Source organism: Salarias fasciatus, chromosome 22 (assembly GCF_902148845.1).
Source record: "Salarias fasciatus chromosome 22, fSalaFa1.1, whole genome shotgun sequence".
Classification (NCBI taxonomy): Eukaryota; Metazoa; Chordata; class Actinopteri; order Blenniiformes; family Blenniidae; genus Salarias; species Salarias fasciatus.
The window spans coordinates 9,368,349-9,488,131 of record NC_043765.1 but is presented as its reverse complement, the minus strand read 5'-3'; the positions used below and the strand labels follow the sequence as shown (position 1 = coordinate 9,488,131).

The 119,783-nt window shown below is 41.9% G+C and overlaps 4 protein-coding genes across 12 annotated transcripts; 2 read left to right on the top strand and 2 right to left on the bottom strand.

Annotated features, from left to right (window-relative positions):
- The first annotated feature begins 543 nt into the window (after positions 1-543).
- On the top strand, positions 544-3,871 carry hsd17b8 (hydroxysteroid (17-beta) dehydrogenase 8). Its single transcript, XM_030120179.1, has 9 exons — positions 544-613; positions 1,368-1,570; positions 1,657-1,773; positions 2,012-2,107; positions 2,667-2,752; positions 2,872-2,956; positions 3,304-3,346; positions 3,524-3,598; positions 3,695-3,871. The coding sequence occupies exons 1-9, from the start codon at positions 568-570 to the stop codon at positions 3,712-3,714; spliced, it is 771 nt and encodes a 256-aa protein (XP_029976039.1). The 5' UTR covers positions 544-567; the 3' UTR covers positions 3,715-3,871.
- Positions 3,872-6,069: 2,198 nt separating this feature from the next.
- On the bottom strand, positions 6,070-48,632 carry col11a2 (collagen, type XI, alpha 2). 4 transcript variants are annotated; one of them, XM_030120171.1, is made up of 65 exons: positions 48,165-48,632; positions 37,881-38,042; positions 36,123-36,333; positions 35,749-35,911; positions 34,457-34,579; positions 32,626-32,739; positions 27,997-28,116; positions 26,335-26,550; positions 25,322-25,375; positions 24,993-25,034; positions 24,199-24,261; positions 23,965-24,039; positions 23,714-23,800; positions 23,095-23,151; positions 22,942-22,995; positions 22,771-22,824; positions 22,404-22,457; positions 22,234-22,287; positions 22,058-22,111; positions 21,912-21,956; positions 21,645-21,698; positions 20,866-20,910; positions 20,684-20,737; positions 20,495-20,539; positions 20,136-20,189; positions 19,988-20,032; positions 19,814-19,867; positions 19,600-19,644; positions 19,418-19,471; positions 19,147-19,254; positions 18,879-18,932; positions 18,715-18,768; positions 18,503-18,547; positions 18,179-18,232; positions 17,674-17,718; positions 17,503-17,556; positions 17,357-17,410; positions 17,146-17,199; positions 16,873-17,070; positions 16,687-16,740; positions 16,475-16,582; positions 16,285-16,392; positions 16,042-16,095; positions 15,886-15,939; positions 15,584-15,691; positions 14,583-14,636; positions 14,445-14,498; positions 14,265-14,318; positions 14,098-14,151; positions 13,892-13,999; positions 13,755-13,808; positions 13,602-13,655; positions 13,456-13,509; positions 13,208-13,261; positions 11,253-11,360; positions 11,116-11,169; positions 10,842-11,003; positions 10,702-10,755; positions 10,562-10,597; positions 10,421-10,474; positions 10,061-10,346; positions 9,820-9,929; positions 9,525-9,593; positions 9,146-9,382; positions 6,070-8,095 (listed from the first exon to the last, which is right to left on the bottom strand). In XM_030120171.1, exons 1-65 carry the CDS (start codon positions 48,280-48,282, stop codon positions 7,949-7,951), a joined length of 5,433 nt encoding a protein of 1,810 aa, XP_029976031.1. In that variant the 5' UTR covers positions 48,283-48,632; the 3' UTR covers positions 6,070-7,948. The 4 variants fall into 4 exon arrangements, with proteins under 4 accessions (XP_029976031.1, XP_029976029.1, XP_029976030.1 ...); XM_030120169.1 differs by lacking the exon at positions 32,626-32,739 and adding an exon at positions 29,373-30,713; XM_030120170.1 differs by lacking the exons at positions 27,997-28,116; positions 32,626-32,739 and adding an exon at positions 29,373-30,713.
- Positions 48,633-65,480: 16,848 nt separating this feature from the next.
- rxrba (retinoid x receptor, beta a) lies at positions 65,481-86,085 on the bottom strand. Of its 5 annotated transcripts, none has more exons than XM_030120313.1 (13): positions 86,031-86,085; positions 84,936-85,084; positions 83,234-83,469; positions 82,594-82,747; positions 82,260-82,439; positions 80,166-80,186; positions 78,223-78,383; positions 77,925-78,054; positions 76,708-76,840; positions 74,574-74,609; positions 72,542-72,633; positions 72,346-72,451; positions 65,481-71,573 (listed from the first exon to the last, which is right to left on the bottom strand). In XM_030120313.1, exons 2-13 carry the CDS (start codon positions 84,949-84,951, stop codon positions 71,426-71,428), a joined length of 1,413 nt encoding a protein of 470 aa, XP_029976173.1. In that variant the 5' UTR covers positions 84,952-85,084; positions 86,031-86,085; the 3' UTR covers positions 65,481-71,425. The 5 variants fall into 5 exon arrangements, with proteins under 5 accessions (XP_029976173.1, XP_029976172.1, XP_029976175.1 ...); XM_030120312.1 differs by lacking the exon at positions 86,031-86,085 and adding an exon at positions 85,875-85,944; XM_030120315.1 differs by lacking the exons at positions 74,574-74,609; positions 86,031-86,085 and adding an exon at positions 85,875-85,944.
- A 22,505-nt stretch (positions 86,086-108,590) lies between these two features.
- Positions 108,591-117,469, top strand: slc39a7 (solute carrier family 39 member 7). 2 transcript variants are annotated; one of them, XM_030121261.1, is made up of 8 exons: positions 108,591-108,711; positions 111,493-112,040; positions 112,437-112,605; positions 113,194-113,274; positions 114,410-114,544; positions 114,730-114,831; positions 115,908-116,104; positions 116,644-117,469. In XM_030121261.1, the coding sequence occupies exons 2-8, from the start codon at positions 111,498-111,500 to the stop codon at positions 116,896-116,898; spliced, it is 1,482 nt and encodes a 493-aa protein (XP_029977121.1). In that variant the 5' UTR covers positions 108,591-108,711; positions 111,493-111,497; the 3' UTR covers positions 116,899-117,469. The 2 variants fall into 2 exon arrangements, with proteins under 2 accessions (XP_029977121.1, XP_029977120.1); XM_030121260.1 differs by having other exon boundaries at positions 111,490-112,040; positions 116,644-116,898.
- The last annotated feature ends 2,314 nt before the right edge of the window (positions 117,470-119,783 follow it).

Genomic DNA, 119,783 nt, shown 5'->3' with positions numbered 1-119,783 from the left:
AAAATTGTAAAAACGTGAAACTGTTGTTAGCAAACAGATCAAAACTGTAATCAACACTGGGAGAATTACAGTTTGCCCTCTAGCGGTCACTTTATGTCACTACAGCACAGTACAAAGTTACAAACATTAAGATGTCATTCATTTCCGGTAATTTAGAAAATAAAAGTCGTTGCTAGACAGGTTTCGCCTCATCTCAAGTTCGTAATATTTCTCATTATTTATTTTGAATTACCCTAAAACATTAAAAAAAAGAAAAAAATGTGCAGACTGTTTTCAAGCCAACTGGTTGTAAAATTGTCCTTTTTTTACATTAATTTACCCTATTTTGCTTTGAAAAAACCCACGACAACGTGAAAATACATATAAATATATATTATATATATATTTATATGCATATAAAACACTTTTAAAGTTATAATTAGAATAATAATTATTTTCATAACCGATTGGTAAGTGGTGATGTTTTTTTCAGTTCAGTGTTGTAGTTGTTGGGAATGTAAAACTGTAACGGAGCTTTGTCGCCGCCTGGCGGACAACAGCAGGAACTACAAAAACACAGAACCCGTCATGGCGTCCTCCACAAGGCTCATATCAAGGTTGACTCTGGTCACTGGTCAGTCTGTATTTGATTAATAAGAGTGTTCAGCTGAATAATCTCACCTGAGAACGACTTTCAGACTGATATCGGTTCAGGAAGTTGTTTAATAGTTTGTCTAAATGAGTTCAACGCCTCGTTTAAACGCAGTAACGGAGATTCTTTGTAACCTTTGGAGTTTAGAAAGTTCATGAACTAAAAGTGTAACTTCTGGAGGCAGATATTAAATATTGGCTTTTGATAATTCTTCTTTTCGTTATTGATCTCCTTCTTCTACCTGACAAGTTACCTTTATGTGATGATTGAAAAACAGAATAAAACGTATTGAATGGAAATGATCAACGAATACTTTTTATTGATCATTTTTGAATTAAAGTCCAAAATCCTTATTGTTTACTGTCACAGTCAAAGAGAAAGTGTTCATCCTTGTTAGTTCAGCTTTGTTTCCCATCTGATTACTGTTTCATCGTCCAGTAAGACTACATTCAAACGAAAGTGCAGCTCTCTGTTCCTTAAACAGATGTTAAACACTTTTTTGGTAAAAGATTAAAACACTGCTTAACACTAATCTAATGTATAGATCAACTGATTGATGAGAAAACCATCTTTATTGTTTTGTAAGCTGTGAACTTTCAGCAGGTCTTCTTAATCTTTGGTATAAAGTTCAGTTTATTGATTGTTAAACTGATGGATTGATAGGTAAGTCTCCATATTTGTACAGAGTTGAGTAGAAAACCTTCACCCTGCCGCTCTGCTTCACCTCGGCCTGCAGGAGGAGGCAGCGGGATTGGACGGGCCGTCTGTCAGCGCTTCGCCTCTGAAGGAGCGTCTGTGGTGGTGGCGGACATCAGTGAGGAGTCGGCCCAGGATACGCTGGCGAGCCTGCAGAGCGAGCAGAGAGGACAGGCTCACATGTGGGCTGCAGTGGACGTCTCGTCCAAAGACAGCATCCAGAAGCTGGTCTCAGGTATACAGGTGAGGACAGCAGCGCTGAAGGATTCCTGCTGGAACGAAGCGAGTTTTCAGGCTCCTCTCTTCCTTCCTCCCGTCTGTCTCTGCAGACGCACTACTTCCAGCCTCCCTCGGTGTGTGTGAACGCTGCAGGCATCACGCAGGACGACTTCCTGCTCAACATGGAGGAGGAGCAGTTTGACAGAGTCATCCAGATCAACCTGAAGGTAAAAGCTGCTCCGCTTCTCTTTCTTCACTGACCAGACACTCAGAGACATCAGACTGACGACTGAGGACAAACTCTGCTTCATAGAGCAGCCAGAAGTCTGTTTGTAACCAGGACCCTCCTGAAAATATGTGTCAAAGTATTTATTCTCCAGGTTCAGTCCTGATCAGTTTGAGTTAGTGCTGACAGACCAGAACAGGAGGGTTCACTTCCTGCTCTGGCCCTCCTGCGTCCCTCAGGGCTCCTTCCTGGTCACTCAGGCTGTGGCTCAGGCTCTGCTGGCCTGTGGAGCATCTAAAGGATCCATCATCACTGTGGGCAGCATCGTGGGAAAGGTGAGACTCCTGCAGATGCGGGACACAGTTTGTCTTTGAAATTCAGATCAAGTTTACTAAGTCCTCCAGCAGGAAGATAAAACTCAGGAGGTATTAAACATATTTATTCATTTTCTCTCCTGAGGAGTTTAAAAGGACCAAACAAATGCTGAATGAACAGCTGTAGTTCTCTCTCTGTGTCACCTGTTCACCCTTAAAATCAACATTATGTTCCAAACATATTCATTTTTCTAAACTGGCCTGTGAGCTGCCAAGAAAATGAGCTTTAAAATAAGAGATAATGTAAAATGATAAAGTTCTCTGAGCTGTTTACAGACACATCAGAGAATTTAAAATTAGTTTGGAAGTATTGCACTTGAATAAATACTTGTACTTGTGTTTGGATCCCAAAAGCTGTTGGAAATAAGAAGTTTTCATATAAGACCCATGAGGATGTTTTCTAAATTCCAGCGTTCAAGTCAGATCAAGATTATTCCTCTTGATACAAACTGCAGATTGGACTGAACTTGCTCCAGACTGGTGATGACACTCTTCAGGTGTCTCTTCATGACGTTCACAGGTGGGAAACATCGGCCAGATCAACTATGCCGCGTCTAAAGCTGGAGTGCAGGGTTTGACCAGGACCGCCGCCAAAGAGCTGAGCAGGTGAGCAGCAGCAGCAGCAGCAGCGGCGGCGGTGGCGGCGGCGGCGGCGGCGGCGGCGGCAGCAGCATCAGAACCTGGAGGAGCAGGAAGAGCAGTGACTTTAGTCTGATGTCTTCCAGGTTCGGGATTCGGTGTAACTGCGTGCTGCCGGGTTTCATCACCACTCCCATGACTGATAAGGTGCCGGAGAAGGTTCTCAGCAAGGTACGTCAGGAAAGAGTCAGCCAAGATGATTCACATCGCCGCAGGGTCAAAGGTGAAATAGACCTTTAAAGAGAGTGAGATCAAGTGTGGTTTTAGTAAAAAGAAATAGGTTCTGTCAACAACAGTGAAGAGTTTCAACCTCAAAGCGTTTGTTCTGATCACTGCAACAACAGACTCGGCAGCAGTCAGAACGCCGCAGCACGTAAAGAACGAGACCAGCTGATTCATGGCAGATTAACAAAGCACCAGCCAGAGGAGTGTGTGTTCTCATCTCATCTCAGAGTTCAGTCTCTGAACCTTTGACTCCTCCTCCTCCTCCTCACTGCCTCCTGGCTGCTGTGTTTCAGATGAAGACGCTGGTTCCGTTGGGGAGGATGGGCGAGCCGGCAGGTCAGACCAGACGCCTCCATCACCACGTCTCCTTCACACACTCTTTCTTCTGGAGCTCCACTCTGTTAGTGTGTAATGTGACTGAGAGGAGCTGACTGGTCTCTCTCTCTCCCTCTCTCTCTCTCTCTCTCTCTCTCTCTCTCTCTCTCTCCCTCTCTCTCTCTCTCTCTCCTCCAGAAGTGGCTGATGTTTGTGCCTTCTTGGCTTCAGACGACTCCCGCTACGTCACTGGAGCCAGTATCGAAGTGACAGGTGCAGTTTGACTTCTCACCTCCCGGCCGAGGATTTATTGATCAAGTAAATCTCACAGTGAATGGAGAGGAATTAAATCCAGTGTCTTTTTTCCAGGTGGTCTTTTTATGGGCTGACTCAGCTCTGATGGCCGCGAGGAAAGTCTGCTGTCTCCAGTATCTGATTGAACCGTGAAGATCATTCATGTTTCATGGCTGCTTGTGATACACACGTTCTGTAAATCATGTGAAATATGCAGTGTGGTTTTTGAATCAATAAAACTTGAAATTTTCTAACAAATGATCTACCTGTAAATTTTAATTATTCTCTTCAGACCTTTCTGTGCGTCTCTGTAAATGAAAATATGCTTTAAAAATGTTGTCGTTACTGGACTCAATAACATTTTCAATCTCGATCTTCAGCTGCCGAAATGAAATTTACCCGTTTCTTTTTTGCTTTGAAGCAACAATATTCCATTTTATTTTATAAAATTTTAAGTAGATTACTTATCTATCTATCTATCTATCTATCTATCTATCTAGATAGAGAGAGATGCAAATGCTCAATGCAGTCTGGGTGAAAGTATGTTCACTTTTTTAGAGTTTTAAGTATTTTAAGGTAAGTTGAAGGATCTTTGAAATTTAATTTAATGAAAACTTTAAAAAAAAAAATCAATTCCTCTATCTATACATGTGTAGGACTTCCAGATGACCACAAGATGTCGCAGTTTCCTTGCAGTAGAAATGGCTATAGCTCTGATGTAAAAAGGAAAACACACACACACACACACTCACAAAATACACGATATAGCAGACACCACACACAAATGATGAGCAAATCCAAATGAAAGTCAGAGAAATAGCAGAATCACTGGTGAATGATTTTCATGGCACACACACAAAAAAACAAAAACAAAAAACAAGACAACAGAATGCTGATGGAAATCTGGCAGATTCATAGAATATCTTTTAGAAATGTGTTTTTATCACGTTAAGTGTGGAATGAGGTGCTTCTTCATAAGTTACTATTAAAGCTGCTCTTTGATTATGACAGCTTTAAAAGATTTCCTCATGTCGCTTTTGTAGCAATGACTGTCATGAAATAGTTAATGCTGCCAGTTTTAATCACATTAATCGCGATTAATTGACAAAGAGCTGTCTTTTTTTTTTTTTTTTTAATCGTGATTAATTGCAGAATTAGGGTTCAGGTTATCATTTGGCTTAGAGAGAAGGAACCAGAGAGAAAAGTCACTTTACTGTCACTGAGACACTGTTGGCAGAACAGCTGGATTCGGACCATTAGACTCTTCATCTGAAGTTTGACAATGTTCCAGACATCCTTCTGTGGAGTGGATATTCTGGACTGTTCAACACTCAAGGACCCAAGTAGGAAATGGGACTGACGGGAACGGCCTGCCTTTGAGCAGCGCAGCTTGAAACTGTTGAAGGGTTCAAATCCCACATTTGTGAAACAGTTTCCAGCTAAACCACATGAAAAGATTCACATGAAGCCATTTCTGAGCATCAAATTGGTGATTTTGTGTGTTGATATGAAGTGTACAAATTATTCCATTAATCGAGTTTAATTGTGGTCAGATTTGCAATTAATTACTGAAAAGATTTTAAACGGTTTGACAGCACTGAAAATAGTGTTAAACATGAAGAAGTTAAACTCAAAATTATTCAAATAAATGAATTAGACTGCCTATAAATAAATAGAAAATTAGTGAATGACAAAAAAGGAAAATGACTAAAATTACCAAAAATATCTACTGGAGTTCAACCTGACTTAAGAGAAGTTTTTAATAAAAAAGAACAAAACAAAAATAAAGAGGAATTCCTTCGAATTCTCATTATTTGCGTCACTCAGTGGTTTCAGCTGAAATGTTGATATAAAACAGAAAGGTGTGTTGCTGTGTGTCATTACCAGCTGAAAACTGATCATTTCTTGGTTGAACTGCTTCTCCAGCGACGCCTGGTGGCCTTTTTGTACATGACAGCTCCAAATTAGAGGAAGAACAACAAGAGTCAAGCAGCTCTTTTTAAAAAGATTATATATTACAGAAACAGGAATTTAAAAAAAAATTACTTACAGACATTATAAAATAATACTTTTTTTTTCTTCTCAGCACCATGATTTTATGTTGAAACGGCTTCAACACAATGAAAACAATAGTTGAGGTCATTCTTTTTTGGAGGAGGGTAGATTTTTTTCTTCAGGTTTTAGGTTTTGGCCGTCCCTCCCCAGATTCCTGCTGCATAAAAACAGACAAAACAAAACAAAGCAAACAATAACCCCCCCCCCCCAAAAAAAAAAAAAAAAAAGAAACAGAGCCCGAGTCGGACATCACCACATGGTTTGACCATTCCCTTCGTCCTCTCCCCCGCTGTGGTCTCAGATTAAAGCGAACGCCCAGAGGGATTGTGGGTCGGCTGAATCCTGAATCTGAACACAACTGAGAGGGAAGCCAAGCAGTCGCAACGACACGCAGCTGGAGAGTCACCATTTAATAATTATTACAGTGGAAGCAAAAAAAAAAAATTTTAACAGCACAGTACAGTTGATGAAAACACTAAAAGGTGGATGTTACAATAAAATATGGCCACAGACGGTTTGAGATGGTACAAAAGGAGACTGGATGGTTTGTGAACAGAAGCCGGCAGTGAGTTTCAGACAACTCGCTTCTCTCCACTCGTCGCGCGTCAGCTGCAGGAAATAAATACAAACGAAATACACCACATTTGCCCGACGCGTCTGCTGGTTCTTGGTTTCTTTCTCTCGAAGCACCCTGTTTGATTTAAATAAATACAATAGAATATCACTATTTCTGTACAAATGGAATGTAACGCACATCCTCCCCAGTAAAAAGCTTCATCAAAGTGTAGAAGAGACTAAAAAATGGATGACTCAGAGTGAATATTCAAACTTTTATGCTTTTTTTTTTGTATAATTAGCACCTTGCCACGCAGTTTATTTCAATAAAGCATGCATTTTATTCACCGCTGCTGGAAAAAAAAAAAAAGGAAGGAGCTTTGAATGTCTTGAACACATGATGGGATCCCTGATGATATTCTGTGCTCGGACGCTGAATCAGAAAACGTGTTCTGGAAGGGGAAACAGGTGATCGAAGTACCCATAAAGTGACTCAGCAAATACTGGACTGATGGATGTGAGGTCGCGACCCCTGGTCTCCAGCGACATGCGAGTACAGAAGCGTCACGCTCAGCACAGCTTATAAAAAAATGGCTTTAATTTCACTGGTCTGGGCGTCGACACTCGGCCGCGCCCGTCTGCATGCAACAACTCAAACGGTGCGTTCCGCTCTCAGGGTGGAGGTTCAGAGGTCAGTGATCCTGCTTCACACCGGACTCCATCAAAACCCCAGAATGCTCGTTTTTTTTTATCATCAGTGAATCACATTTTCAGACAGTTTTATTCCAACTGCGAAGTGGTGGAAAAGACAAGATGATAAATAAGACGAGTGACGCGTTAGGTACCCTGCTGTGAGTTTCCTGTTCTCACTGCTGGAACTAAATCTTTGGTTCATTCTGAGACTGTTCATATTCAGATCTTCAAAAAACTAGACGATCAGATAATTTACAAAACCGTACAGAGGCGAGGAAGCCGAAACTCAGCGACATGTGGAGGAAGGAAACGGCCAACAAGACGCCAAAGAGCAGAGGCACGTGGGACAGGAGGACGGCTACACAGGAGTTTCTCGTCGATCAGGCGGGGTTAAAGCATGGGGGGGGTGATCCGAGCGCGACCCTTCGGCTGGGAGGAGGAGGAAGAGGAGGAGGAGGAGGAGGAGGAGGGGGGGGGGAGGTAGAGCAGGTGAGACGACAGCGGGGAGGAGAGAGGAGTGAGAGGGGGGAGGGGGGCGGCGGCCTCCACGCTCTCTCAGGACGGCCTTTTCCTGCTGCTGGTAAAGAAACACTGATTTTTCCCTGGAGAACGCGCTCTCTCTCTCTCTCTCCTGCGCGTCTCCTCTCTCTCTCGCCGTCGAGCCGCCGGGCGACGCCTCCTCTCCGCCAGCTTTCACTCGCTTTTCTCAAAATCTCTCTCCTCTTTGCCTTTTGTGATGTCCGTTAAACGTTGGGAGGAAGTTGTTTTTCCCAGGCACGTACTTGAGTGTGTTTGTCTCACAACAGCATCTGCATATGTGTGTGTGTGTGTGTGTGTGTGTGTGAATGCATGTGTGTGTATTTTATATCATTTACAAGTTAATTTACAAATTACTGGGTGTGTATGTTTATCATATATAAATGTGTCTCTAAGTGCATGTGTATGTGTGTGTGTCAGTATTTGCATGTGTTGTTCTCTGCATGTACGTGTGTGTGTCTGTGTGTGTGTATGCATGTGTGTGTGTTTTTAGCCTTGGAAACAGACAGGTCCCACTTCAAAGCCAAACTGCTGGTTGCTCTCCCCAAAGTCTGACACCTTGATGTCCAGCAGAGGAAGATGCTCCACCTGCGGCGTGTTGACCTCCAGCACTGTCCTGTCAAAGCCCTTACGGTACTGCGGAGGGAACCACACACACACACACACACGTCAGTAGCTCACCCACACATCATCATGGTTTCAAGTTTAATAGCTGCTAAAAGTCTGTTCTGACAGAAATCTGTTAACAAACAAAAAATAAATAAATAAAGGCAGCAGCAAACACGTATGAAAGAAGCATAAATGAATAAATGAATCCTCTTTTCAGTCAAACAATAGTAGAAGAAATTTGTTAATGATGCTGAAACCAAAAAAAAAAAAATCCTAGAAAAGCAACAATAAATGTCTTTTAAGGTGCAATATATGAATTTTGAGTGACATGTTTGTGCAGCATCAGTTTGTCTTTAGTCCAGCTCTGAAGAGAGTTTTTAGTTCGTGATTATCGCGTGTTTACTCGTCAGGGTGGTTGTTTGGTTAACTTCAGGCACCTACATCGACAGAGCTGCTCAAAGGCGCTACTCGAATGAAAGCACGACTTTTTTTAAATTTATCTGCTTCAACTTGTGAAGCTGAAAATTAGATTAATTACAATCCCTTTATTCCTTAATTCCTTTAAGAAGCAGTTCTCTTCTGTAAGACTGTGATCTGATTAAAATGTGATTTTGTGTGTGTGTGTGAGAGACGGTCACTGAGGTCAGTTTACCACAGATCTTTTTTCTTTTCTCCAGCTGTTGCGGTTTTGACAACTTTCCATATTTTGTAAGTCCTTGTTGAGCTCTCAGCTTGTAAAAAAATCCACCCAATAATCTTATGAGAGCATTTAGTCGAGAACGATGCGTTGTTTTGAAAGCTATAACGCTTCTTTGACATAATATTCATGATACCAATCATTTAACATGTCCTCAGCTTGTCTTTTTGTCAAGTGTTATGTCTGCAGAGCAAATTAGCCTGGAAAATCCTTTTTTTCTGATTTGATGAAGAGAAAGTAAAAACACCTTAATATTTCACACAGAATCAGTTTGATGGAAGCAAGACTTTGTGGGTGAATTCAGTGTAAAAATGCGATGCCAGATAAAGTTAGAAACAGGAAGACGTCAGTTTGCTGGGAGCAGAGCAGCGATCACTCACAGAGCAGCCGTCCACCAGGGCCTTGATGTAAGGGTTGGTCTCGTAGCTCAGCTCCTCGTCGTTGGCGCCCTGGAGGTGCAGCGCCCGGTTGTAGTTATTCTTGGCGCTTCGGTCGGCCCAGGCCACGGAGCGGTGGCAGTGGTAGGTGAGGTTCTGGCGGGCCTGGACGCTCAGCAGGCGCAGGAAGCCCAGCTGGACCACGCCCACCGGCTCGCCGTTAGAGTCCACGTAGGAGAACTGGGAGCAGCGAGAGAGCAGGTCAGTGGAAGGGAAGGACAACGAGAGGAAAACAATCAAGGTAAAGGTGAATGAGAAAGAGGAAAGATAGAAAACGTGAAGATAAGCACTAATGGCTGATGTCTCACAGAGGGTCACTGACCTTACTCCCAGTGGAGAACTGACTGAACCAGGATCCCGGAGTCTCTTTGTCCCAGGAGCTCATCTTCACCTGCAGCCAAGCAGCAAGATCAGTCAGTGTCCTCCGCTGAGCTCAGATCTGCTGTTTCTATCCTTCTACAAGTTAAAACATTTTTAACTTTCAAGTATGACAAAACAATTTCAGTTTTTGGAGACTTTCTGTGAATCTTAAACCACATCTTCTCTTTCATCAGGAGTTTCTGGACATTTCATTTTAACAGTGTTTCCCAGCGGTGCGGCAGACTGGCTGGACTGACCGTGTCGATGGTCTTGCTGGGATACAGGCACGTTTCTCCGTTGGTGAAATTACAGAAGACCTTGAAGGAGTCTCTGGAGCAGCCCTGGTTGGGGTCGATCCAGTACTCTCCTGCAGAAGGCGACACGAAGAAAGAAATGTGCAAAACTTTTCATCAGTACATAGACCTTCAGTCATTTTGTAGAGTAAACTCAGTAACGGCGTCTCATGTGACGTGCGGCGAGCTGGATGGTCGATCCTACCGTCCTTGAGGTCGGGCTGGCTGAGGTGCAGGTCCTGGCAGGTGCGGGCTGGGCTGTCCTGGGTGCCCAGAGGGAAGCGCATGGTCTCGATCTCCTGCCGGAGCGAGTTGAGCGAGCCGAAGATCTCCTCCATGCCCTCGCTGCCCATCAGGAACTCGGCGCCGGCGGCGTCGGCGGCGGGCGTGTCGCCGTCGGACTCGGGCAGCAGCTGGCTGGCGTCGATGGAGCGCTTGGACTTGGGGCTCCTCTGGATGGGCAGCGGTTGGATGACCTCGCCCGCCGGGCCCTGAGAGCGCCGTCCAAATCAGTAAACAAGAGGGAATCTAACTACAAACCATTTTACCAACAAACCGTACTTACAGGAGGTCCAGGAGGTCCCTGCACACCTTTCTCTCCCTTTGGACCCGCTCCTCCCTAAACACAGCAGGAAGAAGTGTCACAGGACGAACCGATCAGGACTTACTGATAAACCTGAGCGCTGATGTCCAGCCGTTTACTCACACTGGCTCCTTTAGCGCCTTTCAGACCTTGAGGACCCTGAAAAAGGAAGAAGGCTTTAATTTCCTGATCGTTCTGAGGAAACTCTGATATCCTGACATGAGGAGGAGACGGAGGCGAGGCTGAGAGGCTGAGGCACTCACAGGCAGACCGGGAGGCCCAGCAGGGCCCAGAGGTCCGGTTCCTCCTGGCATCCCCTGCATCACAACCAGACGAGACGATGAAGCAGGTTTCATTCATCACTGTCTGAACGGAGGATCTAAAACAACTTGATCAGGCTCACATTCTCTCCTTTAGATCCGGTGGATCCCTGCGGTCCGGGCAGACCCCGGTCTCCCTTCTCTCCCTGCTCTCCTGGAGGTCCGATCAGTCCGATGAGACCCGGGTGACCCTTCTCTCCCTTAGCGCCGGGGTCTCCTCGCAGACCCAGCAGACCAGGAGGCCCCTGCAGGAGGAGGAGGAGGAGGAGGAGGAGGAGGAAGAAACAGACCAGACCAAAACTGACTTCACAGCTCGTTTCCATGACGATGTAAAAACTATAATGGAACCGGTCTCACCAGAGGTCCAGGCGGTCCTCTCTGACCAGCAGGTCCCGGGGATCCTTGCTCCCCCTGGAACACAGTCAGTCACATGATCAGCAGGCGTCTGGAAACCAGCTGACATAAACCAGGAAGCACCAAGGAGCCGGACTGACCACTGATCCCGGCAGCCCTCTCAGACCCTCTGTTCCTGGCTTTCCTGGCTGACCCTGGGGGCCCACGGGGCCCGTCTTTCCTGGGGGGCCGACGGCTCCTGGATCTCCCTGTGGAGGACAGAGATCAGACACTTCAGGCCCTGCGCTCAAAATGAGATATTAGTATTGAGAAGGACCGCGAGAAGCACCAAGCTCTGAAAACAACAGCGGGAAAAACAGGCATCAGCTGATAAAAGTCATGGATCCAAAGAAAAAAACCCTTAAAGTCAGAACTTCATTGATCCCAGATCATAAAAATACAGAAGACTTGACTTCATAACAGGTTGTGGATTTAATAAAATCAATATATGAGAGTACCGGCCGGGGCTCAGGGCCTTTCTGTGTGGAGTTTGCATGTTCTCCCCGTGTGTGCGTGGGTTCCCTCCGGGTACTCCGGCTTCCTCCCAGTCCAAAAACATGCATGGTAGGTTAATTGATCACCCTAAATTGCCCCTAGGTATGAATGTGTGAGTGAATGGTTGTTTGTCTATATATGTCAGCCCTGCGACAGACTGGCGAACTGTCCAGGGTGTACCCTGCCTTCGCCCACAGCAGCTGGGATCGGCTCCAGCCACCCGCGACCCCGAAAGGGATAAAGCGGCAGAAAATGAATGAATGAATATATGAGAGTTTCACTTCATGGAAAGTGACATTTATCAAACTGAGCTCAAGTTTTCTCTTCAGTCGCCTGTTGAAATCTGACGTTTATGGATTTAAATCAAACCCTGATTTTTACCTCCAGCTTGAGTTTTAATGTGAAGAAATGCTACGTACACTGATGCTTTTTTACTTTGAATTTTAAAATATATTTCATTTAAATGGATTAAAGGCTCGTCCATGCTTCACATGTATGCGTATCCGCGTCCGCTTTGGAGCCTCCGCGCTCCACTGAGGCTATGTTGGCTCCTGCTACATTCTGGGCTCAGCTGTGAGCGTTCCATGCAGGCGCGCTGATCCACTCATCCTCCAGAAGCTTTTCCAGCCCTACAGACTGTTTATCTGCTCCTTTATTACAGATTATTTAGAGGAAATGAGGCACATACATTGTCAGTATGTTATAATTTAGTATTAAAGTTTATTTAGCCTTTTTTTCTGTTTCTGAATCACGGGGGCGGCGCCGGAGCGATTGGATACTTTAATTTCTGTCTGCAGACCTTCTCCTAGACAGAGTCTGCTCTCTCTTTCCACGAGTTTTTCACTCTTTCGGTGTCTTTAAGTGGAGCCATCAGGCTGGAGCTCCGTCTACTTTCACTTTTACCGCCATGTTTTGTTTGCTGTGGTGCAGCGCGGTCACAAAATCTGGCTGCTGCGCAGACGTCTGCGGATCGGTCTGCGAGGACCCCAGTGGACAGGAATGCATGACAATTTTTACGTCACATGAACCAACGCGCAACGCACACCTACGCGGACATGTGAAGCATGGACGGGCCTTAATCATTGTATTATCCAAATGATTTTTGAGTATTTATAACATTTAATTTATTTGTTTGGAAAAAAAAAATCTGAATTGACTTTTCCCCGGTGGCATTTTGTGAAAGTCCGGTTTGTCATTTTAAGATCTTGATATCTTTTCTGACTTGTTCAGCCAGTTTTACTTCAGTGAGATCTACTGAACACTCGGTTTACCTTTCACTGCTCATTCTCCATACCATAGCATATTTACTGTGTATTGTTCTCAACAGTTTTTGTCTCATTATCACCATCTGGATTATCTATGAAGCGCTTTGATTTAACCAACAAGAAAACCTTTGGCTAGATTAAGTTAACGTTATTGACTGACTGATTGATAAAGTGTTTTTGGACTTTGCTCACATCATCCTCTCCTGTAACAGAAGCCTGCAGGGAGAGTGAAGCTGCAGATCTACTGTGACGTTGAAACAATCGCACGAAGCAGCTGAAACATGTTCTGGACTCACCTTGGTTCCCTTCTCCCCCTGACGGCCCTCCGGTCCTCTGGTTCCAGCAGGACCCTGGAGGAGAGAAAACACACAAAAACATCACTATTTAAATTTTCATACAGTGAAAAAATAAGATTATAATATTGTGAATAAGGTAATCTTTTGTCCTGTAAAACTAATTCTTTACATAATGTGATGCAAAACAAACGTCTTCGTGTTTTCTGTGCTGAGTTGCTGAAACGTAACGATGAGGATCTGTAACTCACTCTCTTTCCTGGTGGGCCGGGTGGTCCGTTCTCTCCAGGAGGTCCTGGGGAGCCCTGCGGTAGGGAGCAGAATAAGAGAGTCGGTGAGATTTAAAAACATTTAAAAACTAAACAAACCTCCAGCGTGGCAGCGCGTTCCCACTCACAGACTCTCCCGCTTCACCGTCCTCCCCTCGCTCTCCCTTGGCGCCGTCTTGACCCTGAAGGCGAAGCAGACGGACGTTTTAGTCCCGATTCCACCAACGTGTCAGAGAACCCCGCCCCTCATGGGGGAATAAAGACGCTGCGGAGACACTCACTCTGGGTCCGAGCTCTCCGGGGGGGCCAGGATCACCCGGGAAGCCCACCGGACCCTGAGGGGAGAAACGCCAGGCTCAGAGGTTACAGGGCAGAGCTCAGCCTGGAGGTATTGAACCGTCCTGCTGCGGCGTCTTACTGGGTTTCCTTTGGGCCCGTCGTCTCCGGGCCGTCCCCGTCCTCCCACCGTCCCGCCGGGTCCGGGCTGACCCGCCTCGCCTTTCTCTCCACGCTCTCCTCGAGGGCCCTGTGGACACACACACACACACACACACACACACACACACACACTCGTCTCACTCCGCGCTCTGGGACGCAGCTGTCGTCTCACGCAGGGCGACTCACCTTCTTCCCGGGCTCTCCCACAATCCCCGGCGGCCCGGCCTCCCCCGGCTCGCCCTGTGGAGGCAGCAGAGGAACGAATTCACTTCTCGGGACAAACCCGCACCGCCCAGCGCCAGCTGCTTCAGATACCGTCAAACTCATGCAGAAATATTCCCTCAATGCTGCACCTTCTCTCCTAGGGGTCCAGGGTTACCCAAACCACCGGGAGGACCTTGAGGGCCCTGAAAAACAAGCAGGGAGCCAGTTGAAACGTGATTCGCTCAGTAAGTCTGAACTCATCAAAGCTTTTCTCATCATCAGAGCAGTAAAACTAGCGTCGGGCTCAGACTGAGGTCCGTGAGACTCACGTCGGCTCCGTTGGGTCCAGCAGGTCCTCGGGGTCCCGGGGGTCCCGGTGGTCCCTACAGACACAGAAAGACTCCGGTTTTTCGACGTCGCCTATGATTTTAAAGAACTCAGGACGATTATGAGGGGATGAAACTCACCAGAGGTCCGACGTCTCCCATCTCTCCCTTCTCTCCAGCCGGACCGGGCAGACCCTGCAGAGCAGAGGCTGTTAGCAGCGTAGCAGGAGAGCTAGCTAACGCCCCCCCCTCAATCCCCCCATCCCCCCATCCACATGTTAGAACCAGAGGAATGAATTAGAGATGCATGATATTGGATTTTTGCCGATATCTGATATGCTGATATATCGAAACCCCTTTTGGCCGATACCGATACCGATAATCACAAGGTTTTTTTTTTTTTTTTTTTTTTTTTTCACTGTAAATAAAGTCTCTCCTGTACTGGAATTTACATGTTACTCCTATTGTGACAGTCTTATTTGTTTAAGAAACACACATAAAACAAGACAAAAAACATTTGATTTTACCATAAATAAGAAATGTATTATTTTTCCAAACTCAAGACATTCAGTGTTGAAATACAGAAAAATAATTTCTTTAGATCACATGAACTTTAAATGTACGATGCATATTTAAACATAACCAAGCTGCATTTGACTGTAGAGCTCCTGTAACAGCCTGGTGACACAGAGCTCTGCAGTGCAAATACATGAAGTGCTACATTTTATTTAAGGAGCTTTTTCGGATGGAAAACAACGATAATCCTAACTGAACGGCCGACCTGCAGGGAGCTTCCCTGACATAATACTGACAAAGTGCTTGAACAAAAAACAAGCAGTGCAAAAATGTAAACTAGCTAGCTCAGGCCTAAAATGCCAGTCCGCTTCAGTAGAAGGAATGAGGATGAAGAACAAAACCATTTCAATTAATAATTTTTTTTTGGCGCACTATGGATGTCACTGTGCGCCCAGTTAATACGTCACCTTATCGGCTGTGAATATCGGCAGAAATGTTCATATCTGCCGATACCGATAGACGTCAGCCGATACCGATATTGTGCCGATAATATCGAGCATCCCCAGAATGAACCGCACGAAGAGTCAGACGTCTCTGATTAAAGCCCGGCGTGAGTCTGTTTCTACCTGCAGTCCGATGGGTCCTGGCGCTCCGGGGAATCCTCGGGATCCTTCGTCTCCTTTGGCTCCAAACGGCCCCTGCTGCCCCCTGGGACCCAGCTCTCCATCAGCGCCCTGCGGTTGAGTCATCAGAGCCGCTTCGTGAGTTTATTGTCATACGAACAGAAAGCTGTGGAAACACTTCAGTGGCTGGAACAAAAAAATACTAATTAACTAATTAATAATTAATTAATAAATGAAAACCTTCCTGTTTATGAAACGAGGAAAAAGAGGATTTGGTTTTAACTTCTCAAAGAGGTTCTACTCACAGCAGGACCGGGCTGCCCGACAGGACCCATGGGTCCAGGAGGACCAGGAGGACCCTGCAGGTGAAGAAGAACAGAGAAACACATGAAGAACTCAGCATCCAGATGAAAGAGAAACAGCATCATTAAAAAACATCTGATCTCCTTCCAGTGACTCACATGTTCTCCTTTAGCGCCCTTGGCTCCCTTCTGACCGTGCTCTCCGACCTCGCCCTGAAACAAAACCATCACCTTCATCATTACAGGTCTGTTTGGTGCTCAGACGTTTCAGAAACAGGCTGAACCGACTCAGCCTCCTCTGGATAAACCGACTGCTTCCACATCAGCTGACAGACTAAACGTTCACCGATCGTCTTCCTGAGGCTCTAATCAGTGGGAGTTTAGAGTGAAAAGGTTACGAGCCTTATCTCCATCCTCTCCTGGGACTCCGGGTGTTCCGGCAGGGCCCGGCAGACCCACTGGACCCTGCACTCCATCCCGCCCCGCAGGGCCAATCGGACCTTTCTCCCCCTGAGGAGGAAACAGAGCGGTGGAATCGACCCGACAGCAGAGGAGGAAAACGGCGCCGAGTCGACCGCAGCGGGACACTCACAGGAACTCCTTTCTCTCCAGCTGGTCCCGGAGGGCCCTGAGGGCCCGGTCTGCCGGGAGGTCCGACGGGTCCGGCGGTGCCGGCTTGGCCCCGCTCGCCAGGAGACCCCTACAGCGGAGCAGGAGAGCAAACCACTGAACCACTGAACCACAGAGACACGGTTTGATTCTGCTCAGATTAGAAGGTGAAAGTGAGGTTTGCTTCAGACTCACAGCAGGTCCAGGAGGTCCAGCTGGTCCCTCGCTGCCCTTCAGCCCCCCACCGCCCTGCAGGAGAAACACGATACGTTAAACCACCTTAATCCACGACATTTATTTATCTTTTGGTAATTCACTATAATAAATCTTAAAAAGATGTCAGTTCTTTATCTTAAAGTGTTTTTTATCTTTGACACTCACCGGAGTTCCAGGCAGTCCTCGTTCACCAGGGAAGCCTCTCAGTCCTGGGGGGCCGTCTTTACCGGGACCTCCAGGGGGTCCAGGGTCTCCTTTGGTACCCTCCTTCCCAGAGGGGCCTGAGAGCCCCTGCTCTCCGGGCGGTCCTGGGGGCCCGGGGTGCCCGCGCTCCCCCATGGGGCCGGTCTCACCGGACGGACCCTGGAGGGGGAGGGGGAGGGGTCAGTGAGGAGGCGGTAAAACAAAACCAGTCCACTCTGCTGGTCCGAACCTCACCTGAGGGCCGACGACTCCAGGAGGCCCCGGGGGGCCCATTTTACCTTGGAAACCCTGCAGGAGGAGAAACGGCGTGAACACGATCAGTAAACCACGAGAACCTCGGCTCTGCGACGCAACACCGATCAGATCTGGTTTCTCCATGAACATTAAACATGAATTCACAGCCTTCTGATCAGAGTCTCTTTCAGGACCGTAAAGCTGAACGTACGACTTCTCCTCTCTGTCCGGGGTGTCCCGGCAGCCCGTCCTTTCCTGGCGGTCCCTGAGAAGAAGCATCAAACACACATCAGCTGAACTGAAGCAGGTTCTTTAGGGAGCAGCTCTGATCTAAAGCTGGGAGGAAGCCGGTCTTACAGGCGGCCCCTTCGGTCCGGGGAAACCGTTGGCTCCCTGAGGCCCGGGCAGTCCCTGGAGAGACGACAGCATGACGCGTTTAATACAACCGTTTAGCGATGGTTTGGACATTTATTAGCTTATTAATGACTTCAATGTTACATATTTAAGTGAAAAACTGTCAGTGCTCACCCTCTCTCCCGGTGGGCCTGGAGGACCGTCACTTCCTGACGTTCCCTGAAATACAACAATAAAAATTAGCTTGTTAATTAAACACATGGTTTGAGAAACAGCTTCAGTGTATTTACTGTCATGGAAGAAGCTCCCAATCAGTCAGATTAGCTTTTAGGTAAATATTTGTTGGGAACATGTTAAAACTACGAGATAAAAAGGATCAAACGGCTCCCTGATCACCCTGCAGCAGTGAGCGGGGTACAATTCTAAATATTTGCTCAATACACACATAAATAGATAAATGCTGTGTTAGAGCATCCTAAACTCCATCTTATCAAAATTTTCACTTTTAATTTCATCACAATATGAATATTTTCAGTCAAAACAGCCATAACTATCTGTCATAACACAGAAAATGATTTTATCAGTGTCAAAAATTATTTCCAGTGACATTTACTGGGAAGAAACTAATAAAATGCTCACACTGAAAGACGATTTGATCTCATGTACAAAGCAGACGAACCTTTGCTCCTGGTTTCCCAGTTGCGCCTCTCGGTCCTCTCTGTCCTCTCGGACCCTGAAGGCCACAAACACACAACATTACAAAGGAAAAGCTTTTTACAAACCAGTGTGAATTAATTTCTCCTCTGATCTCACTGAAGCTGCTCTCTGCTGACCTCTGGTGGTTTAGTTAGAAACTGTGCCGCACAGTCAAGAGTAATAATCAAAGACCCAGTACAGCATCGGCAGCACTGATGGAGCCACATCGGTGGAACCGTGTCTTATAATGCTGTCAGGTTATTTTCTAGACTCAACAGGAGGAAAATAAATAAATGTGAAACATTACCGTTGGTCCTCTCTGTCCTCTTGGTCCAGCTTTACCACTGATACCCTGAAAAGATGGAAATGACAGTAATTTATGATTATTAGTCCAAAAGAGGCGAGTTTTACAATTAGAGGTTGTTATAAAATGACGTCTAGGATAAAATCATGAAACTGAGCAGCAGCGATTCAATCACTGATCATGCAGAGTTGAAACAAACAAAGAAAGAGTCTCACTCTGGTTCCCTTCTCGCCGTTTGAACCAGGGAATCCTGGGAATCCGAGAGATCCCTGAAAAACAGAAGAACATCAGCGTCTTTGTCACCATGCAGAAACCAGCGGTGTGACAAGAGGCCACGCTGCATTGTTGAATTAATGAAGACGATCTGAGCGTCTTTTACCTTCGGACCTTGTCTTCCAGGATATCCAGGAAGTCCCGGTACACCAAGTTTACCCTGGAAATACACGACGATATCGTCAATAATGACAAATGGGTCTGTTTTTACTGATGAGTTACACAATAAATATTACAAATCTACTGAGGTTTAATTTTAGGAGTCTATGTTCCAATAATAAAGGTCAGAGTGGATCAACTGCTTTATAAAAACGTTTGAAATGGAAACTTCCTCATGGAAGAGACATAAAGGGAAAATGTGAAACACATCAAACCTTCTCTCCAACAAGTCCGATTGGTCCGAGCTCACCAGGGGGGCCGACGCGACCCTTTGGCCCCTCTGGACCGTCCTCTCCTCTGGGTCCTGGCACTCCAATCTCACCCTGAAAAGACAAAACAAAATGTGATGAATACCATAATAAATCACATTCTGGATGTAGATTAATTCACAAAGGAGGAGAAAAAGATGTGTAAGATGAAATAAACTGTGGTTAATATGTCAAACTGACGGAGTTACAAAATAATTGCTCCATCCTTCCACCTCACCCTCTCTCCTTTGACACCAAAGTCTCCCTTAATTCCTGGGAAACCATCTTCTCCCTGCAAACACAAACATACAGAAACACAGCTGTACTTAAAATAGCACTTAAAATAACTGAGCAGCTCTTCATATCATTATTAAACAGAGATGTAAGTTTGTAACTATTCGGTTTCTAGGAGTAACCAACCTTCTCTCCTTTGTGGCCCTTCAGTCCACGGATTCCTTGAGCTCCCTGCAGTCAAAGTATTCAATCAGTAAACTGATAATGTCCTCAAAACAAGGGGTGTTGAGTCAGTCTATGTGCACATGTAATACAAAATATCTCATACGCTTCAAATGATCAGCCTCCTCCTGAAAACCACGGTTCTGTTTGGTACAAACAGTTTAAAATAACAACAGACCTTAATACCACGAGGGCCGGGATAGCCGATCGCTCCCTGGGGACCGTTGGGACCCTGGAAAGGATGTAAAAAGAAGAGTAAGTTCACATAGCATCACTAATCAGCCACGTTCAGCATCGTCTACTGAAGCGACTATAAGGCGTGAGGCCTGGTGCGGCTCTGACGAGGACCCACATGGTTTCCTTTGGTACCAGGAGGCCCCTCCTTTCCGGGGTGACCCTGAGAAGGACAGACAGAGAGAGGTCAAACCTCACCGAGGACGAGTCATGTTGGTGAATCTCACTTGATTTCTTCAGAATAATGTAAAAGAAGGAAAACATACAGGAGGACCGTCGGCTCCGGGCATGCCTGGCAGACCCGGTTTCCCAGAGGGACCCTGGAGAGAAGAGGAAATACGTCAAGGAGCTGATATGAAATCCCCCATCTGGCATTATGGCTCAAACTGATTCCCATTAACTAAGTTAAATAAAAATATACTCCACAAAACACCGTAAATGTCGACTCATCAGGATCAACACCATGAATAAAGTGACTCAACAAGTAAAGTCAATGATATCCCAGCAGGCAGCTGATTATCTGACTGGTAACTGAAGAGATTTATCTGGAATAGCTGATTATATGACTGTATTTTTGAAACAGAGCTCATTTTTCAGCTTTGCTGTATAAAATCTGATCTCTTACTTTCTCTCCTGGGGGTCCGATGGCTCCCTGAGGTCCTGGCATTCCCTGCAAACAACAATCAACAATTCTATTTAACATTTACTCAGCAGAAAGATAAAGCGTGTTCTCATTATATCTGTGTTTATTTATATGATTCTGTATATGTTTGTCCTCTTTACAACAGATTCGGCGGGTATTTTCCTGTCTTACCTGAGTTCCTGGAGTTCCCTGCTGACCCGGGGGTCCTGGCTCACCTTGTGGACCCTGAGAGAGAAACAGGAGGTTGGAAATATGAAGATTGATGTAAAGGTGGAGTGGTGATTATTAGAATCTGGTTATTAGAAAATGCAGGCATGCACAGATGACATGATAACGTGGGAAAAGCTACTGACCAAGTTCCCTTTGGGACCGGAGGGGCCGTCGTTTCCTCGCACTCCCTGGAAAGAAAGGACAAACACAACATTTACAGAATGGACGAAAACGTACTAAACTATCAACCTGAAAACCTTTCAGCCACGCCTTTCTCAATGTCTCTCTGGTTAAAAGGTAGAATCACAAGATGGCATTAGAGCGGCGCTCTCCAGGTTTATTCCTGGGTCATCCTGAATGACCTCAGGGCTCCAGCTGCCCTGACTGCAATAACATCCTGGTTTTCAGGGTTTGGGTTTCGCAGCAGAACACCTGAGGTCTGCCGCTGCATCAGCTTCCAGCAGCATAATGAATAGAAACATCAGAAGAAATCAGGTTTTAACAAGGATGGAATATGTGTGCAACAAAAACAGTGACAGACCTACTTTTGGCAGAAATGCTTCTGATTCTGACAAAAATCTGTCCTTTGAAAATCAAAAATGGGAATGTTCCTTTTAAAGAGAGGAGTTCTACCTCTTTATGGAAACAAGTCAAATAGAAAAATACAAGACTGTCAATCGTATTGTGGACATTCAGCTAAACCCTGGCTGATCATGGAGAGCTCAGTATTGTTTTGAGAGGATTGTGGGAAGAACGCGTTCATTTTTGGATTAGTGGGTATTCCCATGTTTATATCAAGCATCGGACTGTTTTTAAAATGTTGTTGTGGGTGTTCAGCGGCCAGAGAGGGAAACAACAATGCTGCTGCAATAACAGCAACGACAACAGCAACACGGCCACGTCTGAAACAGTCTGCACTCACCGGAGGTCCGGGGATTCCTGGAGGACCTTTGGGTCCAAGCAAACCACGAGGTCCCTACAGACACAGACAGGTATGAATAACTGTTAATGCCAATGAAGCAGGTGGCACTTGACATGCAGTATATACACAAAGCAAACACATCACGTGTAGACATCATAAACTGTTGAAGCAATAAAGTAATGAATGCATGCAGATGTGTTTCGGTAACACAGATGTAAAATCCAGGTAGAAAGATAAAATCCAGCAGGCTTTTATGGAAACACTCACTGGTTCACCTGGGAGACCTCTGGGTCCGACGTCTCCGTCGTCTCCCTGCAAACACAGAGAAGCGGTTTGTCAGGAATGACATTTTGTTGATTAACAGAAATAAAGAGAACAACTGTAAAAGTGTTTTGGAATTGACATCTCCGTACCCTCTCTCCATCCTCTCCTTGGCTTCCCGGTGTTCCCATTGGCCCAGTGTCACCCTGACAAGATGAAGCAGAAGGAGGGATAAGAACGTTTCAGAGCATCACCTGCCAGCGACTGACAGATATTTAACACAATGCTCACTATTTCCTGATCATGAAACTGGTCTTGTTTGACTCACCCTGTGCCCCTTGTCTCCAGGTAAACCGGGAAGTCCATCAAAACCACGATCACCCTGAGAGACGCAGAGATACGTGAGATTATGACTACAGATGACAGCTTGTAACACATCTAACAGATCATTCACAGCAGAAAGCAGAAGGTTAAACACTGACACCAGGCCGAGGTTACCTTTGATCCTGGCTCTCCTGGCATTCCCCGGGCACCGTCAGCTCCAGCACGACCCTGGTAGAGGAGCAGACGAGCCATATGGGTTGGACTGATGCCACACATAAATTATTGTTGGACACTTTATAAAGTTGGATTCTTGGTTTGGACAACAGAAGCTTAAGATACAGATGAAAAGTCCTGTAATCTAAAGAGTTTGGGACTTTTTTCACTGTAAAAACTCTGATATCAGTTGAAACACTGAAGGCTTTTGCAAAAACATACAAGCAACAAGAAGAATAAAGGATTATTTCAATCAAAACCTGGACATTTTGTGTTGGCAAACGCCACAGGAAACGTTGATAAAAAAAAGATGAATATTCAAACTCACTCTTCTTCCTGCTTTGCCTGGAGGTCCCATTATACCGTGAGGACCCCTGGGACCCTGAAAAAATAAAGAGAAATAGCTTTGATAAACAAGTTTTTATGAATGTAATCTCATAAATCTCCGCTGATTGAGTTTCAGTATGATATAAATCAGTTCAGGCAGAACATGCTTCACCTGAGGACCAGGGTCTCCAGACTCTCCTTTCAAACCAGAACTTCCTGGATTTCCCTAAATAACAAAATAAACATCAAATTGATTGAATTAAAAAGTATGTAAACAATGGCAACAAAGACAACAACAGTATCTTCAGGTAAGAGATCAACCTACCAGAGGCCCCGGGCGCCCGGTGAACCCCATCGGTCCAGGAGGGCCTTTCAGAGCCATCTAGACAACAGCAGCTCAGAGTCAACAGGGATGAAACATGTGGCTGCTTCATCAGGAAGAAAACGAGAATACATTTTCTACTCTCCAGAACTTCATGTAAAATAATCAATGAATCACCGAGAACTGTTAGTCACTGTGTTCCCTTCAACATATCAGCAGCTCATATTTGTTTTCCTGTGTATTAAATTTGTTTTGTGAGCCTGTATTGACAAAGTAAGACCAGAGATTTTGTTTGGGTTAAAGTAAGTTGCAAAACTAACTATTCACATACATATCCATGTAAAAACACTGATTGACAGATATTTTTTTACTTTTCTAAGAACTTTTTACTTGGATGCATTTTGTAAATTTTTAAAAAAGGAACAAAATGTAATAGTTTATCTGCTTGTTTTCAACATTTGTGACATATTTTTTAACATCACTGGCACAGCAACGTTAACATCAGGATCAGGTTTTACAATGTTGGACATAAAGTCCTCCAGAAGTGTAAAGATGAAGCCGATAAGAGCCAAACGATCACAATAGAACTAAAGAGCAGTAAAACTAAGAAGCACAGACTGACCCTGGCCTGAGACAAGATGGCCGCTGCCTGGGCTTCCTGAGCAGAAACAGCTGGACCTTTATCTCCTCCGCTCTGACCAAAGCGGAACTGCAGGAATGAGACAATGATGACAACAATTAACACACAAGTCAACACAATCCCACCAACAAAAGTGTTTCATCATGAAGGCATTCACAATCAGTTTATCGATCATGAATCAGATGAAATACGCCCACTTGAATAGCAGAAATATATCGAATCAGTGGACTTACAGGCAGCATGACTGAGGTTCCAGGAGGTCCAGGGACTCCGTCGGCTCCAGGCAGACCAGCCTTACCAGGAGGACCCTGCAGAACCAAGAGAGGGAGCAGTGAGCCGAGGTGGTGGAAGTGAAATGTGCTCATTTTCAAATCAATCAGACACACCTGATGACTGGAAACACCAACAGAATGAATGTGTTTACACACCTGAAATCATTCAGACAATAACAATAAAAACAAGCTCACCCTCTCTCCAGGATCACCAACAGAGCCAGGAGGTCCAGAAGGACCCGGTGGTCCAGCTGGGCCCTGAGAGATGAGACGAGATGTTATTCAGAGGCATTGAGACTGCAGAAAATATATCATCATAAACACCAAACTAGTCAGTTAGAACATCTTTAGATTCACTTCCTGTCACTCAGAAAATTGGTTTTTAATATTATTGTTGATTTACCAAGACACAGTTATAACACATGCAGAAGATTTTCTGAAAAATGATGAACTTCCCAGACTCTTCAGTTAATGTGTTTTCTGTTTCCAGAGAGAGAAATGAACATGCAGAAGCTGAATTCAGTTTTTTTATGCAAAAAATATTTGAGGCAAGCTCTGAGAAAACTGAAAGACTGCTTTAACTCTTCTCGAGGTCTTTCCAAGTGAGGCTGAAGATTTTCCTGTTTGCCGTTAAATAATACATCATCTTAAGATAATTTACTTCCTACAATATTGAGCAAGATTTTAATCTCCAGTGTTTTTTCCTGAATTCAACTTTTCTGTCTGATATCATTTGTGGACTATGCTCTAATTTTTCTGTTTACCTGCGTGAATCGTATTGAGTTTCTGCTGCTGTAAAATCAATCATTATCTGTTTTCTAACAACAGCGATCCTCTAACTGCCTATACTGTTTGGGAGATGTGGACTGAACAACACCTTCTCCATTTTTTCATACTTTGAATACTTTGACCAACAAACTTCAGCAAACAATAAAGAATTTTTTTAAACAGAAAGAAATCAAACAAGAGAATAATAATGGTTAACTTACAGCAGGCCCCTCAGGTCCTGGAGGTCCTTCAATTAGCATACCCTGCAAAGGTCAAAGTTCAAAATATGATTCACTAATCAAAAAATCTGAAAAAGTGACAACATGCAGATATGTATTATGGGACTGTGCTTAAACAGTTAGGACAAAAACATGCAGTTAGAAACAATCACGGTAATTATTCTACTTTTCATGACTAAAACCTTTTATTGCTGCTCAAAGATGCTGAAATAACGAACATTTTGAGACGTCCCTTGAGAGACAAATGGTCCTTCAGCCAATCTAAAAATAGCTGCTCAGGTAAAACTTCCTGTAAAGGATCAGAAACTCACAGGCTCCAGGACAGCTGGTTCACCTTTCTCTCCCTTTTGGCCTCTAACGGCAGCCTGAGGAAAACACACATGTAACCAACAACACAGCACAGTCAGTATAGGAGTAGCACTTAGAGAAAGCAATGATCAACAAAGCACACACACAACCCCCCCACCATCCTCACTGAAAGCATATGGCATACACATTCATATAAACGTCTGCCACGTCATAAGAAAGATCATTTCAGCAGTGTTTACAACAATATGACAAGATGAAAACCTGCTTTGTTTGTGATAAAGACAAAAGCTTTCATTCAGATACCATGGGTTCAGTGGTTCTTCAAACTGCTGGTCCATTTTGCACCAACAGAAAACAATTTGACCTTAGCACCACTAAATAAAGCCATACGTTTAAAGAAAGGGCATTCAGAGCGAAGGAAGCAACACAAGGCGACTGCTGCACTGTGAAATGCCTCTTTATGCAGTGGATCATGAGGCAGTTTGAGATTTTCCTGAAGCTCAGGAGGATCCCAAACGGCTTTTAACATGGCCGCTATTTATGGGAGTGTCTGGACTCGCTCGCTATGCACTGCATGAGAGAAAATCCATTTCAACCTCTGGTACTGAGTAAAGGTCTGGGAATGCATTCACATGCATGTTTCTCCAGTTTAAAACCTGAATCTAAGAGTTCCGGTGTGGTTTAAATGTCCAGGTCTGTGTCTAGTTTAAGAGTTAGGTTCAAGTTTGAGAAAAAAATGTTTTTGTTGCTTTTTTTTTTCTTTGAAAAGATGTTAAAGGGTTGTAAGACTTTCACATTGCATTTATTTAAACATGCATGAGCCACCATAGGTTTAAAGGTGAAGTCAGGGCCTTGAAAAAGGACATTAGAAGCCGGTGTCCCTCTTTAGTGGTTTTCCACTGGGGACAAACTGAGTCGTCACTTGAGAGGACAGCGAATACAATCTGACCTAAACTCATACCCACATCGGTTGAAACGGATCTTTTCCCCCGTTTTGCAAAGCAAAATGACTTACGCCTCCCTCGTCTGTCACAGCGGACAGGGCGGGGCCCATATTGGCATCAAGCTCTCCAGTCTCCGGTAGTGGATCATTGTAGTCCCTGTAGGAATAGTCGTATTCCTTAAGGCCCACGTCCCCAGTCACATACTCCTCAGTGAAGACCTCCTCGCCCGCACCGCCTGCCTTGGTGGCATCTACCTCTTCTCCCACCAGCACTGGCTCCACCTCAGGCTGCGTCGGGATCACCAGTATTGCAATGGGAGAGAGGGAAGAGCGCGAGAGAACAAATCCAGCAAAGAGGATAAAAGATGCAAGAGGAGGAAGAGGAGGAGGAGGAGGAGGAGGAGGGGGGAGTCAGGAGAGGAGAGAGGGGTGTGCAGGATGGGAAGGTATAAATCGAGTGAAAAATTTCATGAAATAAGAGGAGGAAGGCAAAGAGAGGCAAATAAAAAAGAAATGAGTCTTACCTTTTGGAAATGAACATTGGAACAGAAAAAATATCTGGCAGACAGCACAAACTCTGTCACTCACAATTTTCTTCAGACTAGATTTTTTTAATGATAAGAATATTTTTTCATGTGACTAATGTCTGTTAATCATCTATAGTTTTCCAATAAAGCAAATCATAATCAGTTCGAGTGTCATGACCTGTAACTGCATAATTTCTCCAAATTATTGAGAGTAGCTAACACCAAATGTAAAATTTAGCATGAGTCCCTGAACACACAGAACTGATATGAAGCACTTTATGAAAACACGCTGCTGTACTAAGCAAAGCAAAAGCTACTAGTTATTTTCTTCTTTACTTACCATACACGTTTTAGGTACAAATAATAATCCATATGAATAAACTGCACGGTTATCTCATATGAAAAACAGTAAAGAACTAATACATCTGACAAATCAATAAAAATACACATCGTTAGCTCAATATTATATTTGACCACAATAGAAAATTAATCTCCCAAAACAGTAACAAAAACAATATGAAAATAAAAATGACAAAACAAAATGAAGTTGGCTAAATATAAGTGGAATAGTTAGGATGATGTGGACAAGTGAACTGTGAGAAACAGATCAGAAGTGTGAGAAATCTTCTCAAATTCTGGCAGTTCGGGGTTTTTAAGAAACCCACAAAAACTACTGTCTTCTCTAGTTCAGTTAGTTTTTTTTCTTCTCTCAAACAAGAATGCATAATATTCATCTCCCTTCACTGTTAAAACTGCATATCAAATATCAGTATGTGGATCCCTTTTTCACAAGATATTTGTTCGTATGTCAAGACGATCAGCGGACCGGCCGAGCGTCCTGAGATGAGAACAAAAACAGGAATCTTGATCGAGATCAAGGGGAACCACATAATAATGTTTGCATATACAAGCAGATGAATGTGGTGCATTCCTTTTAGAAAGAGGATTTCTCTTATGTCTCGCCATGTGGCATCGGTGCCAATGAAACAGTCATATGTGGTTAGAAAAGAGTAAAGAGATACACAGATATTGTTACTTTTGTAAATTTCAACTGCTGGGCTCACCACCACATGTTTACTGTTCCATCTTCTCTTTCTGGTGAACCAAATCTTGCTTTTAAAGATGATAATTTTTCTTTTTCTTTTAACTGCGGTCTACCTGTAGGCCTTAATGTGTGTCACTGACCAGTGTGTCATTTTCTCTTTACCTGTACCGGGATCTCTTGGTGTCCAATCACCTCACCCTCTGGCAGTGGGACCGTCTCCTCATAGTAATAATCAGTCTCTGTAGGGGTGTGGCCAGCTTCAGAATACTCTGTGTCTACATCCTAATCGGTCAAGTTGACAGGAAGTGGGGGATTCGGGAGGAAGTAAGCAGATTTGATTGGAAGAGCAAGGTTAGTTCAAAATCTGCTTCTGGATGATGATGAGTTAAAGAAGTAAAATTGTGGTTGCCAGAAGCAAAGTTTCTTTTTTTATTTTCTTTACTGCGGCAACTCACATTTTTATAGACTTTTTGAAAAGAAATTTCAGGTAGTATTTGAGTCTCAGTGACAGTAAATTTTGCAAAATGCAAGACTTACACAGTCATTGAGACTACTTTGCTGAGATTTCTTTTCAATTTATAGTTGAACCATAAGTTGTTTTTGCTTTTTGAAGCTCTCAAAGCCAAGATTCATGGAAGGAGGAAGTCTGCCCACACTGCAAGCAGCACCTGTAACCATCCCTCAAAAAGCAAACATCATAACACGATGCTTTGGGATGCTTAGTTTCACCAAAGACCAGTAAACAGAGAAACAACCTCGACCAGCAGCCTCACAGAACATGTTCAACCCACATTTTAAACCCAAAAAGGAACCCAACGTATCTCTATCCTGAAGCGTGTTGGCTTCAAAGCAAATAGCGTTTGTTACATTTTCTGTGAAACTGCTGTATTCATATTTGATACAAAAATATGAGACTGGGAGACAGACGTCAGAGAGAAAACACAGGTACTCAAAACAAAGAGAGAGACTGACAGAGTGATAGAGGAGGGTTGCCGTGTAGCACATGTGTAAAATGTGACAGTATTGGTGTTTTCCCAGGTTCTGTGCCATAGCAAACCATGCTCATTCTCTTTAAATGGGACGTTAAAGGACTCCCTGAAAGGAAAGAAGTGGAGTTCTGGAGTGTATTCAGGTTCTGAGATTCAGCTTCTGCAGTTTGAAGTGAGGAACATGAAGCGAAATGAAGAAAATGAAGCTGTACATTTAGCCATGCTTCAATGCGCGCCGCTGTATCATATCATGAGGAGAAGATCGAGTGGTTTTGAAGATGATATGATATATGAACAGAAGAGAAGGCGGCCAGCTCCATATGAACCAGCTTCCATCCTGAAGACCAGATCGTTCACCATCGAGGATGTACATCAAAGTTTGCAAATCTACTCATGACTTGTCAAACTACTCATGAAGTAGACTGGGAAACATGTAAAGATTCATTTTCAGAGAAACTTTGCTGTAAATCCTGGGTGTTGGTCGAGATGGGAAAGACGGGACATACGACGCTGGACTTCCCGACCCAAAAATGAGCCCTCCTGTTGTACCTGTTGATAACCGTTGGTAACTTTCTTCGTTGTGACTGCGGTTCCACTCAGCACAGTCTTGCCGAACGGCGGGAAAGGTTTGTGCAGGGATTTCACATTATTGTCCTCCACCACCTTGGATTTCGTGGGTTTGGGGGGAGTTGGCCGAACTGGGGCGGGAGTTGGGGCTACTTTCGTCGGGATGGGAAGCTTTTTGACCACACTCTTCACGACGCTGGTTGACGCCGTTGATTTGACCAGAGGAACTTTGGTGATTACAGTTTTAGCTTTGGCCACCTCTTTGGCCTCTGCTTTCTGTTGGGTTTTGCCTGCGGGAGCTTTGGTGGCCACAGCTTTTGCCAGTTTGGTTGGTTCTGGTTTCGATGCCTTTGTTGGTTTGGGTGCCTTGGTAGCTTCTACTTTGGCAGCTGATTTAGTTGCGCTGATGACAGTCTTCTCAACTTTAACAACTTTCTCAGTCTTCGTTTTTGTAGTGGTTTCAGTTTTTGCCTGACTCGCAGCACCGTTAATAACAATCTTTTTTTCTACCACAGTGGTAACTTTGCTGTTGCCGTTTGCCTTGGCCTCACCATTGACTTTATTCTCAGCTTTGCCGTTAACTTTAACTTCTTTCACCTCAATGGTAGTTTTGCTGTTTCCACTGACTTTCTTCTCCACTGTAGTTTTACCATTTCCATTAGTCTTGGATGCAACAGTGGCTTTCCCATTTCCATTGACTTTCTTTTCAGCTGATGCTTTTGAATTTCCATTCCCGTTGACTTTCTTTTCAACTACAACCTTGGCATTGCCATTCACTTTAGCTTGAGCGGTAGGTTTGGCTTCAGCTGCAGCTTTGCCATTTCCATTAACTTTAGCCTGAGTGGTAGGTTTAGCCTCAGCTGTAACTTTTTCATTTCCATTCGCTTTAGCCTGAACAGTAGGTTTGGCTTCAGCAGCAACTTTTCCATTTCCATTCACTTTAGCTTGAGCAGTAGGTTTGGCCTCAGCTGCAACTTTGCCATTGGATTTTTCTGCAGAAGCCTTTCCATTGACATTGACGTTGACTTTAGCTGCACCGTTAGCTTTCTTCACAACAGGTGGTTTACCATTGCCATTCTTAGCTGGGGCAGCTGTGGGCTTAGATTTGGCTGCTGCTGTTGGTTTGATTTTAGATAAAAGGGTCTGTAATACTGTGGGCTTTGCTTTGGCGGGCTTGACTGGAGAAGTCTTAGGAGCTTTGGTGGGCATTGGTGGCTTGACAACAAGTTTGTGTGAACTATTCTTGGCTGGTTTGGCTGGAGTAGGTTTGGCTTTTACAGTGGGGGACTTAGTAGGGGCTGCCTTTCCATTGGTTTCCTTCTTCTATTATCAATCGTTATTTATTTGTTGAGATGGTGTTTATTATGTAAAAGTGCATGTTGAAAAAGAGAGAACACAGAAAGGTTGGAAGATGACATAAATACATGGAGGGGTCGGGTGGGGGATGAAAAACACAAACAAGGGATGGACAGAAGAGAGAGAAAGACAAGAGTGGATTTTTAAGAAACATTGACATAAAGATGGCTAAGGCTTGGATGATTTACTGAGACTGTACAGGCATTACTGGATACAGCAGATGATTTGAAAAATACAAAGTTTTAAAAAAATCCCAAAATATCAACACCGAATTCATATAAATGTCTTTAATCCAGATTATTTAAAGGTGCTTTTTGCTGGTCTCTCCAGTAATGCCATTCCCAAACTCAAATGACAAAGCAGCATCTTTGTGCTAAAATGATCTCGGGGCTGTGGTTTGGCGGAGGCACTGACAGTGTGACTGTTAAGGTAAAGCTGGCTGCTGTACAAACACAGACAGACATACTCGCACACACACATGCATGAAACATACACACCACTGACCGCCTGCGTTATCAAGCACTAAGCAGTACGACTGTAAGGTAGAAGGATGCAGCAGTTTAGCCATGCAAAAGAAGCAGCATGGGCGCCAGGCGTGCATGCAAATCCAAATGAGTAAAACCACAAACTGAAAATGTACCGTACGTTACCAATTCTTTCCACACATGCTTATAACAGTGCATGCAATTTTTTAAATATAAAAGTAAAACAAAAGAATAGTTCACCCAAATAATACAGAGTGAAGGAAAAACAGTCCACCAAGCAGAATCTACACTCCTCAGATATGCAATAGACAAGACAAACTGATTTAAGAAGGCAAACTGTGACATCCATGTAAGCAATGAATGCAATGGAAAGTTAATACATACATGAATATTTTTTCATCTATAAAAAACATTGGTTCTGATATTAAAGAACTGCAAACACCGGCGTACAGTAAGTGCATGCAGTTGCATCCACCAAGATAATGAAGAACTCATGCAAGTAAAAACAAAAATAATGAGAAACCACAATCAAACAGTATTGTAAATCAGACTTTATCGATTCTGTGATCAGCTGTGACAATAAGGATTGCCACCAATGAAATAATCATGCACGATTATGATCATTACGATAATCGATTCAAGAGCGACTGTGTTTCTAAGAATTACTGATTGAAATTCAAAGAGAAAAAGACTACTGAACCAATCATCATGCAATGGTTTGTGTTAATATTGATAGAGCCACAAAATAAATCCTAAGTTGGTACAGAGATAAATATTGTGGTTTTGTTAAGAAAAAAAACCCCCTAAATTTATGAAGCATTGGTGATAGTGTGGCTGACACAAATCTGAATTTGTTTTGACGATGCAACAGATAATTAGGTACTATTTACATGACTTCAGACTTTTCATCTTAGAAACTGACAGTAACTTGTGGATCTTTTCCCTACTTTCAGGTAGGAGTAGAGAAGAAATACTTGTGACTGTCTGTGTGTGTGAGACAACCCAGCTGCAGCCACACTGCCCCAGTGCCCCGACTTGGCCACATGTCAACACACATACATATATAACAGAGAGTAAATCATGTTAAGGACAAACAAAATTCACAAGGAGCAACGGAAACCCTGTGTGATGGACGGGTTTAATGTGTGTGAGGGGGTCCATCCGCATTGAAGAACAAGTGAGATTTAAATAAACGAAGGGAGGTTTGGAGTGATGAGGGATGAGAGAGGAATCTGTGGTGCCTCAAGAGACGGCTCAGATTAGTTTATCTTCCTAAGAAATTTATGATGGAACCTCAAATGACACAGAAAAAATAAAGTAACTGCTACTGATTTGAAAGCTCTCTCTTCCTCTCTTTCTCTCATCCTTCCCCTCCTCTCTTGATCCCTCTTTACCTGTGGTTTGGGGGCCCCGGGTTGGGGAGAGGGGAATGCAGAGAAGGAGGGAATGCCTGCTCTTTCTTCATAATAATAGGGGTATTCACGGTCATCCTGCTCCTCATCAAAGTACTGAGAGAGAGATGGGTGGGGTGGAAAGATGGAAAGATGGAGGAAAGAAAGCAATGATAGTGGATGAAAGTAAGAGGAATCCATGAAGAGGAGAGAGTGGCTTTCCATGGGGTGGTGAAGGAGGGGTCACAGAAAAGGGACAAATAAAGATAAGGAAGAAGAAATGAAGCAGAATGACACCAGAGAAAAACAATATGGTGACAGAAAGCAAGAGAAAACAAAGAGAGCTTTGCTATTGAGTGATTGCAAAGCTTTCATTTTCCATTCATCAAAGATTGTGCGGCCAGTTAAGAGGTGTCGATATTAAAAGTGCACATATGCTGACCATCTTGATGAATGAGAAATGATCCAAAATATTCTGCAGCAGCTGAAGACAATGAATAAAACCACAGAGATTTGTATTCATTCAAAAAGCAGTCATCTCAACAGCATCAACATGACAGTGTTTGGGACACAACGTGTTTGAGCTCTGGACAGTGACTGCTAAATGACGCTGGTTTGAGACATGCAGGCTTTTTAAACAAAGTACTTTGGATGGATGAATGCAGATGAAAGCAGTTTTTACCTATTGTATCTCTGTGATGCAACTGAAGTGGGGGGACTGTTCCGAATATCAAACAAATGAAGGAGAACTTGTGAAACCTACAATGCGTAGTTTGAACCACCAGTCTCAGGAAGCAGAGAGGCTCCACCTTAAGCCATCTTCATGCCAAACTGTTTTAAATCTCTCCAAAACCAATCAGAATTTCACTTTGCCTGTTTTAACAAGACACGTTTTATATTCAATCCATTTAGGAAAATGGAGAAAGACACTGACGTTTGTGTGTATCATCCTCTTTCTTCTGCCTTTCTGTTTTCCATCGCAGCTGTGCAGAGATCAGTGATAAACAACTGACTGCTGTCGCATGTTAAATATATGACATGATGAAAATGTGCCAGTTTTTATGAACGTAACATGACTGTTTAACACCTCGGGACACACTGGCAGCAGAGGATAGGAGGACAGTGGATGGATACAAACTGTTGCTGATGACCGGGATGTGCAAGGAAGGCAGAAAAGCAGGGCAGCACTTTGATGGCACAATCAGAAAACCGAAACAAACCTCAGGACTTCATTTTCCATGAAATGGTGCATTCAGTGTGGCAATTACTATTTTACTATAGGATCATGCTTAGTTTTTGTAATGTAAATCATATTGGTATAGACTGATTTTTAATGCAATGAGTGGATTTCACATCCATATAAAAAAGGAAGGGTAGAGGAAGTGACTGTGTTCATCACTGGGCCATGGATCGAATGGATCTATCTTCAAATGACCTGACATGACTACAATGTTAGTATTCCTCCATATTTTCCCTGATCTCATGATGATTCCTATTGAGTCAAAGAAAAAAAATCTTATTTCTGTCATTTCATTTTTGAAGAAAGCACCAAAAGAGAAAACAAAGTCCTAAGATTCTGTTTGGTTCTGATTTCCTGGAGCTACAGATGAACCTACAAACATGTAAATTTAGTTGTGAGCATGGAGTGACAGCCTGAGGCTGTTAACTCAGTAACTGATACCGCTCAGTGGTTTTGGAAGTGATGCTGGACTAATCTATAGTGGTGTTTCCACTTTAAAAGGAAGATTAAAAACTTTGGCCTGTTGAAAGGTGAGTTAGTTAAATATTCACCAGGAAGCTGCGTGGAACCCTCTGCTGTGGGGGTGTTACTCACGTATGTGTTGGGGTCCTGAGCCTGGGTCTTGGGCAGCGGGGAGTCACAGTCGGGGCTGTAGTGTTCACAGAAGTCATAAGCAGCCTGGGCATTGGAGGCAATAAGCAGCTGCTGGATGTCTCCCTGGAAAGAACAAACAAACAGTTTCTACCTGAAAAAAACACCTTGAACATTTTTGCTTAATCAAATAAACAAAAAAAGATGTAACCCATTCATGTAAACTACAACACCGAAGGATAGAGTCTGTATGAGAGTTAACATTGGGAAAGTCTTCAAGTTATCTTTTAAACAATTTTTTATGCAATGTGCAAATTTAGCAAATTAGATGGAACCCACTGCTCTAGACAGTGTTTGACAAGGATCATATTTAAAAAACCAACTCAACAATTTATCAGAACTCATATGGCAACAATCACACTACTCAACACCACTGTGGGAAACAAGTTTACCTGATCATCAGGCAATAACACTGAATTAACTGATATCAACTGATTTTACCTTGATCTAACTTTTCTTTCTTTTTATATTTAAAACAGAAATGAGCAAACAAAGCAAAAATGAAGGTTCCCCAATCTCCCAACTATCAATGGGAAATTGATGACTTTTGACAAATTTGCAGCACAGTTAGTGCAGTTTCAGTGGGCGGGTTTCTTGTTATGGTTGATGTATCAGAGAAAACAGTTGAAGAATTCCTGCCTCTCTTTATGATGAGATAAATGCTAACTCTAGCAATAATTTAACAAGTTATGATTTCACTAAACGTATGTTTACTGGCGGTGGAGGAGGAAGAGGAGAAGGAGCAGGACTACATTAATCTGAGAAAACAACAACAACTCAGTCCCACTGGTAAATAATCTGTGATTGCATGAGTAATTTGATGTGCCGTCACATTTCCCGTGACGTAGAATCAGCCTCACACCGATATCAGTTCTTCTTTTTAAGAAATATTTTTCTGTCATGAGTTCATAAATCTGTTTCATTCAAAAAATGCTAACATCCAGCTAATAAACTTTATCATTACACACATTAATAAACTGAGGCACAGCAACACTTACAAGAATAAAGTTAAGTTCTCAATGCTAAGACTTCCAAATTAAGGCTGTCAAAAGTAAAGCCGGTGTTATTTTTAGTTCTTTAGGTACATAGTTATTTTGTTCTCAGTCAATAGTAAATTAAGCCCACTCCTGAGAAGAAGAGTAATCAAGCGCTGATTTTCAGTTAGGTGCCAACACTCCTCACTTAGCCGTTAATCATCCACCAAATGAGTCCATTATGCGTTTCATGATTGTCACCTGGAAAACCTCTTCATCAAGCAGGCGGGCTCCGAACACCGTGATGCCGTTGGTATCGACTTCTGCGTTGTTGCCACGGGGCAAAGGACGGGTCATCTTCTTCTTGCAGTCCAGCAGCAGCGTCACGTTCTTCTTGGAAACGGAGAAAGCAATGCGATGCCACCTGGAGACAGGCAGAAGCAAGCACACGCACATAAATGTGTAACGTGACAACAGCTCCAGATAAACAGCTATCAAGTCAAACCCAGTGGCAGGCGGTTGTGTAATTACCAAAACCAACAGTCACACAGATGCTATTTTCAACCCCTCACACCCACATGACCCCAACCATGTCATCTCAGCCAGTCACAAGCTGGTTGTTGCTGGTTACTGACTTGCCATCAGCCAGGTTGACGCCTCTGAAGAGTGGGTAGTCCTCCGGGGCCGGCTTGCCGTTATGGTCCTCGTACAGAAACACTGGAGAGCGTCCCAGCTCAACGCCCAGCTGCTGGATGCCTTGCTCGCTGTAGATGGAGAGCAGGAAGGCCTGGAGGCCAGCCTGGGCCTTGACCAGAGCCATGATGGAGAAGTTCTCCGGGAAACGACCTGCGGATAAAGATGTGGAACACAAAAGGACAATATTAGCTCCAGACCAGTGTGCTTACAGTGGGTTTGTTTTCTGATATTTATGAGAAGATCAGTCAGTGGTTTCAGGAAAAGGAAGATAAATGTTTGTAAATGTAGTGCAGGATGACAAATTAATAATATGCCACTACAAATGGGTTAAAAGAGATTAAATTAAGACATTAAAACTACAAAATACCACAAAATAGTCCAGACAAGTTGGAACAGATGACACCTGAACATGTAATAACAGGTGAATAAAGGCGACCAAACCTCAGAGAATGAGTCAAAAATCAACTTTGACTTTAAAGAATTTCTTCGTGACCACATAAGTGTTACTTTCTGTTTTCTTTCCTCGCTCCTGGGTGTCGCGCTGTTTTCTGAAGATAATTTCATTGTGGTTCTTTTCTGCAGAATTTAGCTCAGCTCCTGCTCTGCGGCTATAATTATACTTTATATGCATGCACCATTTCACCGAGGCCATAGCAGATTCATTTAACTGCAGAGGGCTGAGATCAAAATGCATAGAAAAGTACAGTAAATAGCAACGTGGCATGGTAATTACAGGTTTCACACCGGAGTTCAACCAATACATTAAATAAATCAGATGCTCTGCTGGTTCAACATAAAGTATGACACTGTTTGCTTCCTCATTCTTGAAAAACACCTGTATGTATAAAGATATGATCATTACTAAAGCTTCATATGGTGTAAACAAATTAAATTAATTTAAAGTAATAGTGTATGTCACAAAAGCTGGAATGGGATGATTTGAAAGTGAAAGTTGTTTAATCTTTCTTCCTTAACAATTTAATTACACATGAATGTTTTCTGAACCATCAGATACTGTTTTCCTAGAAGTCATGTGAAACCAGAGTATTGGCTTTAGAATGTTTACTGATTTGACATGACTGTGAACTGCTGCTGTAAAAATGTGACCGAAATCTCAAAATTATCTGTTTGAAGTGTTTCTCTGAGAAAATGTGAAGTCTTATTGATAAGTAATGTGATATTTGTAATGAGTGTTACCTGAAACAGTTTGGAAGCAGCATGTCACACTTTGCACACATCAATTAGAAGTAACTAATAACCTAAAAATAAAAATAACCTTGTTTTATTGAAACTTTTTGTTTTGTTCACCTTGTTTGTCATTTCAGTCTTGCTCAGTTGTCCTTATAAAGACATTTTAATTCATTTTTTCCTTCCAAATTTTAACCAAAACCCTTTTAAATGCATTTTTATCTATTGTTCTTCTTTTATTTCTCTGTACATCCTTGTTTTTTATTGTTATTACTGAGTAAATGAAATGTACCAGCCTGTACACAGAGTGCTACACAGATAAAGTTTGATTGACTGAATTTTTCTCCCTCACCAGTCGTCCAGCATTTCAATCACTGGATTACCTCTTTGAGGAAAACAACAAAGTGCAACTTAAATTCTATGTTCATAGCACAGATGAACATACAATTGTAAAGCAACCTTGGAGAACAGTTAGTAAAAAGTGTTTAAAGGAAGCTGCGGTCAGTTACCTGAGAAGAGCTGCTTGGTGGGGGCGGAGATCTGGGCCTTCTTGGTGATGCGGTAAGCGTGATCGGGGCTGCTGGAGCGACGGGAGGTGCAGAAGCCAGGAACTTTCTTCACACCCTCGGGGAGAGAGGGAACCTGCAGGGCCCGCAGCACATCCACTGGGTCTGATGAAAGACAGAAGAGGGAAAGCGACAGGTGGCGTTTATTTTTTATTTTCAGCACACATTGCATCAGAATGAGAGAGCAGTAGAATTCACAAAGTGAAAAACTGACAGCTGAAGCTTCAGTGTCCAGTAAACCGAGAAACTCCTTAATACACGCATTCATCTGTAAAACATGATGCTTTCAAACAGCAGAACCCAAACAGTATTTAACTTGGCAGTCAGTCTTTTGATTTATAGCTGCATTGATGTATCTTCACCCAGAGGAATAACATTAAATGTTTTATGCTGTTGTAATTCAGGGCAGGATCGGGTGCAGGACTTGCAGTTAAAGAAAGGCACCACTGTGCTGGAGGAAATGGGTATGTTTGTGCAGGTACAGTAATTTAAAGCAAAGCTCTCTATTTGTGCTCTCACTGATCCAGCAGCTGACAGCAGTGGACGGAGATGGTACAGTTAGTCAAACGACGATCATCTCAATGTCACCCAACGTGCAGAAACACACACTCATTCCAGATATAGTACAGAGAAACACACACATGCAGAGCCACCAGGCTGACATCCTGCCTCCATTTTCACACTCTGAGGCTAACAAATCTGTTTCCTTGTCTTTCAGTCTGCATGGCGGCTTGTTCGCATTACTCTGTGTCAAAGTTGGTGCCTCAGGATGAAAAGACTTCCTTTAAAATCTGGAAGTCAGAGTGTGACAACAAATGAGCACCGACACTATGAGAAAAACTTAAGAGTGTGAAACAATTTGATGATAGGCAAACATATTGTCTTCATTGCATTAAAGTCCCACACTAACTTAACAATAACAATAATAATGACAATAGTTAATTCTCAAGAGACCTCCTGCACACTCCCAGAAAAAAAAAAAATCACAGAACAATATAAAGTATTTAACACCAAATGATTCCAAATACCTGAGGCAGTAAATTGTAAAAATAGAATCCTGAGATTCAAACAAAAAAAGGACATTACTAATTACTTAACACACACTGTTTAATTTGTTTGTTAAATTCATGCCAGCAGCACTTATTTCCACTGCGTAAGTTTCTGGTGAAACAAGTTTTTCCCTACGTCTGTTTATGCTGTGGAATAATAAATAAGTCTGGCACTGTTTCTGCAGAAGCTTTAAAAAAGAAAAAAGCTTTGAAACACTTTACAATCATTGCATATTCCGAGCGTAAATGTAATGTAAGGGCAAAGTTAAAACAGCCCCCTCTGTCACATTTTCCTGAACTCTGTTACCCTCCCTCTGTGTCGGCTGACCTCTCAGTGTTTGAGGTGCACCAGAGAGCTAACTTTGCTGTTAACAGCCAATTAAACTTATTTACAGCCAGCCCTGCGGCGCTGCGGCTCATAATAAACGGGCAGCGTCAGTGAAGCATCGCTTCGGTTCAAAACTAGTTCACTGATGAAAAGATCAGAGCCAACGCCTTCCTCGATGCAGCTCATAATATCAGACGATTGTCAACTTTCACAATAATAAACTGTAGTTTTTACGTACTTAGAAAAGAAATGAGAAATTGGCCCTCTGAGCATTTATGAAAAGCACAACTAAGCATGTTAACAGCAAAACCCCAGTGACTCAACTGTGTTACTTTGAGTTTTCTTTTACCAGTACAGAACCAAGAATTAATATGAAAAAAACAGTATCGCAGTGAAACCAAAAACACAACAAGAAATGATACTTTATAAATATATGATGTTAATTACAACACAGGTTTCCATCATAAATATATATGAATACAAACATAACCTGAAATCGGCTGCCATCATGCTGTAGTGCTGGATTATAAATCCAGTGCGTTTATTCATGTTGTTTCCTTGCTCTTTATCTCAGAATTATTCTGCTTCCATCATGCGCTACGTGAGGATGTTTAGGTGACGCCCAAGTTCTCAGAGTTCGCAGGTTGTCAAGTGGAGCCACAGATGGTAATATTTATACAGAGGGAGCAAATGGTGCGTTGGTATTGCTTCTGGGTGTCTAGACCGCAGCCCATTAGTGCCACTCTACACCGGAGACAGAGGGGAAGAGGAGGGGAATAAGTGGAAGTGATGGAGAGAGGAAGAGACGGCAGGAGAGCAGGAACAGCGAGGGTTTGAGTGGATGAAGGTGTGATGCTGCTTTAGGGGTGGATATATACCTAAACGGCTTTTTAAAGGCAAAAATGAAACGAAAGCAGATTAATGAGACATAAGGCAGATCAAAGAAGACAAAACTGAAATGAAATGAAAAGAGATCATGAAGATTATTGGTGTTTTTCACTAAACAGAAATATGTTGAATGGATTAGTTAATAGGTCACCATATGCAAATGATATTAAGAGTGATTAATCGAGCGTTTTGAAAATGTTCAGTTTCTCAGATCTGCAGTGGAAGGAGGAGAATGAGATGGAGAGAGATAAAGCAGGAGAGCGAGGTTCGGCCGAGGTGCGTGCGTTTTAGAGGGGGGGTCAGTCAGTGACAGTAGACAGCATGCTTGTGCGACGGCAGGATCCTGGATCAGATTGCAGCCTGAGCTCCCCCAGTACACCCAGTACAATGTGCTGCTCTGTTCCCCGATCGCCGCCCAGCTCACATCTGCAGCCGGGGCCCTTCCTGCCTGGAGGACCACAATCACGACAAAAACACACCCTCAAAAATAACACGTGAGGCCACAAAAACACACACACACAGCCCAGGCAGGGAAAAGTGCACCTACACACCTCAAGAGACACGAAGTGGCAAATATGAAACTGGACAAGGCAGGAAAGCAGCCGGCCGACGGACACAAACTCTCTTTCTTCACTGGGTTTCTCCTTCCACTTTGCGCTTGGTCTTTCTTAACATAAGCGCTCGCAGATGGCAGCGGCCTTTTGATGTAAATGTGCCAATTAAGTTGCAGTCGTTAAGAGAGGAAACAGAGCTCCTGCCACAGAGCCGCTGCTGTAGGTAAAGGTTACAGTCATGTGGACAGTCGTCTCACATTGTAACAGCAGTGAGGATGTGTGCTGGTGGCACTGGACTTACAAATAAAATAAAAGAACTTGTCGCCCGAAGATATTTCAGCAAGGGATTCAAGAGGAATCATGTATAAATAAGCTGTCTATGCATCCATTTCATGAGCACAAAGAGTTAAACGAATCTCTGGAACACAAAAAAATTGACATTCTGCCAATAAAAGTTTATTAGTGACCTTCACTGCTTTGAGAGCAGTTATAATATACAAGGGAAGATTTGTAACTGGATTTCCAATGAATGCTCTGAAGCAATCTAGACTAATGATATCCCGGTAAGAGTTCAGTGTGTGTAAATAAATAACGCTGCAAAATGGAATAGATGTAGTTCTTCAACAGGTGCCCCAAGCGAAACAATCCCGTCACTGTTATGCTCAAATCCATCCCAAACCACAACTGACCAAACATTCAGACCACCAGCGTATTACAACCTGATTGAAAGCACATGTGATAGCCAGGCTGGCATTCACACTGTACAGCTGAGGAGAGCTGCCAGAGCTGCAGTGTGTGTGTGTGTGTGTGTGTGTGTGTGTGTGTGTGTGTGTGTGTGTGTGTGTGTGTGTGTGTGTGTGTGTGTGTGTGTGTGTGTGTGCCTGTAGTTTCACACAGCCGCCACTAGATAGAGCTGAGAAAGATTTAATTAACTTGTTGACAGAGGGCACAGTCAAAGCCTGCTGAAAAGATGTCTCACACACACACACACACACACACACATACACATAAACGTTTACATGTACACACTATGCAAACATACACGTTTACAGCGCTAAGATAAACAGCGCTTAAACTTACTGAATAACCAACCATTAAACAGAGTCTGTGTGTGGATCTGAGAATGAAGCAGTTATCTTACAGAGCCAGCATGAGCTCCTGAATGACCCTACATTTAATAAATAACAGGAGTTAAGGATTTATGAGGGGCAGGCATGAAAAGCCCAAATAATTGGTATGTTTTTGCAATAAATTCATTTAGCATATAGCTCTCTATTCTCTGGACTTCCTGATCTGAACACGCACTGAGTCCAGGGACAATATGGACAAGTCATCTCAAAATAATACCAATTGATTTGCTGTGCACACATACACACATAAACACATGCAAGGTTTCATAGAGGCCAATGCATCTGCAGAAATAGAACACAGGGACTATTTTCATATCAGAAGAAAACCATCTCTCTCCTTGCCTTTTACCTTTAATACAAACAATTTTCTCTATGGGTGTACATGTGAATATATTTGTATGTGCGTGCACTTTTCTGGTTTTCTGATACTGCTGTGCCAAATACCAGACACACACTCCAGCTGACACGTTGACCCCTCACCTCCCACCTCTACACAACAACCACACTGTTAGACACAGGAAAGCAAGACGGACATGAGATATTGACCACAGATTAACTCTCTCTCTCTCTCTCTCTCTCTCTCTCTCTCTCTCTCTCACACACACACACACACACACACACACAAATTAATCTGTGTCATGGCATCTCTCTCAGTATTTGAGTCGTCCACTACTTTCGGGATTAAGCTGTCTGGTGTGAGTCAGATGAAAATCTTTTAAAAAGATTTTACAAGCATTTGAATTCATTCAGAAAAAAGAAGCTAAATATAAAGCTAAATCCAAATTCTAAACCATAAGTAAGACTCCAGTTGTTCCTTGATCACTGGCTGCGTCTCCTTCCACCCAGCTGACCACAATGGCAAGAAGCATGAGTACAACTCAGGCTGTAGGTTATAATTTCCAACATGGCGCTCTATAGTTACGATTTATTTATAATGCCTTGTGTACACAGACAGAAAATCCATTATAAGCACCCATGCTGTATAAAGGGGTTATTAGAGTTTACATCGTTTATATGAGATAAAAATAAGGGTTTGGTTTCTCGGTGTGAGGGTAAGTATGATGGAGGTGTTGCACCGTATAGCGACGTCTGGCTCGACGTCGAAGAGAAAAGACAACGCTGCAGATCAGCACATGTCAGTGAATCCTTTTGAAAAAGAGATTTCCATAAAATATTAATGATAAATAACAGAACACAAATAAGGAAGTTCAGATGGGAACACATCAATGCCAGAAGAAGTACCAGGTGAATTCACAAGCTGCCAAAAAAATCTAAAATGGCGAAAAAAGTCTGTTTCTTAATTTAGAGGGGCATCAAGACTGATTTTGAATTTTAATGATTCATGAGCTGTCAACACTTTTGTGCAGCTATTCTATCAAATTAATTCACATCTTCAGTTTTTTATTCAATCTAACATCAGTATTTCTTCGTGTCAAATCTGCTGAAGCTTGGTTGATAGAGTACCCAGCAGAAAAACATTGGAAAGTGAGAATAAGTGTTTACATTACTGACAAACCTCATTCCAACATCCTGACAAGCAGTCACAGAACTGTACTTTTGTACTTTTCTTTCATTTGAAAGCGTGACTTACAGAGGATTTAATGGCCGTCAGTCTTATACAGGCAATCAATTTCTTTGTGAAGTCAATTGTTCCAGCTATAAACCTCAATCAAGTGTTTCTAATGATGCCTTTCCTTAAGCTCTTCATCCGCTGCTTTTGTCTTTCACTTCCTGCCTCTCTATAACGTCTATACTGATGACTCCAGCAGTCTGTGTGGTTCATCGGTCATTCCGGGGCAGTGCCAGCAGTAACTGTCGCTGCAGCTCCCTGCGTGCCGTTATGTGGTCGGTGCCGGTTTGTGTGTCTGCCACAGATGTGCTGCCTGCCAACGTGTATCAGGCCAGAGTCTCGTGTGGTTTCAGGCCACAGTCTCAGTTTGGACCTGCGGGTGGACCCTGACACCGCAAGCCCTGCATGGGACCAGGGAGCCCAGAGGAGGAGACAGTCAGCTGTTCCACCATCACGTTCAGCGGATGCAAATTACAAACTAATCCTGAGCCACTCAAACGTCCAACACTGACTTCATTTTGCTGATAAACCTCCAGACTTGAACCAGCCCAAAATTAACAAAAACCTTCCCATTTCTATATCTCCATTCACAGCATGAAGCAGAATCAGAATATCAACATGTAAAAGAGTCACGCTGAAAGTCTGTTAACACCGGCACAAAATTTAAATCGTTAGAAGGCAGCTGTATACATTTACTTTGGGAATTCCCGCCCTTGAATCACACTGTTCCTCCTTTCTAGGTGTAGTTTAGCTGCAGTGCTAATGCTGATAGAGTGGAGTACTGGAGAAGGGAGGCATGTGTGTTTTGATATTTTGTGTTCTTTATATTTTCCTCAGAAGTCATTTGAGACATATAACTGCATCCAATTTATTCATTGCTTGATTTGGTCTTTTTTCACAATATGTTCTTTTTTTGCAGTGACCCTATTTAACTTTTAGACAAAAGCATCTGAAAGTTAGAATAATACATATCAGCTGAATAATACTGCTTGACATATAAGCTTGTTTAAAATGGGTTACAAAGTTTTTTTTAATAGCCTTTAATGTGCAAATGACTTCTCAAGAATGATTTTCTGCCAGCGTAAGATAAACTCTATTCCAATCTGTCATCCTCCTCATATTATTAGACAGTTAAAGAACACTACAAACAAATAAAGACAAATGTAAGTCTCAGATTGTCTTGAAGCATTTTCTCCATAGTTTCCTTGAAGCTCTGAAGGTATAAATAGTTGAAACCATCTTTTCAGACTATTTTTGAACTGGCCTGTCTGGAAAAGACATGTACATGATTATGCCATGAGAACGCACACAGCTGGTTTCCACCCTTCTCCTCTGACTTCTTAGAAGCAGCAGAATACCACTGACTGGGAATAGAATCCGATACAGACAGTCTGTTATTATGAAATTGGCATTCCCTCCTGCTCTCCTTGTACATCTTCTGCTGTAACTAAATGTCTCCAAGCTTTGACTGTCCACACACAAAAACCACTAAATCATCACGTATAAAACCAAGAAACAGGAGCTGCTACCTTCTCCTCGTCCTGCTCCCTTAAGCCTGCGCTAAAGTGGTTTGGTCTCAGAAAGACTTTAATAAATTCACAATTTTCTCATAGATTAGCACAGAGGCCTGGGGAATTTAAATGCATATATTTACATATTTACATCACACATGGCGAGGTTTGAGTTTTGGTGATTTATTCATCCTGGAATGAGATTCTGAAAAGTTTTCATTTTAAAGAGGGAGTAAAATCACTTAACCATCTATTTGGATATAAAAGCCAGTCACGCGTTGCTTCTCTCCATAAGGGTGCATTGTGGTGTTCTGAGGCATTTACAAAGACATACTCATTATGAAGGTGGGACGGATATAAAGGGCTGGAACTCCTGGGAAATTCCTGATGACAAGGCGGAGAAAAACTGAGGGGACAAGGTTAGAGCTGCCAATCGGAGTCACACGTGACCGGCAGGGGCCTGGAATACCACACACTGCCATGCAGTCACTGGAATGAGCTGTCAAAACCCTGCTCTGCTTCAATGCCACATATAGTGGCTCTATTCACCAGGGAGGGAGGGAGGGAGAGAGAGAGAGAGAGAGAGAGAGAGAGAGAGAGAGAGAGAGTGAGTGCAGGGTTATGTTATGTTATGTTATGTTCAGCCAAACTGAGACAGGCTGCCCTTTGAGGAGCCCCGCTTTGAAATTAGGTTGAGGAACATCCATGTCAAGAAAATATTGCCCTCTGATTTTCTCCCCCTTTGAACAAAACTCGGCTTTCATGCGTTTCTGGGCTCGCTGCTCGGTGGGTGACTGCTGATCCTCCTCCATCCATCCCTCCTCCTCCCCTTTCACCGGTCTCCATTCTCCCAGGGAGGACGGAAGAAACACGGGGGATCGTGACGTCCTTCTTGTCTCTCTGAACTGGTCCTTCGCTGCCTGGGTGGGGCGCTCTGACAGGTTACCCTCACCACTATGCGCACAGGAACGCGCTTGCAGACGCGTCGCGCATGAACGCGCACAGGGACGCAACATACCTACACGAGTCCAGGGGATGCCCAGACGCCCTAACGAGTACCAAGAGTTTTTTTTTTCTTTTCTTTTTGTGTCACTGTGACATGATCACAGCCACTTTTCTCCCTCCAAGCAGAGGAGGAAGAGCTTTGCGCTCCGCGGACAGCAGCGCCTCTCACACACAGGCACATTCACACTGATGTGGCATACATTTCCACACCCTGTGCTCAGAGAAAAAAAAAAATCCATAGCTTACAGACACATATACACAAACAGAACTGTACAAAGCGCACATAGACACGAAGACACTACACGCTTTCAGTCCCAGACCCCTGCGACCGAGGTGCGCCGCCGCATAACCGCCTATTCATAAAAAGCGAAAGCGTCTCAGGCTCTCGCCTCCAAAGTACACACTGCAGACGGCAGGAAGGTGCAATCGCCTTTTGCAATCTGAAATTGGAAACGGGGCCAAATAATACACGTACAAGGGGCAATTTATGTCACAAAAGCCCCCTCAGTTCGTAAGTGGTCGCAGCTGACATGGTGAGCAACATTCAAAGGAAAAATCTAAATAAAGTCCACGGGATTGAGATGTAAGATTGTGTTGAAGTAAAAAAAAAAATAAATCTCAGAAAACCTTTCCTCAACTAAACTTAATTTGTACTTTTTTTCTTCAAATGTGTGCGGAATATTTCTACTGTAGACCTACCTCAGTGGAGTAAAAGGCAGAAATGCATCAACTAAATTACTGAGTGAAGCCAAAATATGATGTTCTAATTCCAACATAGCATGACTTAATGGGTTATTTATAAATTACATAGTTCATCAAATTGTTTCTCTGGTATGCTGTGTGACATTCCGCAAGAGAAAAGTTCAATCAGATCCGAGCTGATCCGGATTCAGGTGAATCAATGCGTCCTCTGTCTCAAAAATAACTGCGACACCGTGTGGCCTCTGCAGAAACTGCAGCACAGTCAATTTATGATTTTTAAATTTGTGGAGCGAGCAGATGGTTTTTTCACACACACACACACACAAAAGAAAAATCGTTATTTTTATAATCATAAAAAAACCTGTGAAGATTGACAGCCAACACACAACGGTGCGTTTTGCAGATATCCGTAAAAATATAGAGCATACCTGCTAAAAAAAAAAAAAAAATCTCCATCATGAGAAGTCCCTCCTTCCTGGGCAACCAAAGGCAGTGATGGATTGACTGGTGCACAGGCTAAACTGGTAAACACCTGGCAAAGCTCACACAGTCCCGGCTGGCAGTCTATCCACAGACCAGCATATATTCATATAAACTAAAATCCATTTAGATCGTCAATAAAAGTGAACACAGATCTGGAAAATGTGATGCTTAAGCGACAGCCCGCTTTAAAACCGACTGAGCAGGTACTTTCACCGTCCTAGCCCATGGCCCCCTCCAGATTAGGAGTGCAAAGTGAGCCTCATCCTGTCAAAACGAGCAACTAGAAGTAACGTTGATGAATTAGATGTTATTAACATGAAAAGTGGCAAAACCACCAAAAATCACCCGTATGACTGTAGAAGTGGAGCTCAGGGCTAAAAGTAACATACAGTGAGTAAACACCTGTCTGCAGACTGCACAGATGTTCAGACAAAGAAAATTAAAAAAAAAATAACTGAAGGAAAAAAAATAAGAAAAGAATGGCACTCATTTAACATAAGAGTGACTTATTTGATTTCAGTGTCCCAATAAAACAAACATAATGGAACAAAGAAAAAGTTATAGTAATCCTATTTCATTTACTATTCGTTCAGGAAATACATCTTTATAAACGCGTTTCCTGAAATATGTTTCCACAGGTAAATATCTCATGATCTCTCCTTGTTTTTTTTCCAAACCATCACTCCCCTTGATGGGAGAAAAGAAACCACCCAGAGTCACTGATGAACTCTGAATGAAAAAGACAAAGCTCAACTTCCTAAGTGTTCAAATCTCTTTGTAGGAAATATCTATTAAATTTAGGGATCCGGACACTGCAGGATCTTTCAGTAGTGGCGCATTGTTCCCACTGACTGAAGCCGGTCAGGTGCGCAAAGTGTCCGATAATGGGTGAGGTGTAACTTTACGCAATTCAATACAAAAAGACAACAATAAAACAAGTAATTTCAAATCAGAAAAACACAAGAGATACACATAATCATGCTTAATTATAAGATAAATTGTATTACCTGCCGAAACCAGGGTCGTTTGGCATACGGTGAGCACCACGATTACCAGGGCGAAGGATGAGAAGTTCAAGCGCCATGGTCTCCGTTTCTTCCGGAAAGGACAATCTCGAATATCCATAGTGTTGCAGACGTTTGCCGGCCTGGTTGAGCTGTAAATGTAGGTTTTGGAGGGAAGTTATCCTGTCACAGAAAGCCAGCCGACGACGGGAACCCGACTGAACCTTCTGTGAGGCGAGAGAAAAAGGCACGCCTCAAGAGACGCTTTACCTCTCTCCCGGAGACCTTTCTTAATGATTCACTAGTTAATGCACAAAACCTAAAACACTGAAGAGGGGTTTGGGGTGAATATCTTTATTTTAAATTTTAACCCCTTAGTGCTAGAGCCCCATTGAGTCCGATTGGGTACGAGTACCCAAAGTGGAGAGAGCAGCCGAGAGAGACCTGGAATCACGCTCTCTCTCACGTCTCTCTCTTTCCCTCTCCCCTTCTTTACTTTCTCCCATGAGAAGTGAGAGCGCGTGTGTGTGTGTGTGTGCGTGTGTGGAGAGAGAGAGAGAGAGAGAGAGGGAGAGAGGGGGGGAACAGAAGATGGCACAGGAGGAGGGAAGTAAAGGGCGTGCGTAATTACGCACGGGACTCACACGTATACGTGTACGGAGGAGAGTCAGAGTGCGATCTGAACTTTATGGAAACAGACCTCCACAAATATCTCAGTTTAGACGTGAAACAAAGGCGTCTTTCTTTTCAGCGGCCAGTTGGCGGTTTAATGTCACTCATTTGTGGCGCAGCTCTCCATTAACACATCTGCGAGTCTCTGTCAACAACGGAGTTTACTCCGCGGACAACCCGAATCACTCCTTACCTTCTCTTCTTCCTGATTTATGAATCTGTGATATGTAAAGGCAAACTTCAGAGGGAGAAAGCATCCAGGTGACCCGTGGATGAGAGAGCAGGGCAGCGAGCGGCGCTCTGAAGTACATTTGAGTGGCAGCTGCTCCATCCAATCGCACTTCTGTCCGCCACCTTGACCACGCCCCCTTCCCCCCAAAGAGTCCGTTTCTTGCTTCACGCTGATTGGTCGGCCCCACGTGGCCTTGTTTTGCAGCGTCAGCTCAGGTGTAAAGAGAAGGGACGGAGAAGGAAGGGTCCACACAGTCGTTAGACACACATTTGAACTTCAAATCCTCGTTAAATCAAATTTGGCGTCTGTAAAAACCTTTTCCTGAGAGGCAGGAATGTGAAAGTTCAGTGTTGCTGCTGCAGCACATAGTGCCAACAGAAAATGAGAATATTCTAAATTATCAATAAATACAATGCTTGATTTAAAAATATTTTTGTTACATATATCTAGAAGTGTTAAAGAGTTTGGATGACTATTTAATACTCTGCAGATTAATTGCTAAAGGATTTATACTTATTTTAACCATCCAATTTTTGTACAAAACTCCACTGAAGACCAAAGTTTAAATCAGATTTAACTTCACTCCCCATCCAGTTACATTACAGACGATATCTGACAGTCAGGGCCTTCTGATGATGCTTTGTAACTACCTACACTTATTTTTATTTTTTTATTTTTACAGCTGATAAACAAGTTTCCAGTTTTGGAATTTCAAATACTGCAAATTAATACCCTCAAAAGATAAATTCCAGGCGTTTTGTGCAACAACATTAAAAAAACAAAACAAAACAAAAAAAGATAGAGAAAGAAGCAGATTTCTTGCAGCATTATATTTTATGGAAAATTATCCCAAGATAAATAGTTGTTGCTTTTGCCTTTCAAACCTGATTACACTCAGAATTCCATACGGGAACACTGTCATGTATTTTTACTATTGAATAAATAGAGATGAAAGACTTAGATTATCATAGGGAGTTTCAAAGGGAGGCAGCTCCACCCTTCAGAGTTTGAATCATGTTGCTCCTCCACAGGTCTGACTCCCTGACTCCGTGGATGCTTTGTCTCACACCAAGTCATTTTTGGATTAAATCAGATCCATAAAAATCTGAATTTTCCTTCCTTTTAATGAGTAATACCCAGTGAGTCATTACATATAGTTTGAGATCAGCATAACTGTCATACTTTGGATTTTGCACTACAGGCCAGTATACCATTTAATCTGCCTTTATTATACCCAAAATATATTCAGTTTTAAATAATGTGCATCAGCAAAGAAATTCAGAGTTTAACCTGCCGCATGTTTCTTTATCTTTCTTTTTTCTACCTTGAACTGATCTCAACAATTAAAAGCAAATTCACCATTTGAAGCTGTTGCCACCATTCAGGCCCCACCCACACTTGGATTAACCAGGTTTTACTACAAAGGCTTTGAAGAAATCTGGATGAGTTTTGGGCCTTGTTATCGCTTTCAATCAAATGCATGAAAACACTCTTTGTAACAAAGTGACAAAACTCCTGTCTCCAGTTCAGACTTACGGGTCTTTACAGATACTCTGCTTCTCTCCCACAGTACAAAAAAATGTGTTTTAGTGTAATTAAAGAGTTTAAATTGTCCATGATTGTGAAGGAGAGTGAGGCAGTCTGTTTGCTCTGTGGTGAACAACAGGTTAGCGTGTACTTCACTCGATGCCAGCTGGGATTGGTTAAAGTCCCCCAATATCATACTCTAGATATAAAGCTTGCTTTTTAAGATCAGATCTATCTCTAAACTTATCCAGGCCACGTGAACTTTATTGGCTTCATAACCTGGAAAGTTGTTTGTGCGTGATATTTGTCACTGCCTCTTGTCGCATCTGTTACAGAGCAGACAACGAACCACTGGAACATAAAGTTTTCACGACCTGCAGCGATAAAGTCAAAGAGACATACCTTCAACAATTTCAAAGTCACTTTCTTACCCATAGCTATTATAAAAAGCATCTTCTTCTTCTGTTTCAAAGCTCCGTCACATACCCAGCCGTCTGCCTCGTAAATGTCTCTGCCTCCGCAGCCCATGGTTAGTCACTTTCTTTGAATGCAGACTTCACATCTAGAAAGCAGTAATCAAACATAATTATCCCTCCATGCTCTATACCACTCACTGTTCCTCGCTACCTTTCATTTATGCCCCCTGTTCGTGAGGGATTCTCTGAGGGAAGACGGGCCAGGGTTGCATTCAGTGGTATTTTCCAGAACAACTCTTTTACTAGCATTCTTTGCGAAGGATCTGTTGCAGAAATAAGTACCAAGAGTAGCTGATTGATTCATAAATTAAAAATAGCTATTTAGTCAATAGTAAAATGCAGCCAGCCTGCCTTTTATGGGATGCTTTTAGGAGAACAGCAACCAGCTGTGAAAAGAGAACTGAGACTGCTGAATTAGTGGAAATACATCGTATGAATGAAGGCTCACTGTTAGATGCAAAACTGTCAACAATAACATACAGTAGATCAAATAATAATAACAATAAGTATGGATGGATTAATGGATTTTTTAAAAAAATATAAATTAAAATACTGAGCAGTAGGTTGAAGCCCTTTCAGGCCTGCAGAGGTGCTATCATAACAAGCATCCTATAACAATATGTCAGGGTCTCCTCTGATCCTCATGTCCATCTCTTCCCTCTCCCCCTGTCTGTGTCTGTCTCACCTCACATTTTCAATTATTTTATTAACCAATCCACTGTTAGTTTGGCTGTCTGTCTCCCCATCCACCTGAGTGAACTTAAAAACGTCCGTACTGCCTCGTCTACTTCTCAGTCCTCGTCGGTCCTGACAGACTAAACATAAATATGCTACAAGTACATAACAGTCCAAGCACTTATGAGAGTATAGTAGCACTGAACAAAGTAAAACTGAACAAAGTGCATTCATGAAAGAACATGCAAACTCCTTAGAGAAAGGTCCTAAACCTGAACCCAAAAGCCAAGTGGTTTGAGACTGCTAAATAGGCAGAAATACGCTGTATAAATGAGGTTCATTCATGACTTACTGTCACATGTAAAACTGTCAACACATCATACAGTAGGTCAAAAAATCTAGTGCTTGCCATAAAAACGATCTTTATGTGTAAATCACAACATTCAGGCTGAAAAGTACAAGTACTGCAATACAAAAAATGTCTGAATGTGAGGCGAAGGCATACAAGCTGGAGAAAATGCATACATGCAAACTCCACAGAAAGGTCCTGAACCTCAAATCCAACAGCGGTGTTCCAGCTGTGTGTGCGACCTCAGAAAAAAAAACATTTTCAGGAAAAGGATTGATGGAATTCATCAAGTTTGTTGAATATGTCATTGAGAATAGTGATATGATGATCATGCTTCAAAAAATTTATACAATTTTATTTGAAAATGTACTTAAAATTGGCTAATTTATTTTGTTTAATTAGGTCAGTATTTATTGTACAGTCTGTTTCCTGGGTTACCTGTCCTTTATTGAATTATGATAAAAACAAACACATGCTGGCTTTCGTGTGATTATGTGTGTTAGTGCTATGAAGGAGTGGAGACCAGTCCAGGTCTTCAGAAGGACTCCAGAGTTTAATGAGACTGGCTTTATGTGGTGGGTTTTAGTGCTCATCATTTTTAACAATTTGAGAAAAATATTTGTAATGTACAGACATTAAAAGATGATAGAGATTATGCCACATTATCTTTGCAATTGATGTATTCACAACTGAATTTCCTTTTTTAAATCAAACTTTTTAAGCGTGAATGCAAATCCAGATTTCTTCCCACCTGATTTTACAAGATAGATGTTTTTGTACATATGAGCCAATATCATTTCTGAATTAACCTTTTGTTCCTTGTGATGTGGTAAATTCCATAAATACAGCAAAAGGACACATTTGAAGTATAATGCCCAAGTTTTAGCTCAGGTCTGGCAGGCATGAGCTGCCAGTGCGTTTGCATATGAAGACAGCCAAAAGAAGAAACTGTGCAGCCCTCTCATGAGGAACTACAGGGGCGAGCTTTGAAATGTACAGAATGAGAAGGAGCGGCTGCTGTGTGATCCCGCTACGAAACCAAAAACTAGACGGCTAAATCCAGCAATTATCCATCAGCAAGCATGAGAAAAAGGCGAGGGCATATTTATACCTATATATTACTATATAGAGAAAATATACAAGGTTATGCTTCCAGATGCACAGAAGCCATAAAAATTCTCCTTTTTGTAACTGAAATCTAAAACTGAACACTGAAAATGTTAGTAACTGCTCAACTGGCATTGAAAAGTTGGAGCATGCCATGGGAGTGCAGCTTCACTGTCCAGTTATTTTTCCCAGCAGAGGTATTTGTACTGAATGAGATAGTCCAGGAAAGGCTCCCTCGGTGTGGCAGCTCTGGGTTTTTATTTTTGCTTCCTGGACACAGTGGATTGAGTGTTTAAAAGACAGACTGGCTCTGGCTTCCTTGTACTCTGAAAGCAGAGGCCACAGCCTGTAAAAAGAGACACCCAAGAGACATTGGTGGCAAAGCATGTTTGTTCAAGACTTAGTAGTTTAGACATTTTTGCTTTTTTAACCACTTCACTCAAACTGTCACTCAAGTGTTTTTGTTGCATCTGGAAGTAAACTGAAGGAATGACTAAAACCAGTGGTCAGGACTGTACGATTTTCAATATTAAATCATTCTGACTGAATTAAAAGAATTAAAGGAGGGTCTAAACATGAACTTGTGAAAAATATCAATATGTCTGAGGTTTTGTCCATCATGATTAGCTTCAGCTGCCCTTCACCATAGAGGGTGGAACAGTTGTGCAAAAATGTGGGCTAGATCTTCAATATATTTCAGGGATGCCCATTATTATCACACTCTCACTGAATGAGGATTTTTGCATATATGAAAGGCTACAGCAGTAGTTAATGAATCATTCTAAATATTTAGCATTAAAATGGCCAAAATTGGCTCCAACGTATAGTTAATGTTAGAAAATGATCTGAATAATTTGGAATACTGGTATGACACGGGGAAATGGTTTAATAAAAGTAGAGAAAAATAAACAGATGAATTTAAACTTGCAGTTTGAGTGATAAAATCTACAGTACCACCAAGTCACTACATCATATCACTTAATTTCAAATTGTGACAAGGAAATTTTATTATAATTTTACTGCAACGGCAGGTTAAAATGAAGAGTCTGCATTGAAACGGCAGCCTCAGATTTGCAAATTAGTATGTTTCATCTTGCTTGACCACAACCAAATGCAGCATAAAGCAGTCCCGCTTTTGAACTTTGTTTAATCCCACACAATCTGCTGAGCGTGCCCATCGTGGCAAGCACCACAAATTCCAAAGATAAAGATGAGCGCACATGCTGGCTGCAAAAGCATGACTACATCATTCTGAAACTGAAATACACCGAGTTTAAGAGAGGATTTAACCAAGAGGTGAGGCTAATAAAATAATCAGCCATCATAAAACACAGGTGCCTCCCTCCATCCTCCTGTGCAGTCCAGAGGAAAATCTGCATGGAAGGTCATCTTCGAAAACCTCCAATGAAGCTTCAGCGTCAGCTGTGTTTGAATTAATAAAGACTTATAATTTGCTGGGCAGCAATTTAAGGGCTGTAAGAACCCTGAGACCACAAGACGATCCCGGAGAGGAAGCCCCATCTGATGTGGCCACTTGCAAATGTCTCAGTTTGTCCAGTCGGACGGCACTGAAATGGTAAGAGTCTGTTAAGTCAAAGGGTAACTAGCGCACAGCTAATAGAGCTGCCTGATGTGGAAACATCTGGGTCAGGCAGTTAGACTGTAAAGATGGGTGAGACCAAGACACGAGTGTATGCAAGACAAGAGCAAGAGAAAGCATTTTGTTCTTGAAGATGGATTCGGCAAGTGCCTGTGGGCAGCCTGCTCCGAGCGCTATTTCCAAAAGGAGAACCTTGTAATTACAATAAAGCGGCCATATTATATTGCTGACTTCCTTGAAAAGTCTGTATTTTACTGGGCAGGGCTGCAAAAGCACACACACCCTGCTAGCCACAACACACAGAAATAGATCAGAGCGGGGGCTTGCCTGAGAGGAAACGGCGAAAGGGAGCGAGGGGGCTGATACGCTCCGCTTTAACAGAGGGGTCAAAGAGTGTCTGTCCCAGTGTGATGAATACACACTCTGCTGGGCCCGGTGAGGCTGCAGGAGGTGTGCTGAGCCAGGTAAAAAGTGGAATTCAGACAGAGAATGGGTCAGTGATTTTGGAACTGGCCACCAAACACACCCAGCTAACCACATACCTCGAAATAGGCAGGAGGGGCAGAGGAGGGTGCAGAAGGGGTGAGGATGGGGCAGGGTGAGGGAGGAGGTGGTGCACACAAGTGGGTGTGTTTTCTGTGTGGGGTGAGCGCTCATGAGCTCTGAAGTTTGCGTGCCAACTGATGTAAAACAGAGTATGTGTGTTTAAAAGAGAGAGACAGTTTATATATGAGAACACAAGTCTGTTGATATCTGATGAAGTAAACTACACAAAAAAACTGAAGTAACGTGCGTCTACCCTTCTCTCATTCTTTGCATTTTTCCTTTCTTTTTTTTTTCCACATGTATCCCATTGCTGTCTCTCAACACTTGGCAATTCTTTCTCAGCAGTTGGAAGGCAGTGTCTTTAGCCCTTGACGTTAAACATAGCAACAGGTGAAGTCCAAGATTTGCTCAATTTAGCACAATTACTCACTGTTGGAAGATAATTTGCCCTGATGATGCCTAATGGCTCTGCTAATAAAAGGTTATTAGAAGCAGTGGTGATACAGTATGAACACGGAAAGAGGAAAATATGCTGCGTTGGGCAACAAAGGGAAATATTTTAACATACAGCCTAGGAGAGTGTTTCCTATATGACATGAATCCATCAGAAATATCAATATCACCTGACTAAAGGCAGATTTGCGCTTCACCGAGGGAGCAACATAAAAGATTCATATCAAAGAAACACAAGACGACTAAAAGAAAAGTGCTGACAAGTAATGGCAATTGTTTTTTTTTTTTTCTTCATGAATACCAGGGAATATTGCCTAAGCCTCAAATAACCACATCTAGATCTGCATCTAAATACCAAAATCCTTGAAATGAAACAGAGCCAGAGATAGACGAGAGAGATAGGGCTCGCGTGAAGGTTTGAGGAAACTGCCGTCTGGGAGGGGACGCTAGGGCCGCGGAAAGGTACAGGCAGAGAAAAATCACAAGAATGAAAAGAGAAAGAGAGCGAGAGAGGGACAGGAGAGGAGAGGAGGGGGTGAGGACAGGCGGGCATAGAGCTGGGGGGGGGGGCACAGGCATGCAGAGGGTGAGAGGGAATGAATGAGGGCCATTGATAAAGCGGGAGAGAACGGACAGGAGTGAAAGGAGAGGGAGAGAGGCAGAGCGAGGTGGGATCAAAAGGTATTTGCACACGGAGATTCCTGCATAAAGCCGAGGTGTGGAGGCAAAAGGTGGATGGCCAAAAGGATGGACGGACGCGTCGCAGAGCTGACCCGTGGACTGAAACTCAGGGTGGGCCCTGGGTAACTTTGACACAGCAACACATTTGTGTTCTTAGTGTCACAATTTTTTCCCACAAATGAAGTCACCTGAAGAGCAGTCAGAGCCTGAGACAGAGGCCCTCAGTTTGAGTCTGAGCAGAGTTTCCCGTGAATTCCCCGTGCAAAGGTTAACTCGGGTCCCATAATAAAACATTTCTAAAAATTGGGTTTTTAGGGCTTCTCCATGGTTAAATGTGTCAGTGGAAAAAAAAATAAAGACTGCAATATTTACAAAAAGAGAGGACACAATGAAAGGAAATGGCATGGATCTTGAAATGTAGTCACCACTGGGCTTTTGTGGCATAAATATAAAACAGGCAGCTACTTCTGGGTATTTAATTCGTTTTCTGTAACACTAAATCCAAAAAGTTGAATAAACCAGGCTTTATTCACAAAGAAGCACAGACAACAGTTTGATGGCTGCCACACAGGCCAAAACAGTGGGACAGTGTTGTTAGGGATGAGACCTACCGCTGAAGTTTAGGGAGAGAAAAGCTGCTCCGTTCTGCTCTGATGTGAGATTTTAAAGGTGCAATTACTAATATTACATCAGATAACATACTTCCCACCCTCCCCCTCCCCACCTTCAGTGAGTGTCACTCAGGTTGCCAGTTTGAGAGACTTGAAATAAATTTAGACAGTTCAGGCATGTCACCCTAATATGTTACTAACAATTCACCTCATAGTTTGCAAAAGCCCCACCAAGCTGTTTTTCTTTAAACTGACCTCACTGAGACTGCATGTAGGTTTTTGCTGTACCTGTCCTAATGCACCTGTCTTCATCCCAGATGCTTGAATCTTGCACGTCTATCGTATGAACTTCAAATGGTAAAATTAATCTTCAATGCTCCAATTTGTGTGATTATAAAGAGGAATAAGGATTAACCTTAGCTAAAACCTGCTGTTCATTGTGAAGTTATCTGCTTCAAAAAAGAAGAAGAAAAAAACTTGGACAGGAGGACATGGAAGAGATGATGAGGTCTGGAAAACCAAGCGTGTGTTTGTGGGTTTCCTTCATTGTAAAGGATGAAAGAAGAGAAGCACCAAGAATGTGAAGCATTATAAGCATTCAGCTGGTTCAGTGATGAAGGGACAGAGGGCGGCGAGGCCCTGCTGTAACCCAGACGCGTCAGCTGGACACCGAGAGGTTGAGGGGAAGGTCAGGTGGGTCAGTCTGACATTGGAGTGACACCTTGCTGTACTCACTTCAAGCCTTCAAGCCTTTTGAACTGGGTCTCTACAGGCTGAGGCGCTCTGTGGTGATAATACTGTATCTGGCTGACAGTTGATTCTCATAAGCCGTTTTTTTTTTGTTTTAAGGTGTTTTAAAATCAACACTTGAATATAAACAATTCACTGCACTGCTATCATGACATTATACAATAATGGGGTAAATCTTGCATTGGCCTTCTGGCAGACTGGATGTTCACCAGTTTCCTGTTAAAACCATCTAGAACTCAATTCTGCTCCATATTGAAGCATCGACCATTCCCACTTGACAGTGGCCGAGCAATTTGCTTTCTGGAAGCTACACAGCCAAGTATATAAAGCGTAGTGTCAGCTGCGATATAGTGATCTCATGGCACTTCAAATTTAAGTAAAATATTGAAAAAAGCCCAACAATCTCACATAAGCAAGCCCTATCAGTAGCAAAAGTGGAAAACTGTCTTTCATAATGAAGAAACCTCGAGCAGATCCAGACTCACAGGTAGCATCTTATTGCTCGTCCATATCTAAATATCAGTTTAATATCTTAATATCTTGTTGAAAATGCAATATTTTGCTTTGAAATATTTTTACTCAAAGGGCAGCAAACACAACCTACACACCCTAAATAATAATCACTAAAAAGCAAAACATAAGTATTTGTATTGCATGCATCATGTAAACTGTTATTTCATTCACAATTCCTCACTGACCGCACAACAGTCTGGGAAAACCAGCTCCTGCAGTTTCTGAAATTCATCATTCAGGTTGCATCGTTTTATGTTTTTGTAATCTTTCAATTTTCATTCACAGGTGACTCACTGCCTGAGCCCAGGCTCCTCCCCGACGAGTCTGTCTGGGCCAAAAAATACCAGAATCAGTATTTCTGTTACAGTCCAGTCCTTTCGGTAACATGCTCTATCCCACGATTTCTCTGTTTAGAAACTTGAGCTTTGCTGAAAAGCTCATTTTCTCGTGCATATTTAATGTGGAGAGCACAAAAATCCATCAATGAGGATAAAAATGATCATTGATAACAAAATTTTAGGCTGGCTTAAATTGAGCAGCTGCAGCAGTAAGAGGAAGGCGTTAAAATATTTCTATTTTCTTAGTTTGCAGTGTCATAAAAGCAAAGGCTCCCTGTGTGGAGTTACCATGTTCTCTCTAACTCCTGGGCTTTACTCTGGCTTCCGTCCACAGACAGGCTTGTTAGGTTGATTGGTGGTTGATTGGCCATGACTGTTTGTGCTAGTCATTCTCTGTTTCAGTGTCTTCGCCCTGAGATGGACTGTCTTCTGCTCTCCTCCAGTGTCAGCTCTGATTGCTTTGACTATATGTTGCAATAAAGTGGATAAAGTCACTTTAACAAAGAAACCAGCTCATGTTCCAGTGCTGAAAGCTAAAATCCCCAAAAGATCAGTGAAATGCAACATATTTTATAGGTGGTGTGTTTTTAGTCTTGACTTTCTTGAAAATATGGTACATTGCAACATCCAATATGAAGTTCCTTCCAAAGCACACCATGGAAATACATTCCAGTCTATGTACGATGAGCACAATAATCCAGGTCTCCAACTACTTATGCTGTAAAGTAAATATAGCTTCAATTGAAAGGGACTTGACTGACTGAACTTGAACAGAGAATCCAAACGAGTCCACCGTTCCTCACTCTCAGCGCCCGCTGACAGAGGGACTCCTCAGCCGGCCCAGGTCGATCAGGAATGCACCAGGGGAGAGGGAGGGAATGTACCACAGGGGTGTTGAGGAAGGGGGTGGGGTGGCAGCGGAGGAAACACAGAGGGGGGAAACAGAGGGGTCTTTTGTGAGACAGGAAGCTGCAGAGACCAGGGCCTTCTCTCTCTCTGGGTACAGTAGCGGAGCAGAGAGAAACCAGGGATGTGAGAAAGATGGTCGGGGAGAAAGACTTGAGGACAAAGTGCATTGAGGAAGAAAGAGAACCGCGAAGGACAGGATGAGGACCTGAAAGGGGCGAGACGAGCGTGGAGGGTTAAACAAGAAGCTGAGAGAAAAATGTTTAAAAGTAGGACGTTTATATTTAGTGTCCAAACACAACTGAAAGTCCTATTTTTTCAGAAAAAGTTCAGCGAATATAAAAATAAAAATACACAATACAATATATCACATTAAAATGCATAAATGTGTCAAAAAGGAAATCTTTGTTTAGAGTGCGAAAGAACAAACATCACACTTCAGATCAGTTTTGACTTCCAGGAATCGAGCAAAACCCAGCAGGTAAACTGAGGAGGGTGGAGGCTGCATGAGCTTCAGATTTTGAAAACTGCTGTCAAAAATGATTACATATTTGTGCATTTGCAGTAATTCTCCCAGAAAATGTATTGAAGACTGTGCTTAAACAAGGAAAAAAAACTAACTCCATGTAAATGCACATTTAATAGCAGTGCTGTAAATAACCCTTTATGTGTTACTGACCAATGACACTGTATGTGGCAGTAATGACTTATATATGTTTTGATTTCTGTTCAATATTACAGTCAAATGAATAACTTGGGTACAGTTACAGAATCTGATGCAGGCTTGTTCTTTTTTACTTGTGTCATAGATGAAATCTGTTGTTGAGCTGCTATCTACTTCTGTTCCGTGAGCACTGATATTAGCTTAAAGCAAATGTGGTGTCTCCAATGAAGGGCATGTTTGTCTCATTAATTCTAAACCAACTCATTCGATGTCAGTTACATAAAATACCCTCCTCTCAATAACATTAGCCTATATCTATGATTAGCATTCACGTAATTGAAAATAAGAGTTCCCTGCCTGCATATAATCTGGATGTTTTGTTGCTGCTTCTTCCTATTATTAGTTCATAAATGAGTTTCTTTCATCAAACGCTAACAGTATTCAGATTATAGAACTCTTCCTCCCACATAATGCAAGTTAAGGTGAACTTAATGAGTGAATCAGTTATTAGACTGACCCACTTAGTGCTTATGTATCAAAGCAACACTTCCATACAACAGCTATCCAAGTGAACAATCGCTCTACATGAGAGACAACAGTCACGTCTTACTTTCCCAAATAACTATAGCCACTTGTTAGTCATTTAAATAAGTAAATTAAGTCACTGTCTTCAGAAATGCTTCAAGTAAAGCTTCGCAGTATCAAATAAATGTGACAGTAGACCTGCTGAGCAGCTCTCATTTCTGAATGTATAAAGCATTAATGCTTGAGTAAAGGTGTTCCTAACACTTCCTTTAGGGTATTTTATGGCAAAAAAAAAAAGAGGTCAAATTGTGAATGAACACTGGAGTTGAGAAGAAAGGGATTCAGAAGTGGTGAAAGTGGAAGGAGTGAGGCAAAGGAACCAGTGTGTGGGAGTGAGAGTCGGCTCCACAACAGAAGCACAAAAGATCAAAAAAAGAAAAACAAATGATTAATTTCCAAAACAACGTACGATCACACAGCATTCACACTCAGTTATTGAGGTCAGGGAAAACCAGCAATAAAAACAATCGGAGCTGTTATGGTCAGGAGCTCGGTCTCGTCTGTCTGTCCTCTGAAAAGTCATCAAAGAGCTTTTCATCTGCGCTGCAGTTCAGACCCATCCGGGCCATTACTGCACCAACAACACATGCACACGCCAAGGCGGCAGCATAAACAACTGACATGCTGCTAAATAAAAAATACCACCCTCCCTTTTCCTTTTTCTGTCCTCTCATCATCAGGTTTTTTTTTCCTCCCACTGACACATTTCATCCGTCTCACGTTCACCTCTGGCAAACGGACAAGAGCCCGTTAATCCTGCCTGCGCTCTCCTGTCAGGACAGTCGAACTCAGAGACGGAGCTATGTGATTTTTCCACTGCGAATATTTCATGTCTTCTATTCACACTGCGCAAGAATAAAAAAATGACTGGAACGTTGTCAGGCTTTCCATGTTCACTTTCAAAGCTCCACAAGCTGTTGAAGTTAACAAGGTCGGTCAATTTAATTTGTAACCCAGTTGTTCTGAGGTTTAGACTTCAGGTCATTTGGTCATTAGAGAACCTGTCTATCCTTGTATTCTTTAAAAAAAATAAAAATTCAGTGTTATAGCAAAAAACAAAAAACAAAAAAAAAAACCCACTAAATTTGGGTTGTTCTTTGGTTGTTTCTATAGTTTCTATATATCCAGTCCAGAGTTATTGGTTGCAATCCCAGTCACCTCTTGGTAAAGGCAGGTTACACGCTGGAAGAGTCATCAACGAACCTGACAGCACTGAGGCCCGCTGGTCCTTCGTCCATACTACTGATCAAGAGTGAGGTGCTGTCTTGGTCTCATGATGTGAAAATGTGAACAATACGGTGAAGAGGACGGTTTAAACATCAATTCTAACTGAACCAGGAAATGTATTGGTCCATTCATGGCTCAAACGCCTGTAGTGAATATTCCAGTTTAGAAAAAAACAAAAAGTAGCAAAAGCAGCAAAAGTATTGAGAAACATTAATTCAACATTCATGTGCTTTCAAATGCTTAGAGATGGTCACATTAACTTCACCTGTAAAGGTAATAAAGCATTTTGGGTTCATGATGAAATTTCCATTGAAAGTTCGCTATATAAGTACTATAAGGGAAGATGAACCAGTAAAACAAACACTGTGTTCTCAGCAGTAACTTCAGATTTAGCTCATGGTATAGGCCTTTACGTTGAACGTCAAATGTGGCTTGAACCACAAATTGCATGTATAGTTGTTTTCAAGCTCCGTAGAGAACACATTTAGGAGCATATGCAAGCGGCACCGATACGATGCCTTCCTGAAATATTTCTGCGTATGATTCTCTCAATCTGACATATTTTTATCTGTCATGGTGCCCTGATTAGAAAGCAACAGCGACTGTCGCTCAGATGCAGAATTACATACTTTGGTCGGAACAAACTCTCAGATTCGTCCAGATTTAGCTCTGCTCAGGAGACACTCGCAACCATTTAAGTGTACCCTGGCTCAGACTTGGCCCGTGCACACACAAGCCTAGCATATCATTACAACTAAAGGAACATGGGGACAGAGGCTGACCAGTCATTTGGCTTTGCTTAATGCTGTTCTCAATCATTGTAAGGTTTGTCGCATCCGGACAGTCTGGAAGCTTCACGTGGAACGCTGCAGTTTTCTAGTTTCTAAAACGAAAATACATATAACTTTAAAGAAAAAAGACGCCAAGTGCCACTTAGTGTCATCCCTCTGATTTAGAATACATGTAAATAAAATGTCTCTAATTCTGTGCAGTCAGCATTCGGCAGTGGGTGGTTCAGATCATTTATCTTTAACCTGTATTTTCAGAACACGCTTTTGAGAAAACTGCTTTTTTGTCAAGTTTTGATAAACCACACACACTGTGAGCCTGGATTATAGGCAGGCCCAATGTTTGATTAAAGAATCTGACTACCTCACAATGCAAATACAAATCCATCAATCAGTAAAATTTAAAAAGTCTCTGAAATTACAGCAAAACAAAGGGAAAATAAGAATATTCAAACCTATATTTGGTTGCAATTATGAAAGTCTAGATGACGGACAAAGAAATAGCTTAAAAAATATGACGTCAGTAGTTCACGAGACAGAATGGAATGAAATATTTATGTTGTATTGCAGTTTGCACCGTTTTAAATGTACACAGGTCTTCTTAGCTCACTGAAGCTGAGGAAGACCGAGTTTCTGTACGTGTGATGGTTTGTTCATGAGTCTCACCTTTGGGGTGTTTCAGCCACACAAGACTTCAAACACAGCTTGCTTATTCGGTGCAAACAGCAACAACATTGACGTGGTGAAAATTGACATTAGCGAAAGTGAAATTAGAAGGAATTTGACCTCCGGTATAAAAGGTGTCTTTCTGCAGTGCTCAGATTCACAGAGAGGAGAGGGAGAGGGGTGAGAAACAGGATGGAGGGAAGCACATGAAGAATCTGAGCTGAAGGAGAGCAGGGGAGAGAGTGGGAGAGAAATTGCACGTTACACACAACTTGTTTTTACTCAGTAAGAGAGAGGTGGAGAGAAAGAGGAATTCCTGCAACTAAAAATGGGACTAAACTGTGATTAATGCAACTGTAAGGAAAAATCGACAGCCAGACGTTCAGAGAAGACTTAGCTAAAATTGCATTGATCTGGAATCCTTAATTTAGATGTTATCAAGCATGCCAATTCAGAAAGAAAAACTCTTGAATGAATACAACAACAAACATCTAACATTTGCCTGAATAAATCTGTCAAGTATTTACCTGAATCTAAATGGGAACACTACACTCTGGCTGCAGCAGGTTCTTCAGTGCTGTCTTGGCTGTACTGCACTCTGTGGTCACGAACAGAGAGCTCTTTGTGCCTGCGCCCTCTGCTGGCGACCAGCGGCACTGCAGGAAGGAGGGACACCTTCCACAGTGGCACACTTGGCTCCAACATCTGCAAACGGGGAAAGTGATGCTGAACTTTCATTGCATTTGTCCGTCTCACTTTTTATGTTGGGACTGACTATGATTAACAGTTTGGTAACTGAAGACATAGAGAGGGAATACTCATAAATTCATGAGGCAAACACACTTAGTCACAAAAAAAGCCTGTGGAGGACCACAAAGAGGGAGAACATTAACTGAGGAGGAGGCCATTTGGTACTGTGTTATTCAGTCCGGTTCATATCAAAACTGGATGTAAAAACACAATACACAAATTGCTGCTAAGTGCCAATAAATCACTGCAGAAGCATTAAGGCAGCAGGTAGAACTCAGAGACATTCCGGACGACATGAACTGAACACAGATTAAAAATATGGGTGCATTCAACTGATTGAACCTTTCAATAAGTTCATTCAAGTATTAAAGTAGAACTTATTTGTGTGTAAGCAGGAAAGCCACCCTGGATACAAGATCAGACATCAGGGAGGAGACTAAGAAATGTAGGAGGAGAGATGTGGAGAGAGAGAAACGCTTTAACTACACGGCAACAATGATCCAAACTCAGTCCCACATTGCTATTTTTACATATGAAGCAGAGTGGATAGAGCCACCAGTGTGAGAGAAACATATAGAGAATAATATCGTCAACCCTCCTATTGACCCAGCTGTGCCACATGGGCACGGAAGGAATATATTGCAGTTTCAACCCCAAGAAGCTGTAATCTAGAGAGGAGAGAGAGGAGGCGGAGCAACAGCAGACCACAGCTGGACAGGAGTAAAGGTCAGTGCTCCCTCTAGAGGATGAGAGGTGGGAGTGCAATGCCAGTGGTCACCTGGGGCCCTGGGGTCCTGCTGGACTGAGGAGCCCATCATTTCTCCAGGGCACAGACGGAGTCCAGTCTTTCCATCTCAGCGGGAATCAGACGGTGCTTAACGTGGGAACCTGAAGGAAATGAGGGGACTTGGGTAATCTTCGACCTTCAGAGGGGTTTCTTAAAATGTGTCATTATGTTCAAGTTATTTTTTAATGTGCAAGTGAAACAATATCCCATTCAGCCAATTAAGACCTGAGGCAAACTTTGTATCTGTGCATTTCTAAACATTTTCCAGTTCAATTCACTGGTCATGGTAAAACAATCAATGACAACAAGACATTTACATGACATCTGGTTCAAAATGAAGTGTTGCTTCAGGTCTTAACAATAATACCACGAGGCTTTTTTTTGTGTGGTTATAAAAAAAAGAAAAACACATCTGGTACAGTATTAAAACCTTTACTTGGACATGATACAACAAACAGAAACAAGATTCAGAATTAATGACTGAAAAAATTATTCATATTTTCAATCCCCAAAGCACACAATAGTCAATCAGCTCCACATGTACAATGGAGTAGAATACAAACAGGACAGAGAACAGACACAAGCGAGGGAGGGAAAAACAAATCAAAAATAAGAATGAAAGATCCCATTCTGACTTTACAGCTCTTGAATTTGTTTAATACTTTGTAATAAACAAAAAAATGAATACCATAGACAGAGAAGGGGCAGATGGGGAAAAAAGGCAAAGAAACTGTGTGAAAGATAAACACTTAAGGAAGATTCTAGATCTACTGGAAAATCAGGTTTTATTATTCTTCACATCAATCATCTCCAGACTGAAATTCCTGCCCTTCTGATCTCTCTGACCAATCCTTCGTGATTCACGCCAACAACCACCTCCTCATTCACTGAACCCAACCTGCTCACAGACGCCTCCTCTGACTGGACTGGTGAACGTGAGGCAGCCTCTCACTGCAGCTGGACACGAGGTTTCTCCCTCATGTTCAAAAACAGACTCTGGGAACTGTTTTGTCTTCACCAGCTCCACCCGGTCATAAAAAAAAAAAAAAAAAAAAAAAAAACACAACCAAGTCCATCTGAAGAAGAGAAGGACCGAGACTAAAAACCTGGCCCTATTTAATCTACCCTCTCTCGCGACTCATAAATGCACTATCTTGTCTTGTGGAGTCCAAAGCAGATGTTTTCCACTGAGAGACTCTGTAAAGAAAAAGCACCGATGCATTGCTCACACACCAAAAGGGATTCACACACCGATCTGCTTCCCTCCACCGACCGCTGCTCCCCTTTTCCGCATCAGCTTTAATTCCAGTCGTATTCGGACCCTCTTTGGGACGCATTACACAGGCCAGAGTCAGCGCTGCGCAACCATCACAAAATAACATGACACTGAATGGCCCAGCGTTTAAAAAATGGCCACAAACAGCTTGGCAGTGATAAATAAACCAGTGAGGGTGGTGTTTTCAAGGCTGCATAAGACGCCGTGCGCCTTACTGATCATAACACCTTCGGCCTTGGCTCTGGTGGGGCTCAAACAACGCCACCTGGCTGTTGGATCTATACATTACCTCCCCTGTCTTCTGTGATCATTAAAACAAAAACAAAAAAACAAACATTTAACCAATGTCTTTCAAAACGTAACAACTGGCGACCACAATACTGCAACACGGTAAAAAGGTCACAGCATGCGTCTGCCTTGAGTGCACACGGTTGCAGCGACAAACACACGTGGGCGGTGCGATTCAGAGGCCTCCCATGGCTGACCACAGGTCGCTGCAGCGCTCAAGTCAAGTCAAGTAAGCAAAGAGGGACACACGGCACCGGATCCCCTCTCCACAGCTCTCCAACACCGTCGAAAGAAAAGCTTCACATCCGCTTTGAACAGTCCAAGAATCGTAGGTCTATTTGACGAGTCCACTTCAATGCAAAGCCCAGTCATTTTCAGCCTGCGTGGGCGAGTGAATAAGAAACATTAAGTCTGGAGTAAAGCAGTGGTGACGGGGTAAAGTAAAAGGAAGGAAGGAAGGAGTCTGGGGTGTGTTGATAAAGCATCAGGTCAACAAGCTCGGCAATCGCCTGAAGCCGGCCTGGCTCCTTTTCCTGCACCCTTTCATTTCACTCGACCAATTTATTCAACAGTGCTTAGCAAGTCACAGCCAAAGCGACAGAATCTGCCAGTCAAGGGGCGTAGCTGCAGACAGACTCTGTACACATGTGCATAAAAACACCCGCGCCACCACATACACCCTATAGCAAACTCTCTAGAAAAGAGGAAACGCCCAACCACCAGTCATTGCAAAGCTTGAGGAGGCAAAAAAAGAAAAAAAAGAAAAAAAAACACAGACCTGCACTGACTGAATAGCTTAAAAAAAAAAACTATCTTCTCATCTTGATGCTACACTGATAGCAAAATGTAAAGAAATGTAAAAATGGCATAGCAAAATGTCAAGACGACTTAAATACGTCGCTACTAAATGAAGGGATGGGAATTGGAAATGAATTCACAGCCAATTAACGTTAACTTATGTAACAGACTATGCTATTATATATATATATATAGTTTTTTTTTTCTTTTTTTTTACAAATGTCAGAAAATACAATGCATATATTGCATGACAACTGTTTAACCATGTTACCACAATAGGACTATACAAGTTGCATATTTTGACTTTGAAAAAAAATCACCACCAAACATTGGTATCGACTCAGGCCGCTGTGTGTGACTATTTGATGTCAACAAGTGGACCCCGCAGCATTTAACCCAAGGCCTAATCATTCCCATCCCAAGCTAGAAACACGGTGCAGTAGCAGCAGGCTCGAACATTCAACAGGGGAAGCTCCGAAAAGTAAAATCCTGCAGAGAAAGTCAGAGATGTTAACCCACCAGAAGAGTATCCACACATGCACGCCTCTTAAAGTCAGCAGGGAAAAAAGCTGATGTGTTTTACTTCCAGACATCATTCCACAGCTCAGATTCTCCTAGGATCGCCAAACTCTAGTCAAGATCACAGATCTCAAATCCCAGCGGCTGAAAGAACCATTCTCACGCAAGTCTCAAAAATGTATTGGCTCATACAAACGGACTCAAACCGATAATAAAACATTAAAACTGCACTACGACAGAACATACACTACAAAACCTCTGGCCACGCCGTCATGTGTCTCTATACCAACAGCCAAAGTCAGTCGGCAGCGGTGCCAACTCTTCTCTGCACGAAGGAAATTAATGGACATCTGGAGAGCACTTCGCTGAATTCACCGCACAGACGCGCTGAGGGAGAACACCACGCTTTAAGGTTAGACCAACTCACTCACGTTAAAACAGTAACACCTGTCTTACAGGTCAACGGCCAGCCTCGTAGTCCACATCACATGGGGGGGGAGGCCAAAGATCCTCTCTGAGAAGAAATATTTGGACTTTCTGGAGGGCAGGAAGCTCATTGCTCATTCTAGTTAAAGTAGCTGGCAGACCCTAAACTTCAGCAGCACGTTCAATGCTTCCACCAGCAACATTGCTTTCTTTAAAAAACAGAAACAAAAAAAAAGAAAAAAAAAAGAAAAAAAAAGAAAAACAACTGTGTCTAGTAGAGAACAAAATCTATTTAGTCACAGCCAAAACGTACTTAGCTGGTATTGGTTTTGATTTTCCAGAGGTTGGAGTCTCAACATAAGAGGGTTACAAAAAAAACAAAACAAAAAAAAAAACACAAAAACAAATCAGGGGGGATTAGGTTAGAATGGAAAATAACTGATTTGTCTGTGTACTTGCATACTGAGTTTGCATTGATGTAAATGTGCAAGTCTTCATCTACAAGACCGTATTAGTTAATTAGCACCTGGTTGAGGACAGCTGTGCCTCTTCCCTGTAGAATGATACTGAAAAATGAGTTTGATTTCAGTAAATGTGCCGACTAAGAAGAAGGCTGAATAAATCTGAGAATGTCAACACACTTTTAAATGATTTTACCAACAAAAATGGTAGTAAATCTTTACGTGTACCCCAGTATTGCTCAACTTTGAGCGAGTGTAGACTATTTAATTCATAGCTTGTGTTAAATCTTCTGATCATGTGGTAGCTGCATTTGACTTTTCACTGCAATGCTCAGATTCAGACGCTCACAAATTTCAATCACAGTAAATGTCAAGTGCCATTGTCAACAAAATCCAGCGAATTACCGAGAACAACTGGAACATAATGGCAGATGTTGGTGCAAAAGCAGCAGCGAGGTGTGGTTTGGCCCTGGGCTCAAAGACAGTTTCGTGGCAATGTCAGTACATGGAAGGCAAGTCCAATGTGGGTCGAACGGCAAGAAAACGATAGCTTTTGTTTGTCGGAGTCACGTATTTTTACTTACTCACATGTGAACTGGAATTACTAATACATGACTCCCATGTATGTTTTTATTTTTATTTTTTTGTAATATTTACATCTACTGTACAAAAGTCGCAAGCACTGAGCCAAGACACACTGAATTAAGTCTTCAAAGCTGCAGGTAGTAGGTGTAGGATTTCCATTATTTGGCATCTTTTTTTTTTTTTTGTATTTCCTTTTCAAATACTGTATAACAACACACAAGGTTGCATTTAACATTGGTGCATTACTCCTCTTTTACCACCAGCAATGCATGAGCTGCAATTATTGCAAAAACAATGAATTTCATACGGATCGACCACGATGTGAAATGTTGCCACAATCTAATAATTTCCGCTGGCTTTTATACTGTTCACCCCTTTTTGTGTTGCACAAAAATATAGGTTTCTTGCTTCTTGTTTTACAAGACATAAGTGCAACAAAGCAAAGCCATTTTATCTACTCAAATACACTGTACAAAGACACAGCTCAGACCTGGGTGGACGAAATAAGTGTTGCACTTATTTACTCAGCCTTTCTGAACAATACCTTACCACTCATACTCAAAAATATTCAATCATAAGATGCTCCAGAGAGTGCAGAAAAAAGTGTTTTCTGTCAATGCCAATAGTTAATTGGTAAAATAAAGATGATTTTTGGAATAATAAAACAACCAATATAGAATAAAAGATATTCACCTGTGATCTCAATATACTGTTGGCAGCCAGAACCACAGGGTTAAATTTCTATCTGTTCAAGATGTCAACGTCTTTTTTTTTGCAACCTCAATAACAAATCATCACCTGTTCTGATAATAATGGAAAAAACCCTACACTTAGTACCGTCAAGTTCATCTTAGGTGTTTGAGGGCAGATGGTCATTTCTAGGAAACAGGAACATTTACACAGTTAACAACTCACAAAAGTGCATAAATGACCACCAGCCGAGGGAGGATTTTGGGGGAGAGCAAGATAAAAGTCAAACAAATACTTTTTTCTTGCCTGAAGCTGTACTTTCTGTGAGCCTCAAGCTGTTTCAAATACCAACCATCTGCCAAAGTAGAGAGAAGGACAAAATAACCAAAAACAAACAAACAAAAAAATTCAAGTCATTCTTCTTGTCTTACAAAGCCCGCTGTGCGCATCAGGGTGGGAGGGACTCCGTCTATCTGTTCAACACAAAGTGCTCCCAACCCTCTTTTCCTGGATTTCAATGCCTTGGAAAAAAGCTCTCATTTCATGAGTACAGTACTTCAAAATAGAAACTCAAACAAGTTTCAGCATGAATATTCGAAAAGCATAAAATATTTCAACGTTAATGAGATTGGATGAACTCACTGGGAGGGCGCGTTTGCCTGTCTGGTGAAAGACACTTCCTGACATTAAGAAAGGACCGATTTTAGACAGTTGATTGAAATGCTATGATTCGAAGCTAAAACCATACATGAACATTGAACTGGCTAGTGACAGATAACATATAGAGGTGTAGCTAGCAGTAACTGGAGGGAACCCAGGTGAGAACAGGGTCGGTACATCAGTTACACAGAAGCAATAACCCACTGCGCGATGAAGATGTGAAAACTGACGGCCAAATCTAATTAAGACATTTACTGAAACTGTGTGAGAAAGAAGGGACACACTCCGGGAGAAATATTCCCTATAGTGAAAAACTGACTGTGGGAAAATAGCTTGTAAATGCTTGTGTATGGATGTGGTTTCAATTACAGTTAGCATACTGTTCAGTTCAAGCCATACTATCTGTGTGTTAGTTATACTGACGATCAATCCATGTATGTTTCAAGAATCTGTGTGTGTGTGTGTGTGCGTGTGTGTGTGAGATATGTGACAGCAAATCTGTGTGTATTTTTTTTGTGTGAAAAAGCTGGTGTGTAAAAACCAGCAGGTGCTGCAGTTAAATGAGCCCGAACAAGAAGAGCCAGCGATCCAACACAGTGGGAGCTGTGTTAGTAATCCTGGTGTGCATCGGATCCTGACCGGATCGAGACTGGATCTTCTAGGTGAGCTGGTGAGGCGCCTCGAGCATCTCCATCAGGAAGGTGTCAATGGGCGTGTCACCAATCAGTTTAAAGAAGAAAAGGTGCTCCAGACACTTCAGACCAATGGAGCGCAGCGCTGGCAGCCGGAGGAGGAGCTTTGCAAACCTGGATAGGAGAGGAGACGGTGAGGAAGTTAGTGGACTCGGCCATCATCTGTGGGTTCTGAGAACTCAAATAATTCATTCAGACAAAGCACAAATTCATTATTACTTAAATTACAAGTGCATGATGTGCAAAATTAATCTAAAATACTTCATTACTATTTTTAGTGGTTTTCTATTATCAACAGTTTTGTATTTTTGCAGAATTTTTAAATGGATTTCATTCATTTTAAGAAAATAAATCCATAAAATGAACACCCTTGTGTCCATATTGTAACTCAAAAGCTTTAGTTTCCACATCAGTCTGTAGTCACTGGCTCCAGGAGTAAAATGAAGTGATGGGTAAAAGGAGGCCATGTGCTAAATGCTACTTTTACTGTAAAAAAAATACCAATTTTTTTGTTTTTTCCTACACTGCATTTGTGTGAAATGCCAAACTAAAAATAAATGCAGCATATACATAATGTGAAATCACTTAAATCAGAATGTCACACAGAAAACATTTTTACTTCTTGATTTATATACTGATTGATAGTTTTTTACATACCGACGCTTAGAACAAAATAGGAACGTGTGTAAATGAGCAACTGTTTATTCTTTCCTTCAAGACTTCCTTTGTTCCTCATGAAAGGTGGACTGTCCTCAAAAAGAAGTGGCATCATGGTGGGACAATGACCGAGCTGAATGTTACTTTGTGATTATCTGAGCGGCGGCATCATCAGTCATAACCACGGACCTGACTTGTTGATGTGAAAGGTTCACTGGTCGCAGCCTACCTTCCCTGTTGATCAGGGTATTTCTGTTTGCAGTACGACTCGAGTGACGCATAAACCCTCTCTCGAAGGAGCTCCACCTCACTGGGGTTGGACAGACCCTTGGCATCTTTGAGTGGATAAAAAGAAACAAAAATCAATGTCCGTTACTGCCAAAACACGTCCTCCAGTCTTCCTGACACGGTATAAATGAGCAGACCTGGATTAAAGAGGATGATTGCTCGCAGGCAGCCCAGCTCGGTCTTGTCCATCTGCATGTCTCGCATCTTACTTACAAGCTCTGTCAAAACCCTGAAATTAGAGGAGAGATATGCAGCAGGAAGTCCCATCTGGAGACGCCGTTGTGAGGAGGAGAAATGTTGAGACGGCGATACAGTGGGAAACCAGTTAAAATAATACCAAAGAAAAAAAAAAAAGCTCAGAAGAACGAGACAGAGAAAGAGCAGATTTCTGATTACGGTTACTTGACAACAACTTTGTGACCCAAATGAAAACATTTACCTGTGATGCAGCAGAAAGAATAGTTCTAAAGAAGAAGCAAACACAAACTAACAAAAAAAAATTCCTATGAACCAGGTTGTCAAACTGCTGTGTCTGGCTGTGGCTGGTTCAGCTTTTTACCTTCTCAAAGTGAAATTCTTCTCATTTATGTATCTTAATCTCCGATCCTCAGGTAAAAGTCATGAAATGCACACAAAATGCTGAAGTTTACAATGGCTGGAGAGGAAAATGTTCATTTGGTATTTTGCTTTGAGGATTTTACATTATGATACCTTCTTTGTTGTGATGGTTTTAGATATGAGCACAAAGCAGTTAAATTAAGTAACAGTTAAGTTAAATAACATTTAATCATTACGACACAATATTTAAACAAATGTTTGGCAATTCGAAATGTATAAAGCCACAAAATGTGTTCTTATTGACACCTATTAACATGATTCCAGGACGAAAATCCATTTCATATTTGGTGATAAGTTACATCAACATTTTATTTAAGTGTATAAATTAAAACGGTCAAGAACAAAGGATGAGAACTTCTCAAGCCAATCTTGTGATCTTGTGATTGCTCTTTGTGAGGATGGAAATCATGTTTTTGCAGCAAAGTGTAACAGTTTAATATTGAAGGTTTCTCTTCCTTTGGCTTTTATCCAAGCTGGGAGTTTCGTGAATGTCTGCACGTGGCCTTTCAAAGTCATTCCTGGCAGCAGATGAGTGTTTCTCCACACTCTAATATCATCTGACAGAATGTGATCACGTTTCATCAAACAGAGCATGCACAATGCCTACAAATTGACTGGGCACGTAAACAAAAAACTGCATTGATTTGAAATAATAAAATCGAGAGCCCTTTTTACAGCTAGCAAGGCAGTCAAACTGGAATTAATACCAGAATAAAGATTTGCTTCTACCAACAGTTCCACTACATTTTTAAACACTATGCCATTATGTTGTCTGAAACGGGTCGTCATGAGACACAGAGAGGTTTATTTTAATCCATTAAATATCTGCGTCCAAGAATATGAGTGAAAGAGGGGAAAAAAAGCACAGGCAGAGAAGTGATGACCATTATGGACTGTTTCACTAATACTCCATCATCATCAACAGAAATGACCATCTGTTCATCATGATGGACTTCGACAGGCAAGGCCTAAATCTACAAAACACTGTATGACCATATCAGTGTTTTTTTTATTTTTTAACACATGAGCGCCAAGGATGAATTCTTCATTTATATTTAGAGGGACAAAGGGACAGCAATCTTTTGTAAACTGCGTTTCGATGAAGGGTCAATTTTCATCACTGAGAGTTTATTGATGATGAGGGACAAAAACACCTTCAAAATGCCTCAAAGAAAAATCTGAAAGCTAATTCGGCCAAAGTCATACATTTCTTCATGTAACCACATGGTACCATTCAGTCCTTGGGAATACAGGCTTGACCACGGCAGTCAGCACTTAATGCTCATAGTCATGGGGGAAATAAGACTCTCCAGGCTTTTATAAGAATTCAAAGCCAGAAGTATAATGTGAATGCAGGCCACGGACTCATTTGATCAAACACTTCTCAATGGACGCTGCTGAAATCTGCGCTCTGAAGCGAGAACCCGGCTGGTGTTCGTAAACCTGGAGAAAAGTCGACCTTCATCAACCTGTGAGATTCTTTTTCTTTCCCTTTGTTTTTGCTCAGAGAGGAGGGGTTCAAGAACAGTGTTTGTGTAGTGGCGTGATTACCTGTCAAATATGGCCCCAACCTCAGCATTGTGCGCCCTGCGTATTCAATCACAATGTGTTATTACAATGTTATTACACAGTTCAACTGTCATTACATTGTGCTGAGTTTTTTTTTTTTTTTGAGCCCTTCTGATGTATTGTTAGTCCATGTTTACATGTGATTTTAGGGGATAAAAATATGCAGTATGACAAATTAGTCCTGTATCTGGAAGCTGGTGTTAAACAGCACCCATCAAAATTCATCATAAACCGTTTGGTTTAGCGAGGATCTTTATAAGTGCCATATAATGGCTCACTTAGTCTGCTTTTATAACTGTAATCTTACAAAAGGTACCATTATATTAAAATGAATTAAAATAAAGGGAAAAGGAAATCATATGACAAACTATGACTAAGAATCTGTTCATAGGTGAAAAATCTCTCAAAACATTTAAACATTACAGCACACAAATTAAATCAACAAGTATAATTTACACAACTGTAGCTATCGAGTAAAAAACAGAGGCTTGAAGTGCAAAGTACAACAATCAAACACAAACAAACAACACATAAAACACCCCGACAATAATGGAAAAGCAGTCAGGAGAACACAAACAGTCAGGAAACAAGGGTGCCCAATTAAATAACGTGTGCTGTTATTCATGACGAGGAGGAAAGTGTGGAAACAAAAGGATGAGGTTAGCTTTCTGAAGCTGATTCCAGGTTGTGTTTTGCACTTCAATGCCTACCAGAGAAAGCGCTACTTCGGGTACGATGCTACAAAGAGATGCTAATGCTGCGTTATATTATTTAAACCCCACCCCCTCCTGACAAAATGTGGCTGGGTAGCTTCAAACAGACGCTGATGCCAAGCTGAAGTGGAAGCTTTCTGCTAAAAGAGAGCAGTGCTGTGAAATTTATCGAGAGGAAAAAATCACTGAGCCCAGTTGCCCCGCTTCAACCCTGACTAGGAAGCAAACTCAACCCTTTAAACCATGTGATTACTGTGCAATTAACATTGAATTAACACCTTGTGATTCAATTTGGCATTTGACATTGATTGGCAGTATTTCTTTTTAAATCAGAGCAGGTGATTTGTTTGTGTGATGAGCACATGAGCATAAGTTCCTCCCTTTACCAATCAGAAATGTTCCTTTGAATATGCCAGCATTATTACAGCGAGTAACACAAAGTTTATATTTCTAAATGTCTGAAAAAAAGAATGTGAGACCATGACACAAATCATGCTCATTTTTCCACGAAAATGCAAGACATATTTTGAGATCTACAGCTAACCAAGTTTTTATTCAATACAGATGGTGAATCTGACAATAACACTGTCATTATTATAATTATAATTATATCATACATCATTAGATTATATTATGATCATCATTATTATGATCTGCCTTCTGCTTACAAAATTACAGATGTTTTTTCAAGTCTTGGGCACTTGACTAAATCTACTCAAAAAAAGTAAATATTTCATGAGCTTAAGAATAAATCTACACATGCTCCATGGTCTTTACATCTCTGCAAAATAATGCGATGTTAAACTTCACATTAACACTTGTAAAGGAAGATTCCTATATTTTCCTGACTGTCAGCCATTATGAAAGACAGTTTGGTTGCTTTGCCACTGACTAGTGTTGTGTTGGTGCACATGCCCTGCGGATAAGCATTCATCCCCAGTCTCCCATTCATGCGCCGTCGTCCTACAGGCAGCAATTAAGAAGCAAAGTCTCTCAGCCAATGCAAAACACAGCAGCTGCAGCCAACCGAAGAGCAGAAGTACACCGAATACTCAATTATCAACCAAGTCAATCAGCCTGATTAAGTGTGTTTATATTTTGAAACACAGTGAGTGTGGAAGTAAATTAAAAAACAAAAAAAACCCAAAAAGCATCATCCTACATACTTGATAAAGTCATCATAACTGAATGTATGTGGTTTTGCAGTACTAGTTTTCAGTTGGATTAATAGTAGATGATCCTAATCGTGTCAAATGGAATTACATGGAATTCTGAAGTGGAAAAACAAATGTTAAAATATTATGTTGAACCCTTCCATAATGACTTTCAAATCCTTTCTGACCCATAAAAAGTCTTCAGAGTTGTATGTGAGCCAGAGCAGCTCGCGTGTGGATGAGTATTACCTGTCAAAGATGGCTCCCACGCCTGCACTGTGGGCACTGTTCCTGTGGACATGCAGACCCGTGGCCAGCAGGATCCCATCCTTCACTGAGATGGAACGATGGGAGAACGAAGCAATCAGGAGCTCATTCCAGCCTGTTGAAATATGAACATTAGATTCAGGAGATCACAGTGTTTGCACAATCAAACTGCATAATTCCCTGGTTAATTAAAGATCTGATACTAGCAACTGTTATTAGTTGGATTGCAACTATTCTAAATGTAAATTCAATACTTTGACGCAGTCGTTGAAACGAAGAGAAAGGGCTGTGTGACATTAGGTAAATATCCAGTTGAGTTGTTGACTACTGTAATTACAACATGACTTGCGATTAGTTACCAAGTATTACGATAATGACTTTCAGCTTTGGGATTCGGTCTTCCAAACAATATTGATCTTGATCTTACAACGAAATAACAGCAGACTGGGCTCCAATTTATTCCATCACATGCACATATGCAGTTGCTGCCTTCCATGTTTCAGATGGATTGTTGCCACAAGGGATGACAAGATGTTGAAATCATGAAAGTGCAATACGCCGCTGCCAACGCAAAATGTGTCGGCTCTAAAACGACCAGACTCACTGCGTCTTTCATATGGGAACTTCCAGTTTGCCTCAGTGTCATGAATGTGATTTGATGAACTCCAGAGTGTTGGAGCTGCAGGTATCAACAAAACCATCGTCTACCTGAGACTTGTAGAACAACCGGGGTACCCTGAGAGCTCTCATCTCACTTGATGAAGCTGTATTTGGTCTGGATAAAGGGTGATCCGTGATTTGTTTTTCCTCACTTGTTTCTGTTACTTTCATCATTACAACATTCACTCAGCTCTCTCTGGGAACTTTGTCTTTACAGAGTTTGGGAAAATAGGGCAGCAGGGCTGTGTCTGAGATGGATATATTATAATGATGACAGGATTGCGATGTATTATGTCGTCTGAATGGATAAGGGTGGAGTATTTATTTATTTTTTTTACCTTTAAAGGGTCATTTGAAATAAATAAATCAGAAATTTGAATTTATCGTGAAAGCTCTGATCTTTCACAGCCCGTGATGATATCAATAAAAGATTTTCGGTTATATCTAAGATCAGCATTAAACTGCTTGTAAAATTGGTATTTGCTAAAATAAGCAAATATTTAAAGACTTCAAATCTTCTTTCCCATACATGGATTTACCTGCACGTAACAAGATGACCTGATCATCGAGGGGCAGCTCAGAGAAGTGTGGGATCCTCTTGGCCCACTCCACCAGAGTGAAGAGCTGCTTGTCAGCTGCCTGGCAGATGTTCGTGACAGGATCGTTGGGCTGAAACAAGGACATTGACGCTATTATAGGTAGGATTTCATGACAGTGCCATGATGGCTGCACAGGCAAAAATCTGTTAACAAGCATCAGGTTTGAATATGAACGGAAACCTAAAAACAAAGAAGACACACAAACATGCAACCTCATGATTTGTTTGTAGACACTCACCGAACTACCACCTGAACTGCCATCAGCATGGAGCTCAGTCTTCTGCTCCACGGCCATCTCCGCTTCTAAAATCTTCTCCACTGGCATCTCCTCGTTTACTGCGCTGGTCGACTCAACCTCGCCATCTCGGTCTTTATTTCGCTGCCGCTCCTCTTGAACAGCTGCACGGTGGAGGGTAAGGGTGGGAGGAGAGGAAGACAGGAGGGAACAAGAAAGGACAAGAAAGGAAGGAAGACAGAGTAGAAATAAAAGAAAAATGTGGATGTTTAAGATGGGTAACAGGAAGAAAATTTAAAAGAAATGCAACGAAAGCAAAGAAAGACATGAGTCGATAGCAGAGGGCAGAAATATGAACAGAGTCAAATGTGTAAACAGATGAATGGATGAAGTGAGAACGGCAGAAACAGTTCAGGAATACATGGACAGCGAAAACAAGAGTGGCAGGAAAAGGAGAGAGGAAGATGAGAGTGGAACGATATTAATGTTAAAAAAAAAGCAAAGATAAACAGTGGGAGAGAGGACATGTAGAATTCATGACTACAAAAGTACCTCATAATGTCTTTGAAATGATTCATTCATTTCTAAATAATACCTCACACTATGTCCTCAAGTGCAGAAACAGACTGAAGTCACAAGACAATTCCAAAAATAAATTTCAATGAATGAACACACCAGTAATCTGACTTTCTGAACTGTCACACATTTTTGTCAGAAGATAATGTGTAGTAACAAGTTTTCCCTTTTAATAAAATTAAAGACATCAGGTTACTGTAGAAGAAACCACCTAAAATTTAAAAAGAAAAAAAAATGCAAACAAAGTGTGCGACTTCCACCATATTAAAAATGTAATTTTTGATTTGGGACTTTTTTTTTTTAGGTCTGGGAAAACAATTCACCAAACTGACATTATGTTACAGATCACTTGCAGTCAAACATATTTAGGCCGGTTCCACAGACTAAAGTCCATCGTCATTTAAACATCAGTCAGTGACCTGCAAAAAACCCATGAAGTCTGAAACAAAACAGAATTATCTAACTTCTCAAGAGTTGTGTGGTGATATCTTTTTTTTTTTTTTTTTAAGAATCTAATCTTGAAGACACCTCATTCACATACAGGATATGAGGGCCTTAAACTAATCACTGATTCGCAAAAGAGCGTGAAAGATTATTGAGTAACAGCATTTTCATCAAAAACTGTATTCCAGAAAGGTTTGTATCCTGTTTTGTTTTGTGTGTGTGTGTTTGTTTTTTAATCTGAAATAGCTCAACAATGAATCTGGGCCTCTTTCCAGAACATATTTCATAACTAACTTGATGACTAGGACCTCGGGTCCTTTGAATTCCATCTTCTACACCTAGACTACTGCTGTGGGGAATGACTCCCAGTCTACACTGGGTGAAAGGTCGGGAGCAAACCAGACGGGTTACGAGTCCTTCCTTTAAAATAGTAGAATGAGCCCTCAACACCAGGCAAGCAAAGCAAGAAATGTTTCTATTCAGACCAACAATCTGCCTGTTGTTCCAGTGGCCATAAATTTATGAAGGTGGGACTGTAATGGGAAACTGCCATGTGAAATTTACATTCGTCTACGACAAGCCTCAAGTATCCTCAGCTAAATCGATGACTGAATGAAACTCCTCTCTGGTTGAAAAGGAACAACTGTGACTGTACCAGCTCTACAGATGGCAGTTAACAATAAGTAACTTTTAAATAAAGTGAGGTGATGATTAAAAGAAGTGTGCCTCGTCAGCGATCTTTCCTTTTAGGGTAAGAACACACGGGGAAGTAATTTAAGACCGGATCTGGTCCACCTCTGAGCACTGGCAAGAGCAAATGGAAAAATATTTCTAACTAGCTGCATCTAATTGATAGGCAATGTAATATCTCTCTGCCTCTTGCTCACTCATACAGACACACACCCCTCCTTCCCTCTTCTCCTTACATCTGTCGTTCATCTTGGCCACTACAGAAGGAGGGAGGGGGAGAGAGAGAACGAGAGGAAACAAAAGAGGAAGAGAGGGGGAAAGGGGTTAGTGTTTACAAGGCTCACCCACCCCCATCTCCCTCTCTACCACTCCTGACTCATTCTTTCTGTCCTCTGATCTACACATTAGACGTTTTCTTAATTCAGACCACAATTTTTTGAAGAAGGAATGGTCACAGCTTATTTAAAATCTAACAAGCAAGCAGGACTAGATAAGACATTTAAAGGTGCATTAAGGAGTTTTTCAACTTCAAAAATACTAATTTTCCACCATAAATATGTAACAAATATTCAACGAAGTGGAGAATGTGCACTGATATATTCATTGTAAGTACCGCTAACAGCGCTAAATTGTCAATTGAAAGTTGCAGTGCCGGTCCGGCAAATTGTATTTCTTGGGGAGAATTTGAGAGGATATGACGTAATGTGCGCTCCCGCTGGCCTGTTATCCTTAGCTTTCGTTTTGTCCGCCATTACTCCGCCAGATGCTTAGCGAGCAACAACTGAGCAGTATTGAGGGTGGATCTTCCAGAAAGTAAGAAAAGACCGGCTTCTAGCACTACCACAACTCCAGCACAGACCCCACCAGGCAAAAGAAACTTACATTTTACTGGAGCGCTACTAAAAGAGCGAGGAAGGAGTTCCCCTTTTCCGTGCAACGTACATGGACGCAAGCCACAGGCATTTTGCCAAGCTGAAGTTATGCCTAAGGCCTGCAGGGACCGTTGTTTCACATAAAACGTGCAAACTCCTTAATGCACCTTTAAATCAAGTATAAGGGAGTCTTAAAATCCTGATAGTTTTATCAGAGGTACATCATTAGAATAAGGCCATATGCCAGTCATTTATGAAAGATATTTATATAGTCAACACTACTGCTTCAGAAGGACAGGTGGTTCAAAGCACAGCTTTTTTCAGAAGCAGTCTCTTCGGCAGAAAGAGGGAAATGATGACATCTAATGTGCATTCCCATTTCTTTCTAACTGTGCTCAAAGTGACACTGAAATATTATGTATAGAGGCTTCACTGTAGCTTAGATGAACATGAAAATTTACAATGACAAAAAAAAAACCATATTAAGCATAATATTTAAAAGAAATCAGTGGTGTGAAAGGTTAACAGACTTTTTAAATTACACAGAAAACACAACATGGCTGCCATGAATATCCCTCTTTGTGTTTTAACGCAAGTTCCACGAGAAGATCCAGATATAGGATCACAGTAATTCAATTTAAATCGGTGATATTAGCAGGGCCTTGCAGTTTTTGAAAGTGAAACTTTAAAAGCAAAGTTTTACGGAAAAACTGAAGACCCCATGCATGCACTACTACTTCAAATAGTGACACACTGTACATATGTCTGTTATCTTAGACAGAAATAGTTTTTGTATAAAGTGCACAGTGCACAGCTGACGTCACCTTCCTCATACGGTAGACAGTAATTGTGTGAAAAGGCCTGCTGAATCTCTAGTCCAGTGCAGCGTGTGTGTATGTGTGTTTGCATGCACGCAGACATACACATACTGAAGAGGCTGAAGAGTGACAGATGCTTTTCTGACCCTGAGTTCCACTATTGTGCCAACGAGAAATCTATAGATACTGTTCAGATTATTACAAGAGTAAAAACACATAAGTTAAACGATGACAGGTGTACTACCAGTCCAAGCAATTTGTTGAAAACACTGCTGTGTTCTGCACAAGACCAATTTCTGTTCTGCAAGCTTCAGTTAAATGAGGCCACTACTTCTAAAGTGGATGTGAAAAGGAATTTGAAAAGACAGATATCCAATGACTAGCAATGAAACAATGAGATGCTGACTGTCGAGGAGCTGGAGAACAGTCAGTGTAGTTGTAGAAATGAAGCAATGGTGGTAAAAAATGTTTCTCCAAATAATTACATTTATAGGTCAACTGTTCAACCAGTGTAAGGATGTGCTACTTTTTAGCATAAAAATGTCAGTGAAGGCATGATATATGACTGGATTTGGAGGAGTTAAGCGCACAAGGGGTCGGGAAGTAAAGAACTGACAGGATTCGCTTTCTGCTGGCTCACCTTCTCTCTTCATGCCCATAGCCAGGCACTTCTGATAGCGGCAGTACTGGCAGCGGTTCCTCTGTCTCTTATCCACCATACAGTCTTTATTGTCCCGACAGGTGTAGGTCAGGTCTTTTCTCACCGTTCTCTTAAAGAAGCCTTTACAGCCTTCACAGCTGTAGACGCCATAGTGCTTACCTGCATGATGAAGAAATGAGAGGAAAGCAGAAACAATGTTGGGGAAAAATACAAAAAGTAACTTTTTGGTTTCATTTTGCAATGTTTACTGTACATCTGGGCCCCGTCTTAAAAGTTGATACATCAAACGTAACACACAGAAAGTCACACTGACCAGAGGATCTATCCCCGCAGATGGAACAAAGGCGTTTCTGGGAAAGCATCGGTCCCGGGCTGTGGGCTGACAGCTGCTTTAGGCCCAACGGAGGTTTTACATCGTCTGAGCTACTCACTGCATGGAGCCCTGACATGGACACCGTGGAGTTGATCTGAAACAATGACAAAGGGGGCTGAAGACAAAGGCAGGAGTCTATTCGTTTGTCTGCTTCATAGTTTCTACTCCACTTCCATAAGAATTCAAAGTGAACAGCTAAGATCATTCCTGACAGCACTCGGTAAACATAAGGTCACAGTGGAGTCCTGGTCTGAGCTGCACCTTAACCTGTTAAAGTATCTGAAAAACTGGTTTGAATGAATATAAAGACACACAAGAGAATGGAGAGTTTAACCTGTCTTTAAATTAATGTAAACGGGTCCTAACAATTACTATTTAAAAAAAGCCTTTTAAAACACAAACCACCTTAATAAATCTACATTACTACAAAACACAATGCATTAAAATTATCCATGTGATCGCGACTATATTTCATTATTGTTTTGTAACAAGCAGCAAAAACAAATCTTTTAAATACCAGTAAATTAAAGTATTAAAATTTGGAAAACAAAGTAGGTGGGACCCATCTGCAACATCTTACCTGGGGGCTGCTTATCGGGCCGTAGCCCACCGATGGCGTGCCAGGTAGGCAGGGTGATCCCAGTGAAGAGCTGATAACGGAAAAGGGGGAACCGATGCTACTGATGGGGCTGTTGACTCCCGTGGTGGTGATGGGAGGGAGGGAGGTCATGGAAGCTGCAGCCGAGGGAACTAGGGGAGGCGAGCGTTGGCCTGATGGCGGGGAGGAGACAGACGAGCTGTCTGGGCTTCGAGAATCTGACAGTAAACAGCCACAAGGAGAGTTTCAGAATTGTTAATGTTATTTAGGACAACAATGTGGTGGAGAAGAAAAAAATAACAGTTATACAAGGGATGCTATGTGCGAGATTTGTGTGGCATAGAGGACACAGAGCTGAGTGTTAACAATGAAATGATCATGTGGAGCTCTTTTTTTCCTGCTTAAAACTGCACAAACGACAGTATATACAAATGGTATAAATAACCATTTTTCATCTTGATGGTTGAAGCCTGCAGCGCACCACAGAATGCTGATCTCATCTACCGTATTTTACTCAGAAACAAAACCATCAACGACGTGGTCCCATAAATCATCTCCTGCAGGCAATAGCGCAAAACACCACACACAAATTTTCAAAAGGGAGGGGGGAAAACGGTTCCACATTATTAGTCAGATAAGCATTTCACTCTCATGTCATTTCATTATTTTTTAATAAAGCACTGTCTTTAGAGTAAAGTATATCAAAAACACTGGTATGGTTTGCCATTCCAATACAAATATGATAATAGAGGCTTAAAATGTTGATACTTTAACACATTTTAAGTTAAACGCTATCAAAAGAAACAAAAAAAACTCTGCATATCAACATCATGACTGCAGACAAAATGTAGAAACACAAAGGTGTTAAAAATAACATCAATGCAGCTGGTCTTTAATTCAACTAAGGCCACATATGTTCAGAGCAACACTTATTTTTTGCTCTGTTCATCTTTACTTCAACAAGCGTTGAACTGAAAAGACAGCAGACATGCTGTACCTCCACCTAGTAATTACACTATAGAGAACACATGCATGACACATTATGGTCATGAGATGACCAGCTTTGTATATTCTTTTTACTTATTAACTTCCCCTTAATTGCTGCTATCACTGTGAATCTATTTTAATTGTGATCAAGAAATCTAAATTTTCTAAAATAAGTGATTTCTCATAACAGAAACAGGCATTATGCTGATCTACATATGTCAGTATATTCAGAGAACATCACCTAAGCCTGATTGAGATAAGCTTTTTTTTTGTCTCTTACTTTGCCTGATGAAAACATTTGTATCTTAGGCATCTATCCTCCACAGAGCACAATTTTGATAAAAGCAGGCATTAAAATATTGTTCATGATCCATGATGGTGAGTTGGGATAAAAATGAACATAACTGGTTATTAGACAAGAGATAAAGAGGTTGAGTTAATATGAGATCCATCTCAGAATGCACCCATGGAAGTCATATGAAAAAAAATAATTCTGCTTTACAGGAATCTGACAGAACAACATGTCTTCATCCCATTCATAGCAGTTTTTAATTTACCAGTGATAAGGGGCTTGAGTATTAATCACACCCAATAATTTAGCTAATTCTAATTTACGAGTTGAAAGAAGCTGCAGCTCATCCTGGCACTAGTTTCTAGTGTTTTCTGTTCAGTCGTCGCTGGCAGATTTTTGGCTCACCTCTGCTGTCTCCCATGATGGTGGTTTGGGCACCGGGGCTGGCAGGCAGCTGTAAGCCGATGTGCTTCCGTCTCCAACAGCCCGCTGCTAAACTCTAGACCGCGGACTGAGGCCCGGGCCGGAGCCGTTTTGGGAAACCAAAAATGGGTCTGAAATTCCAGCACGAGAGAGAGAGAGAGAGAGAGAGAGGGAGGGAGAGAGAGCACCTTGTAAAATAATGGTGTGCCACCGATTGCGCATTTAATCACATGCAGAACAAAACGAACACCGAGCAGATAAATATGCAGACGAGACGCACCCGCCTATTCTAAGAAAACGATGTATGTGTATTTCATGATTTTTTGGGGCTTTTTATGTAACGTTGTGCTCCAACACTGTACGGCAGCCAGCTGCTCAGCTGATGCCAGGATTACTGTCGTGTCCTGACACAGGGCAAGGCGTCGACGCAACATTATCAAACTTCCAACATTTCACAGACGCACAAGAAATAAGTACGACTTGTGTTGATTTTGTGTTACGGAGTCAATAATAAATGTTAAGCACTAACGGGCAATCCCGACAGATGGCAACAAGCCTCCGCTACACAGCTCTCAAGCACCTAAGCTAACATGACAGGCTAACTAACGTCTACGCCGGCCGCAAAGCGCAGAGGCTGCTTAGAAAAATGCAAATAAATCTGCAACTTAGTGTAAAGCTCACATTTCCGTTGACGGACTTTGTGAAAACGACGCGAAATGAGCGCAACGCTGGCAAAACATGCTAAGCGCTTAAGCTAGCTGCATGTAGCCACCTAAACTTAGCTGGCATGCTAGGTGCGTCGGAGGAGAGCCGGAGGAGCGCGAGACCCGTCTACCGCAGGCTGTCCTCCATCCCGCCGTCCGCACACTCCCCGCATGAGACAAACACGCATTCTGTGCAGATAAATAACACTTCACTGACGGTTTAGCGGTGCAGCTTCCTCGCATGAAAAGATGTGGCGACTAGGCCCCGCGTGTGTCTGTCTCTCCCCCCACTTTGCCTCGTAGTCAACCCTCCCTCCCCCTGCAAGGATGAAAACATGATGATGGTGGAGGATTTGGCTTAGTGCTCTCCTACAGTTGAATGTTGGCCACGAGTCACCGCAGAGCGCTGCATGCCGGCTTCTGGAGGCAGCGGGAGGGCTCTGTGGTCATGTCGTGCCTCACATGTCGCACAGTGCCAGACACACATCCAGTGCAGGAGGTCAGGAGGTCAAGACAAGTTCAGCTCAGGATGTCGCTCGGTGGGAAAAGGTTATTGGCGGACACTGGAGCGCCAGTGGGCCTGCTGATCTGGAGAACACAGCAGGGCGAAATGTCCTGCATCAGGGACACTTTCAACAGTACAAACATGAGCTGGCTTAGTTTTTTTTTTTTTTTTTTTTTTTTTTTGAATTTGGATAAACGTAAATTACTGTGATTTCAAGCTGTTTGGGATAATTTATAAAAAAAATTCCATATTTTTTGATTGATAGTTTCATACTTTATGTGTCTTTTGATCATACTGAAAATCCATTCATCCATTTGTCCACCTAATCGTCTTCTATACCACTGAATCCTGTGCAGGGCCATGATCGAGGTGCAGGAGCCAGTCCCAGAGAATAGGAGACAGCAGGATACACCATGGACAGGTCACCATCCATCGCAAGGCAAACACACACACTCACATGCACACTTATGGACAATAAGCTCATACAGCTTGAAACGTGTAGTTCATGAAGTTTATTCGACTTTTACTATAGGTAAATTGCTTGACATTAAACAATCTCTTGTCTTGGCCAATACAATTTTAATATTACACTTATAATAATATTGAACTCTCAAATATTTGTACAAATTATGTATGCCTCACTACACAGTTTAAGGCAGTTGTGTGGCCCTTGAGGTCAGTTTTCATTATCATTGATGTCCAGCCATTAGCAGCAAATACCGTCTCATTGGCAGGGTATTGTTTGTGAAAAATAATCAGTGAATTTTATTGAAATATTGTAATAATATATGTGTGTACTTGAGTTTTGTAGCTTTTTCTGTTCAATTCAATTCAGCTTTATTTATGTGGGTCCAGGTACAAAACAGTCATTTCCAGGCTCTTTTACAGGGAAAAACTCAGCAATTCTACATAAGCAAGCATCAATGACTATGGAAAGGAAAAACTCAATTTTAAAAGGAAGAAATCTGCAGAACCAGGCTCAGAGGTGGTGGCTTTCTGCTATTCTTTCTAATATTTAACAGAACGGTCAAACATATTTTGTGTCTGAATAAACAAATATAAACATTTGAAGCCCTTTAAAGTCTATTTAGTGTCTCACATCACATTCACTCACCTGCATATAACTTTTTTTGTGATTTATTACTGTTATTCTTTGAGATTTGAGGATTGGAAATATGTTTATCCATTATCCAATGTCAGATTCAAGAAATTAACACCTCTGCTTTTATTTGATTGCTCCTATTACCGTTTAATAATATTATTGCAAGATAATATTTTTGTTATTAGGTGCTGATCGAGTGTCGACCCATCATCTTTACCTTTTTATTCAACTGAGGGTCATGGCTGCTGGAGCAGACTGCAGCTGTTCGTGGGCAAAGGCAGGTTACACCTTCGACAGATCACCATTTCATACAAAGAAAATACAAAGAGACAGACAATCACACTTGCTCACACCCACATGCAAGCTAGAGTCACCAATTAGCCTCAAACTCATGCTTTTGAACCATTGGAGGGAGGAGAAGAAAACAAAAACAAACATTATGAGTAGGGAGGGCTTGCAAATTCCAAACAGAATGGAAGTCAACTGCAGACTTGGAGCAGTGATAGTTTCACTGTGACACAGAAGTGCTAAACACTACACACCATCATGAAACCCTAGTAGAGAGTATACTTTATATTTCCATGGCTGGTACAGGCAGAGATCCAGAGGAATATATGAAATTTGTCTTTTTCGTTACAGTGCAAACTTAAGCGGTTGAAATAATACATAAAAGTACGAGTATATCCAAAAGTATATTATTATATAACCCACATAATCAGGGCTTGGTCATTATTAAATGTTTATGATTGTGTAGTTTTCATGCAGATAGTCTTTTACGTCCGCGGTGCATGATAAATTGACAATGTTTCTGAAATGATCAGTAGATGACTGCTTCCAGAGTATTTCTTTTGACTCATGTGGTTGGAAGCAGAGTTTCTGTCTGTTACTTGATGCTTTGCCGCCCTCAAGGGGTAGAAAATGGCACTACAACAAATTCACGACTCCCACTCTTTTTGAGTATACTCCATCCATCCATTCATGACTAGAATGCTTTAGATTTATTATTGCATGAATAATCTTTTTTTTTAGTAATCACAGAGGTGTTTTGCTATGGATGCTTCGCAACATGTTTCACCACTGACTTTCAAAATTCTAATGTTGTCATTTTACAGGTGACCCTTGTTAATTTGATCTAACTGCAGGGAGGGAAAACATAATGTCAATGTGATTAATCCACTTTTATTTTATCATGATAGCTTTATTGTTTTGGTTAGCTTCAAATTATTACTGATCTATATTCTTCCCTTTTATTTAAACAAATCCATTCACAAACAGAAAACCAATCTTAAAAGTTAGATGGTGGTTACATTAATTTTAGTGGTTACATTTTCCCATTCTTTAAATTGTTATTTCACATAAACTAGTAAAACAACATATGTGGAAAAATATTACAAGATAGACTATAGTGTTCTGTTGCTGATCATATTTTATTATGCATATCTGTCCAAAAAAAAACCAAGTACTGATTTTTCAATTGAAGAAAGAAGATGTTGACTCAGTAGTTCCCTAAAAATACAGCAGACTCCAAGTTTTCTTCCAGACAGACAAACACAGCAAGACACCAACATTGATTGTTATATAAAGCTTTTATTTGTATTCTGCACATACTTTAATAGCATGACCACAATATCAAAGATTACACAAAAGATTACATAACATACTGTGATTAAGAGACACATAGAAAAGCTGAAAACTTACATTAATTTGTATTATTGGTTGAAGTCATTTTTAAATGTAACTTTTCTCTTTGTGAATCTTTACTTACACAGGATTTTTATTTTTATTTATCTTGGCTCTGAACTCCTGCACTCAGGATTTCACAGAAACAATGATGATTCAGCTTTTGTGTCAAACCACAAAATGAGTTTGAATTAGATTATCAGAAGACTTACTATTGCTGCTACAAATCCTCAGGGGAGAGTTGCTGCCTGAAGTTGCCATCCTTTTCACCTGTAGTCATGTTTAATGCAACTTTGATCTGCAAAGAGAAAACAAACACGACTGACTTTACTGTGATCACTTAACTTTTATCATTTCATCCTGAAAGTGGTTTAATTGTCAACATCAAATCAAATTAATACACCAATCACATAGTGAGGTTACAGGTACTTTGCATTTAGGCCTTAAAGTCAGAACTTTAACCTCATCCCCAATGTTGCATTTTAAATCTATGCAGAGAAACAAAAACACTTCGATGCAAAATATGTCACTGTCCAAATATTTTAACATGCATTGAAGGTGCATGTGTGCTTGCATGTGTGTGAGGACTGCATGAGGGATTAGCCTCAGTGTGTGTCCACCAGTGATTAGCCTGGTCAGTGGGCCTGTTGTGCATTCACTCAGGCCATTAGCATATTAATGCAGCCTCGCTCTTGATCTCCCTCTCTCCCTCTTGCGCTCTCTCTCTCTCCCTCTCCCTCTCCCTCTCTCTCTTTCTATACATATTTCCCAGACTGAGTTGTAGCTTCCTGCCGCGTCAATCTATAAATCTCACCAATTTACGCAGCTCGTGCTGTGAAGCGAAGGACAATCTCTTTGCACAAAATTTGAGATGCCAGATCTTCTTTTCCCTCCAAAAATGTCCTCTTGTCCTCCTCATTCTCCTCGTTCTCCTCGCCCTCACCCTCCTCCTCCTCCTCCTCCTTCTCCTCCTCCTCCTACTCTGTCAGATCCTTGCCTTCTTTTTCATCCTGCATACTGTCTTTCTCCTCTTTCCCTCAGCCTCTTTCAAATCCTTTACTTTTTCTCATTTTCCCCTTTCTTTCTCTAAGTCTGGCCCCCTGAACTTTGTCAAACACAGGAAAACATACACAGAAGCAAATTCACAGGGGCAAACAGAGAGGACACACTAGAGTGCGTGCATGTGTGAGTCTGTGCGCGCTTGTGCACACATGCACGCCTACACACACACACAGTACACAGACGCTCTAGCCTCATTCATTCTCTTTTTTTTTTCTGTCAGTCTCACCCAGTGCAAATTTAGCAAGACCTTCTCTAGACTGTGGTGCTGAAGTGCGAACCGGACACATTCAACTGTACTTAACATGGTGAGAGCTATTCAGCCTTTTCTCCTCCACAGACAGACACTAACCCTCTTTCCAAAGTGGGACACTCCTGATCTGCAGAGCCAGACATGGACGGGCGCTCAGACACTGCACCTGTGTGGAAAAAGACAGAAAAATAAAAAAAAGATTTGAATTTCATTGGACTCCACAGCATCAAGTCAATTAACAACCCTAAACCTGTGAGAATGTTCACATCAGTGTGAAAGAGAAAGTTTGCAGTATTGGTTTGATTTTATATCAAAAACAAAAGTCATTTGACATAAAGGCTGGGCTGTTTCTGATTTCAGCACTGACCAGTATGCGTTGCGTTTCTCCTCATTTCCCAGTTGGCTGCTTTCCACCTGCTTTCTCTGTTTGATGTGACCGCTTTAAGAAAACAGAGGTGAAATTAATCATTACCAGCAAGTATTAAAAAACACGAGTTGTGAAGATGAAGTAAACTTTTCTCGTGACACTTGCATTGACTAAAATATTTAGTTATATATCCACATATTCTATTTTAAACAAAAGTAGTTCTGGTTCGCAAAGCTTTCTTCCAAATATGTGAGCAGACCTCCTTAAGCTGTACATTTACATAAACACACACACTCTCTCTCTCATTCACCCTCTTCCCCGTTCTCTGTTTGTCTTTCAGTGTCTCTCGCTCATCCACCCACAAAGCCGCCGAGTTTTATCCCATCCATGGTGGCCTGTCCCTCGCTGATTTTCGGAGATCAGGGGCGTGATGTCCATCCACAACTCCTGGTTTCATGAAGGCAGACGCAAGAATTGCGTTTGGACAATCAGCTCCGAACCTCCGTCTTGTTCTGGCGTGCCGGCTCACTCGGACTATCAGGTGCATGTCCCGAATTACTAGAAAATGACTTGATGCTGCTGAAATGAAATAAGATTCAACTGAGTGTTCTGTTGCCGTCCAAATGTCACCATCCTGCCGAGGTTCAGCTTCTTGAAGGAATCTAATCACAAGCAAACCTGCTCGTACAAAAAAAAACCCCCTAAAGGATGCTCAGATCAGAACAGAGGAATGAGCGGGAAGGCAAGAAGAAAGAGAGAGGAGAAAAGAGAGAGGGAGAAAGCTCTAACTCATGCCTGTCTTCTGTGCTGGTGACACCATGATGAACGAAGGGGTCACCACCCGGGGGCAGCCCCATCCAAAAGGAGCCAAAGATGTGACCTTGTACAAAAGGAAAAGTGGGTCCCCTAACGGTCACACGGATCAAAGAAGACAAAAGCTTGAGATGATAACTCAGCACAGCAGTGGAGCGCATTATTATCAGACACATGAGCACCAGCGGTAGTAAATTTCACTGACTTGGAGGTAGGAGGGTGGAGCTGGGGGTGGTGGTGGTGGTGGTAGAGGAGGGAGGGTGGGTGGGGGCCTAAAAACCAAAAAGTAAAGCTCTGACTCGCCCTAATCTGATTTGCCGTACGCAACATTTTCTCTTTATCTGATTCGCTCCGTGAGGCATTTTCTCTTTCTGTGGGACTCCGTCTTTATCCAAATGATGTGGTCTTTGGTGAGGCCTGGCCTATTCATGGGAACCCCATGTGCTGTGTGCCCACCATTGAGGTGCAGAGTAGCATGGCCACAAAGGATGGCAGCGTTTCAGAGAGTCCCTTCCTTACAGTTTAAGTCTCTGTTCAGAAAAAAAAAAGTTTACAGTCAAATCACACAGCCAGAAAATCCACCAAAATAATTTAGAACATTAAAGACAAAAGCAGTCGTCTTAATCTCTTTGGCATGTGTAGCAATGTTGAGTAAATTACAAAATGTTGAACCTAACTTTTTTATTTCTAATAAATATGATAATAGTTGAACTACCTTTCCTGAATATGAACCAGGCCAAATGATTCAAACTTTTTTTGGGGGGAAGTTGTAAATAAAATCATTGCATAACTGAATAAAATACTCATTAAGCATTTGTTCTATACATTATTGATATTTGTAGAACAAAACTTAACAAAAGACAACAAAAATGACAGTGATCATGCAGACAGCGAAAGAGGCCTGAAGGCCTCAGCGTTTCTGGTTTACAGTTCTCATGAGATACTACTTGCACACATGCTGCAAAATTATATTTAAACCAAAAACAATTATGCTGTGTAAAACTAGAAATAAAAGTGTAATTTCTATATCAGTTCATATGAGCTAAAAGGATAAAATCTAGAAAAAGGAAATAAACCAAGAAAACCATGTTGTCCAGTATTTGCACCCTTTGGGGCCTAAAATCTGGATTGAGAATCTTTGCATGAAGCAGGCAATAAAGTCCCCGTGAGCCACAGAGCATTCATCCTTACATGTGCGCCAGACATCCTGCCTCTTGTTCTTCCTCCTCCAGTTCTGGGTCGAGTTTTAGCTGCGTCTCTGCCGACATCTGACCGCACTTGTCCTACTTCTCCATCTTTCTCTGCCTCAGCCTCCTCTGATCCTGCGTCCTTCTCCCTCTCCTTCTTCAACTCTTTCTGTAGGGCCCTCCCTCCGCCTTTACATTTCCTTCACCCTCGCTCTCTCTCTCTCTCTCTCTCTCTCTCTCTCTCTGTTTCCCCGCCCTCTCTCTCTCTCCCTCTCTCTCTCTCATTGCCTGTCTCTCGATCTCTCCCTCTCCTCATTTCATGCAGCGCTGGGGTTACCTAAGAGACTGGGCCTCAATGGAGAAAATCTCCTTTGGTACAATGAACTGGGCGAGAGGCAGAGGGGAGGGGGGTAGAGAAAAAGAAGGTGGGGGGGGGCAGAGGAGAATGAGGGGGTGTTGGACACAGAAGGGGAAGGAGAGTCTATGGGGGAAAGAGGGGGTGGCGGAGGGTGAGATAGTGGGATGCAGATGCAAGCCGGCATGGAAGGGGGATACCAAATCCCAAAAATTGAATAAGTGGCTTCGCTTGTGTGATTTTGCCTCAATGGTCAGTCTTTTGGCGGTTGCCTGTGGTGCCCCCCCACCTGCTCACCAGCCAGGCCCGTTAGTCTATTTAACACAGGTTTCGTGGCATTTCGAGGAAATATTTCAATGAAGTGTGGATAAATTTACATGATTAGGATTGGAAAGTATTTAAAATGATAAATTTTAACGAATCTCCATTATTTTTTCTTTTTCAGCACTGAAGAAACATTTCAATAAGTAGGAAACCTCAGCGTCAGTGGTCGCCATTTTGTTTGTTTACTTGTTTGTTTGCTCTCGGCAGGGAGTACAAGATGTGACCCGTAGGACCAGCGCCCTCCCAACAAAGACAAATGTGTTTCAACAGTATAAACCCTCTCTTCCTCTGCACTGTGCAGACCCCATTCAGCACAAGTAATTAAGCTATTCCCCTTTTATCTATTCACTGTCTCTGTCCGAGAGATGCCCCACAAAACAAAGAGACAAAACACACACAACCTTGTTTAGAGGTTAGTTACTGATTAGCACCAAAACTGTTGCAGTTCATTTTCCTGCTGCACCTTATTGAGCTCCTCAGCAATTCTATTCAATTCGTCGTTTGTCTTGGAGTTGGCAAACAGATCCCCTGCTGCTCAGTTCTGTGTCTTTACAACTCTCCCCCAAGCCCCTTTCTCATCGAAGGATGTTAGAAAACAATAGGGCTAATAAAAGAAGCAGAGAGATAATTACAGCACGGCATAGAAGTTAGCGCTCCTACGCCCCGAACCAGAAATACCCACAGTGCAAAATGGGATATGTGGGTGACTTTGGGGTGTCTTTTTACATGCCTTTCTGCACCAATAAGGTCTTTATGCGATGTATGTTCTGTGTAAATGCCACTGTGAATCTGGGATCTGTGTGTTAATGACTCTATCAGCCTCTGATACCCAGAGGCCCCTGCTGAGGGAATGGATCCAAGAAGGATTGGGGTGTTAGAATGCTGCGCAGGAGGAGTCAAAGTTGAGGTGGGGGTGCGGTGTGTATGTCCAAGTTTGTGTATGTGGTGGAGACCGGAGAGAGGATGCAGGGGGGTTGAGGGCAGATTGTCCATGGTACTCACCCCTCCGTGTGGGGCTGAATGAAGTTATTTCCAGGCCCCTGTCCATCTGTTACCGTGGCAGCAGCGGTGGCCGAGGTGTTGCCATGGCGAGGTGGACACAAAAAGGCGTGGCGTGGGAACGGGTCCAGGGGTCAGGAGTGAGGGTCAGGAGGTCAAGGGTCACAGCCAGCTGGACAGCACACAAGAGGAGGCCAGGGTGAGAAAAGAAGGAGGGAAGGCTTGATTTTCTTTCTGTTTTTCATCCTTTCTTCTATGAGGGTTTTTTTTTTTTTTTACATACTTTGGAGGGAAAAGTCCGGAGAGTGGACACCACTGGACATTAACATTGAACTGCAGCGGTGAGATGAAAAAGATATGGGGGTTGTGAGGGCTGAAGGGACTGAGAAGAGGCTAGAGGTTTGCAGAGAGGGGGCCCCCTCAATGTCCAGGCTTTGGGAGGCTCCCCCGCATTAGAACTGATACCTACTGGTGTCTAATCGTGTATTGCATTTGACAGGCAATTGACTCCAGTCAGTGTAAACGCAAATGCAACCGCCGAGGGGGGAGGACGGCTGCGTGTGCGTGTGTCTGTCTGTGTGGCCACATTCCCCACTTTACCCAGATAAGTGATAGCCAAAGAAAACAAAAGGCCTTTCCACAACTTTTCATTCCACTCATTTTAAGCTCAAAACCAGCCACAAATAATGAGACAAAGCGAAGGGGAGTAATGAATCTAAATTTCACTTAACATGGGAAAACACTGTCTGCAAATCCTCTTGCATCTTATATGTTTGTCTAGAACTTAAAATAAATATCATATCTGATGTTATTCTGCCTACAGTACAGTGGATTTGAACTGTGTCACCGTTCATTATTGTTCTGCACAGTTAGACACTGATGTATCACGATGCATTGATCTGAGACTTGAAAGCCACCATCAGCAATTTTAAAAGTTTGAAAAATGGATTGAAGTTGATCAATATCACATTAATGTTCTTCTTTCCACTGATTTTCCAACCTCCTGACTTCTGTTTGCACAGCTCAGACATGCTGCAGAAGTTCTGCTTCACCGGCAAAATCGGTGTAAAAGTGGGAGTTTTTCTGCAAAAATATTAAGAAAATGAACAAGCTGTTATTGGAGAAACATTCTGCCTTAAAAGCATCCTCTATATCCTGAATATCTTTATTGTGAATGTCAAAAATACATTTTCTTCCCCGAATGGACAGCAAAGACATTCAGATTTGCTTTCACTTTCAACTTTGATTGTCAAATATCTGACAATCATAATAGCATTTTTTTCTTGTCCTTCAATCCCAAACAAGGTGTACAGTTATAAAAAAGTCACAATATTTAAGGCTTTACTTCTTATTCTGCTTTATTATCAATGTTTAGGCTATTTAAAACTAACAGTTAAAGAGTGCACATGTCAAAAGGCCACGTTGAGCCATTTTCAGTTTTATTTTTCTGTAAGAGCAGCCATATTTTGAGGACTGTGGCTTTAGTTCAAACCATAAAAGTTGGTGAAAAAACATACCGCTTTTGTTTTGTTTTTTAGCCCTAGGTGACAAAACCAAGCTAAAGAGATCATTCAAAAACTTGTAAAAAGCATCAAATCTGAACATCAGTGGTATCAGGAGTGAGTGAAGTGCATGACTTACCGAAATGGTTCATAAGTTGTGGTTCACAGTGGCATAAACAATTGTTCACTCATATAGTGACATTTTAGAAGTATTTTGCAAGCAATGTTGCCAGATATCTACAATCTAAACAATAAAAGGCATCTTTGTGTATTTCAAACACATAATAATTTTCCCCAGATAGATGAAGCGACTCAAGTTGTGTCAAAACATGTCCGCATTTTATTCTGGTGGATTGAAATGTCCACCTGCACCGTAGCAAAGTGGAAAAGACGGCAAACCTCGAGCCGCGTCAGTGGATAACACATTATGACAATGTGGATAAGAAGATGCTTACAATGCAATTACACACACCAGAACACACACACATACACAGAGTAAACACATAGGGCCCCCTTGGACTTTAATAGTTACAGGGATGAAGGGACTGCAGGATCCATACTCCTCCACAGCTCACATTAATAGGATTAGGAGCAGCCTTGGGAGGACGTGGCCGGCCAAGTCCAACGCTCCGTTTGACACCTTTTGTCCACGAGCCCCGAGATGCAGATCGCTGCAATAGGATGAGGGACAAAGGCTTTTGAACATTGTGTTGTAGCTACAAATATATCCCGATGGGAGAACGCTGAGCCTCAACTTACACAGCAGATAAAATGAACAGACAGCGATTCTGACAACTCAATCCAGTTTAAAAGATGAATAAAGTCGAGGAGAAAACCTTTTATTTAATCTTTTTAATTCAATAAAATGCCTTCATACATATTTTATATTTTCATGCACTTTTTAAAAGCAAGATTCGGCAAAGTTTTCAATTTTTCCATCAGAGTTTCTGCAATATGAAGAGAAAATATGGTGATCACTTTAATCACAGTACAATAGCCTTTCTTTAGAAGTTCAAAATCTTTTCTTTGTTTAGTCCTGCTGACATTTTCTCCTTTTTCTGTTATTTACAACAGACAGGAACTCTGGATAGTTCGGACGATTTGAGGTTTCTCTTTCAAAGTGTTAATTCAAATTTAAATAAAAGTGTAACTTCGTTTACTTTTGGAAGTTAATGTAGCTGGTTATTTCAGAAATTTGTACCACAGTCACAGGAGCTCTGTGAGTTTCTTAGTTGTGACTTTTGTTCCTCACAACAATTGCAGAGCTGCAAAGCTGCTGTCTCCCTCTATCCTGCTCCGAGTCTCCAGTACAAGCAGCTCTGTTACTAAACTCCTGTTTACTAGAGGAGGTACAGCTAATTGATTCTCAAATAACTCACTTTTTCTGACAGCAAGACAGAGAAGTCTGACTAAAAGTAATAATAGCATTAGCCTGTGTTCACCGTGTTTGTAACACCATGATCATGACCGTGCCATGATTGAATATTAGCTCCTCTTCACAGTCATTAAATTGACCAAGAAAATACAAAAAGCCTCAGAATAACACTGCCTGGTCCAAGTTCATGTGACAGGCTTTACTGACAGAGCCATTCAATACAATGTAAATATTACTTTTCCATGTAAATGACTACTTTTCATTTGTAGAACTTAAAAAAGTAAGTATTGCTTTTGGAAGATGTAGCTGGTGATTATATGCAAGTTTACACTGTTGAAAAAAAAACAGAATGTGTTCTCTGCAGAAAAATATTTTCCATAAAATGCAGCTCAGTTGTCACTAGACCTCTGTTTATTCACACAGTCTGGTGCAGGACATCCCTGCGTGGAGATACGCACCAGTGAAATTCAATTCTTATGCATAAGTCAAATTATACATTGATCCTCAGTCAAGTGCTGCAGAGGCTTGTCTGAGGTGATTCCTGTGGGGTGGATTGTAGCCTAATATGAGCTCTCACTATTTATAATGTATAAAATTACTTTTTCAAATTCAGTTACAGCAATAACAGCAGCTTATATTGATAATGGAATTACACTAATCCAAATAATTTGGCAAAGCTATTGTACTGTACATGTTATTGTATGTTTATTAAACGTCTTTTGCCTTAACTCTAACACTGAGTCTCACAGAAGTGTGCTTGCATCTGAACGCTAGCTGTGAACTGTCTGCCATCGTACGCATGGATGTAAAACTTATATTTTGATTGAGAATGGACCTCAGGAAGAATAGTCTCTACTTTGTGCAGACGAGTGGGGATCCTTAAATAAATAAATATTGTATTTGAATGTCCCAGGTGATTCTGTTGCTGTGTCACTGCTCATCCTCCTCGGTTGGAGCGATTATTGACATTCCTGGCGATCTCCTCACATCCCGTGCCATAGCGAGTTGACACAGAGATTCTCTGTCCTCTGCCCCATCAGATCACCAAGGGAAAGAGACCAAAAGCAGTTTTACGAGCGAGAGCTGCTTACTCTCACTTCCTGCCAAGAATCAGAGAGATGGGGTTCAAAGTCGTCAGAGACACACACACGCCAAATGAGGAGCACATACAAACCCTGCACACGTGTTTGTGGCTTCGGCGTTTGATGTATTCACACCATCACATTTCATGTTTAACCCCGATCGACTGCATTTCTTCTTTTGTACTTCAAGAATATAACGCTGGGAACAATGTTCCTGAGGTAAAGGCTTGCAGCAGGTGGATCTAACAAGTCTGCTTATGATCCCCAGTCACCAGTTAAAAAAATAAGAAAACAAAAGAAGTCGGCTGTATGAAGAGAAACCTTTGAAAATAATGCCTGCTGAAAAAGCTATGATAAGAATCGGAGCCCCTTTGAGGAATATTGACACAGAAAGATGAAACTGAAAAGCATCATTTTGGGAAGACATGAAAAAACATAGCGTACTTTAAAGTATCTCACATATATATCGCTCCCCTTGAAGTGTCTTTCTGCGGACGATGGATTTTGAGGTTAACCTATATGAAGAAGTTCATTTCTGACAGGCAGACTGCTGCGGTTGCTGGGAGATTCATGAAGCACCTGCAAAACCTCGACTGCCTCGGGTGGGTTATATAAGATTCACACCGTTCATGTCACCGTTAGGTTCCAGCCTCACCTTCATGAGGAATCCAGGTTATACAAATGTGTGGATTTTGATATGCTATTTTCTTCTCCTTTGACTAAAATATCCACAAAATATTCTACTGAGTTAAACGAAATCACTTCAAAAAATTTGAAAATGTAGTTCTTGAGACGTTAACATGTGGTGGCTGTAGAATAACTAACCTGATCGAAGTTCAAGGTGCTCACCGTGCCTCACTGTGTTCCCACCACAGTCTTCATACATTCATGTTCTTCTCCTAGTCTGAAGCAGACGTTTGCTTCAAGGCATTACTCCTTTAGCCTCTTCACTAAACAGTCATGAAGCGTAACACAGGACCTGGTTTGTGATGCTGCTGAGCTTATTTTCCTGTAATTGTAGATGGAACAGAAACTGCCATTTTAAATGTACTGCTGCTCACAGCATTGATGGCATTGACGCCAATGTTTGACTGTAGCTTGGAGTGGGATTTGTTTTAACACAGTGCAAAGTGGTGACGATGATCCAGATCATCAAATGTGTGTTTCAGCAATGCTTGGTGTTCATTCAAGAAAAGAAAATCTTGCAGAGAGGATCTGTTACATGTTGTCATCTAAGAAATCTAAAAGTTGCCTTAAGAAGAGTGATGGATGGAAAGAAATGAGGGATTGATTGGAAAAACAATATTTCACAGGTACATTTTTAAGGCGAAATAATGGTTATTAGGTTTTAAATGCACAACTAGCTTTACTTCCAATAAAACATGATGTTGTAGAACTGGACGTTCTAAATTATTTAATAGATTATATGCAACCAGAACAAACCAAAAGCCATAAAAGATTTTACTATGCGAAACCATGAATGTGATGGATATAAAACTTTGTAGACAATAAATAAACAAATGTTGACCATCGTTTAAAAACAACAGGTTGACTCAGCATATGTTCAGTTTTTTATTTGATTTGTTTTAAGGGTTTGTTAATAAGAGTTGAATTATCTTTAGGTGTGAAACACATAAAACATTAACCTAAAAGCCCAAGAGAGTCAAACGTTGGTCCCATTTCATCATGTTTTCATTCATGCTAAAGGCTACTAGCTACTGTCTGTACATCTGCACTCTATCATGTACACTGTTAATTCGGAGCTGCTGTAATTTCTGGTATTTCACTCCTAATATCTGCAGCATAGCAGCAAATTTTGAATTATTGAGTAGCGGCAAGGTGGTGCAGTGATTAGCAGTCTTGACTTACAGTAAGAGGGTCTTGGGTTCAAATACTTGATGGGGCCTTTATGTGTGTGGTTTGCATGCTCTCCCTGTGTGTGTGTGTGTGTGTGTGGTTTCCCTCCATGGTCCAAAAACAAGCATTTAAGGTTAATTGGCGAGCCTAAATTGCCCCTAGGTGTGAATGTGAGTGCATGGTACTTTGTCCCTATGTGTTGGTCCTGAAACAGACTGGTAAACTGTCCAGAGTGTAGGCTACCCTGCCCTTGCCCATAAGTAACTGGGATTGGCTCCAGCACCCTGCGACCCTGAAAAGGACAAGATGCTTGGAAAATTAATGACTGTACCTTTTTTGCATTGTTACTAGAAATTACAGCCAACAGCAGTTCAGAGTAATGTGATATGCCAAATTTTCTCCTTCAGATACGTAAAGTAACAGATAACGTGTTGACATGGTTCAGCTGGAGGGTTTCTCAAAACACTGAAGAACTGAGGAGAGATTAAACCTGCCACACCATAAAGGACACCAAAAACATTGAAGGGCGAACAAACTGCTGTCAACCAAACAATTATTCCAAACAGGTAATATACAGATATTGCACTTCTGATTTTAAACATTTGGAGTACCTATAGTATCCCTGTTGGTTTCCATCTTTGAAATCACAGACTTACTTTTTTTTTGAGCAATTAATGTTGGTATATATATTTTTCAATAACCTTTTAAAAGTATTTATTTGGCCTTTAAAAGGGGGGAAATTTTTCAAGAGTCAAACATGAAGTCTGGTTGATTTTATGGCGTTGTCAACACGTCTCAACTTTGCATTGTGTGCGGTAAGACTCAACACATGTTGCTTTAAACTTCTTGACATGTTCTCTTTCTCCTCACAGCACTGAAAGGGAGTCTGATGAATCAATAAGAGCAGTAAAAAAGAAGGGAAATCATCTGAGTGGCAAAGATGTCTGAATGAGAGCCAGCGGGCACAATTGATGGCGATGGAAATGCTGCGGAGAAAAGAAAGCCTTCGTTTTCAAGTCATGCCCCCCCTCAGAAAAAAAAAAAAAAAAAAAAAAAAAAAGATTGTTGTGAGAAAACAGAGTCTGTGAGTCTGTCTGTCACTGTGTGAGAAAGCAACACAAGAAAGAGCGGTGCATATGATTATTGGACAAGGGCCGGACAGAGGCCACGCAGGGCAGCCTGCAGACGGACGCAGAGAAAGGGACGTTTACCTTGAACTCCAATCGTCCCGTCTCTGGGGCGGGGTCACGTATTGTAGCTGGGCCTGACAGGGTCAGGGGGGGACGAACAGGGGAGACAAGAGGTGCTGGGTGGGGAGCAGGGACACAGGCTGCCCCCGGGGTCATGGGGCGCTACCCCTGTGGGGGGCCAGGGGGGGATGGTGGCCGAGGTATTGGCAGATTTTCCTGGGGTGCAGATGCTCAATATGCAGATGTCTAATCGAATTGTGCGACAATGAATTGGTTCCCTCTCCTGATTTGCATCAGGACAATCCCGAGCAGTGGCTCAGGGGTCAGTGGAGTTCCCCTGGACAAAATGAGCAGCCGGCTGCAGACGCCCCTGAGAACGTGTGAACTTGAAGTAGACTTTACTCAATGACAAGGATATTGATTGCTTCGAATGTCTGTCTGTCTGGGAGTGCGTCTGACATCTGTCTTTCCTGTGAGGACGTTGTTCCTCTAAGTATGAATCAGAAATAGCATTTATTGTTTTTTGGTGCTTGGACTGCAGTTTGCTTCAGATGAACGTACTACTGGTCACAAGGTTCAGTGAATGGTCAGTTTTTTGAAAAAATGACCTCCACAGGGTCTTTAAATGTAGAGTTACATACATCACTAACAGCTACAGATCAAAACATTCAAATTTATATAAAACTGCACCATAACTTCTTTCTAGACCTCACTAAATTAAATGACTCTTGATCAGAAACAACTGCCTTAGAAAACTCAACACTTGTCTTCATGTACTAACGCTGCAAAAATCCCACTGCTACCAGCAAAATTTGAAAAACAGCTGTGCTAAAATGCAAAAATGTATTCAATCTCCTCCTGGATCACATCTTTTAGTCATATGAAGAACTATAGTGTTGAGATGAGGCTTCACACAGGACTCAGTAGAAAGATGTCATTCTCACGAGCTGAGATTGAAAGGTTATGATTTATTTCTAGAAAAACTAGAATACCAGAAGGCCGTGGTTGAATCAAAAAATGAAAGTCAGAAGCTGTCAATTTTTACTCTTAAAAACTGAAAACTTAAATTGCCCATTTAGTGCAATTCCTTAGTCATTTCGAACAGCATACTTACTGTTTTGTGAGGGCGAGCTGTGTTTATTCAGAGGTGAGTCGGGGAAGGTTTTCAGGACGGACACAATGGAGGTGACGGTATTTTTTGTTCCCCTCGTCAAACTCATCAACTACACAATCCAACAACCCCAAACCACTTTGGTGGACACGTATAATCCGCACATTCACTACGCTGTGAAATATTAATGCAAATTATGAGATTGAGTTGTTTATGCGAAGATTGCTAAGACGGAACTACTTACTAAATATGGCGTCTGGGCGTAGTGATTTCAAAAGAAAAAGTATTTCCCAGTATTTGCTTCAGTGCCGTAACGCTACAATATTATTGTTGGTGTTCCACAGCGTAGTGAATGTGTGGATATAACGTGCCCACCAAAGTGTTTTGGGGTTGTTGGATTTTGTATTTGATGATGTTTGACGAGGGGGAACAAAATACCATCCACTTCCATTGTGTAAAGGTGATTTAATAAGTTATCTAAAAACAATAGAGAAATATTCAGATAAGAAGAAAAAAGATATACCACTGTGAATGTATTCATATTTTATGTTAATAATAATAATAATAATGGCCATCAGCTGAAACACAGCGATAATACGGTATATGTGCATACGTAAAGCAGCAAAGAACAGCATTGGGATTGAAGACAAGTTTAAGATTTTGAAAATTCTATCAGAAAAATCCAGCAACAATGATATCAAAAAAAGATTTACAAAATCCTCCAAGCAGAAGTGTCAAAACCAAGCCCATTTTTTGTTTAATCCTCTTGTAACAAAATTGAGTTGGTTTCTCTTCACTGTATGGCAGTTTTGAATTGTTTTGAATTGTATTTGATGACTGTACTTGATGATTGAACGCTTCAGCTGCCTTTCCCAAGATAATCTTTGAGATCAGGATGTTCAGCAATAAAACTGTGTTTTTGACCACATCGAAAAGCTTGAGTTCCAAATCTGTTACATGTTGGTGAATCTTGTTTATGATTGAATGATTGTACATTGGAAGCCCTCTCAGCCACTGCCATGTCGAAAGGATATGTATACAAAGCTCTATGTCTTTATGTCAGTCCTGTCAGTGGCAAGAGAATAGGAGTGAGGGGGTCAGTGCAGACTGGTTTAAAATAAAAAAAATCAATATTGCCTGATAAAAGCTCCAGATTAAACCTTGCTTTTGTGAATGAAAAACTAAAGACAGCTCTGACATTGGAGGTGTGAAAGTGCTGGCAGCTGAACTAAAATGAGAAATTTCACGTTTGTTGCCCTCTAGTGGTAACACAGAAAATGTACACTTTGACTCACAAGCTCAAGAGGCATTGTATGAGGAGTAGTCAGAGAGAAGTGCGGTTTCAGGCTGCTTTTATCATGTTTCAGTTGCAGGTGTTTATGTGGATCAACACATAAATTTGGTTTGTCTGTTGAAAATGAGAAACTTATGGACGTTTCCTTTATTTTAAGATCAAGTCTTTAAAATGGATATCACGTTTTAAATACCACAAAGACAGTGGTTATATTTCTTAAACCAAGGTTACTGGGGAAACAATGTACTGATATATTCATATTGTTTGTTTATGACTTTGGTAAACTTTTAAATAAAATATTTCCACTGGGTTTTTATGGTTTGATTGCTGGAAATCAGATCAGTTTCAACTCCAAGCTCCAAATCCTACATTTCAATGACAAACGGTCTGCAATTTTATATTTAATATTGTCAGATGCTTCTTTGTTAAAAGGGAACAACCACCTGGGTTTTCCCTCATATTTTTACTTTTTTTTTTTTTTTTTTTTTTTTTTTTTAACATTTTTACATATGTTTACAGTTATAAAATACAGAAGAAGCCTGTTGTGGGATGATGTGACAAAAATCATACTTTTTTATAGCAGCCAAATTCAGTGTGAACCTAACTTTTTATCTGTACAGATAAAAACTTTTTTTAATCTGCATTATGTTGTTTTTGACTTGCATGCGATATGCTGTAATAATTATTTAACTGTGAAGCACATTTTAATGCTATCCCAAAAAAAATTGTTCTGTCTTTGTGGCATCTGTCACACCTGTCTTCCGGTTGGTCTGGATCACAGCTTGGTCCAGTCTAGTAACGATACTGTCCTCTTCCCCATGATGAAATGGGGAAGAGGAATGATGAAATATTCAGTTCAACGCTCATCTGGAAGGTCCCATCATGGTTGGGCAGGATCTCTCCATGCTCTGCACCTCCATGAATTTCTTCCTCGCCTTTCCTCCACAAAATCAAAGCTGCATTAGGACAGAAACAAACAAGGACAGGATAGAAACGAACAAAAGACACACGATAAAAATGTAAATTACAGAGAAAAAATGCCGTTCATTGGTCCCTGATTTGTATTCATTCAAAGGTAACATTTTTATTAAATTCTAAACTGTATTAGAGCAAAGACCTTTAGCTATTCCCAGCAGAGAGATCTTCCCAAAGAGCAAATTCTTCTTCAGACAATTAATTCAGACAAAACTGATTAACATAATTTGCACAGAAGCTATTTGTAGCTTTCTGTTCGTCCCATAAGTGTTTGGTGATGATGGACTGTGACTTTGGGGTAACCCATGTTTGTGTTTTGAGGTCAAATAGAACGAAGTCTTCTTTCCTGTCATGACCATACTGATGTAAAAATGGTGAAAGTAGTAGTAAAACTGGCCAAACAGAAACCATTGAGAGCTTTTACTTTTTGTGTGTGTGTGTAATCAGTGTACAGTTTGTTTTAATCATGAACTATAAACTGACATAAGGCTGTTTCTGTGTAACACATGTTGATGATTACTCCTGTGCATTTATTAGAAAATGGCAAAAGATGAAAAACATTGAGAAACACAACATCAGTTTCGTTCAAGTGCTTTTTTCAAGTGGAAATTGCACTTTAAATAACTTCCGGTGCATTGTCCACTCGCCTGTGTTCCACTGCCAGTACTGAGGATCCCCAGCTATAAGAGTTTCCATCCAGTCCTGCTTTGGTATTGCTGTTTTGAGTTTACTGTCAAAACATTATTTATTTGGACGAGCAGCAACAACCTCTGGGAAGCCTGAGTCCAGCGGATGCAGTAAAAAAGACTCATGGAGTGCTTCACTGCAAAAGAAACAATAAATCTGTTTCAAATTTAGCTTGACCTTAGAATAGATTTAAAGCATTGCAGTTGCCTGGCAATACTTCATCTGGTGTTTGTGAAGCATTCAAAACAACAGAACAGGCAAACTTGACCTGTATTGTTTTGGTGATCAAGCTTAATCTAGGCTGTACATTTAAATATGCTAGAATAGTTTGTATGATGAAACAAACTATAATGCTGTAGCTTGGAAAGAAGACTGTAATGAAGAAACCTGGCTTAAGAGCAGCAACAGAATTAGCTTCATCTTTTCTTTGATGAAAACAAGAAGCTGAGTGACTGCTGCCCAGATGATTCCACTGCATCAGCAACAACTGTTTCCTGGTTCTCACATGCATGTGAGATGGGATTGTATCTACAAGAAAATAAACACGGTCTTTTCCCTGACTAATAAAAAATAAAGTTCAACATGATCATTTCACTTCTAAAAATTGAATGAACTCCAAATTTTTGTAACTCTGTTTTATCCCCTAGTTATATCTTTTCAAAATATTTGTTGTTAGTAAACAAGTGTTTGCAAACACTTTATACACTATATAAGCACATTTTCACTGCTTTTGAGCTCGCTCAAGGCGGTTTGTATTCCAATTCAGTCCAAGGACATCTCGACATTAACAGGTAGAGGCTGGGATCAAACCACCAATAATAACATGGGAGGGAAACCACTTCACCCCCTGAGCCGTGTCGCCTTGCTGCAACTGATTTCTCTTAAATTGCTTTCTTTTTATTAGCTTATGGGTTTCTGTTAATACACACGTTAAAATGATCAAGCTTTATCATATGCTAAACAATTGCTTGTAAACAGTTATCAGAAACTTGCTTGTGAAAATCATCCAAATGTTATTTCAGGAATTTAACACAGTCTATGTTTTTAAGGTCAGACTAAAACTTCACCGTTCAATAAAGCTTCTATTTTGTGCTGGCTCAGGTCGCTGCAGACTATTTTGGGCTGAAGCGACTGTATTTCAAGATGCCGCTGACTTTGTGTGTCTCTCCTCTTCTCTGTACCTTCCTGCATGGATATCTGCCTGTGGAGAAATATTTTCATAATAAGGTGTTTCTATCCACATTCATCAAGTCAAAGCAAAAGATCTCTTCCCTTGGTTCTGTTGTTGATTCTTCCACTTCACTTAGTTTTTTCCCCTTTCTATTGCTTCTTACTTGTGTAGGATTGTTAGATTTTTGTCAATAAAGAACATGTGGGATGACAATGTTGTAATCAGAAACTCAGGTGATTTATAAGTCACGCATGTAAAATAAACATATAAATCATGCATTTTTACTAATATTTGAATAAGAATTTAAAAAAGTCTATAGTTCCAAGTGAACATTACGCAATTGCACAACAACTTTGTGCAAAAATTACAGACCAGAGAAAACGCCTGACATGTTGTGAATGTAAACAGCGCCTTCTACTGTGGAAATGTATAAACTTCATGCTTTGTTGAAAAAAAATCTAAACTCAAACTCCACACAGAGTTTTACTCTGACTTAAACAGATGTTCACATAAATAAGTGTCTGTGTTGAAATATTATCCACATTTTTATACATTATTATGAGTTAGTGTGGACCAGCCTGTTTGTGAAGTACAGGGAGAGTTTGTGGTCTTAGTAAGCTTTATTAAAATGAAAACTTCTCAGATTTACCTAACAGTTGAAACGCAAACTGTAAAGATTTGCTGGTTTCGCTATTTGGTAATAGTCCGTTTTTTGATATGAGTATTATTTTAAAACTCTTTCAAAGGTAATTGAAGCTGCACTGAGAGAGAAATCAGACCTCACTATCACCAGCTGCATGATATTACCAACAAAACAGTTAATAACATACTCACTAGTGACATAACAAATGCAAAATGAGCTTCCTCTCATGTTACAACCTGTTTTGATTTTTAAATGCTTGAATGTAGCCCAAAAATTTGTGTATAGCAAGACTTCAATAGCAGAATTCCTATTACATCACCAGTAGGGTAAAAACTGGCCTGTCTCAGCTCTCTTTCCCTATTAGTGAGTGAAAAATCCAACGACTTTTTACCTTTGTCAGGAACTTCTATATAAACAAATTGAACTGAAAAAAAAATTAAGAATCATCAAAAAATACTGAAACCAATGTTTTCATGGATAAGGAAACCTACAAGAACAGAGAAACAAACTGGAGGATAAAGTGTTGATTTTAGGGTATTTTATGGATGATTTAAGACCAACTCGTTAACATAAAGGTTAGTAACAGAAAGTTAACACAAGAGGAAGGTGATGCCCCTTTGTGGTTGGTGGAAACAGTCAGGTGAAGCAAGGGATCACCATTTCCTCTCAAAACACGCATGTTTTATGTTTAGGTGTGCACATGTCAGTAATTAAAATGATTGTTTTTGGGGCGGGAGTAGGGGTGGTGTTTGGTGGTGGATTATTCGCTTTTTTTGTTTTTCATTTTTTTTTTTCTAATATGATAAATTCAACCAAACACCATGCAAACTCCAGACAGAGAGGCTCCACCAAGGTTCAGATCCACTAACTCCTCCCTGTGAGAGGGACAGTGTTGAATTGTTTATCTTAGATTTTACACACCATCCCAAATAATTTAGAAACGAGGTTATTAATGCAAGCTGTTATTTCTAAGAGTGTTTCACGGCAAACTTATTTTAACTATTCAGCTATAACAACGTATGATACGATGACAATGAAAAATTAAGTAGGGTTGAAATAATAGTCGTATCTTATTAAGGAGTTTACCAAAGGAGCCTCAGCAGCTTCATCCGGCTTCACATCCTACATCCTGCATCTCCAAACTGGAAACGGACTCAAGTGATCTCGCGATAATTCGAGTGACGCCCCCCTTCCTGTAAATCACGACAAGTCTTTTGCTCTGATTTACCCCATTTTCCTGATTTGGATTTTCCACCGTGTAAGATACACTGACTGCAGTGAGGTAGCACGGCGGTTACAATGTGATAAAATTCAACATAAGAAGGGATGGCAAGGGAACACAGCGGAGGTAAACTTTGAATGGAACAAGTTCTCGCGAGATTTCACACAGCGCGTCCAGTTGAGTAAATGCCACGTCTTTACACAGAGAGCTGCTGCAGCATCAACGTAGCCGCCAACAATAACAGCGCTTCTCTCAAGAGTTATCCCGCAGCCCAAGAGTCGCCGATACTCCACGCTGTCCGGTGAGGAGCAAAACACATTTCTTTCTCCTTATTTCAGCCCGGGCGCTGTGTGCTGTGCTGCATGGAGGTGATAGCAGGACCCGGGTATTAGCTAGCTAAACAGCTAGCAGGCTGTCAAGACTTGTATTGTTTGATGAACAGCTTTTACGGTTTACTGTGAGATTAAAAGTGACGCTTTTACAAGAAAGTCGACCAGATTATCCGCGTTACGTGCAGCCAGTAGTAAACAATCACACCGAAAAGCTACAAGAGATTAAGAGGGGAGAGCTGACAGACTTGTGTTCTCACTGTTACAGTTTTGATTAAACATGTTTAATCGAAGTAAAATCAGTGAGATAATAAAGTAACATGAATGCAGCTGCACAGCCATGACTTCCAGCTCATTATTTTTGTATTTTTGCAAGTCATAATGTAAGTGATCAGCTTTCTTAGTAGTTGGACTGGCTAAATCACTTAAAACACAATTTCTTTCCATTTGAAAGCATAAACCAGAGGGGATGACTGTTATTTTAACCACTCTTTGCTGAGACTTAACATTATGTTGCTTTTCTGGAAATTCATTCATGATCAGATGCAGCGCCCACGTCGTCTTCTTTTGAAATCAGTCTCTCACGATCAACTTTCCCTAGATTTCATTTGCCTCACTGTTGTCTCGGCTTATGGGCCGAACAGCAGTGCAGAGTACCCAGCCTTCTTGGAGTCCCTGGGAGAGATGCTAGACAGTGCTCGGACTGGGGACTCCATTGTTCTACTGGGGGACTTCAACGCCCACGTGGGCAGTGAGAGTAGACCTGGAGGGGGGTGATTGGGACCCACGGCCTCTCTGATCTGAACCTGAGTGGTGTTCTGTTATTGGACTTCTGTGCTAGTCACGGTTTGTCCATAACAAACACCATGTTCGTGCACAGGGGTGTCCATAAGTGCACTTGGCACCAGGACACCCTAGGTCGGAGGTCGATGATCAACTTTGTTGTCGTGTCATCTGACCTCCTGCCGCAAACCGTCTGGCACCTCAGGAGGGGAAAACAGGTCTCCACTAACACTGTTTACAGTGGAGGTGGGGAGCTGCTGACCTCAACTGGGGATATCGTTGGACGGTGGAAGGAATACTTCGAGGACCTCCTCAATCCCGTCACCACGTCTTCCGTGGAGGAAGCAGAGGATGAGGTCTCAGAGGTGGACTTGTCCATCACCCAAGCCAAAGTCACCGAGGTGGTTGGTAAGCTCCTCAGTGGCAAGGCACTGGGGGTGGATGAGATTCGCCCTGAGTACCTTAAGTCTCTGGATGTGCAGGGACTGTCTTGATTGAAATGAGTTTCCTTCGTAGGGTGGCTGGGCGCTCCCTTAGAGATAGGGTGAGGAGCTCAGTCACCAGGGAGGAGCTCGAAGTAGAGCCGCTACTCCTCCGCATCGAGAGGGGCCAGCTGAGGTGGCTTGGGCACCTTTTTAGGATGCCTCCTGGATGCCTCCCTGGGGAGGTTTTCCGGGCATGTCCCACCAGGAGGAGACCCCGGGGAAGACCCAGGACACGCTGGAGAGACTATGTCTCTCGGCTGGCCTGGGAACGCCTTGGGATCCTCCAGGAAGAGCTGGAGGAAGTGTCTGGGGACAGGGAAGTCTGGGCATCTCTGCTGAGACTGCTGACCCTATGACCTGGCCCCGAATAAGCGGTGGAAGGTGGATGGATGGATGGAAACATCATGAATTAAAAGCTAAGAAATGACTGTCCCCAGCAGTTGTGTTCAGTTCTACCTTGTGGGCATCAGGCTGTTTCCAGGCCCACCGGCAGCTGGAGTCTGAGATGTGGGTCCTGGGCTGTGCCTCACAGGCATCCCTAAACACAAACCCAAACCACCTCCACTGCCTTTCTTCAGTGCGCTTCACGCTGAGTTCCTCCTCTGTTTCCCATCGCCTCATCCTGTCATGAAGCACCCCACCCTGAGAAGAACACGTCCTCTTTCAGACATGAAACAAAGTTGATTACTTTTAATGGATGAGTAATCACCGAGCTTTGAAGGAGCACTCCTGTTTCAGTCACTGCAGCTGCTTAATTAATGTAATAGGAGATATAAACCCTTTCATTTTTCCATTTGCAGAAATACCCAAAAATGCACATTAGATATACAACAGGTTGGTCATAGTTCACTAAAACTGGAGTAGCAGTTTCTGTGATCATGATTCACTAGAGTACTCTGGCAGACCTTTGTTGAACCTCCTGTATAATTACAGTTTGTGAAATTTAGGGCCTCCTGGTGTTTGAACTTCCCTTTGAAAGACAGACAATCCCTGACCATTTTTAAGTAATCCACACATTCTTAATGTTCTCTGCAGTATTTTCAAATTTTTTTTGCCCCATTATGACTTTAGGCAAAACAAATGTACGCGTAATTCTACATCTGCCAAGTGCTTTGTGGGTGTATTATTTCCTTCATGCAGTTTAAACATGAACTCCTGGTGGACCGCAGGCTGCATACAGTCCCCATACTTTGTATCCTGCCAGTGAATTTTTAAAGTTATTGATTCTTATTTTCTCAGGTGATGGTAATGGTCATAGTAAGCACATTCAAATTGGATATCAGTGAGAACTACTGTAAATCACCGTATTACTGATCTTATTTGCATTATTTACAGACTTATCCGATTTTCAACCACACATGAATGATCAATGATGATAAAATGAAGCTGTGTACTGTTTATTTTGCAACAAGGCACACCCGAAATATATGATGTCACCAAGAGTGAACATGTGAACAATCTTCGTTTTTGTCTTTGCCTCAGCAGATAATATGGGCTGCGTACGCCTGTTGGTGCTGACACTGGCTACTTCCACAGTCCTGCTCTTAGCCTCTCAATCAGCCACCGCCCACAGCCATTCCCACGGTGACCATGGACACGGCCACCATCACCACGGCCACCATCACCACGGACACTCCCACGGCGACGGTGATGACCATGGTGAGGTGAAGATGTTCCATGGAGCGAGCAAGTGGAGCGCTCAGGCCAACCTCCCTCATGAAGAGGAGGATCATCATCATGACCATGACCACGGGCACGCACACTCCCATGACCACGGGCACGCACACTCCCATGACCACGGGCACGCACACTCCCATGACCACGGGCACGCACACTCCCATGACCACGGGCACGCACACTCCCATGATCATGGGCACGCGCATTCCCATGACCACGGGCATGGACACGCTCATCAAGAGGATATTGCTCGGGTGCATAAGGAGGAAAGTGAACATGGGCACTCACATGGGGGAGAGCGAGTGAAGCGGGAGACGGAGAAGGAGAAGAGGGACTTGGTGGAGCTCTGGACGCAGGTGAGCTAATGAGAGCAGTGTTGGCAGGATGTTTAGAGGAATATTTAAAATGGTCGGATGAGAGATGAGAAGGAGAAACCAGAGGCAGCTGTCCATCATGACGCTTTTGTTTATATTGTGTTCTGTGCTCTTTCTAGTCATTGCACAGAACATTCTGTATTGATATTCTTGCAAAAAAGATGTGCTTAATACCCACGGGCTCAGCACTAGTTTTGCTTTTAAGGTTTTCTTTCTTACCTGGCAGCAGTTTCTCCTCTTCCAATAGTTATTTCCAATTGTATTGATGAGTTACTGGCTTTGATTAACATTTCTGTTTTGATTTCACTTGTGCATGTGTGACAGTCTAACCTGACATGCTGTTGTGAAAATGAAATTTGCTTGTGTTATTGCCTGCAGGCCATCGGAGCTACGCTGCTGATCAGTGCTGCTCCCTTCCTCATCCTGTTCCTGATCCCAGTTCAGTCCAACAGTGACCAGCACCAGAACCTGCTGAAGGTGCTGCTGAGCTTCGCCTCAGGTGGACTGCTGGGAGATGCCTTCCTGCACCTGATTCCACATGCACTGGGTAGGGTGACGGTCCTGTTGACATAGAGCTCTGTAGTGAGGTTCTGTTTGTGTATAAGCTGACGATCTTTTTTGTTTTGTTTTATTTTAATTCAAAGAAGCAAATCAAACCCATCCAGGACAGCTGTGATGGTTATTCTTCAATGCCAAGTCATGTTCATGATAATGCTGAACATTTTGTGTTGGGATTCAGACTAATCGTAACTATTCCAATGTGAATAACGTCAAACTGCAGCATCATTTCCCACTGCGTCAGTCATAATGTACTGCAGTGCTTCTGAAGGACATCTCGTCCTGTGTTTTGTCTGTTCACAAGACTTTTTTCTGAGCGGCAACCTGAATTTATGCAAGTCATACTAGTGTTATAAACAGACCAAGACCTGCTTTTTATACATCGTTGGATTTGTTGTTCATAACAATTGCAGCAGGCTTTCTCTCTTATCAGACCAAATAAATTAACATAGTGTGGTTGAGTGCCGTCCATGTCCTCAAGTGTAGATGTTTTATGAGCGATCAAACTGCCAGATCTTTTTTGTTTATTTAGATACAGACATACAGTATAATTTTGTATTGTATTTTTTGTGCACAGAGCCTCACTCTCATCATGGAGATGAAGATCACGGACACTCACACGCAAGTGAGGACACGCATGAGCACGGCCACTCTCATGGTATGCATTAATTTCTGTTCTCAACATTTCTTTCCTTCTTAATTTATTTCTTTTTTTTTAATCTAAACCTATTGCAGTCTTAGAAATCATACACTAAATGACCATATAAACTACTGGATTTTTGGATTTTAAAAAGCACAAGTTTTGTTACATCAGATTTGCTCAAAATCAACTGCATAGGAAAGAACACGTCAGTGACCCTTTGTAGCATAGCTTTTGATATGAAGTGAAAAATGTCCTTCTTTGATGTCAAGCAGACCTTTGATGTGAGTGCAAACCAAATTATTACTGGATGCCGGTAAAACGTTTGACACTCACTGCGGGACTACCCCTGCCTCCAGTCTTAAAGGTGCATTAAGGAGTTTTTCAACTTTGAAAATACTTATTTTCCACCATAAATGTTATAAATATCAATAATGTGTACAATGTGCCCTGACATATCCATTGTAAGTACCGCTAACAGCGTTAAATTGTCACTTGAAAGTTGCAGTGCCGGTTCTGCACCAGCATTTTTTGGGGAGAATTAGAGATGATGTGACGTAATGCGCGCTCCCGCTGGGAACAACTGAGCTGTATTGAGGATGGATCTCACAGAAAGTAAGAAAAGACTGGCTTCTAGCACTGCCACAACTCCAGCACAGACCCCACCAGGCAAAAGAAACTTAATTTTTTTCTCGAGCGCTACTAAAAGAGCGAGGAAGGAGTTCCCCTCTTCCGTGCACGTACATGGACGCAAGCCACAGGCACGAGTGTTTCACTCGGCTGCAGTTACACCCAAGGCCTGCAGGGGCCGTTGTTTCGCATAAAACATGCAAACTCCTTAATGCACCTTTAAGACTTCTCTCTGCAGTCTCTTTTCAGTCACTCCAGTTTCTTCCCACAGTCCAAAACGTGCATATGAGATGAATAAATCTGCCTGTACGTGTGAATATGTCTGTGTATTTGTCCTATGATTGACTGCTGACCTGGCCTGTTGACCTTGTTAATGAAACAGCGTTGACAGTTGAACTGATTTGCGATTGGCTCTTCAGTTCGTGAACATTGACTGAAATCTGAACCATCAGCTGTTTGTAATGAAGAGCTCTATGCTACGATCAGACAGTGTCCCAGTGCTTACTGTCCTGGACATGCGCAGGAGCTGCTCACGGTCACATGATGTCGGTCGGCCTCTGGGTCCTCGGCGGGATCATCGCCTTCCTGGTTGTAGAGAAATTTGTGCGTCTGCTGAAAGGAGGACACGGCCATGGACATTCTCATGGACACTCGCACGGTATGATGAGGGACGCTAGTGTCCTGGTTTTCGTTTTAAAGTTTAAAACATTTACCTGTAATGCGTGTTTCAGGTAATAAATGAAAGTGAAGAATTTCCATCATTTTTTCAAAGAAAATGTTTCTGCTTGAAATCTGGATGATGATCAGACAGAATGATGTCAACTTTTGTTTTTGTATTTTCAGCTGGTACAAAGGAGAAGGAGAGTGATGGGGAGGAAGAGAAGGAAAAGAAGAAAGAGGGAAAAGATGAGAAAGTGCCAAAGAAAGAGGAGAAAAAGAGCACAGGTAAACAGAATGCTCCACTCTGAAGTCTCCGGCTCTGTCCTTTAGCTTTGGGAGTTAGTTGTGCTCAGGCATTCAGGTGACCTAAATACAATTTAATATTAAATGCAGGAAACTCTGAATAAATCTGGGAATAGCTCATCGTTTCACCTCTGAAATGTTATCCAAACTATATCTGCTTTCTTTTAGTAACCCTGCCACAGCTGAGGGTCTGCCTGGTCACATTTACATTATCAGTGTATAATGTGAACCAATTATGATTTTTTTTGCTCTCATGTGATACACATCGGGTCTGTTTTTGGACAATATAAGCAGGAAAGAGATGCTGCATTCAGATGTTTTGAGATGGGACTCAGGCCTCACTAATATGTGGAAATAAATCAGACACAGATATCCCAGTTGTGCTCAAACACATCATCCATTCCTTTTGGCGACTCAGCGCTGAGTTCAGGAGGAGCCTGAAGTTTAGTGAACACTACATGCATGCACGTGCCAGGTTTCTCATGTTGGGGGCAAGTGTAATCGCTCCAATCAGAAATGGGTCAGTGAGTCACGTGTAACTGCCCGGTAAAATAAATAATGGCATTTATGTGGTAAATTTGGTGTTTTCATCAAAACTTGCAGTGTGTCTGTGAAAGCCAGACGTGTCAGCTATTATAATGTCAACTGCTAAATGCTAATCGTACGTAATTGTATGTGTGACCTCTCCCTCAAACTTGTGTTTTTAAAGCATGACATTTTAAAATGCTTTGTCAATCATTTTTTTATTAATTGCAGATTAAATGTTGAAACTGTACTTTGGCGCTGTCCATTATTGTTTAAATGCTTAATGTTATTTTAAATGTAAATGTTGCTTTTGTTTGGCTCGTGTGATGAGAAATGTAGGTCTGACCTGTAAAATCTGTCCTCCTTTCTAAAGGGACACTAAATCCTTTACCCATTTGTTGTTACAAGAAAAGATTCCTGACCTCTGCCTGTAGCTTCAGGGCTTGTGAGAGTGATTTCAGTGCTCACCCTTCAAGTTTTTTTTGTTTTTTTTTAATGTATTAATTTATTTTTTCTGCTCTGTCAACAAACAGACATCAAAGTGTCCGGTTACCTGAACCTGGCAGCTGACTTCACTCATAATTTCACTGACGGCCTGGCAATCGGCGCTTCGTTCCTGGTTAGCCCAGCAGTGGGCGCCATCACAACCCTCACCATCCTGCTGCATGAGGTCCCACACGAGATTGGAGACTTCGCTATCCTCGTCCAGTCTGGCTGCACCAAGAAGAAGGTCAGTGACTACTAAGATTTAGGATAAAAAGGTTAAAATAAATCAGCATTTAGGAACTAAGCTTGATGAGTTGAGCTTCACAGATGCTTTTAATGTTGTGCTCGGATCAATACAGCAAAATCAGCGTGTATATTGACTTTGCTCGCTCTGTTTTCATTCATGAATCCGAGCAGATCTCAGCTGACTCTGGGTGAAGCAGCGAACACCCTGCGGTCAGGTGGTCAGTTGAACCTGAAAGCAAGGCAGCTTTATGTGTGTTCTGACAACCAAATGATGCATGTGCTTCATAATGACAGTAATGACAACAGATATAGAATTAAAACAAGAAATTATTTATAAAAAAAAAAAAAACACACACACACACAGGAAGGATGGAATAATTTTTTGAAAGATAGTTTGTCTGGGAAAGTATGTAGAAACTAGAAAGTTTCTTCCTTTATTCAATATTTATATTTGTTTTCACCTGTTGATCGAGTGTCCCTTCAGAAAGATCAATGTAATTTAATTTCTTGTGTGATGTTTTCTCGGTTGTGCTCCAGGCCATGTGTCTCCAGCTGCTGACCGCCCTGGGAGCTCTGGCTGGGACTGCTTGCTCGCTGTTGGCTGAAGGCGTCGGCGCCGCCGCCACCGCCTGGATCCTGCCCTTCACGGCCGGGGGGTTTGTTTACATCGCCACGGTGACCGTGCTCCCCGAGCTGCTGGCGGGCCGCTCCAGCTTTGGCCAGTCGCTGATGGAGATCCTGGCCTTGCTGTTCGGGGTCGGCATGATGGTGCTGATCGCCGAGTACGAGTGAGAGGCTGCGGAACGACGGACAGACTCTTCTTGCAGTGCCAGGCCGAGGCGGAGAGGACTGAGAGAAAGGCACAAAGACGGGGAAGGTCAAAAGGTTTATAAGGCCGTTTCAACACGAGTGGTGTTTTCTTTGTTTTTATGAGTTGTATTTTGAACATTTCGCCACTGACTGTTGGACGATGGAAGATTTTTGTTCTGTTTTGTAGCTTTTATGCGCACATACTTGATTTGTGTTTCTGTTTGTCTATGTGAGGGATGCGATGCGGAGAAGTGGAAATGCTTTTATGGCAGAGAGGGAAACCTGTCAAAATAGGAGTTGGGATCCTTCTGTGACCACATTCTAATATTCTTGCACCATGTAAACTCCTGACGGACCATCTACCGGCTGCTTCCTCCATAAGTGACTTTAATCAGATCATTTTCCAGTCATATCAGAAACTTGGCCGCTGTTTGACTTTCTGTTCTTTAGATCTGCCTTTCAGAGCGGGCTCAGCGAGGAGGAGAGAAGCTGGAGGTTTGGTTCAGGTGTGTATTTCAGTCTTGATATATTGAATGTCAATATTTTTACATTCCTCTAACATGAAAATGTGGTTTCGACACATGTTCAAAGTGAAACGTTTTGTCTCAAATTATAGAAAATTGTCCAATGATTGTTTTTGAAATGTTTTAATGTTCCTACGCAAACTGATTTTTTCCCCCCACTGATGAATGAAAAATAAACACTTGCTGCTGTGTTGAACATCCCAAATAAAAATGAACTATTTTCAAGTTGATAACTGCTTTGCACATTTTGTAAGTAAAGATGTTAGAATCCGATCCACCTGCAGCTGATACAAATGTTAGACGACAGTTTTTCTCCAAGTACGACCTGTTTGGCAGATTTAACGTAACTTATGTTGAATGACTGATAGTAAAAGTAGCAGGAGTGTCTAAAGAGGTTAAGTGTGAGTAGAGACAGCCCCAGGCTTCTGTCACTCTGGGAATGTGACACGCGAAATGGCAGCGACTTGTAAACTTTATGTGACAATTTGCTGTAGTAACAGGAGCAGCAGCCTGAAAGAATAAGACACGTGTGAAATTACAAGCATTTGTGGCTGCTCCGACAACCGACATGCAAACCCATGATGGATTTTTTCCAAAACTAAATATTTTATTATACACCTTCATTCAGCACTAATATTATGGAAGTAGAAGCTTTATAAGTGAATTTTTTTTATTTATTTATTTTGTGGATTTTCACAATATGATCAAACAGCTTCAGACTAGATTCAATAAGAGGCTTAAATATACATTTCAACTTAAAAAGATATACTTTTATCAATTATGACCACAAGAGAGCACTGTGGTTCTCTCAGAATCTGTGTAATTTGTTTGGAATGGTAGGTTTATGAATATTGTGGCAAATTCAAAATAAAACACAATATAAATTTCACTGACATTAAATCTTAAAAACACAGTGCTTAACAAAAAAAAATTACAGTTACATCCTAAATTCTCCAGACCACACAAAACATCCCAGAGGCAGATTTCTGCATTTCGTTCCTCCTATAACCCACTGAAGAGTCTTCTAAGCACGAAGATCTCCTGGCATCAGTTCAGATGTGATGGATCCTCACAGATTTCATTGCTGTTACGCAGCAAAACAGGAGAGGCGTGAGCTTAATCCCAGCTTGACATTAATCTACAACCAGATTCTCAGCCAGGCTCTAATAGCCTCAGTGAGCTCATAATAGGCTGGCGACTCCCTTTGATGACTGTCATTAATTTTTGACGCCAATCGAGAAACGAGGGCGTGGAAATGGTTTCTCAAAATTACAGTGCTCCATTGCCAAGGGTTTTAATGTGAGGAATCCCTTTAGTCCTATGCAAATATTGTTGATTGGTGTGCCATGCGTAGCCATGGAAAGAATTCACTCTGACTTTTTGTGACTGTGCAGTTCTATGTGTGTGTATATGTGTATGTATATATATATATATATATATATATATATATATATATATATATATATATATATATGTATATATATGTGTGTGTGTGTGTGTGTGTGTGTATATACACACACATATATATATATATGTATATGTATGTTAAAAAAAATAATGCAGAGGGAAACTCAAAGTGAAATGGAACGAGTCTCCAACATTTGTACAAATACTCAGCGTGTAATGATAGTCATAAGCAGAGAAAAATCAGTCAGCATATACAAAAGCTCCAAATAGAATAATTAAAACATGCAGGCAAATGTAAAACCTGAGTAATAAAAAATGACAACAAGAACAACAACTTGCTACAGAAAAATAGAATAAAACGTAATAAAGACTAATAATAATAAAGGGAAATAAAGGTAATAAAGGGAATAGTGACACTAAATACAATTTAAGAGATGACCTCGGGCTTTACTCTGTCTCTTTTTTTTCTTTGTAATCTGACTGATTTCAATGTTCTGGAGCCCCAGTCCATCAGACTCACATACTTGCAGTTTTGGAGTCACTAATCAATCTCAAATGCCGTTTTGGAATTTTGAGCCTGAAACTCTACACAAAGCAACACATTATGTGCTGCTGGCTTGGAGGACAAAAATCTTGAGAGAAAACGAATAGAAAGGTGATTTGAGAGCAAATTAACAAGAAATTGTTCCAATCTATTGATCCCACAGGTTTATACTCGCTGTATCTATTGATTGGGCAAAATTTGTAAATTTTAAATAGATGGAGTGTCCCTTAAAACTGCAGCTGCCTGTCCCAATCGGTGGCTGATCTCAGGATCCCACCCTCCCCTCACTCATCAGTCAGCTCCGGAGATACCGGGAAATCACTCCTGCATGGCTTCTTCTTGTTTTTCCCATGATACAACCAGCTGATCACACTCTTCATCAAGGCCACAGT

Coding starts and splice junctions, on each gene's coding strand:
- slc39a7 (XM_030121261.1), top strand. CDS start 111,498: ATGGGCTGCGTACGCCTGTTGGTGCTGACACTGGCTACTTCCACAGTC. Junction 112,041..112,436: donor TGGTGGAGCTCTGGACGCAG/GTGAGCTAATGA, acceptor TATTGCCTGCAG/GCCATCGGAGCTACGCTGCT. Junction 113,275..114,409: donor TGAGCACGGCCACTCTCATG/GTATGCATTAAT, acceptor GGACATGCGCAG/GAGCTGCTCACGGTCACATG.
- col11a2 (XM_030120169.1), bottom strand. CDS start 48,282: ATGGATATTCGAGATTGTCCTTTCCGGAAGAAACGGAGACCATGGCGC. Junction 11,004..11,115: donor GAGGACCGCCTGGACCTCTG/GTGAGACCGGTT, acceptor CTCCTCCTGCAG/GGGCCTCCTGGTCTGCTGGG. Junction 10,475..10,561: donor AAGGCGCTAAAGGAGCCAGT/GTGAGTAAACGG, acceptor TGCTGTGTTTAG/GGAGGAGCGGGTCCAAAGGG.
- hsd17b8 (XM_030120179.1), top strand. CDS start 568: ATGGCGTCCTCCACAAGGCTCATATCAAGGTTGACTCTGGTCACTG. Junction 1,774..2,011: donor TCATCCAGATCAACCTGAAG/GTAAAAGCTGCT, acceptor TGCGTCCCTCAG/GGCTCCTTCCTGGTCACTCA. Junction 2,957..3,303: donor CGGAGAAGGTTCTCAGCAAG/GTACGTCAGGAA, acceptor GCTGTGTTTCAG/ATGAAGACGCTGGTTCCGTT.
- rxrba (XM_030120313.1), bottom strand. Junction 82,440..82,593: donor CTGCGGGGATAGATCCTCTG/GTCAGTGTGACT, acceptor TTCATCATGCAG/GTAAGCACTATGGCGTCTAC. Junction 76,841..77,924: donor GGTCATCTTGTTACGTGCAG/GTAAATCCATGT, acceptor ATATTTCAACAG/GCTGGAATGAGCTCCTGATT.